General features: G+C 45.7%; 2 protein-coding genes across 4 annotated transcripts; one reads left to right on the top strand and one right to left on the bottom strand.

Annotated features, from left to right (window-relative positions):
* Positions 1-15,810: 15,810 nt before the first annotated feature.
* On the top strand, positions 15,811-43,501 carry ADA (adenosine deaminase). Of its 2 annotated transcripts, XM_028122054.2 has the most exons (12): positions 15,812-15,924; positions 26,405-26,466; positions 32,027-32,149; positions 36,933-37,076; positions 37,804-37,919; positions 39,184-39,311; positions 40,051-40,122; positions 40,203-40,304; positions 40,482-40,546; positions 41,862-41,991; positions 42,628-42,730; positions 43,209-43,501. In XM_028122054.2, exons 1-12 carry the CDS (start codon positions 15,892-15,894, stop codon positions 43,220-43,222), a joined length of 1,092 nt encoding a protein of 363 aa, XP_027977855.1. In that variant the 5' UTR covers positions 15,812-15,891; the 3' UTR covers positions 43,223-43,501. The 2 variants fall into 2 exon arrangements, with proteins under 2 accessions (XP_027977856.1, XP_027977855.1); XM_028122055.2 differs by lacking the exon at positions 32,027-32,149 and having other exon boundaries at positions 15,811-15,924.
* A 486-nt stretch (positions 43,502-43,987) lies between these two features.
* PKIG (cAMP-dependent protein kinase inhibitor gamma) lies at positions 43,988-65,105 on the bottom strand. Of its 2 annotated transcripts, none has more exons than XM_028122058.2 (3): positions 65,034-65,105; positions 48,464-48,637; positions 43,988-44,731 (listed from the first exon to the last, which is right to left on the bottom strand). In XM_028122058.2, exons 2-3 carry the CDS (start codon positions 48,609-48,611, stop codon positions 44,652-44,654), a joined length of 228 nt encoding a protein of 75 aa, XP_027977859.1. In that variant the 5' UTR covers positions 48,612-48,637; positions 65,034-65,105; the 3' UTR covers positions 43,988-44,651. The 2 variants fall into 2 exon arrangements, with proteins under 2 accessions (XP_027977859.1, XP_027977857.1); XM_028122056.2 differs by lacking the exon at positions 65,034-65,105 and adding an exon at positions 49,048-49,200.
* Between the last annotated feature and the right edge of the window lie 67,480 nt (positions 65,106-132,585).

Genomic DNA, 132,585 nt, shown 5'->3' with positions numbered 1-132,585 from the left:
GAAGGTCACCTAACCCCGCCCTCTCATTTTACAGAGGAGAAAACTGAGGCCGAGAGAAAGAAAGAGACTTACCCAATGTCACACAGTTAGTGGAATAATACTCCCATACCAGAGTAGTTTTGATGTGGGAAACAAAGGCCAAAGAAAAATTAAATTTCCTTACTACTTACATCCCCTGACAAGTCCTTGAAACAGGCAGTGACATTCCTCTAGGAACTCCGCTGCCTCGACGTTAATACTTTGTTAAGGGCAAAGGGCGATCCTAGCCCGAGCCCCCCCCCCCCAGGATTCTGCAAGTCTACTTTAGCATATAAAAATTCCTTTGGCAACTTCCTCTATCTCTATCCTCAGGATGCATGCTGGCAATCATCCCACAAGCATATGGACCACCGATATACATCTGAAGGGTCTCATGACTAAGGTTTTATTAGACGGTAATAAATGACCTTTTCCCAAAAGCTAGCCCCCTCAAGGTCCTGGAAACCTTGCTTCCAAAATTCCTTAGAGACTTACGCTATCCCTAAGCCCTTCCCAACTTGAAAGTGTAATCGGCCCCTCCTCATGACCCCGGTGCAGCTCCTTCTGCCCACAGGTCCTGTCCCTGGGCTTTAATAAAACCACCTTCTCACACAGAAGATGGCTCAAGGATTCTTCCTTGGCCATCAGCTCTAAACCCCAACATTTTTCCAAATCAGTTTGACATCGCTGGCCGGGACAGCAGCTCACCGTGAGTGCCTTCCTTCAGCCGGTCAGTCCTCCAGCTCCGCACGACCATCTCGCCACCCCACAAGGATCGCGTTGGTCCGGTTTATTGATGATATTATGCTGATAGGACTTGGTGATCTTAGATGCCTCATTAAGACACCTGCAGGCTGGAGGTAGGGAGACAGGATCCTTGTCAGTCAGGGTTCTCCAGAAAAACAGAACCAATAGAAGATATGTGCGTTGGTTTATGTATGTATATATGTGGGTGCGTATATATAGAGTGGAGAGGAAAGTGGAGGAGAGAGATGGATTTTAAGGGTTGGCTCACACAATTATAGGGCAAGTCCATCTATAATCCACTGGACAGGTCAACAGACTGGAAACTCAGGATGTCCATGTTATAATCTTTTTAAAAAATATTGTATTTATTTATCTGAGGGGGGCTCACATGGGGGAAAGGGCAAAGGGAGAGGGAGAGAAGCAGACTCCCCATTATGCGGGGAGCCTGATGCCGGGCTCTGCTAGGTGCCAGGACCCTGAGATCATGACCTGAGCTGAAGACAGATGTATAACCAACTGAGTCACCGAGGCGCCCTATGTTACAGTCATGAAGCAGAATTATTCTCATCTGCGCAGACTGAAGCCCCTAATTCTAGCCATTTAATGTGATTCACAGCATGAGCTCTGAAGTCAAAGAGTCCGATTATACCATATGCATGCTCTGTAACCTAGGCTGATTTATTTTGTCTCTTTGAACCTTGGTTTCCTCGTATGTGGGATGCGCTTCATAACTGCACCTATTTTGTAGGACTGCCTTAATGATGAAGCATAAACAACACCCAGCGCAGAACTGGGTACATAGCTAGGCACTCAGCTCGTGTTGGCTATCATCATCATATATGTATGACTGGTTAAGAAATCACTGAGCTAATGTATAAGGAAGACTTTGGAAGTCAAGTTATAAGAGAAATCTTTGAAGGAAACCAGGTTATCCTGGGCAAGAACAGAACCGCCCTCAAGTGTCTGCAGAGCTATAATGAAATGGGCAGAAGTAAGTAGCAACCAATTATTTCTGGACCCAAGGGAAGATGAGGACCCAAGGGGGAACTGAAGACAGTTAATGGTCAGCTTGACAGAAGAAATTCCCACAGTCAGGGTTTTGACTTATGATAGCATAGGATAGCTTGCTCCTCCCCATCACTTGTGTGCTCTCGCTCTCTCTCAATTAATAACATATATTTTTTTTAAGATTTTGTTTATTTATTTATTTGGCAGAGAGAGACACAGCGAGAGAGGGAACACAAGCAGGGGGAGTGGGAGAGGGAGAAGCAGGCTTCCCGCGGAGCAGGGAGCCCGACGCGGGATTCGATCCCAGGATGCTGGGATCATGAACTGAGCTGAAGGCAGACGCCCGATAACTGAGCCACCCAGGCGCCCCTCAAATCAATAAAATCTTAAAAAAAAGAAAGAAAAGAAAAACACAAAATCAGGTAAAAATATCAATATTTTGAATGAGAAACAAAACCACAACATTTACAAAGCTGACAAACACTATACAGTGTCAGAAAAAAAGCATATGATATGCTTCCATAATACTTTTATACCTACATTTGGTCATGTACTTTTGGGATAACCTCTTCACTTGACATTGATTTAGTACTGTCGTTTTCTTTAGAGAGAATAAGAAGACATCTTAATTTTCTCTAGCACAGTTGACCAAAAGCATGCCCCCCCCCCATTGTTAATGGTTTCAAAAGGTTTCTTTCAACTTCACAACTCGTTCTTGGTAGCGTCAAAAGTTTTAGAATTATTGTCAAATTTAGAAAAACTTCGATCAAAATCAAGGATCTTACATAGAGGATCTCAGGACTTTTCACGTTTCCTTGATTACTAAACTTAAAAAGCATTTGAATGGATGCCATCTACCAACCAGCTTGTTGCCAACATCCTTGATGTCCGTGTTTTGTGGACAACTTCCCCTTTGCTAGATCCCCGCCCTCCCCGCCCCCCCCCACTAATACCACAGCAGTTCCAGCAACATCCTAAGGGAGGGGAAGTGTGACAGGAAGTAGGAGCGGGAGAGGCAGTGAAAACAGCTTACTTTGGCCAACTCTACCATAGCATGTGATCCCAAGTGTGTGCGGCTGGGGCCTCTCCCAGGTCACAGGAAGACACCCAGCAAGTGAGGGGCTCTAGAGCTTAAGCTTTGTGAGGGTCACAGCAAGCCTGGGAAATCCAGCACCACCCCTCCCTGGCACGAAATGCCCACCCTGCCCACCCGCCCACCCCGATGGACGAGTGCAGCTCGGCTTCTCTGCCTCCACTCAGGCATTCCTTCCCCTAGGAGGCCTCCAGGGCCAGTTGGCTATCCCAGGAGGCTGGAGGCCAAGTCTGTCTAACTCAGCGCCCTTAGTCTACTTGGAGCAGGTGCCTGGTACACAGTAGAATCACAGGCTCAGAAGGCTGAAGTGTCCTGCCAGGGTCACACAGATAGTGACTGCCAGAGCTGGGAATCAACCTGGAAGGGAGGGAGGGAAGGAGGGAGGGAGGGAAGAAGGGGAGGGAGGGAGGGAGGAACCCCAGCTTTCCAGATGAACTGCAGGCCTCAGACAGAGAAATACACTTCTTGCCAGATGGCTTCAGAGCCCCAGCGGGCCTGCTTCTCTTCCTCCTTCCTGCATAGCTGATCAGGAACCCAGAGAGGAGGTCCTCTGAGCCCCTCAACAGAAATCTCCCTCCCAGGCACTGTTGTGAGGCACAGAGAAGTGTGTGGACCTGGATTTGAACCTCCAGGCCACTCCTTAGCAGCCGTGTAGCCGGTCTACACCTTGATGTCCTCATCTGTAAAATGGGTTTATGGCCACACTTCCTCCCACAGGTTAGCGGAAGTGCTCTGGCCCTGGAGCAGCCGTAGCAAGTGACAGCGTTAGCTTTGTGAGGTGGGGCCTAGGCAGGAGCCTGTTCCTCCTCTCTCCTGTCTTCCTCCCCCCACCCCACCCCCAGCCCAGGGGTCCTCCCTAGGCTTCTGCTGAGGCTGCCTTGCTGAGGTCAGCCAGGATACCAGCCTGCTTGTTGCAGCCAAGTGACTCTGGAACCAGCATGCATTCCTCCATCTACCTCTTGCTCGGAGGGCGAGGGTGGGCTCACTTCCGTCAGGGGTCAAGGCAGGGCCAGGCTCCCACCCACGGAAGTTGGTGTGCCTCTCAGCGGCGCCAGACCTTCCTCGCCGCATGTCCCCAGCACCCAGCCCAGGGCCTGGCCCAGGGTCACACCCCATAAATGCTGGTTGGGAATTAAGGTGCATGTTGACACACCCCCTGCCCCGAAGCAGTCACCCCTGACTCACCACAGTAGCCACTGGGGACCACGGGGTGTGCACCTACAGTGTTCCATGTGCCTTGCTCAGTGGTTCGATGGGCTTCTCTTGTTTCCCCACAGCCTTGTAAGACAGGTGCCATTATTCCCATTTCCCAGAGGTGAAGACTGAGTCTCAGCCAGGACAAAGCACTTGCCCGAGCGCTCCCACAGACCTGGAGGGGACTGTCTCCACTGCTCTTCCGAGCGGTCCTCAGGACCCTCAGGGAATCATTCTCGTCCATTAAGGAATGCTCCTCAGCCAAAATATAACACTATGGCAAATCACTCTAACATTTTGCTTTAAAAATTGAATGCTATTTTCTACCCAGAGATAAAAGCAGCTGTGAGCTCCTCCAGGGAAGGCATGGTTTCTTCCGTTGTTCTCACGTCCTCCCTGCCTGTCGTGGGGCCCGGCGTGAGGCAGGAGCGTGGCGGACGTACAGCCAGACGGAGGCCGCCATGTAGAATCTCGGCCCAGGTCCGCAAGAGGAGGCCGCCTCCGCCACAGGACACAGGCCCACGGCGGGCGGGCCCTCCAGCTCATACGTAGGGTTTCTTTATTCCACACAGTACCTTTCTAAAGTTTGGATGGTTTGCCAATATGTAAAGTTTAGAAGGTTTCACATAGGATCCAGGTTTCCAGCTTGTGGCAGAGACTGGCTAGCTTTCACAACACGCATGTCCTTTTTTTCTGGGTGCATGGCCTCCCTTCCAGTTAGTTGGGACAGTGTGACAAGAGTCCGGCCAATGGAAGGTGGGTGTAAGTAATACACACCACTTCCTGCCTGGTCCCCCAAACTTCCCTCCCAGACCTGCACCCTCTCTTCCCTGTCTGCTGACCAGATACAGAAGGTCCGGGGGGAGGACGTGGGGAGGACTCCCAGGCCCGAGGAGGGGGTGGAGTGGGGCTCCTCCACGCCTGGCCCACACTGGACTATGGTGGGAGCAGGATATAAACCTTTGCAGTAGCAAGGCCCTGAGCTTCGGGGCTGCTTGTCACAGCAGCTTCTTCTGACTAATGTGGCTTCTTCTGAAGAGTCAGACATGGGGTAGCACTGGGCTCACTTTTCCTTTGGCAGCGACGAGCTGGAATTTTGTAGCTGTTGCCCTCTTCAGCCTGGCTGGGGTTTTTAGCTCTCCTAATCCCTGACCTCAATGTGCCCGACTCAGTATCCAGGGAAATTGAGGCACACGGGAAGACAAGGGACCAGCTCAAGGTCATGGTGTACTGGGGGGCAGAGCTGAACTTCGACTGAAGTCTCTTAGCTCTTACTCCAGGGTTCTTTCTTAAGATCTTTCTCACTTTTGAGCAGAGAGGAGGCTTGATTAGGAAGTGAGAAAAAGAGGGAGAGGTTCAGAGTCTAGGGCCCTTTTGGGGTGAATGGAGAGCTAAATGGCCAAGATTGGAAGGGACACTCCAGATGGTGCAGAGGGTGAAAAGATGGGAGAACCATAACTGCTCTATGATTCCAGTTTGCAGAAGGCTTGGGAATGCTCAGCAGGCAAAATCAGGCCCCCTCCCCAAGAGGCTAGACCTGTGTCTGGTGTGGAAGCCTGACCCCAAGCCTCTCTTTCTCTCTCCCTCTTGGGAAAGGGCCCATGTCCTTGGTTGCCAAAGCTCCACTGGAAAGAAGCAGAAGCCAGTTTTCCTTTCCAGACAACCAAATCCAAAAAGAAATGATTTGCAGAACAATCCCGTGTCAAGGTAGTTGTGCTGGGAATGTGAACATCAGGAGGGCGGGAGGGTGCTCTGTGAAGTGTGGAGAGATGGTCCAGGTGAGCCCTCTCCCAGCGGCTATGCAGGGGGGTGTGGGGGCGTTTCGCCTGCCTCCTGCAGCCACTGTAACTCCCTAGTACCTCGAGCATCTGCCAAGAATGCATTTCCTGGACTGCCCAAAACATAGCCCAACTGGGGAGCTCTCTGGAGTCCTCTCTGACTCTTGTCTGCCGTGAGATGGACTCCCAGTGGCTGTTGAGGGGCCATGAATCCTTTGGCTTTACTATCTCACCTGCCCAGACCAGACCACTGCCTGGAACCCAGCTCTGCCTGAAGCTCAGCTTGCTCATCGCTTCTCCACAGCTTACGACCACCCTCACCCCCGCCCCCCGTCGCTGGGGTTGAGAAAGGCACTTGGAGACTTGAATTTGCATCCCAACACCCCAACCACCACCACCACCCACCACCAAACACCCCACCGCCAATCACCACTCATCATCAGCATATTGACAGGAACAAAAAGAAATTACTACATTGAGGGTCTGGGTAGAGAAAGAAGGAAAGAGAGTGTCCCCTCTCTGCTCATGCAAAGGCTCTACTAGGAAGCTTCACGAACCCACGGAGACCTTAGGCACAAAAGCCTGAGTTATCCTTAAGAAGAGATTACGTGGCCCTTACACCAGATATGCATCAAACAATGACCCAGTGAACCCATACCCATGTCTACAATCCCTTCCCCGCACTTCTGAATCCAAGAAATTCTGAACAAAATAATTTAAGGTTGCTACCAAAACTCATTTGGTGGAAAAAAAATCTAACCTGAACAGATATATAAATATTCATACATTATTTTCTGCAGGAATATTAATGTGTTTAAGTATGGGGTGTTAACCCAGACCCCACTGTTATATGACATACGGTGTCTTTCTTTCTTCCTTTTTTATTTTTTTAAAGATTTTATTGTTATTTATTGTTAATAATCTCTACCCCCAACATGGGGTTTGAACTTACAACACTGAGATCAAAGTTGAAGTCAGACGCTCCACTGACGGAGCCAGCCAGGCACCCCTGGTGTGTGCTTTTTAATTTAATTTTTATTTTTTTAATAATTTTTTTATTATGTTAATCACCATACATTACATCATTAGTTTTTGATGTAGCGTTCCATGATTCATTGTTTATGCATAACACCCAGTGCTCCACGCAGAATGTGCCCTCTTTAATACCCATCACCAGGCTAACCCATCCCCCCACCCCCTGATGTGTGCTTTCTAGAACTCCAAAATTCCAAAATCCCAAAGCGCATGAGGGCCCTAAGACATCAGGGGTTGAGATAAGAGATTGTGGCCTATGTACATTCTAAGTGCTTTATATCTATTAACTCACTCAATCCTCACAATAACCCTATGGAGGAGAACTTGTTATTCCTATTATTACTATTTTAGAGATGAGGAATCTGAGGCAGGGGGAGGTGAAGTGCCTTGCTTCAAAGCTGGTGAGTGTTGGAGCTGAGGTTTGGACCCCAGCATCCTGGTTGCAGAGCCTACTCTCTGAACCGCTCCACCCTCTGCCTGGAGTAGGGTGGTAAACAGCAGGGCATAAGCATTTTCAGCTCCATATGCAACAAGTATACACCCAGGAAGCTGTGTGAAGAGTGAATCTCTATTATAGGTATTCTTGAGGGGTGGCCAACCATCCAGTTTGCCCTGCAACGGTCCTGTGTCCCAGGAAACCCTTCAGTCCCACCAAACTGGGATGGTTGGTCACCCTAGTTCTTGGGAACCAAGTGTCTTCTCTCTTATAAGTGTCCCGAGCATCCTAATCCACTGAGGGCGACCTGAGGGTCTGAAGGTGCATATTGTTCACATAATATGGCTTCTCAACCCAAACCAGGATCTTAACCAAGACACTGGGAGAAAACTCTGGAGGGGATGCGGGCTGTGTCAGATTCACCGAGAGGCAGGGTGTCTGTGTGCAAGGCTGGCACCTGCCTCAGGGTTTATAAGGACAAGTGTGACTCTATCCGGCCTTCCCCTTGAGCATTGACTTTGGACTCCACTGTAAGCACAGTAGTAATATTCCTTTGCAGGGAGATTTACTCTGTTATTCCAATTCAGAAATGACTAGCTCTCATGCCGACCTTCTAATTTGAACTTGTTAAAGCCCACACCTGACTTCTTAGGAATGAGTCACATCCAGGACTTTTATTCACCTGCCATAGGCCTGCCCAGTCCTGTCTAAGTGCAAGGTAGAGGGAGGCAAGCCACCTGCCCTTGACAAGCAGGTCTGGGCTATGGAGGTGGGAGAGAAACATCCCTGGGCTGAGAGGGGGGGGGGAGAGAGGGAGGGAGAGAAAGATCACCCCATGTGCTGAGGGTGCCCCTGGTCGCGAGTGCAGGCTGGAGGCTGCTGCTGGCTAAACATGGAAGACTGAACCCATGCATTTACCTCCCCTGTTCTCTGAAATTCTAACAAAATGGCATAAAAGCATTTTTTAAAATGCACACCTATCCATGGGGAGAAAGAGACCATGTGAGGAGCTAACAGCAGATGAGAGGAGTCAACCAAATTCTAAAAGCTGGAACAGATGGTGAGTGGGGGCTGACTTAAGAAACCCAGAAAGTTGAAACCTGACTGACTGCTCAGGGAGCCATCAGGACACAAGACAATTGAAGATAGTCAGGAAGGCTCAGGGATGAGAGGGACCCGAACGTCCACAGACGGAGGTGAGGGGCAGGACTGAAAACAGAAAGGCGGTGGTTGTCTGTCGGGCAGACGGTGGATTTCTAGGTCTCCCTGCCCTGCTGGCACAGACAGAACAGGACCGTCCCCACCACAGCAGGAGGCTCGCCCACCGGAGAGCCCGAAGACGCTAATCTGAGGCAATGTTTGCACGGGGCCCCGCACAAGGCCTGGACTATAGCCGGTCCTTGGTAAGTTGTTGCTCTCATTATTATATTCAGCTGGCCTCTTTCGTCTTGTTCTCTTATTTTCTTCTCTTGGTCAGACAGAGCCTCAAAGACGTAGGAGGCGGGAGAGGTGAAGTGGACAGCAGAGTCTGGCCACCTGGCGACACCCCATCCACACGCCCTCCTCACACATCAGGCTCTTTGATGGGCCACAAATGGCTCATTGCCTCCCAATATCTGCTATCTTCTTCTTGAGTAACTGAACCTCACTTTTTTTTTTTTTTTAGATTTTAGATTTTATTTATTTATTTGACGGAGAGAAACACAGCGAGAGAGGGAACACAAGCAGGGGGAGTGGGAGAGGGAGAAGCAGGCTTCCCACCGAGCAGGGAGCCCGATGCGGGGCTCGATCCCAGGACCCTGGGACCATGACCTGAGCCGAAGGCAGACGCTTAACGACTGAGCCACCCAGGCGCCCCTGAACCTCACTTTTTAGCTAGCTACCTTGCCTCCCAGCTATGGGCATTTCTTAGTCTCCTTTTCAATTAGATGTGACCATTTGACTAGAGGAGTGGAAGTGTTGTAAGGAAATCAGGAATTATCTTTAAAAGAGGAGAGCTCTTCCTCCACTCTGCTCTCTGGGTTGCGGATGTGATGGCCAGTGCTCCAGCAGCCATACTGGACAATGAGGATAAAGGCCACATGCTAGGGATGGCAGAGCAGAGAGATGGAAGGCATCATCTTCCCAGTTGCCACACCAGCCTGCATTGCCCCCACCTTTGGACTTCTTCTACATCACCAGGAAATAAACTTCTTTCTTGTATTGGCTACTGTCATTTTAGAACTTTCTGTCGCGTGCAACTGATCCTCATTCTGTCTGGTTAAATTTGAGTTGGAGACAACACCTCCCTTGTCCTCTTTACTATTCAGAGATCAGAATCAGCAGAGACTTTGGCTGTTATGAAGCCCACAGGGTCAGGGGCAAAATCTGGCCCACCGATGTTTTCCCTAGCTCTTACGGAGTTTTTAAAATTAGGAGGTATTTGAAGACATTTTTGGTTTTACCAGTGTTACTTTTTAAATTTTTGTTATTAATATTTTTAGAGCTATACCTCTTGGTTTTAATTCATTAATTAATTAGTTTTAAAATGTATTATTGGAGCATAATTATCACATAATGTTATATTGGTTTTAGGGATACAACATATTGATTTGACAATTCTATAAATCACTCAGTGCTCACCATGATAAGTATAATCACCATCTGTCTGAACACATTTTAAACATTAAAATTGTGGTTTCTGGATTTTCTTGAATTGGGGGACCTGGTATCCCCAGATCCATATTCCGGCGTGGCAGCCTTTATATGGGGCATCTCCCATATCGTTTCATGGTCCTTCCATTGCTCTCCCATGAGCTAGGCATGTTTGTGTACTATCCCATGAGCTAGGTCTGTGTGTGTGTGTGTGTGTGTGTGTGTGTGTGTGTGTGTTAGCTCATGATAGATATATCATGTTAGCTCATGAGCTAGGTATATATATATAGGTTGTCCTATGAGCTACATTTGTATATGGGTTACCCTACAAACTAGGTATTATATGGATTGTTCTAGGTGGTAGGTATATATGTGGGTTATCCTATGAATTAGGGATGTCTATGTGTTATCCTATGAACTCAGAATGTATTATGTGCTCTCTCCACTCACCAGATGCAGAATTTGGGGTCGCAGAGCTGGAAGTGGTAGAGCCAAGACTCCAGTCTTTCTGCATTCCACACTTGCTCTGTCAGTTTTTGGGTTTGCAACCTTTGACTTTCCAACTTCTTGCTTGACATCTCCCAGGGGACAGTAGAACCAAGGGAGAAGAAATACTTACTGACTCTTGTCATATCATATCAAATGGATGGTGCTGGTTTATCTGCTGCCCCGGGAGCAAACCACCTAGAGAATGGAGGTTTTCTGCATTTCCTCAGTGCCTGGCGCAGAGCCAGCTGAGGGAACTCAGCGCTAAACAAAGGAAGTGACCCACTCTTAGTCACACAGAGCCAGGTGAGCACCCAGGCTCCCGCCTCTCTGCCCGGGCTCTTGCTTGACTGCTATCCAACCTACCCGGTTTCTCTTGGATACTGACAGAGGTCAAGAGCACAGGCTCTGAGTCTAGCATATTCACACCCAAATTCCAGCTTCACCTCTTGCCACTTTGAGTCTTGATTTCTCCACCAGCGAATGGGGCTAATTATGGAACCTACATCATAGGGCCACTGGGGGTGAGGGGTCTCTAGATGAAATCATCTGCATGTGAGTAAGTGACCAGCACAAAATAAGTACTCAGTAAACATAGTTATTATTGTGACACGAGTTTTGTATGAGTGTGTGGGGGTAGGGAGGGATTTGTCTTAAAATTCTTTCCTTAGGCATCATCTTGCCCTGCCTTAATCCAAGGCAGCCTGAGCCCTGCACCAGGCCGGACACAGGTCATGCTCGGGCAAGGGCTTCCCATATATCTCAGAAGCTTGAGAACAATGACCTCACAATTGAGGCCCACTTACATTCTATTATTCCACCAACAGGTAGCGAGTTCCTACTTTCCACCAGGCCCTAGGTAAGGGCTGGGGATCCAGGATAAGTTGACCCTGTCCTGCCTTTGTAGATTATCCGCCTGGTTACGGGACTTCTCTGACACACAGTTGATGACAAGTCTTATGGGAGAGGAGCAGAAGGGCTACCTTGAGGAAGATGCACTCCCACTCCAGCAGAGACTGCTAATGCTCACTCACATCAGAGGCTCCTTGTCTTCCCTGGTGTGTGGCTGGACTACATTTCCCAGGCTCCCCGCAGTTCAGTGTGGCACATGACCCAGCTGTGGTGATTGGATGTGGGCTGCAGTGATGGGTCCCACTTTGGAGCCCCCCAAACACTCCTTCATACTCTCTTCACCCTGTGAATGGCTAGAATAGAGATGACCCCCCAGGGCCACCTTGAGACCCACATATTGAAGATTCAGCCTAGGTCCCAGAAAGACCAGGTAGAGTCAACACCCACTCAGAACTGTTACAGAAGTGAGAACTCTTTTTCTAGCATATTTGCTGGGTATTTGTAACATTCTATGTGTAACAGTAGCTAGGGTTACCCTAACTGATAATCTGCCCTGAAAGACTATTTTATTATGTAACTTTTCCCCTTCACAACTAACAGTTACCTTTGGCTCTAAAGTACTAAGTTACCAATGCTATTGTCCCAGTTTAATTCTTTGTGTAACTGGAGATGATACTTCTGACCGGTGTTATTTCCAGTTGAGGTAATCTTATTAATTCATTCTCTGTTTTCATGCATTTGTTGTTGTCATTGTTGGCTGGAACTAGATCTTGAGCTAGATTTTTCTCTCTCCACCCCTCTTCCAAGTCTGTAGACATTGGCCCACCCTGGATTAATGTGGAGAAGTTCAAGACCCGTCTGTATCACCCAGGGTCCTGGCAGGAACCAGGCAAACACTCAGACTGAATAATTGAGGGGAGTTTAATAAAGGAATTATATTCATTCAGTTATAAGATGAATAAGGTCTGAGGATCTAATGTATAACAGGATGGTTATGGTTGATAACACTGTTGCATAACTGAGATGTTGAAATGTGCTGAGAGTAGAACAAAAATGTCCTCACCAAAAAAAAAAAAAAAGGTAAACTATGTGATGAGTGTGTTAATTTACTTGATGGGGGAATCATTTCACATGTATATGTCCATCAAATCATCACATTGTACACTTTCAGTATCTTACAATTTTATTTGTCAATCATACCTCAATAAAGCTGACCAAAAAAATAAATGATTTACGAAGCTGTGGGTGGGTGAAGCCTTCAATGCCCAGCCCACATGCCCCCAGCATCACCTCTGCATGGTGCTTTCCTGCTAATACCGGAGTCAGGCTCCTGCTCTCTCTCTGCTGTAGGGGAGCAAGTTTAGCCAGGGTGTTGAGCCAGCCCAGAGTGCCGGGAAGTTGATGTCCTGGAAGCAGCCCTCCAACAAAGTCAAAGCGCAGTTGGTAGATAAACCTCCCAGCTTCTTCACTCCTCAGCTGGGTTAACTCTGAAAGATATTCTACGCTGTCTCACAGAGGTCCCCTGAAGGACTGAGCTCTAGATAGCCTGCCGGCATTGGCTCACTTCCTGTCTTACTCAGCACTGCCCTTCCAGTGTTTCCTGGGATTTCTTCCCAAATGAACTCCTTGTACTCGAATCTTTGCCTCAGGCTCTACTTCTGGGGGAACCCTAACCCAGAGCAGAGTTTATGGAGAGCAATAAGGGGTGGTACAGTAGCCTGAGGCTAGTAACAAAAGGAATCCCTGCTTTCGAAGATGGTTAGGAGGGACTGGTATGATATGGACAAGACCACCTGGCAGGAGCCGGGGCCTTGGTGGAGAGACACAGCTGACCCGGTGGCTGACTGTACAAGGGGGAAAAGAGAGAGGAGTAAACATCCTGACTTCTCCCTCCTCCCACTTTCTGATCTCCTGCTGGTGCCTCCTATTGGCCAAACCCAACCAGAAGCCAGAGGGCAAGAGAGCCTGCTGGTGTTTCCATAGTGGTCAGGTTGCCTGGCACACATCAGTGTGGAGAAGGGTAGGGGGTGCATTTGGAGGGGCAAACAGAAGATACGCAGCACACAGCCTGCTTGTTTCTCTTTGTCTTTGAGTTGCTTGGTAGGCAGAATTTTGATAGTCCAGGATCTGGGAAAAGGCTTTTCCAGGTGTCAGGATGGAGTAAACTTAGGTGCAGAGGCTGAGGGGTCTGGGGTGGGTAGGCCCCAGCATTCCTGTTACATTCTGCATAACGATCTGCTCCCAAGACCTAGTAGCTTCAGGTAACAATTTTATTACATAACCCAATTCTGTAGGTCAGGAACTTGGGTTAGGGTCAGCTGGGTAGTTCTTCTGTTCCACATGGCATGACTGAAGCCCCATATTCAGTCGGCAACTGTTCTGATCTGGAGGGTCCAACACGGCTTCACAAATGTGTGGAATTTCTTGGTGGGAGGGGTGGAAAGGCTGGGCTCAGCAAGACTGGAGTGACTTTAAGAACTATGGGTTCTCAGGGTGCCTGGTGGCTCAGTCGGTTGAGCGTCTGCCTTAAGCTCGGGTTGTGATCCCAGGGTCCTGGGATCGAGCCCCACACGAGGTTCTCTGCTGGGCAGGGGGCCTCCTTCTTCCTCTCCCTCTGCCTGCCACTCCCCCTACTTGTGCTCTCTCTGTCAAATAAATAAATAAAATCTTAAATAAAAAAATGAACTATGGGTTCTCCAGCATGAGGGTCTCACGGTAGTTGGACTTCTTACACAGCGACACAGTGTTCCCAGGGAGAATGTTCAAGAGGCCCCAGTGGACGCTGCAAGGCTTTTTATGACCTAGGCTCAAAGTCCAGGAATATCATTTCCACTGCATTCTATCAAACAAGTCCCTCCATCCAGCGCAGATACAAAAGGAGAAAAATCTTGCAATGGGAAGAATAGCAAAGAACTTGTGGTCACCTTTACTGGACCAGCAAGTCATCCAGGTTGACTAGTGTTTGGGGAATGTGCTAGGAAGTCAAGGGCCAGATTTTGGAGAGGGACTTGAAAGTCATGACAGGGGATAGGGAGACAGTAATAAGGCGGAGAGTTGAAGGTTCTAGAGGTGGATTTCAAATCCCATCTCTCTCTGCCCCTTACAACATGTGCTAAAGAGGCTGTTCCTTTGTCTGAGCCTCGGTGTCCTTATCTGTAAGGATGGACTGGGATGCAGTCTGAGTCTGCAGTTGTAATGAGCCCCAGGTGATATCGATGCCAGTGATTCCCGGACCATACTTTGAATAGCTGGAGACTCTTTTTTTTTTTTTCCAAATAAAAGTTTGAGCCCATTTTGCTTCCATTTATACCCTCCACTGATTTTCCAGCGTTCTCAGGGGGAAAGATCAATCAATCCCTCACCGTGTCCCACACGCACCCCCGAGTCCGTGACTATCTAGCCCCACACCCCCATCCTCTTTCCCCCTTATTTATTATTTATAATATTATGAAATGAAATAAAACCACTATGCTACCCAAGTACTGGAACATTACCAACAACCAGGATGTACCTGTAAGCTTCTCTTCTCCCCCTCCTTCCCCATTCCCCTGAGATAACCATTCTTCTCAAATATGTGTTTATCTTTCCCTTTAAAAGTTTTTTCTACCCATGCAACTAAACATGCATATTTTTGTTTTGCTTTTATTATACATTCTAAAAGTTGCACCATAGTGTATACAGTTTTCTGCAACTTATCTTTTCATTCAAAATTGTTGCCGACATCTAGCCTCTCTGACCGCGAAGTTCATTCAATTTCACGGTTGTGTAACAGTCTATGGTGCGGATATTCCAGTTCATTTGCTCACTCTCTGTGAATGGACATTTGGGAGGTGTTGCCAATGTTTTTGTTGTTAGGAACAGTGCTGGTGTGAACATCCTCGAAAATGTTCTCTGACTGCACCTGAGCAGGTTTCTCGAGGGTAAATGCCTGGGAGGATATTTGCTATGCCCCCCTCCTCGCCTTTCATTCCCCAGCTCCGTGGGGTCTAACAGGGAACGTCCTCTCCCCCTGGGCTGCCCTCTTCCACCCCACTCCCACCCACCCCAACCCCCTCACCTAGGAAACTCAGAGAACCCTTCCCCGACATGCAAGCCACGGCTGGGCCGCATTAAAGCCCTTTAACCATACATTTATGGTGTGCGATTATGTGATGAGCGTGTGTCTCGCCCAGTACCGTGAAAGCCCCACGAGGTCTGTGACGCTCACCGTTCCCCGCTTCCAGCTCGGCCCCGGCACGCTGCAGACGCCCAGGCGGTAGCTTGAATGCTGCTCGAGGGCCCAGGCGGGAGGCAGAGCCGGCTAGGCGCCTGGAGCCTGAGCCCACAGGTGGCTCCAGCCCTGCGTCCCGGGACCTGCGATTTCGGGCAGGCCACGGCCGGCCGGGGTATCTCGGGCTTGTCCACAGGGCCCGCCAGGAATTCCAGGAAATGCACATCCCGGGTCTGCGGGGCGGGGCGGGGGCTTGGGCGAGGGGGCGGGCCCCGTGAGGGGCGGGGCCGGGGGCGGGGCCGGGCCCCTTAAGAGGATCGTGGCGCGCAGCCGTCCCGGCAGGTCCCCGGGGTGAGCACCGACCGGCGGAGGGAACGACGCAGGGCGCACGCTTGGCACCATGACCCAGACACCTGCCTTCGACAAGCCCAAAGTGAGCGCGGGCGGTACTCGGGGCCCGGGGGGGTCCGGCTCCTGGTCGGGCTGGAGGGCTTAGGGGCGTTCACAGCCCGGGAAAGAACCGGGGCCCCTGCAGCCGCTTCCTTCCCTCAGCTCAGGCCCTCGCTGCCTCCAGGCAGTTTAATGAGAGACAATGAAGCAGGGAGGGTCCTGAATCCCAAGGCGCCCCCGGCTGGCTTCCGCGCTCTGCTTCTGCCCCTGATTTGGCCTCTCGGAGTCTCAGTTTCACTACCTGTCAAATGGGCCTCGGGGGCACCGCCAGCGGCTGGGTAGCTATGTGAGGCTAGGCAGGGGGCTTGACCCCTCGAACCCCGGCTGTAAAATGGGGCCCGGTGTCTACATCCATAGGCACCTAAAGTGTTGTGGAAACAGCTTTATATTCCAGCACTACGATGGTTTTGTGAGCCAAGGAGCTCAGGTTTGTTAATGTGCCAGTCAGGAGGACCATGCCATAGAGCAGAGGGAGGGGGTCAGGGCGCCCCTCTCTCCCTGCTAGGGGCTGAGTGGGCCTTAGGCCTTGGGTTCATTCCAGGCCAAGCCACAGCCACTGGCCTCAAGGGATAACTCTGTGGTCCCTCCTCCCACCAGCTGTGGCCTTTTGGGAAAGTCTGGGTCAGGGAGGGTCTGGGCCCACTTGACAGGCTTTGGAGCCCTGAGATTCAGTCCACGGAGGGGAGGGGTCCAGGGGGGTCTGTCCAGCAGAGTGAGTCAGCTAGCAGGGTTTGAGACTGCTGGGGGATCACAGGAAGGAGTAAGCTATAATCAGACTCAACTTACCTCTCGGAGAAATAGGTGAGTGATGATGGCAGATATCACAAAAGCGTTGGTGAGAATCCCATGCGTGTATGGGAGTGCTGGGGGGTGGGTGAGCAGCACTGGAGGAGGGAAGGCTTAGCCCCCACTGCTGCTGCCCCCACCATAGGCTCAGCTACCCCCTGCCAGACCCCACCCCATGCCGCTACACCTTGTCTGGGTGCCCCATCCCTGGTGCTTCTTTCCTTGCGAAGTCTCTTTTGTTTTCTTCTTTTTAAAGTGCTTTTGGATTCCCTCTGTCCTTGGGAAGGTGGTTCCCCTGATATGAATCCTGAGGCAGTAGACAAAGTCCCTAGACTGGGAGTGAAATTGGAGTTATGGAGATAAATGAGAGGCAACACTTCTGTAGAATTTACTATATGCACCAAATCCACCCTTGAGATACTTGTAACAGCCCTGTGAGGGAGGGACTATTTTACTATTTTGGGGCCTCAGCCAGTCCTATCTACTTCAGGCTGGCAGGTTATTTCCCCTCTCTGGGCCTCAGTTTCCACACCTGGGAAATGGGCCCCACCTGCTTGGCGGTGGGATGTCCAGAAGTTAGAAGGGCATGCTTGAGAGGGGAGGTAGAGTGTTCTCCACTGTGTAGATGAGATGTGATTAGATTTCATATTACAAGGAGGGAACGTTCCTTAGCTGGCAGGAGAAGCAAAAAGGAGCGTGTCTCAGCCACTGCGATCAGAGCCAGCTCCCTGCCTTCCTGTGGGTGGGACAGATCCTAATGAGAACTAGTATTAGTAGCTGGAGCTAATTAAGTTGTTATTGCTCTGTGCCGGGTACTGTTCTGAACACTTTACTTTCATTAACTCATTTGATTCTAGCAATGAGTCTGTGAGGTCATTGGTATCATCCCATTATACAGATGAATAGAGGCAGATTAATGAGGCCCGAGATCACACAATGAGGAAGTAGCCAAGCTGGGGCTGAGTCCAGGCGGGCTGGCTTCAAAAACTTCAGCCAGTTTTCCTGAAACAGCCTTTGCAGAAGCCTTTGGGGTAGAGGTGCTGAGCCTCCCCCAGACAGGAGCCTCTGCTGGGCTGTTTGGCTTCTTATGCCAACCACTAGGTGAGGCCCAGCACCTGACCAGCTTTAAGGCAGAGCAAGGCGGGCGCCTGGGTGGCTCAGTCGTTAAGAGTCTGCTTTCGGCTCAGGTCATGATCCCAGGGTCCTGGGATCGAGTCCCACATCGGGCTCCCTGCTCGGTGGGAAGCCTGCCTCTCCCTCTCCCCCTGCTTGTGTTCCTGCTCTCTCTCTCTCTGTCAAATTAATAAATAAAATCTTTAAAAAAAACAAAAAAAACGGTTCATGATCCCAGGGTCCTGGGATCGAGTCCCATATCGGGCTCCCTGCTTGGCGGGAGGCCTGCTTCTCCCTCTTCCACTCCCTCTGCTTGTGTTCCTGCTCTCGTGCTCTCTCTCTGTCAAATAAATAAAATCTTTAAAAAAAAAAAAGGCAGAGCAAGGCTGTGCTTTCTAAACTTTAATATGTACTCAAGTCACCTTGTTAACACTGAGACACTGAACTGGGAGGCTGGGGGTGGGACTTGAGATGTTCCCTTCTAACAGGCTCACAGGTGATTCTGATACTCCTGGCCCACGGACCGCAATTTGAGTAGCAAGGCCCTAGGCGGCTGCCTCCCTGGGTTGATTGTGTTTTTCCAACAAATGCTTTCTGAGCACCTGTTGGGCATTGGAGGAGGTACAGAGGAGGTGGAAGGGTGGCCCTTATCAGTCTATTTCTACACGAAGCAAGGCTGGAAATCCTGTGGTGCTCAGAAGTTCTTTGTCATGGAGGACGATGCTGATCACATGCCTGTTTTTTGTAATAACTGGGTACCAGGCACCTTCCGTGATGTACCTCACAGTTCTCTGGACAACTGGACAAGGTAGATTGCCTCCTCCCCCTTTAACAGACCAGCAAACAGACATGAAGTGACTTCTTCCAAGGTCACACAAAATGAGCATCTCAAAGCTGTAGACCAGCAAGTGAGCTGGCCCAGGCTGGAAGAGCAGTTTCTACACCGTCCCTCCCTGATGCAGAGAACTGGGGCTAAATCTCCCACATAAATTCAAGTAGGCTTCTATGCTCAGCGTTTGGCTTGAACTCACAACTGAGATCAAGAGTTGCATGCTCTACCCACTGAACCGCCAGGCGCCCTGCCCACATCATTTTTTCTTTCTCCTTGTTGAATGTTTACTCCGTACCAGGCACTGTTCTAACCGCTTTGCGTATATTCATTTAATGCTCAGTATCACTTTAAGATAGGTCCTCTTCATTTCTGTAGGAGGAAATGGCTCAGAACTTTCCAAAGTCACTCGGCCAGAAAGCAGAACTAGACTTGAACCCAGTTCTACCTGAAACTAATTTGCCAATTTGCTGTTCCCACTTTGCGGGGAGGGAGTGGACTCAGTCACTTCGGGCCTCGGATAGACTGAGGGTGGGTCCCTGCCTCGCTGTTTGGCAGCCACAAGAGCTCAGGTGGACATTTCTCTGAAATTGTTTCATTCTCTGTAAAATGGGTTGATTAAAACCAAGATCATGAGTTCTTGGGGAAATTGTGCTGAGTGGCACTTGTGAAGTCCCTGGCAGGCAGGCAGCAGGCCCTTAAGTGTGCTTTTCCTCCCGCTGGGGCTATAGTGCCGGCCTCCCAACCCCAGTGTCTGTCTTCTTTCTTCCTGCCACAAAGCCACCGGAAAGCCCGCTGGAAAAGCCTACTGTTAGTATGGTTTGGGGCTTTCTGTGCTTTTTGGTTACCAGAGAGCCACCTGTTTTTATGTTTTATTTAAAGATTTTTAGAGCAAGCGAGGGTACATGAGTTGGGGGGAGGGGCAGAGGGAGAAGCAGGCTTCCCGCCGAGCAGGGAGCCCGATGCAGGGCTCGATCCCAGGACCCTGGGATCATGACCTGAGCCGAAGGCAGACACTTAACCTACTGAGCCACCCAGGTGCCCTGAGCCACCTGTTTTTTAAGAAGGCTCTCAAGGAGCTTGCCTTACCCATTACAACTCACGGGGCGTTTTGGAGGGAAGGGAATGAATGAGATTGGGTTTCAAGGAAGCCTTTTGTTTGACACAGGAAACAAGGACCAGAGAAGGGAGATGTGGTCACAGAGCGAGGTGTAGGGGAGGCTGACCACGCTCCTGATTCTGCATCTGACCTTGGGGTTGGCCTGGCCTAGATGGCAAGGGGCCCTGTGAGCTGGGAGGAATGTGTCTCCCTATCCAGTTGTCCTGGGGGGGTGCCCCCCTGGGGTAGGGAAGGGAGGACTGTGTCTTTGGACAGGGGAGAAGAGCAGGCTGGGGGGGCCACAGTGAGTTCAAGCCTATATGTACTCAGTTTTGGGGGCAGGCTCCCTTACTCCTTAGGGTTCTGAGGCTCCAGAGCAGCAAGGTGAGGGAAGAAACAAGCTCTGGGGTCCTTGTGACCATGGGAGCGGAACAGTGAGTTTTCCTATCTGTATGGTGGGAATCCGATTCATCCCCAGGGGTGGGGGGCGAGGGGGGCACACCCATGCTAGCTGCTGTGGATCTTTATCCTTGTCATGGTTCTCAATCCTGTTGAGATTTGACCAGCATTGACTCAGCTCTGATATGCAGGATGAAGGGAGTGGATCGTGGCAGTTACAACCTCTGGCTTTCACTCAAGCAGCTTCTGGCTATGGTACTTACTATTCTGGACTGAGGCTGGTTCCTTAATCTGTGTCTCCGTCTCCTCACCAAGGAAATCGGGAAGGACTGTGTTGCGTTCCTAGGCTATTGCTCCACAGGGTGTGCCCCTGGCTGAAGACCTGCCTTCCCTGCTCTGAAACCTCTGGGGAAGCTCCCCGCAGCATTTGAGAGCTCAATCAGGCCCCAAGACAGCAGGAGGCACCATTACTGTACCTCTGAGCTGTAGGAGCTCAGATGGGGCTGAGCGCGGAGGACTTCCTGGAGGAAGTGTGACTGAAAGACTATGTCAGCCCAGGGCTGCACTCCTGGCTTTACCCCAAAAGTCCGCTGAGAGGCCATGGCAGGCACTGACCCCTGGCACCACGCAGCTCATTGCCAAGAGCCGGGCTAGGAAGCGAGAGGCTGGCTGGCAGGGGGCACCTGCCGCTCATCCGGGCTCTGGGGGCCAGTCAAGCAACGCTGGCTACTCTGCCCTGTCTGGGTTCTCTTCCAGGCCCAAGGGCATCGGTCAGTCCCTTCCTTGCCCTGGGAGAGGACTCAGCCCTGCTGACCTAGGACAGGGAGAGGAGAAAACCATCACTTGGTCATTTGATGTGTACTGAGCACTTTTTGCTGTGCTGGGCACCATCCTAAACCCTGAGGACATGGCATAATGACCCCACTTTGAGGGAACTAATAGGGAGACAGCCGCGGTAAGTGAATTTAAAAAGTCAGCGGTTTGAAAACAAAACCAGATGGTGTGTTTGGGGGAGCCTAGGGAGAAGTAGTTTGATTTGGGTGTGCCTCGAAGGCACACGGCCTGCCAGTTATGAGCGGGAGTTCGATCTGGGAGTGTCTGGCCCAGGAGTCCATGACCTGTGTCTTTGCTGGCTCTGCCACTGACCCCTCGGGTGAGTGAATTGTACCTCCCTGGGCCTCGGCTGGCTGGCTGGCCTCTCCTGAGAACAAGACTTAACGTGTTCGCCTGTGCCCCCACTGTGCCCAGCACCTAATGGGGGCTTAGTAAATATTTGGTCACAGGGGATGCTTCCTACTCCTCTCTGGGATTTCCTGCAGCTCTGTCACAGGCTTGCTGAGTCAGCCTCCTGGAGAGCAAGTGCAGGGGAGTAGGGGAGACTCCCCTCCAGAGAGGTCACGAGGCTGGGCACAGGGCAGGGGTGTGGCCCCTGGGCAGGACCTGGGCTTAGAGGTAGAGAGACTGGGGTTCTAACCCAGATCTGCGGCTACCAGCCTGGGCAGCATAGGGCCCGTGGCCGGGCTCCTACGAGTTTACCATTTCCCCTGTCTGCCGCCCAGGGCTACTGTGTACCTTGCCTAGGGGTCAAGATTAATAGAGATAAAGGACCTGATAATAGGAGGTAGCTGCTGTTATTGCTGAATTGCTTAAGACAGCCTCTCTGAGGCTAGGCCTGCAGGGAAAGTGTAGTAAAAGCTCTTGACTCAGACCCTGGTTCAAATCCTGACTCCATCACTGCCTGCCTTTGTGTCCCTGGATCCTTCTGGGACCTTTCAGGTTTCTCCTTTGCAAAATGGTAGTGAAGTTCCTGCCTTACTGGTTGTGAGGATGAAATCAGTTAATGTATGTACATGGTCCAGCCCATAGTAGATACTCAATAATCCGAGGACTCTGCTGTTCCTTTTCCCTGAATGGGGACAGCGGAGCAGGGTCCCCACCAAGTCTCTGAGCTTACACCCCATTGTCACCTGGGGTAAGCGGACAGATGTCTTCATGGGTAGTGGCTATTTTCCAGAAAGTTCCATGGGAGGCCTGCCTGAGCTTGGGCTGCCTGAGGAGGTGGTTGCTGCCTCTGCTTCTCCCCTGAAACGTGTCTAGGCAGCTTCCCAGGAACCCCCAGCGTGGTGGGGCAGCAGGCTTTTGCTGTCCTAGGGGTGCTCTTGCCTCCTGCATCCTGGCCGGCTCTATGAGCCCCTCTTCCCCTGCTCTGCTGCACTGGGGAGCACCTCTTGCGCTCGGAGCTGCGGGCAGGTACTCCCCGTGGGTGCTTACCTCTTGTCCTGACTGCCGGGCAGCTCTGTCTTCTGTTCTGGCTTCCCTCTCCCCTGCTTTGCATATGGCAGCCAGAAAGAGATTTTACACGGTGCCTCTTGGTCCAGAACCCGGCAGTGGATCCCCCCCGGCACTCCCTGACTTTCTTGGCCTCCCCTCTCCCCCACGAACCTCATTCTCCATATCAAGCCAGTTCCCTCCCTGCTGCCTGACTCTGATTCCTCTGCCCCCGCCCTTCTCCGTCCTCCCTCCTTTCCCCTGGACGGCTCTTCCGCCCGGCCCCTCCTCCGTCGTTGTCTCCCGCAATCCCTCTTCTCAGGCAGCCTTGCAACCTGCCCCCGTCACTCCCACCGCCCAAGGAAGCCACTGTCGTCACCCCCAGCTGCCTCTAGTTCTTTCTCCAGCCCTCTCTTCCCTTTCAGGGGTGAAATTCTGGAAAGGAGAATCTACACTTCCTCCATTTTATTGCCTCTACTTATTTCTTACCCCATTCCAGCACGGATTCAGGCCTCTGGAACATTTCCTGTAGGACAGTGGTTCTCAACCGTGGCTTCGGGTATTGAAAACCAGCAACAACCCCATGCTCAGGCCCAGGCCAAAGGACTGTGACTTCGCAGACTAGGGTGGGCCCAGGCGCAGGCGACTTTCCAAAGCTTCCCAGGTGCTCCTAACGGGCAGCCAGGGCTGAGCACCTCTCCTCCGGCCCCTGAGCCCCATGGCCTTAGCCCCAGGGACGTGTTTCTGGTCTCCTCTTGCTTGACCTGGCAGGACCCGACCGTATTCCTTTCGTGTACCTGCTCTAACAAGTTACCACACACACTGGGTAGCTTAGAACAAACAAATCTTCCCATTCTGGAGGTCAGAAGTCCAACGTCAAGATATCGTTATTAGGGTCACACACCCTCTGAGAGAGCCGTTTGTTGCCTCCTCCAGCTTCAGGTGGCTCCAGGCCATGCTTGGCTCGTGACCACACAGCTCCCTTATGCCTCAGTGGTCCTGTTGCTGCCGCCTTTTAGAAGAGTTTCGCTCAAAACTCTGCCTCCCTCATAAGGAGATAATCCAGGACAAACTCCTCAAGACTTTAAACCATTTTTTTTTCCTCGCCACGGGAGGTAATACAGGTTCTGGGGATTTGGATGTAGACCCGTTTGGGGGACTACCGTCCCATTGACCCAGTGGGCCACCGCTCCTTGCAATCTGACCATCCCTTGCCTTTCTGCACCCCCCCTTCCTGGCTTCCTGCCCCTCTGGCAACTCCTCTTCGGGGTCCCCCTCTCCTGCAGAGCCACTGGGTGCTGGTGCTTCTGGAGGCTTCCTCCCCCGCCCCTTCCTTGACCCCACTCCCTGGGTGAGCTCATTCAAGACCTCGGTTTCAGCTGTCCGTATTCCTACTTGCATTGCCAGCCTGGGTCTCTGAGTGCACTAGAACTTCCCATGCATTGGCTCTGTCCACTTACATTGGGACGGTTCAGAGGCATCCCAGCTGAGCATCCCTAAGATCAAACTGACCGTGTCCCTCTCCCTGCACCCCTGCCCCTCCTTCCCCCTTAGCACTTGGGCTTCTTCCTGGATGGCGTCCAGAGTGTGGGAATCACGACCCACACCCACCCATCCCTACACTGAGGCATCCTCCTTGACCCCTCTTTCTGCCCCCGTGCCCCCTTATCTGTCTTGCCACCCTGGTCCAAAGCACCATCCTCTCTCATAACCTGGACCTCAGTAGCCTCCACCTGCCCTTGCTCTGAGCCAGCCTTGCTCTCTAGCTGGCTTCACACCCGGTCCTGGCTTCTCTGTGCTCTCAGTTAAAATGACTCCTTCTGGCCTGGGTGGCCCTGCAGCCTGTCCAGGCCCACGACCCCTCCCTTTTCAGAGCCGGGTTTCCAGCCCTCTCCTGCACCACCGGCTCGCCTACCACATGGCCTTTGCACGTCCTTTTGCCTCTGCCTGGAATGCTCTTCCTGCCTTCCTCCTCAGCCTGCCTTTTCCTGGTTGGTCCCTCTTCGTCTTTTGGATCTTGGCTCAAGCTCTGTTTTCTGCAGGAAGCCACGGTTGGCCCTTTAGCTGGGTAAGGTCTTTTGTTTGTTATTGCTTTTGTAGGACAGTGCCTCTCAAGGAGTTGGCTTGGCTTGTGATTGTACATTTGTCACTGACATTACTTACTGCCTCTTCCCTGGCTGGCCCATAAGCATCACAGGAACAGGACTCGATGCCTGGAGCTTTACTCTCCATCCCTAGCACTGGGCAGGGCCTCGACGGTTTGGTGAACGCAGGACTCCTCGCTGATGCCGTTTTAGCATTTGCTCCGCGCTAAGTATGGGGCGAGCCCACGACACGCATGAACGTGGTCAAGCCTCACAAAGCCCTAGGAGGAAGGCATCTTCTCCCTCTTGGACCGATGAGGATGCTAAGGCCCTGAAAGTGACGTAGCTTTCTCCAGGCCGCCAGGGAGTGAGTGGAGGAGCCAGGATTCCAGATTGAACCACAGAGTGTCCTCCCTCTCTGGCCAGATCCTCTGTCATGTGCGGGTTAAGGATAAACTCTGCAGGCTCAGAGAGGGGAGGGCCCCTGTCCAAGGTCACACAACTCCTTGGCAGTTCCCTGGGCTGGAAGCTTCAGTGTTCCCGATGCTGAACATTTTTTGAGAACGGGATGAACATTTGGCTAAGTGGGCATTGAACTTGTTTTGTCAGGGAATCCAACAACTCCCTTGCCTCTGAGCCTGGGGTAAGTGCCGCTGGGTCCTTTGCAGGCTGGGTGACTTCCAGAGCAGTCTGGTTGCTCGGACTTCCTGCTGGGATGCAGGCTTGGTAGCTCTGAGCCTGCTGGCCTCCTTGGGCCTGTAGCTCCCTGCCTCGTCAGGGCAGATACTTTCTCGTCCAGGTCCCCAAATTCCAGGAAAGGCCCCAACCTGGCAGATGTCAGTGGAGTTTTCTAGATCTCCCCCAGGCCCAGGGAAAGTCCCTTTCGCCCTGTCTCCCAGCACCTGTTGAGCTTAACAGCTCCTAGGAGATGCCCTGGTGAGAGATCGGCTGGGCTGCTTCATATAAACCCACTTGTCTACCTACACTGTGGGTTGTTTTTTTTAGTTTGTTTTAATCCTTACAGTTGTTCTTGGACAGGGAGGCAGAAATACCCAGTTGTTTGCAGTTGAGGAAACAGAGGGTCTGAGAGATCAAGTGTCTTGGCTGAGATCACACAACCAGTGAAGCGGCGGAGCTGGGAGTCCGGCTGATGGGCTGTCTCCAAAGCCCATGTCCTTAATCTCCTGGCTTTGTGTGCCGAGCGATGTTCATGGGGCCGTGTGTGTGTGTAGGAGATGATCACCCAGATGACTGAGAATCCAGTACCCTTTCTGAAATACTGGAAAGATCTTGTGTTGCCTCCTATTGATTCCTGAGAACTGTGCTTAACTAACACCTGCTTTTGAAAATGGAGCCTGGGTTTTTGAAACCCACTGCAGGATAGTCACGGGCCCAGGAAGTCTGTGGTCAACACTTTTTGTTAAAGTTGGGTTTTGTTTAGTGAGCTGGCAGAGAGTGGACTCTGCCAACATGGTGGCGCCGCGGCTGGCCTTATGTTTAAGACCACTGGCTTTGGGCTTGGGCTAGAATTCTTGTTCTGCCATTTACCAGCTGCGGTTAAGAACAGAGGTACTGCGTTGGGTTCCTGCCTCTATGGCTTGCTGTGTGAACTCGGGCAACTTATTTAACCTCCCTGAAACTCAGCTGTGGTTGAACCTCTGTGGTCTTAACCGTGAAAGAGCTAGAGATGACTGTTAAATCCACCCCACCACCACCAGATGAGGAGGAAACAAGGTGGTGTGTATAAAGAACTTAGTGGAGTGTCTGTGGCAGGTGTCCAGTCAGTGGGACTAATGGTTATCATGGTCCTTCCGACATTCATGGGTGTTTGTTCTCTACCCACCGCCCCCCCCCCCCCTTGTTTCCTCTCTCTGCTCCCTTGCAGGTGGAACTGCATGTCCATCTAGATGGGGCCATCAAGCCTGAAACCATCTTATACTATGGCAGGTAAGTCCACAGAGAAGAGACCTTACTCCCCAGCATTTGGGGACATGTGGGGGGTCCACAGTTCAACCCAGAAGCCTCTGGAGAATTCCAGGGTTGTTGTTCCTTCCTATATACCCATGGAAGGAAGCCGGCCCCCTTGGCCAGAAGAAGGTGGTCTGGAGAAATGGCAGCCCCTCAGCTCTGAGCCACAGACCCACAGCCCAAGTCTGCTGCTTTCTGTGCTTCTGACTCTTGTCCTGCTGCCAAGTGAGCCAGGAGGAACTTGCCCCACCTTACATGCAGGTGCATGTGCATGCACACACGCACGGGAGGAGGCAGTTCCTGGGGTGGAACCAGTCATCGTGTTTTGACTCCGCAGAGAGCCTGTGGCAGAGGCGAGGCCCCTGCACGGGATGCTAGGACCCTTTGCTGAGCATCTCTGGTGCGGGGCTGAGCCCTCTCCCGGAGTCAGCAAATTTAACCCCTCCGCAGAGGAGGAGGGCACGGCTCTCCCCACCTCACCGAGGAGAGCTGGGGGCTCAGAAAAACAAAGGCGGTTGCCTGAGGCCACACGACAATAAACAGAGCCTAGAGGTGACCCAGGGCCATCTCCTCTCCAAGGCTTTCCCTGTGTCCCCAGGGCAATCGCCTACTGGGGAATGTGAACAGGGGGCCCCTCCTCTGGGGGCCCTTCTTCATCAACCAAGTGAGAATATGCCTCCTGCCTGCTGGGTCCAAGGGTCACCAGTGCCGCCCAGTGAGGGAGGCCTACCCCTCTCTCCCCACCTCGGGGGCTCATGGTGGCCCCTCTCTTGGGTCCAGTGCTTAAGAGCAGGGACTTTAGAGTACAGTGGGTCTGGATTCAAATATGGGCACACCGTTTCCTAGCTGCGACCTTGGCCTCTAGCTTGCTGGGGAAGAATAGGGCCTCCCTCCAGAGCTGACCTAGGAGATGGGGGCCTCTGCTGCCACCCACCTCTCCTTCCACAGACTGTGCTCGTTACGTTTGCTGGACACTCATTTCATTTGGAGCTGGAAGGAGTTCGCCTCGCTCATTGCCGGGAGCACTTCCGCTCCAGGCCCAACCATGCGCCCTCCGCTCGGTAAGCCCCAGTCCCCCGAGTTCTCCAGACGCTGCTGCTTCGGAGAACTGGTGAGGCTGGGGAGTCTGTCCCCAGTTCTCAGGAGCATCTCCTCCTAGAGAGAGCTCTGGCAAGAACACTTTTCTCCACTCCGTTCTACTTCCACAGACCTCCCTCTGCCCTAGGAAGTTGCTACTGATCTAATTCTTGATTCTCTGACATCGTTTGTTAGCATTTACCGTGCACCACGAGGCGCTGCATCGGGGCTGACGTACTGAATCCTCAGGACAACTTAAGGGGTGGTAGTGTTGAGGCCCCCATTTTCTGGAGGAGGACACTGAGCCGTGATGGGTGAGGGGACTTAGGTAGTAAGCACGGGTGTGACCCCGAGTCCACACCCCTGACCATTACTCCTGCCAGCAAGAGGCTTGGTGGAGCCGTGCACGGAAACCACCTAGCTCAGGGCTAAGCACAATGTCCTCAAGGGCACTTATTGATGGTATTAATAAGCTCTGGCTAGGCGGGCTGAAGCTGTTTGGCTTTATCTCTGCTGTCCTTTGCCCGTGCCGAGTGCCAGTCATTGCCCCTGCGTCCCGAATGAGGCTGTTAGGGTGGGTTATCAGGCACCATGATGAGATCTCCTCTTGGGTGCTCGTTAAGGGGTCAGAGAGCACTTAGTAGTGGAGCAAGAAGGCAGGAGTTGGGGGCAGGGTGGAGAGAGGAGGGAGGGGAACCGCCCCTGGGAGGAGGCTGGTCGGATCTTCTGTTTCCCCATCACCTTGGCATCTCGGGAGCAGTCCAGGTGCCTCGGTGGGCCCATTGGGCAGGGGTGTTATGGGTACCAGCTCGAGTCTGAGCTCGAGGTCAGCAGGCAGGGGACCTGGTCAGACTTGGCTATGGATGCCCATAAACACACTGGAGGACTTCCTGGTGGTGGTGGTGGTGGGCTGAGAGAAGGAAGGAAGCCCCTCTCTCCCTCTGGCCAAATCCAGTGGCCCCTCTAATGCCTCTGTGATTTGGGCCTCTGCTGACTGTGTTCTTACCCACTTCTTCCCTAAGTTCCTATGATTCTGTCCTCTCCGGGGCTTCTGCTTCTCTCTCCATCTCCTTCATGAGCCTGTCCACTCTTCTGCCACAGCACGTTCTGAACCTGACCCTGCTCTCCTCCCTTCACCAGCCTGGCCTGAGCCACCAGCATCCCTCATCTGGACTATGGCAACGGCTTCCTGACTGGCCTCCGGGTAGCCACTCTGGCCTCCCCCGTCTCCTGTCCCCATAGTACTGTAGTCAGAACACTGCTCTTTTTTTTTTTTTTTTTAAGATTTTATTTATTAGAGATAGCGAGAGAGAGCATGAGTGGGGAGGAGATGGAGAAGCAGGCTCCCCCCTGAGCAAGGAGCCCGATGTGGGGCTCGATCCCAGGACTTTGGGATCACGACCCAGGCTGAAGGCAGTGGCTTAACCGACTGAGCCACCCAGGCGTCCCTAGAACACGGATCTTAAACCCTAGTCTAAAAAAAAAAACAAAACAAAACCAGTCCCTCCCCAGCTCAAATCCTCCCACACTCCCAGCTTGCTCAGTGTCAAAGCCAAAGTCCATTCGTGGCCCTTAAGGACCTGCAAAGCCTGTGTTTCCTCTCTGACCTCTCCTCCTTAGTCCACACTGGGGGTTTCTCATACCTGCAGGACCTGGTAAACACAAGTTGAAAAACTCTCCCAAGGTCACGCAGCCTTTAAGGAACACAGCTGGGATTCAGAACCAGTCCATCAGGCTTTGGAGTTTGCTGTCTGACCCTGGACACATGAACCACCTTATTTTTCTCTGTACGCAGCCACCAAAGTGCTATCTGTGTTACTGACAAGGATGTGGAGGTCCTCAGATGGGACGGCTCCTCCCCTGAGTGTTCTGGCATGTACCGCAGGGGGATGGACTTCGAACTCCAGAGCCTGAGCTCTTCCTCCTCGCTGGGCTCTCTGTGGCCCGGCTCCTTGCAGACACGTCTCCGACCATGGCAGGAAGAGGGCTGGCCAAGGCCTGGCTGACAGGGGTGTGTAGGGAGCATCTGACGACCAAGCTCGGTCCCAGGGAGAGCCTGCTGGGTGGCAGGAGGACCCAGGGCCCTAGGAATAACTCCTCCTTGCTTCAGCTTGGTCTGAGCAGCTTCTGGAGGCCCAGTCCTATGTGAGATCCCGAAGAGTGTCTCATGCTGTTTGTTTCCTGCTGGGACCCCTGCGATAGCTCTCAGATTTGATAGCCAGGAGCTCTTAAATCTCTTCACGCCGCTCCCCTGCTTGAAATCCTTCGGTGGTTTCCTGGAGCTTTGGGGATAAGGCCCCAACTCCTACGAAGCTTCCACTGGGCTCTGCCTACCCTCTAGCTCATCACCTACCACTGACCCCACTCTGAACTCCAGCTGCCCTGCCCTCACCTTCTGTCCTGGCTTCCGCCTGGAGCCCTTTCTGTTCCTTCCTTCTCTCTTTTAATTCTAAGTGTCCCCTCTGACCGGCCTTCCCAGAGCACTCTGTGTGGCCAAGGATGTCTTGGTGGCTGACGAGGAGAGAGGCTGGAGAGGGTAGAACTAATGGGACAGACCTTTAGGAAGTAAAATAAGTGAGACTTGACTGGCTGGTGGGCAAGGCAGATGCAGCCCCGGGGAGGCCGCTGCCACAGGTTGGGCAGCCTGGGGGGTGGTGGTGGCGTGGAGCTATATTTGGAAGCATGAGGCAAGGAGGGGAGAGGTGGCAGGAGGTGGGGGGTCAGATGCCTGGTTCTGTCTTGGTCACTGCCATCTGTCCAGTGCCCGGGACATCGTAAGCCCTCAAGCAGTGGTCTGAGAGGGAGAGACCTCTGGATCTTGGGCTGAAAACCACGAGAGGGGAGGAGTTCATGTGGGCAGGGGTGTAAAAGGGAGGGTCTGCAATAATGGTCAGGAGGAAGCGGTGGTCGAGGGAGCTGGAGGAAGACCGTCCGGAGCCTCGCACATAGTGGGTCCAGCAGGCCCAAGCACGTGTGGCCACTGCGTCTGACCATGTGAGCACCAGAGCATTCCTCTGCTTCCACCACCAGCTCCCAGAAAGTTCTCCAAAACCCAGCACTTCACTGGTACGGGCTCTGCAGGGCCATGGTCACGGGGGATGTGGCCTCCTGAGGGGAAGGCTCCAGGGGCACGGAGCACTGCCCTCCGAGCAAGGACCGCAGCAGGGGTGTCCTCTCCCCCACCGTGTCCTGCAGGGACGGGGGCGCTGGCTGCAGGCTGGGGGGGGGCACTGCTAGGGACTGGGGCCACCAGCAGGGAAGGAGGGCCTGTGTCGGGGGCTCCGGGGACAGGGGTTTATGTTGGGAAACATCGTAGTATTTTAGGGACTGAGGTCCTTGAAGACTTAGACACTGTTCGGTCAAGCTTCCGTGTGTCTGGCAAACCCCCTTCCATCCTCTGTTCTTTGCGGATAACCCGATGCTTGAACCTGATTGAATCACCTCATTTCTGAAATCATTGGCTCCTCTTTTTTATCTTCTACTTGCTGGAGTTGTTTCTCTGCTGTATTTTCCATTCACTTTATCACGTCCTGATGACTGGCCCCGTATTTGTTTAGGTTTGCAGGAGCCCTTTCTTACTCTCCGGGTCCCCTTTCTGAAAGGGATGTTCTGTTTCCCGCCCGGAAGCTCTTCTCCTGTGCTGGAGGCGCCCCACCGTAGGGCTTTTCAGTTTGCTTCTGTTCTCTGCGTTGTTTCCTCAGAGTCCCCTTTGTCTCCTGTTTCGTCCCTTCATGGTGGAAGCATTTCTTGGATGTCTGGTGTTCTTTGCCCCTTTTCTCTTCAGAGTGGGGAAACTGAGGCCGGGGCGACCTGGGGGTTGTGGTGGGGAGGAGGAGGCTCTGGCTGGTTCTGGGTCAGCCCCGTACGGAGGGGGGGTGGTGCTGTGGGGGGACAGGGGAGATGGCCCTGAGGCGGGTGGCCGGCGAGCCCCCCGCCGGACCCTCTCCCAGCGCGCGGGGCCACAGTCCTCTCTGCTGCGCTGGCCACGTGGAGGCTGAAGGGCGGAGGCCAGAAGTCCGGCGCCTGCCTCCGGCCGGGCCATTGTGGTGCTGCCGTTAGGGTGCTGATAACCCCTGAGCTGGCACACGACCAGCTGGCTCTACCCGCTCCGGGGCCGAGGAGGGAGGAAACTGTGGGCTTGCCCAGGCGGCTTCCCTGTTCCTGGACGCTGGGGTGTGTGTGCGCGTGTGTGTGCACATGTCCATGTATGTACAGACTCGAGCCCCACTTATCTCCCTTGAGGTTCCCTGGCTGGTCACGGCCTCGGGGACGGGGGGTAGGGGGTGGTGGTGCTGGAAGGATTCCAGCCCGGGTTCTATATGCCCCAGGCCTCCGTTTTCCCATCTGTTCAGTGGGAGGAGTTGGAGGAAGAGGTCCCTGGGATTCCCGCCCCGGTCCCTGGGGGGAGCTCGTTGGGGGCTGGCGCAGAAGTAGCCCACCGGCCTCCCTGTTTGGTTCCCAGGAAGAGGGGGATTGCCCTCCCGGCTGAGACCCCAGGGGAGCTGCAGGACATCATCGGCATGGACAAGCCGCTCAGCCTCTCAGGCTTCCTGGCCAAGTTTGACTACTACATGCCCGCCATCGCGTGAGTCAGCCCCCCCGCCCAGGCCCCGGGCGGCACCGTACCTGTGCGCGCCACCTGCCCTTCTGCGGCTCATCTTGTGGGTGCTTGTGTGACACTCTCCACACCTTTTGGGCCTTGACTTTCCTATCTGGAAAGTGGGTATGGTATAATGTCTAGAAATTTCTTCAACTTCTACAGGAGAGTAAGTGTGTGAGGTCAAGAGCCCACATCCTAGTGCCCGATTCATGAAATAACTGTGACCTTGGGAAAATTTACCCTCTCTGGGCCTCTGTTCCCTCATCCAGACAATGGGGCTTGTGATCCTACCCGCCTCCTGGGGCTGGAGTTTGGAATGGTCACAGCGCTGTCCTCAGCGAGCTCCCTCTTACAGTGAAGACAGTTGCTACGTTTCTGGATCGCGAGGCACAGCAGCTTTATATCCCCTTCCGTCCCTCCCTCTTCCACAGCAGAGTATCTTAGATCCGGGAGAGTGCGTGGGCAGCTCTCAGAACAATACTTTTTGTAGTTGCCAGTGGTCCTGCTAGGCAGACGCACTCCCCGTTTGCAGAGGACGAAACGAAGGCTCAGGGGAGCGTAGGAGCTTGCCCGGGACCACAGAGCTGGCAGGGGTGAAGCCCAGATCCCACCCTGAGGCCACCTTGAGCTTCCTGGCACGAGGCAGGGTTCCCCAGGGCAGGTGAGAGGCAGGCCTCTGCAGTCTGCTGCCAGAGCTCAGGAAGGGGAAGGGGCAAATGGGTGGGGGGCAGTTAGGGAAAGCTGCCTGGAGGAGGAAGCAAGGCGCAGGCTTGGGGATAGAGAAGGTGTAGATGTTGTCTAGAGGGCTAGACCGGAGGAAAGGTTTGGGGCATGTGCCGGGTTTGGGTTGTTGGAGGACCAGTGAAGAAGGTCTGGGAGGCACATGGAGGCCCTTGGCTGGACAAGTGGCAAGACAGGTAGGGGGAGTTCTGGGGAAGGAAGATGTGTGCCAAGGCTGCTTGCCGGAAGCTTTTGGACTCAGCCTGGAAAACACCGACCGTCCCCATCCCCATCCCTGGCCCTGGTAAGCAGAGGCACTGACGCGCACGCACGCCTCCCTGGAGGCTCCTATCTCCCCCGACACCCCCACACCAGAATAAACACACGAGTGGAGCTCCTGTACAGGCCAAGGCACCTCTCCCCTGTCCCCCCCAAGGCAGCTCCTGTCCCCCTGGCCACAAGACAGAAGATGCCCAGCTCCCTGAAGGTCCAAGATGACCAGGCTGTTCGGCATCATCTCCTTCTGAGTTGCTTGGCCTTTGGGGCTATGGCCCATAAGACTAATGTCCATACTACGCCCTTGCCACCATCCACAGGTGTCAGGGGAGAGCCCTTGTCCTCTGCCCTTACCCTTCTGCTCACTTCTCTCCCAACACACGGGCTTCCTGTGGCACCTGGGGCAACAAACACATTCCCAACCTCAGGTCCTCTGTGCATGCTGTTCCCTCTGCCTGGAATGCTCTTCCCCCCGCCTGGAATGCTGTTCCCCGTTGATGCCCCATAGCTAGCTAGCTTCCTTGCCTCCTTCTCAGGTCTGCTCAAGTGTTACTTTTTCAGTGAAGCCTTCCCTGACTGTACCACGGAGAATCGTATTCCCCTCCCCTGTTTTATATGTGTCCATAGGCCCTTTCACCACCTAACCTACTGTAGATTGTATGTTTCACTTACTTACCTGTCTCTCCTGCTAAGCTGTAGGCTCCATGAGGACAAAGATTTTGTCTACCTTGTTTGCTATAATCCCAGTGCTGGTCACAGTGTGCAATGAATGCGTGCCACCGCTGTGGGGGACATCGGGCACCCTCTTCCTGGGAGGCCAGCTCCCCTGCAGCAGGTCCGAGGTCCCAGATCCAGGCCCTGCCCTTGCCAGCCAGGGAAGGCCACAGCTGCCCATCCTTATCCTCAAAAGCATGGTCTGTCCCGTGACCCTTCTGGGCGTGGCCAGTTTCCCCAAGGCCCTTCGCTCGCACATCCTGCATTCTGGTGACCCTTCTGTGTTCAGTATTCATGGTGGAAACTTCCAGCTAGGCCCAGCTCACTGTCACTTGACCACCACTTAGTGTGGCCCTGGCAGGTTAATGTGTGCCTTGCTTCTAGAGCCAACACTCAACAACTAAAATACTTCAAGGATCTGTCTGTCCTACTCAGCACTGGCCTAGGTGAGCTTTATGAAGTTTAACATCTTTGTCCTCACAGTAACATTGGATGTAGGTGTCAGGGTGACTTAACCAGAGTCCTGCAACAGTTAAGTGTGGGAACCAGGATTCAGGAGTCCCGGGTTTCTCCCCCATCCCAGGGTACCCTCTGGATTTGTCTGTCTGTGTCCTTTCCTCTAACTTTTAGTTTTATTGGGGTATAATTGATAAGTAGAAATTATATGTGCTTAAGGTGTTTTGAACTACATATATATTGTGAAATGATCACCACAGTCAAGTTAACATATCCATCACTGCAGATAGTTACCTTTTGCTGTGTGTGTGTGTGGTGGGAACACTTAAGATCTACCCTCCTAGCAAGTCTCAAGTATATGCTACAGTATTGTTAACTATGGTCGCCATGCCGAGCATTCGTTCTCCAGAACTGAACTCTTACAGAGCTGAAACTCTGTACCTTTTGACCGACATCTCCCATTTCCCCCTTCCCCGCTCAACCTGCCCCTGACAACTATTGTTCTACTTTCTGCTTTTATGAATTTGACTATTTTAGATTCCACATGCAAGTGAGATTGTGCAGTATTTGTTTTTCTTTTTCTTTTTTTTTTTTAAAGATTTTATTTATTTGAGAGAGAGAGAGAGCACATGAGAGGGGGCAGGGTCAGAGGGAGAAGCAGACTCCCCGCTGAGCAGGGAGCCCCATGCGGGACTCGATCCTGGGACTCCAGGATCATGACCTGAGCCGAAGGTAGTCTCTTAACCAACTGAGCCACCCAGGCGCCCAACAGTATTTGTTTTTCTGCATCTGGCTTATTTCACTTAGCGTTAACGGCCTCCAGGTTCATCCATGTTGCAAATGGCAGAATTACCTTAAGCCTGAATGATGTGTGTGTGACATTTTCTTTATCCATTCGTCCGTCAGTGGACCTTTAGGTTGTAACCATGTCTTGGCGCTTGTAAATAATGCTGCAGTGAACATCGTGGTGCAGATATGAGATACTGACTTCATTGACTTTGGATAAAGATCCGGAAGTAGGATTGCTGGGTCATATGGTAACTTTTTAAAACATTTCTTGAAGCGCCTTCACACTGTTCTTTGCGGTGGTTGCACCAGTTTGCATTCCTGCCAGCCGTGCACAGGGGGCCCTGTTCTGGCGTGCTCGCCAACACTTGGTGATTGTAGCCACCTTAACAGGTGTGAGGTGGTCTGTCCTCGTGGTTCCGATTTGCATTTCCCTGGTGGTTAGGGATACTAATCACCGGGGAAATGCACCGTTCCATAAAACTTTGGCCATTTGTATGTCTTTTGAGAAATGTTTATTTGGGTCCTTTGCCCATTTTTTTGATCCAATTATTTGGTGTTTTTGCTACTGAGCGGTAGAATTTCCTCGTACGCTTTGATCTTAGCCGCTCATCGGATAGGATTTGCAGATATTTTCTCCCACTCTGTAAGGTTGCCTTTTCACTCTGTTGGAGACTCCCCTTGCCGTATGTGCTTTTGTGTCTGATGCAGTCCCGCTTATCTTTGTGTTTGTTGCCTGCATTCTTGTATTTCTCTCCCCAACATTTGAGTGGCTGCCACATCCCAGGCTCCGTCCTGGGCTGAGGGTCCTCCTAGCCATGACAAGACTGATGTCAGGACCCTTGTCTCATGGAGACTGCATTCTAGTAGGAGAGATGAAAATTGATAAGCCATGCGATAATAAGGCCAAGTGGGGGTATGGGCCACGGTGGCAAAGCCCAGGGGAACAGGTAGAGAGTGGCAGAGAAAGCCTTTTAAAGCAAGGTGGTCAGGGAAGTGCTCTCTGAGGAGGCAAGGCTGGAACTGGATTTAAATGGAGAGAAGGAGCATAGGACGATCCAAGGGAAGAGGCATGTGGGCTGGGGGAGCTGTGAATACAAAGGCCCTGACCTGGGAACACACTTGACTGTTCCTTGGACAGAAAGAAGGTTCTGGTGGCCTCATGGAATGAGTGAGAAGGAAGGTCTGGGGAGAGTGACAGGGGCCAGAGTCTACAGGCCTTGTGGGCTGGGCCATGGAATTGAGATTTCATTCTACGCAGTAGGAAGCCACGAGGATTCAGGGTGGAGGACCACTGTGGTTTGATTCACATTTTAAAAAGATTGCTCTAGGGGCACCCAGGTGGCTCAGTCAGTTAAGCGACTGCCTTCGGCTCGGGTTGTGATCTGGGATCGAGCCCCATGTCGGGCTCCCTGCTCGGCGGGGAGCCTGCTTCTCCCTCTCCCTCTGCTGCTCCCCCTGCTTGTGCTCTCCTGCTCTCTGTGAAATAAAAATCTTAAAAAAAAAAAAAAAAAAAAAAGATTGCTCTAGCCGCTGTGTGGAAAACAGACCTGTAGGGGCGAGTATGTAGACACGGAGGTCTGTTTAGGAGGTACTTAGAACCTGGGTGGAGGGGGCAAGAATTGGCGTGTAGTTTGGAGGTAGAGCTGACAGGACCTGCCATGCTTCTAGGATCTTCTCCAGCAGATACCCAGAACTTGGGGCTGGGGGCCAGAAGTAGGTTTGATCTGCCACGGGTTGGGAACAGCCTTGTTGCTCCTGGAGCTCCAGAGAGACTTGGGGAAGGTTGTCCCCAACCCCTCTCTTCCCTTCCCAGGGGCTGCCGGGAGGCCATTGAAAGGATTGCCTATGAATTCGTCGAGATGAAGGCCAAAGAGGATGTGGTGTATGTGGAGGTGCGCTACAGCCCGCACCTGCTAGCCAACTCCAAAGTGGAACCGATCCCCTGGAATCAGGCCGAGTGAGTGATGCCTGGTGGGGTGGCTGAACCTGGGACCCAAGGGGTAGACTGTTGGGAGCCCCTGACCTAATCTTGCTCCCTGCTCCTGTCCATGGCCTCAGAAAGATGGGTTTAACTCTGTCACAAGAGACATGGTTCCCAGCCGTCACCTGGGCTTGCTTATTTATTTATTTATTTATTTTTACCTTTGGTAAAAGTATCTGGCTATGTCTTACACCTCCCCTCCACCCCCCATCCTGGACACAGGCCCACAGTCTAGGAACATGAACCTCCTTGTCTAGGGACTTCTAGGTGTCCCGTTCTAACCCTGTAACTGAAGTGAGTGTGGCCCATTCCTGCCCCTCTGCCTGGACCCCAGAGATCTCTAAGTGGTATCCGCCAACTCCCTTGCCCCCTTCCAGTTAGGACTCTGATAGCTGTGGATGCAGGGGAATCAGACCAGGCGGGCTTAGCAGCGCCCTCCATCCGTGGGGGAGGACTGTGTCTGAACTCCCCACCCCAACACACCTTCCAGTCTGGAAGTGCCCAAGCAAGCTGGAAGGGGGTGTGTGCCAGGGCTTGGGGCCATGTCTTTCCCCAGAGGCGGTGGGGTAGTAGGGGCTGGAGCTGCTTCTTGAAGATTCTTTCTCTTCCCTTCCCACCCCTCCCCCCGGCATGTCCCAGTCCCGGGGCTGTCCTTTAGACCTTTCTTTATCTCTGGCCCATCTCTACTCCTCTCCCCACACAGAGGCGACCTCACCCCAGATGAGGTGGTAGCTCTGGTGAGCCAGGGCCTGCAGAAGGGAGAGCAAGACTTTGGGGTGAAGGTGCGGTCCATCCTGTGCTGCATGCGCCACCAGCCCAGTGAGTATGCCCTCAGCCCTGCCCCAGGCTGCCCCTCTGACACCGGCCCCTGCCTCCCAGCCTGGCACTGGAGCCACATCTAGTCTCCCCATGCCCCCAAACCCCATGGTATTGGTGGAACCCATCAGCAGGACCTTGGGGCTTCCTGAAGTCATTGGTGCCTATCCTGGGCAGGCTCAGAACTCCTGGCAGTAAAGAGACCCTTCTCCCCAGGGAGACCAGGCCTGACAGCCATGTGTCCTGCATGCAGGAAGCATAAAACCAAAGGAACCTGAATAGAAAAAAAACCATCTAAGCCAGGTTCTGATGAACCCACAGTCCTCCCTTGAGACCCTGTGGGCCAGGCCTCTTCCTGTCTTGGCCAAGGCCTTGGGAATAGGTCTGATCTCTGGGGCTTCCAACGGTCTCCCTCGTGACTGATCAGATGTCCAGAGCTCGAGCTTCCGAGGCGTGCAGAGCCCCACTGTGTGACTTTGGACAAGTCCCTTCACCTCTTCAGACCGCAGATACACATTGTCACCGGCGGTGATGGTACTTTGCTGTCTCTGCTCTAGGGGGCAGTGCGAACCAAAGGATTCACGCCCACCTAGGGGGCCTGCCTGTGCAGAGTGGCTTGCGTGGGTCTCCTCTGATCCTCGTGGCAGCCTGTGAGGCAGGACTGCCATTCCTGAGCCTCCTTTGCTGGATGGGGGAGCTGAGGCTGGGAGAGGTGCGGCCTCATGCTCCTCAGGAAGGCGTAGAGCCCGCGTGTTCACACGCGGCCCTCTGGTTCCAAAGCCTGCGACTGTTCATTTTTAAACCGTTCAGGATGACTTGGTTAGTTTAAGAGGACAGAGTAAGTTAGCAATACGTTCAGTACCTCTAGCGTGAGTGCTATTCTGGGCTTCAGTGTGAAACCTCAGGGGCCTCCATCTCCTCATCTGCTAAGTGGGTTATGCCCCCCTTGAGGCCTGTAGTGGGGGTCAAATGAGAACACAGCCATTTGTTGTTGACCCAGCCAGGCCCTGCCCTCGGTGCTTTCCACACAGGGCCTCGCCACGGGCCTGTGCGGTGGCGGGAGGCATCCTCTCTGAGGGGAGAGGAAACTGAGGCCCTGGGTGGAGCAGTTTGCTGAAGGCCCTGTGCTTAGGCCGCGGCAGCGAGGAGGGGAAGACAAGACCTGGGCCCTCCGCCTTGCGCTGGCCTCAGGTCGGGAGACAGTGAGCAGGGGGGACCTCTCTCCTCGGTGCCGTCAACAGAGGCCGGGTGGGCATGTTGCCCACAGACTGGTCCCTGGAGGTGGTGGAGATGTGTAAGAAGTACCAGCACCAGACTGTGGTGGCCATGGACCTGGCCGGAGATGAGAACATCAAAGGGAGCAGCCTCTTCCCAGGACACGTGAAGGCCTTCGAGGTAGGTCCGTGCGAAGGACGCGGGGAGGGGCTGGTGCCGGGTAGGCTGCAGGCGCTCGTTTCCACCCCGGAGGGAACGGTCACAGGGACGGGGGAGGGGGGGGCCGCCTCCGTTCTCAAGTGCGCCTTAGTTGGATCTTGGGGGTGCTAGAAATTGGGAATTTGGGATAAACAGAAGATCCCACTCGGTGTGGGGACTCGTGTGTGTGAGCCTGTTTCTGCCTGTAACTTGCTGTGTGACCTTGGGTGAGACTGTCCCTTCTCGGGGCTTCAGTTTCCTCCGTGGGGATGACGGAGTCCCAGCAAACGTTCAGAGCCTCACCACGCACTCATTCCCCGTGGCTGGAGCTCAGGCTTTAGGGCTGGGGCTCTGCAGTCTCACTGCCCTGATTCAGAGCTTGGCTCCCCTCTTCCCAGCTGTTTGACCATTGTCCTGTTACTTTCCTGGGCCTGTTTCTCCGATTGTAAAACAGGTATTAGAATATTTGTGGATCTTAGGTAACGTATACAAGCACTTTCATACGGTGACTGACACCTAACAACTGTCTAACAAATGGTAGCCTACCACTTAAATTAGGATTACACAAACAAAACCCCCGACTTCCCCATCTTGAAGCAGGCCAGCTGACTGAAGAAGGGCATGGTTCAAGTCTGCCAAAACTTGGACCCAAAGTGCGGTGAAGCCTGGGCCTGCTGGGGCCCTCCCCCAGGCCGCCCGTGACTGACTCTCGCCCTTCCAGGAGGCTGTGAGGAGTGGCATTCACCGCACTGTCCACGCAGGGGAGGTGGGCTCCGCCGAGGTGGTGAGAGAGGTGAGGAGGCTGGGCTGGTGTGGGGCCCTTCTCCCTGCTTCCTCCCCACCTGTACTGGGCTCCACTCCACTTCTCCGCAGGCTGTGGACACGCTCAGGACGGAGAGGCTGGGACATGGCTACCACACGCTGGAGGACGAGACCCTCTATGCCAGGCTGCGGCAGGAGAACATGCACTTCGAGGCGAGTGGCCAGGGGGTGGGAGGACAGAGGCGGAGAGCCAGGAGGGCCCCAGGAGCTGGGCCAGCGGGGCAGCTGGGAGGCCACTGTGGCTCCGGCCCGGGGGGGTACGGGGGGGGGGGCAGCGTGGCCTGGGGAGGGGGGTGTGCACGCGTGCCAACCACCCACCTGCTGTTCCAGGTTTGCCCCTGGTCCAGCTACCTCACAGGCGCCTGGAAGTGGGACACGGAGCACGCGGTGGTTCGGTGAGGCCCAGTCCCTGGGGCCCATTCAGCTTTGTACCAGGAAGGCCAAGGCTGGGAGGGAAGTGGAGGGACCGGGCACTAGCCCAGGTGGGGCCTTCTTGCTAGGACATCTCCTCGAGTCCTTGGGAAGCAGTGTTGCTGTCTTCATCTTACACACGAGGAGGCCAAAGCTCGGGGTGCTGTGACAGGACTGAGGTAGCCCGGGTCCTAAGTAGCAGAACTGAGGGCCGTCTCACTCTAGCAGACACCGCAGAGTGCCCTGCTGCCCTGGGGGGGAGGGGGGCTCCCACACGCTAGACTCTGGACGTCCGGAAGATGACTCTCTCCAGCTCACGTGGTCCCTTCTCCTGGCACCTGTGGGTGCTCCACCTGCTCCCAACCCACCATCTAACTAGAGGCCTTGGCCCTTCTTCCGGCGGTCCTGTGACTGAGCCCTGGGAGTGGCATCAGGCCTCAGGAGGGCAAAGCCACCTTTTCCTGACACAGGATAAGACGGCAAGAACTTGGGGCAACCGCGGTCAGGCCAAGCTCAACGGCAGGAGCTTGGGCTCTGATGTTCTCATTACGAGGGGGTCCTGAGGGCTGCTTCGGGCCGGTGGAGTGTGTGGTACCTGCAGAGTGTCCGAGTGGAGGTTCTTGGAGGCACATGGGTACACAGCCTGTGGGCTGGAGAAAGATTCATGAATCAGCTACATAGATTTGGTGGCTGGAGAAGGGCCAACCTCAGGAGATGGAGCGATGGGGCCTAGGAGAGAACCCAGGACAGTGACACTAGAGGACAGACAGCAGAGGCTGGTCCGAGAAATCAAGGGAAAGGGTTTTAAGAACAGTCAACAGTGTAAAATTGTACACAAGTTGAGTAAAGAGCCAGGGAAGGTCCTCCTGGGTGTAAGAAGACAGTGACCTGGGACAGGGCCAGGAGCCCTTTCCATGGGCCAGTGGTTGAAGAGTCGATCCTAGTGGGGTCGAGGTGAAAGGGGTACAGACGACTCTCCCAGAATGTTGGCTAGGAAGGCGAAAGCTAGAGAGGGTGGTGGCTGGAGGGGGTGCTGCTTGTTTGGCCTCCCCTGACCCCCACTCTACCTGGTCCTCTTCTGCCTTTGCTCAGCTCTGGCCCACTCGGATGGGTGCGGGTCTTTAGACGCTAGTTCCGTGGCATCGTGCAGGTCACCCGAGTTCTCTGAATTTCCTTCCCCTGTACGGTGAGCAGCGAATTTCCTTCCCCTGTACGGTGAGCAGCTCTTCCAGGTCGAAGGGGACTGTTCACGTAAGAGTACAGGAGGCTCTTCCCTCCCCACCTCACCCCTGTATGCAGGTTCAAACACGACCAGGCTAACTACTCACTCAACACAGATGACCCACTCATCTTCAAGTCCACCCTGGAAACGGATTACCAGATGACCAAACAGCACATGGACTTTACCGAAGAGGAGTTCAAGAGACTGGTGAGTGGGCGTGAGTCCTGGTGGCCTTGACTCTCGGCCTTGGGATTGTGTGAGGCCTGCAGGTCTTGGCCAGGGCCCAGGACCTCTGGTGATGAGGCATTTGCCTCACCAGGCCAAGCCAGACCCAGAGGAGTCAGGTGCCTTCTATGGACAAGATCTCGAACTGGCACACTGATCTACGACCAGGTTTTTCAGCCTTTGCTTGGGTCGAGTGCCTGCAAAGAATCCGTTAAAAGCTGTCAACTCCCTTCCCAGAAACGTGTGCTCAGCTATAAAATTCTTCACACACTTTTCAGGCCATTCATAGATCCCAGGCCGAGCCCTTAATTTTAGGGGTTGTGATACCCCAAATCTGTCCCTGCAGGAATCTCTCTCCAGCCCCACATACCCCACCTGGTCTCCAGTTTCTCCGTCTTCCTTCTGCCATCACCGTGTCACATAGTGGCACTTTAAGAACACTGAACCTCATGGTCTCTCCTCTGGCACTTGCTGCCGTGCGACATGGGACACATCCTTCCCCACTGTGAGGTTAATCATTGCCCATGTTCATTGAAGAGGATGGCTCATCACTAGATTGCCAAGGGCTTCCTTCCATGCTCTCTGGTTTCATGTTATCTGCCATTCTGGCCCTTCTAGAACATCAATGCGGCGAAGTCCAGTTTCCTCCCGGAAGATGAGAAGAAGCAGCTTCTTGATCTGCTCTATAACGCCTATGGGATGCCATCTTTGGCCGCTGCAGGTGTGTTCCTGGCTGAGCTTCTGGGCTCTTCACCTGCCCAGACTGTGGCCTGGCTTTCTGTGGGATTGCCTACAAGAAGCCCTCCCTTCCTCTCTTGGGCAGCACTAAGGATGTATGAGGCCTTCCTGGCTACATGGCTATAGCTTATGGCGCCTCTCACTAGGTTGGCTTACCTTCTGTATAATGCCATCCTCAGGCTGGTCTCGGGAGAGACTTTCTGAAGCCTAGTCCCAAAGGTCTTGGCAACATGGGCCATCTCCATGGCTGCCTAAAGCCAAGGGCAGGGGAGCTGGGCCCAGGGCCCAGGTCCTAGCTCCTAGCTCTGTTCCACTCCTTCCTTCTGGTGTGACTTTGGCAAAGCATTCGGTCTCCCCCTCTGCAGAAAGAGGGTTCCTCTCTGGCTCTGATGTTCTGAGATTTTTTACATCCCAGGTACTAGCAGGTGCTAATCTTTCTGTGTCTCTGACCTGGCAAGCAGGGCAGCATCCCTGAAGACGTCATGGCCACCTCTCCAAGCCCTCACCCTGTGGATGGAGTCTCCCCAGCGCTGTGGGATTGAATGACACTTACCTTTACTCCTTCGAGGAAGATCGGCATAGTCAGCTACTGCTGCTCTTGAAGCCCGTGTGCCTGTTTCTCCACACACGAATACCTCGGCACACCGCATCTCTCCTCTGACTACGGGCCAGAGTCTGGTTGAATCTGAAACCTTCCTCCTGTGGTGACTCATGCTGAAAATCTGGTGCTCAATAAAGAAGCCAATGGCTGGTACTATGCAGCGCCATGGTCTTGGGCGGAGTGGGAACGGAAGGAGCCTCTGGGCTCCCAGACTTGGGCAGCCTGCTCAGCAGCAGGGTCCTGAGATCCTGGGTGGGGGCTGTGAGGAGGAAGCTAGAGCTTCTAACCCTGGGGGCAAAGACGGGACCACAGTCTGCCTTCCCTCCAGAAGAAACAAGGCTTCTCTTGAATGAATCTGCTTAAATGCTCCCTCTTAGCCCCCTCCCACTGTAGGTTTTAAGGGCTGGGCCTGCCCATCTGGGTGAGCTGTGGACTAGGGTGAGCAAGAGGGACAGATGGAAGACTCATCAGGCACCGGGCCAAAGAGGGTGCCAGCCTCTGTGAAGACCAGCCTCTTCTCAGGTACTTCCTTGCTGAGAAGCCCAGGGCAGTGATGGGTCCCAGCTAACTGTGGACTTGGGGAAACCAGGCCCACCCCTACTTTTGCTGTTTAAAGGAGAAATAATCGTAAACCAGTCACACAAATCATCTGCATTTATTTCCTGGGTCCTAGGTGTCACTTATCTTGGTAGAAAGGGCAGAGTTGATCAGACAGTTTTGAGCACAAAACCCCTTCCCTAGAAATGGATCTGTAGAGCTCCATGAGGGGACGCAGAGCTGCATAGATGGTCAGTTTAACTTATAATGCCTTCCAAAAAAGACCCCAAAAAAACAAAAACACAGCTCCCTCCCTCTCTCCTGGAAAAAAAGTTTAAAGTTTTTAAAAAGTTTAAAAGTGTTTTTTAAAAAAGGGATATGAAGATCTTGACCCAGAAGGTTGGGCTTGGAGAAGGGGGGGGGGCAGAGCTGGGCTGTGGTTGCTGCCCAGGCCACCTGTGGAGGTGCATTCTTGCAGGGGCTGCTCACTCAGGTGCCCGCTGAATGAATAATGCCCCACAGCTACAGGGTCTTGGAAGTGTACCTGGGCACAGTGAAGAGGTGGTGGGCAAGTGGAGCCTGAGGGTGCAGGTGGAGGGCTTTTCCAGGGTACGGGCCATGGTGGCCTCTGAGGGGTGCCTTTTCACTCGGGCCTGGCTTGTCTGGGACAGGGGCTCAGAGAAGAGGCTGCAAGGCCAGTGCCAGGGCTCCCTGTCCAGGCGAGGACAGCAGGTCTCTTTTCCATCCTCCATGGGCAAGGTCAGACTCAAGACGAGGTGGTCCCATCGCTGCTCTCAGGCTGGCTGCTAGCTTCCTTGTCTGGGGTGCCCACCTCTGTCTGTCCTTCTGGAGAGGAGAGAAAAGGAGCACATCCACAAACGTAAAGCACAGAAGGCTATCTGGAAGGGCCCAAAATGGTAACAGTGGATGAGCCCTGGGGCGTAGGACACGAGCTGGACTAGGGGTGGCAGTGGACAAGGGGACCTTTAGCCCAGCCTCTAACCTGTTAATGTTTACAAAGAAAACGCATGCAGTGCTGCCAGTATAATTAAGGTCAGTGAAGGGTCCCAGAGGATCGCAGAAGAGGACGACTACAAGGCTCTGGTGAGGGGGTGAAGGGCCGCTGAGGGTCAGGAAGTCTGTGCAGGTTCTCCAGAAGGAGAGCAGTCCCAGCACGGAACAGGCGCTCAGGAGCCCCAGGGTGGGGCGGGGGGGGGGGGCAGAGCCCACAGCTGTTTTACTCTGCTGTGTCCTTAACAGACTAGCCTCACCTGGATAGGGGCTCGGTCTTTGCATCCTTAGAGCCCTTCACTCAGGAGGATGACCCCGCCCTGTCCGGAGCTCCAGAGCCTGTGGGCTGGCAGGCACTTGGCCATGCAATCCACACAGCCTGGAGTGACTAGGCTCATGACCCGAATGAAAACAGTAGGCGCAGAGATAGGCGGGGGCCAGAGCCAATGTCTCTTCCACCGAATTTAAGTTCTGCCACAAAGCAGCACGCTCCAGGGTTTATGAAGGCCAGCTGTTCTCGACACGGCCTCATTCCGCCCACGTAGCAATCTGAGGGGTGGGTGGTGGTAGCAGCAAGTGGTGTGGCCAGAACTTGGACATCTGGCGCTCCCCCCCACCACTACCCTCTATCCTGGGGTGGTACCTGTAGCAGAAGCTTGGGCCCAGAGGGTCCTTCTGGACCTCCAGAAGCCTGACAAACTAGTCTGCACTTTGAGCAAATTTCCCAGCTTGTGATGCTCTATTTGACCCTGAGCAAGCAGGAACATTCTCATCAGATTCCCTAGTAATTTCTGCTCTGCCAAATCCTTACTGTGGGACCTCAGGCAATTTATTTCATCTCTCTGAGCCTTTGCACACCTCCACCTGTATGTGATGGGAGTGTAGGGCCCACAGGTGGTCATCTGGCATGTGGGAAGGTCTTTGCCAATGGTAACGATTCCTCTCTGCCCGTCCCAGCTCTCTCTTGGCTGGGGGAGAAAGTTGTTTTGCTTTGTTTTTTTTTTTGTTTGTTTGTTTGTAAGAGAGCGAGCGGGAAAGGAGGGGTAAGAGGGACAGAGAATCTTTTTTTTTATAGATTTTATTTGAGAGAGAGTGAGAGCAGGAACACAAGCAAGGGGAGTGGGAGAGGGAGAAGCAGGCTTCCTGTCGAGCAGGGAGCCCAATGCGGGGCTCGATCCCAGGACCCTGGGATCATGACCTGAGCTGAAGGCAGACACTTAATGACTGAGCCACCCAGGTGCCCCAGGGACAGAGAATCTTAAGCAGACTCCACACCCAGTGTGGAGCCCAATGTGAGATTCGATCTCACGACCCTGACATCATGACCTGAGCTGAAATCAAGAGTTGAATACTTGACCAACTGCGCCACTCAGGCTCTCCAGGGGAGAAGGTTCTTAAGCACTTTGTTCACCAACCACTACCCTTGGGACCCCCCTGGGGCCAGTTTCAGGGCACAACTTGAAATGCTTCCTGGGAACATACTGCTGGGCAGTGTACTCTTATTATTAGGCAAAGTAAAGGAACACCTGTGCTCCCCACATATGGAGGTATCAGGAAAGGTAGGATATGCTAAGGGAGCATTAACAAGCACTGGAGGGCCGGGCGGCCAGGCCTTCAGGACAGGCCAAGGCCCTGCCTCCCCATCCATCCTGCTAGGTCTCCATCTCCCGGGCTTTTTAAGCAGATTCTCAGCTGGGCCTGCTGGTCAGAATCTCTGTAGGCCCACTCCCTCAGTGAGTCTGGGAGACTGAGCACAGCCCCCAGGCCTGCCTGTGGAAACTGCTTATTGCAGCGCCCACTGGAAGGTTCCCTGGCCAGGCCAGCCTACAACTCTACCATGAGTGCTTTACTTCCTTGCAGTGAACACTGTTCCTTCCTCAGGTCCCCTTTTTAAATGTCTGTCACCCCGGCAGGCAAATGTCCTAGACCCAGAGGACCCAGACACTTCAGGGATTCCAAATTGGAGAAAACAGGTATTCAAAGGGCCTGGGTCCACCGATGAGTGGCTACTACTGCTGAGGTAGAGGGGGACAGAAAAGTTTCCCAGAGCCAAGGATAAGGATGCAGCAGCTCTGAGCAAGCCCTCTGGCTGCATGCCCCGTGTGGGAGTGAGGCATGCTGGTCAGTGAACAGCCCTGGACTAGGCAACCTTTCCCACCTGCCAAATGCCATGTACCACGTGCATAAGATGAAGACCCAGGTGGAGGAAGCCCACAGCCTAGAGGGGTGCTGGGCTAAGTGGGGTTGTGGAGGTGGCTGGGAGGGGAGGTAGGAAGAACCAGCGTGTTAAGGTCCATTGGGGGTTGAGAAACAGATGTGCTTTCCTTTGGCTGGGTCAGAGGCAGCAGGCTGTGGTTAGCTGTGAGCAGTGTGGGACACAGGACAGGGAGGGCTGACCACTAGAGCAGGGACGGGGTGTGGGGTGTGCTGTTCTATGTTCACTTGCTGGTGACCCTGAGCAGGCCACCCAGCTTCTTGGGCCTGTTGGTCCATCTATAACAGGAGTGGGTTGAGTCCATGTCTGCACAGTCTGCTCTCTACTCCGTGGTCACTTCTGGCTAACGAGCACCAAGGGCTCTAGACCGGAGACTACCTGAGGGAAAATAAGATGGTGGCCCTCCAGGACAGCTCTGTGGGAGACCCAGGGAGCCCTATAGTTGCAGTCTGCCATGGGAGGGGATGTGACACAAACACTGCCTCCACGGAGCTATGGGGACAGGGAGGAGAGGGCTCTGCCCAGTGCAGGACGGTGAGGGAGGGCTGCGCAGAGCAAGGCCCCAGGGCTGACCAGTGAACTGAGCAGAGGAGAGTCTACTTGGACAGGAAGGGAAGGACGGACGCCCCAGGCACTATGGGAGTGGGCGGCGGCTATTTCCCCCATCCATTCACTCCTGCAGCCTGTGGGTTCCAAGCACTCGCTCTCCTAGAGCTCACATTCAAACACCTGAAACCTTATCATTCAGTGTCCGGGCAGGCCCCTCTGAGCACCTGGGAGGAATTCAGCCATAGGACTGGGTGGGAAGGTTCTAGCAGAGGAAACCGTGACAGGAGGCTCTGGACAGGGCAGGCCTGTGCCTTGACAGAAACAGATCTGTGATGGGTGTGGCTGGAGGACAGCAGGTGAGGGCAGAGGGGCCCCTGCTGAGATCTGAGAGGCAGGGCCTGGTCACCCAGGAGGGCGCTGTGACAACTCCACTGTGAGTGCGACAGGGGGCTTGAGGCCGAGACGTGCTGGGACGGGACAGTCTGAGTGGGTCCTGCTGGCCGCTGGCTGGCAGGTGGGGGGGACAGGGAAGTAGAGGGACCTGGGATGTGTCTGGGAAGAGAACTGACAGGACTGACCGGATGGAGGGGGCGATGAGGAAAGGGAGGAGGCTGGGATGCCCAGCCAGAGAGTCCTCAGGGCCTGACACACTAGCGCCCTCCAGCCTAGAAACCGGTTGGCTGCTGGGCCATTGACCACGAGACTAGGGCCTGGTTTAAAGTGGGCAGTCTAGGACTTGGAGCGCGGCCCCGGAGCCCAGAAGAGGGACTCGTGTGCAGGAATGAGGACCCATGCGTTCTAACCTGTGCCCTCGAGTGTCAGCTCGCCCATGTCTCCAGCCAGCGTCCTCACGCTCACAGCCTCAGAGCCCCCCTGGATGTCCGGGACCGCGTTCCGACGGCCCGTCCTCTCACAGGAAATGAAGTCCGAGTAGGAGGACTCAACCTCCATCACGCCTGGTGCATCGCTCCTCAGGCCTGTGGGGACAGAGGCAGGAGGACAGGTGAGGCCAGGTGCATCCCGCAAGGAAGACCCCGCTCGGGGCCCCAGCACAGATGTCTCCTGATAAAATGTCAGTTTTTGCCTCGGTCACTGAAGACAAAACAGTAAAAAGTACGAAGAACAAAATAAATCACCCATAATTTCACACCCAGGAAACCACTATCAGCAGTTTAAAGAACCCCTTTTGTCTTTCCTCTAAAGTTACTGATAAATATCTAGCCCTGGCTAGGTGCTGTAGATGCAGCCGTGAACAAGTCCGCCACAGTCTCTGCCCCCAAGAAGCCAACAGTCTGCTGGGGGCCGCAGCAAACTGCCTACATCACCCAAGGAACTACAAGGGTGCTCAGGGCTCCCAGGGAGAAGGCAGGGTGCTGGAGTGACTTACCAGGGTCTGACCAAGGCTGGGGATCAGGAAGCAACATTTTAGATGAACTCCAAGGAAGAAGAGGTGTTATCTAGATGGGTTGAGGGGAACAGTGTGTGTGAAGGCTCGGGGGAGGGAAGAGTATGAAGAGATGCAAGAACCAAAAGAGCCACAGGCTGGAGTACGCTGGGCAGGGGCCAGATCACATCTGCAACTTGGCTGCAGGTCTTGAAAGATCAGATCTGCATTTTCAAAGAGGACTCTGCATCTGGGTTGAGCAGGGCCCAGAAGTGGGCAAGTTGTGGGGCTCCTGCTGGTCAGGTGTGAGAAGATCTTCAGTGGAGGAAGGAGGCGGTGGTGTAGATTCTAGAGGTTACTTGGAGGTTCAATCAACAGGACCTGGTATCCGGGGGGAAGTGAGCTTTCTGAGCTTTCTGACACGACTAAGCGGAAGTGTGGCTTACTGAGATGAACAGAGGAGGAATATTTGGGGGCATGATGGCGGGGGGTGAAGATTCAGAGTTCTTTTGGACCACACCAACTTGGAGACGCCTGTGAGCCCTATAAGGGGAGAGACCGAGTAGGTACGTGGAGGTAGGGGGCTGGAACTCAGAGATGGGGGATGCTATGGAAATTAGAAGTTACTGCTATAGAGATGCTTAAGAGCTCTGCTGGTAGATAATAAGCCTAGGGAGAAAAGAGAACCACACATATAAAGAAGAGCCACATATATTTGAAAACATTGGGGGAATCACACTATACATTGCATTATATAGCCTACTCTGTAGAACACTCTAGAACATGTCATTAAGGTTCCCTCTAGATGAGTTTTGTACACACATACTTGGATGTACCAAGATTTGATCAGTTCCCTAGAAATGGACATGGAGTTATTTCCAATTTTCTACCATGTAAATCTCTGTGCCTCACTCTAGTTATTAGAGTATGAGGTCTTTATGTAAATCTCTGTGCCTCACTCTAGTTACTAGAGTACATCTCTAGAATTGCTGGGCTAAAGGGAAGGATGAGACGATTTTTAAGCCACATTGTTTAGACACGTTTCCAAGTTGCCTTCGTGAATACTATAGGTATTTATGATGACAAAAGATGAGGGGAAAAGCCCTTTTAAATTCTGTACTATTATTTATATTCCCACTTTCAGCACATAAGATTGTCCATTTATCTGCACCCTTGCCAACGATCAGTATTGCGATTATATAAAAAATGTTCATCTGCTAGGGGGACATGAACGTTTCTGAGTACCTCTGATTTTCTGAAGGCAGTCAAATCACACCAGATGGACCTGTACTGATATAGCAAGGTTTCTGAGATAAACTGTTAATTGCAAAACAACACCTAAGATAGAGCGGGTTTCTGTGGGAAAAAGCAGATACAAGGAAAAAAAACCTTGTCAAGTTAAACTTTTACTTCTAAGACTATTTTTGTAATGGTGGAAGTTCTTATCAGCCCAAGTTACTGTGTGATGCTTTCATAAGGTGACTGACATTGGCAGAAGGTGGCGGGGGGCGGGGCACCCAGTAAGTGCTGAGGGGGCATGCACGACTGTGTGTGTGTGTGTGTGTGTGTGTGTGTGTGAGAGAGAGAGAGAGAGAGAGAGAGAGAGAGAGAGAGAGAGAGAGAGAGAGGACAGGCTGCCAGTGTGGAGGGCTGGCCCCACATCTCCCCACAACACCTAGCTCAGAAGAGACAAGAATACATCAGGGGCACTCCAAGAAAACGCTCTGCCCCTCCCTGGGCCTGTTACCCCATCTGTAAAATAAAGGCAGGGCCAGATCCCGCCTAAGGCAATCCTCCCGGGCTCCAACAGAGGGTGTGCTCCGACTACTTTTCTTGGCTGCCTTGAAACAAGTTGCCCTAGTGCTTTGTCTTCTCAGCAAAAAACACCACTACAAAAAACAACTCAAGTCCCAGAAGGGGTTCCTTCTGCAGGTCACAGAAGTTTTACTTCTGCACTCTCCCTCTTGGGAAATGGCTCAAAGCTTCAGAATAGGGGACTGACCTGCTGCAGTAACAGGAATAACATTTCTGACAATTCTAACAGTAATAATAAAGATGACAGTTACCAAGTCATTCTAGGCTTTCTGGTCCTCACTTACTACATTGCCACAATAGCCCTCTCAGGTCAGTGAGGTGAGTTTACAACCATGACTCAGAAAGGTCTTGGGCGGACCCATCTGGCTCCTAGGCCCAGGCTCTTCCTCCACGTCACATCTGCTGCTGAGGGCAGGGAACAGACCCTGGGCAGGCCACACCATCTCCCCCAGCCCTGTCTCAGCTCTCTTCCAACTAGAATGTCGGTTCCATGAGAACAGGGATTTCACCATGCCAGACCAAAAGGCCTAATCCGGGCACCTGAGCCAACATGCTCTGACTGCTCCCAGGGCCTGGCAGAGACTATGTGATCAATGAATATTCCTCAAATTTCTGTCTACCTCTCCTCCCTTCATCTCTCTTTCCCTATCTGTGGGGATGATAAAGTGACTCGTTAGGACTGCTGGGAAAGGACTCTGTCTGCTGTAGACTGCTGTGGCGTTCTTGTCTGCTATCTCTAGGATCTGACACTGTGGGTTGGAGTTACAAGCTTCACCTAAAAGGCCAGCTTCCCGCTGGAATAGACGCCCTGGGGCCTTGGCTCCTGCCCTTGCCTTACAAGCTGCCCTGTGCAGGGAGCTGACCCTCCTGGCTCAGAGAGGGAAGTGTGCCAAGTGCAAAGCCCAAACCTAGAAAACACCAATGCAGCCAACGTGCTCCAGCTGCCTCATCCTCTTGGGGAAGAGGGATTTCAAAGCGATTTTAGGGTATAGCCGGGGGAGCCCCCTGAGCCTCAGCACAAGCACACAATTTCACTTTTCCTCGACATTTGAATTCTTGCTCTCTGTTCTTTAAAGTCAACAGCAATGGGGAAATGGATCTTTAGAGTTGGAAGCTGCGTCAGAAAGTGGTCATTATCAGACTGCTAATGATAGCGTAAACTGCAGGGAGCCCGATTTGGGGCTCAATCCTAGAACCCTGGGATCATCAGTGACCTGAGCCAAAGGCAGACCCTTACCGACTGAGCCACCCAAGGCACCCCTCATAATAACTGATTCTAAGAGAACAGTCCAAGTTGTATGTGAAGATAAATGTACAAAGATATTCATTATGGTATTATTTATATTAGTCAAAAACTAAGACACCAAAATGAGCTCGTATATGGACGGCAGAGAAATATATATACATATCTCACCAATTTATAGCCGAATGCGATATACTTCAGGCCTTAAAATGTTTGTGAATTTTTGAGAGAGAGAACACAGGCAGGGGGAGGGGCTGAGGGAGAGGGATAATCTTAAGCGGGCTCCCCGCTGCTGAGTGTGGAGCCTGACTCTCGGGGCTCGATCCTGAGAGATCATGACCTGAGCCAAAATCAAGAGTCAGACGCTTAACTGACTGAGCCACCTGGATGCCCCATGTTTGTGAATATTTTTAAAAGACACAGGAAAATGTTCACAATTGTTAAATGAAAAAAAATCTCAATGATATCACATATTTAAATTACGATTTGAATTTTTTTTGTATTCTTCATAGTGAAAACATTCACTTTATTTTTAAATTATTTCATTTTTGAATATGTGTGCATGTATATAAAACTCAAAAAGGACATGCACCAAAAAGAATAAAATCCTTAGGAATAACCAAGGAAGTGAAAGACCTGTACTCTGAAAATTATAAAATACTGATGAAAGAAACTGAAGATGACACAAACAAATGGAAAGATATTCCATGATCATGGATTGGAAGAATTAATATTATTAAAATGTCCACACTACCAAAGGAATCTATAGATTCAATGTAATACCTATCAAAATACCAACAGCATTTTTCGCAGAACTGTAAGAAATAATACTAAAATTTATATGGAACCAACAAAAGACCCCAAATAGCCAAAGCAATCTTGAGAAAGAACAAAGTGGGAGGTATCACATTTCAAGATAGACGACAAAGTTGTTGTATCAAAACAGTATGCCACTGGCACAAAAACAGACACACAGATCAACGGAACAGAATAGAGAACCCAGAAATAAACCCATGCTTATATGATCAATTAATCTATGAGAAAGGAGGCAAGAATATACAATGGGGAAAAGACAGTCTCTTAATAAACTGTGCTGGGAAAACTGGGCTACTTTCTTACACAATATACCAAAATAAACTCAAAATGGATTAAAGACCTAAATGTGTGACCTAAAACCATGGAACTCCTAGAAGAAAGCAGGCAGTAATCTCTTTGACGTTGGCCATAAGTGACATTTTTCTAGGTGTGTCTCTTAAGGCAAGTGAAACAAAAACAAAAACTACTGGGACTACATCAAAATAAAAAGCTTTTGCGCAGAGAAGGAAACCATCAACCAAATGAAAAGGTAAACCTACTGAATGGGAGAAGATGTTTGCAAATGATGCATCTGATAAGGGATTAACATCCAAAATATATAAAGACTTTATACAGCCCAACATAAAAAAAAATGCACAAATAATCCGATTAAAATGGACGGAGGACCTGAAAAGACGTTTTTCCAAAAGACATACAGATGGCCATACAGACAAAAAGATGCTGAAATACAAATCAAAACCACAATGAAATATCACCTTACACCTGTCAGAATGGCTAGAATAAAAAAGACAAGAAGTAACAAGTATTGGTGAGGATGTAGAGAAAAAGGAACCTTATGCACTATTGGTGGGAATATAAATTGGTATAGCCACTGTGGAAAACGGTTATGGGGGTTCCTCAAAAATTTAGAAATAGAATTACCATATGACCCAGCAATTCCACTACTTGGTATTTACCCAAAGAAAATGAAAACACTAATTTGAAAAAATATATGTACTCCTATGTTTATTGTAGCATTACTCCTTTTTAGATTTTATTTATTCATTAGAGAGAGAGTGAGAGAGCGAGCATGAGCAGGGGGAAAGTGCAGAGGGAGAGAGAAGCAGGCTTCCCGCTGAGCAGGAAACCCGATGCAGGGCTCGATCCCAGGACCCAGGATCATGACCTGAGCTGAAGGCAGACACTTAACCGACTGAGCCACCCAGGCACCTCATTTATTGCAGCATTATTTACAACAGCCAAGATATGGGAGCAACCCAAGTGTCCATGCATAGATGAATGGATAAAAATGTATATGTACACAATGGAATTACTTCATCATAAAAAAGGAGATCTTGGTATTTAAGACAATATGCATGGACCTAGAGTGTATCACACTAAGTGAAATAAGTCAGAGAGGAAAAGACAAATACCATATGATATCACTCATATGTAGAATCTGAAAAATAAGTGAATAAACAAACCAAAAGCAGAAACAGACCTATAAATACTGAGGACAAACTGGTGGTTGCCAGAGGGGAGGGGGGAAGGGAGATGGGTACAATGGGTGAGGGGAGTGGGAGTTACATGCTTCCAGCTACAGAATGAGTAAGTCATGGGTATAAAAGGCACAGCGTAGGGAACATAGTCAATGATACCATAACAGCACTGCAGTGAACACAGTGTAAGGTATAAACTTGTCAAATCACTACCTCTTACAGATGAAACTAATGTAACATCGTATGTCAGCTATACTTCAGAAAAGAGAGAGAGAGAGAATGAAGGAATGAGCCTACAAAAGGAAACAGAGCTAGAAAGAGGGGCTGCTACTAGTCCAGTGCTTTTGCATGCATTGCAACTATAGGTTCATTCCTCTCTCATTTGCCTGGACTTTTTTTTTTTTTAAGATTTTATTTATTTATCTGACAGAGAGACAGAGCACAAGTAGGCAGAGCGGCAGGCAAAGGGAGAGGGAGAAGCAGGCTCTCGCTGAGCAGGGAGCCCGACAAGGGACTCCATCCCAGGACCTTGGGATCACGACCTGAGCCAAAGGCAGCCGCTCAACCGACTGAGCCACCCAGGCGGCCCTGCCCGGATTTTAGTAATGTCCATAGAGGCAGTCACTTCAGAAAGAGGCTGGTAACAATGTAGAGGCAAGAAGGTCACTAGAAAAACGGGTATAGGTGACTTTAAAGGTCCAGAGGTAGAGATCGAAATGAGACAAGCAAAACCTTGTATTATATTGTTAAACAATTATTTCTGCCTCAAACATGTATAATATTTAATGATATACACGTTAAATTCCACATCAAGAAAATAATAAGACCCAATACACTGTCCTCCAAAATCATGTCTTACCGTGTGAAGACAAAGGCTTACTGGTTTCAACTCTCACTTAAATTTCTTGAATATAGTTTTAAATTCAAATTAAGTTCAGATTTCAGATTGAAAAATCAGTACCATGGAAAGAGATTTTAAAATGCAAGTAATACACATGTGAAAATACTTTGAAAAGTGTAACATGTAACATAAAGCTTAATAATTAAAAGAAACCCCAAACCTCGGAAGGTACAAAAGGAATAGGCATAAGCACTCAGAGGCCACCTTGGACTCAGACACCCTCCCCAGGGCAAGCACTTCCTCTGTCCTTCCAGACAGACTGTATGCAATGTGTGTGTGTGTGTGTGTGTGTGTGTGTGTGTGTGTGTGTGTGTATTCCCTCCCCCATTCCTTCCTTTTTCTTTTATTTCAAACAGAAAGTTGTTTTTGATCTTGCTTTTTTCATTTAAAAATATATCCTGGAAATAATTCCAGATCACCCTGACGCCACAGCACTGATTACATCAAAACCCAAGAAACAAACCCCAAATCCTTTATAGCTAAAACTTTTCTTTTTTCATTGACTTTTTGGTATACTGTTGTCTCACTACTGTAGACTGATTATTTCCCTTTTTTTAAATATTTTTTCAGATTTTATTTATTTATTTGTCAGAGAGAGAATGCACAAGCAAGTGGGAGTGGTTCTGGATCACACTCAGAAATATCTTCCCCACTCTGAGATTAGCAAAGAATTCTCCCTTATTTATTTCTTACACTTTCATGGCTTTATTTTTCACATTTAAGTCTTTGATTTATCTGGAATTTATCTATTATAAGGTATGAGCTAGACATCTACCTTAATAATTTTTCTACTTATCTCAAAACCATTTATGGAATAATCAAACTGAAGGGGATCCTGGAGTTCATCTTGAGAAGCCTCTCAAGCTGAGGAAACTGAGGCCCAGAAAGAAAAGGTGAGTTGCCCAAAGTTCTTGCATCTAGGGGTCCTAACTCTTGGTCCAGAGCTCTGTCTCCTACACTACTCTGCCCCCTCGGGAGCCCCAGTGACATTACAAATCTCCAATCTCTGTCATGTGTGGTGTGGTAGAAGGCATCTAGTATAAACATGCCGTCCAGCGCGCCTATTCACTAGCTTGGAGACCTTGGACGACTCCCCTCACCTCTCTGGACTCGCTTCTTCCTCAGCAGTGTGGGGATAACAGTAACACCCTGCTGATCAGGGGGCTGTTGTGAAGACTGAAAGAGATGCTGTGTGTAAAGAGTCTGATGAGGTATGTGGCATGTAAGAGGCATGCAATTAAGAAGTCACTAGTATGGCCTGTTTTCATTGGAATCTTATCAGCAGAACTGTCTTCTTGACATTTTCATTCAACTCCTTTGTTTTTACTCTATGTTTAATGGTGCGTAGAAGGCCCACAACTTATACTTCCTTCTTTTGTTCTTTACAGTGCTGAAGGGAACGTGCGGCCCTGGCTGGTGTGTATCCTGCTACATGTGAAAGGCCTCGCACATGCTTGAAGCTCAATGACTATTTGACGAATGAGTAAATAAGAGAAGATGTTCCAGATTCCAGGGCAGAAAGAGCAAAGGATGTGTGGCCCTGCATCAAAACAGTGGCCAAAGTTCTGGCTCAGTCTCCATGCTGAAGGGTGATCCCCCCCTTCCTCTCTCCCAGCTTCCTTTTCTCCCATTTGAATATAACAAAGGGTGAAATATGCTCTCTACAGCTCTTCTAGTCCTAACATTTCTTTCTTCCTTCCTCCCTTTCATTCATTGTTTACTGAGCACCTTCTATATGCCAGGCACTGTGCCAGTAAGGGGTATGCACTGGAGACTAAAATTTACATTTACAATCTGATAAGAGAAAAAGGCACTGAACAGGTAAATGATCATCAAAGATAAGCGATAAGTGCAAAGGAAGAAGAGAACAGGTTCTTTCCCTCCAGTTCTAACACTCCCCCCAGCTCTGTAAACAGAAGAGGCCCTGGGCTCGGCCAAGAGCTACATGGTCTGTTCCAAGACTGCAGCTATTAGTCCTCATTGCTCAGGCAGATTCCAGTACAACTCTAAATTGTTTTCCAAATATACCAGAAAGGTCATTTCCTGTTTTTTTTTTCTTTTCAAAAATTAAATATTTGCAGACCATACAAAAAGAAAGCAAACCCTTTTGCAAAGGACACAGGGCACAGAGTGAGACTTGGTCCCGTGGGAGAGGCCTCCTCAGGGGTGGGGGAAATGCTCTCAAAGGCTTCTCCGAGGGAAGAAAGGGCTGTGGAAACCTGATGGAAATACCAGGGTCTACCGAGCTGGCATTCCTCAAATTCAAAGGGAAGTGGCTTCTCCCTCTGGTGGGCAGCCGGAACCAGAGAGGCCCTGAGGCAAGCAGGAAAGTCAGGGCCCCAAACAGCACCTCCCAGAACCTGAGAAGGGGCAGGGCAGCTGATTCTAACCATATGAGGCCTGCACCAAGGGGTGGACTGGCACCAAGCTCTATCTAGTGCCTCAGGGGCATACTCAGAGTCGAGTCACCAGAGAGGAGTCTCCTGCCAGGGCAATGCCTGATGCCCAAAGAGCAGCCTCCAGGGAGGCTTCATTTGGAGGCAGTCAGGCAGGGCTGTGGCCTCTGCACCCGGAGGACCAAAGCCATGTGGCCCCAGGGGCAGGTGGTGCAGACACAGGCTTCAGGAGGCCACTCCGTGAGGAGGAAAGGGCAGGGTGCTGAGTCATACAAAGTCCTCAGCAACCTCCTGGTTGTCGGTCCTCATGGACATCCTTTTTCTCAGATGTCCACCACACTCCAGGGGCCTCCCCTAACATCTTGGGCCATGTCACAACCCCTTCCACACAGGTGCCTCCTCTGTTAGGGACTTTGGTGTTATAGGCCCCCTAGGACCAGGATCGGGACCAGGCTTGGGTCCTTCTCTCTCTCTCTTGGTCCCTGGAAGTTCTTAACCCTCTCCCTTAATAGTATGTGTTGATGACTCCCCATATAGCCCACCGCCTCTCTCCAGAGCTCTAGATTCGCCAACCTGACTGTCTCCTTCACATTTCAAACTTCACATGTCAAGTCACAAGCCTGCTCCCTCTAGCCTTCTCCAGCTCAGTGAAGGCACCATCGTCCAGACTGTTCAAGCTGGAAACCTGAAATCATGCTGGACGACTCCTCGTCCTCCACTCATATATGAATCCCTCACCAGGTCCCATCATTTCCACTTGCAAAGCTCAGCATGGATCTGCCCTCCTTCCCCCTCCAGGGTCACCACCTGGTCTCCGTCATGCCTCACCTGCACCCCTGGGGGAGCCTCCTCACTGCATCCCTGTTCTGCCCTTGCCCTTGGCCCAAGGTCTATCAATTTTCTATACGAGCAGCCAGGGTGATATCAGACACTGCATATCAGACATTGGGTCATTTCCCTGCTTCATTCAGCCTTTGATGCTTTTCTATTCTACATCTGGCAAAATCCAAACTCATCCCACCAGCTCGTGAAGTCCTGCACTGATCTGACCCTGCCTTCCTCTGTGACCTTTCTTCTCATTCCTGCTGTCTTTTGGCCCATTTACTCATTAATTCCTCAAACTAACTATATTCTTCCCAACCTCAGGGCCTTCATGAGACTGTTTTCTCTGCCTGGAACACTGTTACTCTCTTTACGGAGCCTTGTACCTGGATTCCTGGCCCTGCTTTTCAAATTTTCCTGCTCTAGGACTCTGACCAGAGGGTCCTGCAGGGCACGCAGCCTCCAGAGCCCCTCTGCCCACCACTTCTGCAGGTCGGGAAGGCCTGGGGCTGAGCCACCTGGAATCTTGTGTAGTGTGGTGGACATGGCAGGGGCTGAGTCACCAGCTTCTTCTTTTTTAAAGATTTTATTTTGAGAGAGAGAGAGAGTGAGTGAGAGAGAGAGAGAGAGAGCATGAGCAGAGGGGAGGGGCAGAGGGAAAGGGAGAAGCAGATTCCCCACTGAGCAGGGAGCCCGATGCGGGATTCGATCCCAGGACCCTGGGATCATGACCAGAGCCGAAGGCAGACGCTTAACCAACTGAGCCACCCTGCTGCCCACCAGCTTCTGCCCTACAGCTGAGCAACTCACCTGACCACAGATTCCTCTTCTGGACGATGGGGGTATGACAACTGCCTCGAAAGGTGGTTGTGGGGAATAATCAGAGCCAGCATTTACAGAGTCCTTCCTGCATGCTAAGCATCTTACAGGCATTATCTCATTTAATTTTATAGCAGCTCTCTCGGGTGGAAAGTGTTTTTAATCGTGTTCTATGGAAGAGAAAGCTGAGGTGCAGAGAGGTTAAGGAGCTTCCCCATAGCCATATACTCCCCGAGTATGGGGTGGGATCGAGCCCGTGCTATCTGGCTAGGAAGCACAGAAATGAATCAGCACCTGCTGGTACACAATAAGCGTTTGCTAAACGCGGTCCATTCCCTTTCCTCCCTTGTCTCCAACCTCACAGTAAGGCATTTCTGAGGGAAGGGCAAGAAAGAATGAAGTCCCAAGAAAATATTCTACAGTGCTGGCTGAAACATATACCCACACATACTTTTCCCACACTTAAGCAAAGTTCTATTTAGAATTTTCAGCTGCAGGTAAAAAGCTTCAGAATCTTTTCAGTGATGTTAGATTGATTCTCTGAATTATACCACCAAATTCTATCTTTTGTTATCTAACTTTACAGCAATGGAAAAATAATTACTTGGGGGTACAAATTTTAAAACTCTCACTCCTTCAGCAGCCACATCTCTCCCTGGGGCAGGGCAGTGTTAGTACTGCACGGAGGACTGGGGAGTGGGGCAGTGATACAAACTCCTCAATCCGTGAACATCTGTGCTTCTGCAGAGGTCTCTAGAAAGGGGGAGAACAGTCTAGCTGCATTACCGCTTGGGGACCAGGCATGCTGGGTGTCCCTAGGCCTTCTGCTGTTTACACACTATCTAAACTTGCTGAGGGCTTGGCTAAAGCGCTTCCCAGGGACTGGTAGTCCCCGGCATATGGTGGACGGAGGGCAGGAAAGTGCGATCACTTCCGTGCAGGCCAGCCAAAGGTCCAGAGGGGGGCCTGTACCCCAGCTCTGCTGGGCACCTCTGGGCAAGGTTCCTCCTCCTGAGACCCCGGGGGTCTCAAATGTGGAATGAAGTAAGCCGGGGTCTTTGTGGTGGTTTTGAAACATGTCTGTAAATGCTTGGGCATTGCTCCTATTAAGAGGGGGATCTAATTTGCATCCTTTGAATGATGTGGCCTTTGTGACTTGCTCCTAACTAATGGGATGCAACAGGAATGATGCTGTGTGACTCCCAAGATGGGGTTAGGAGAGGAGACACAGCCTCCCATGGGCTCTCTTGGGACACTCTTGTCTTCGGAGCTTTGAGCTGCATGTAAGGAATCGTGGAGGCTGCCACGCTTTGAGGAAGCCCAAACCGGCCCAATGAAGTGCCCACACAGAGAGGTCCTGCTAGGGTGCGGAGAGAGATGCAGCCGGCAGCCTCCAGCTGCAATGGCCCCTAGCTGTTCCAGCACCAGCCACCATCTGACTGCAAGTGTATGAGAGATCCAAGCCACAAGTGCCCAGCCAAGCTGTTCCCGAATTTCTGACCCACAGAAATCATGAGAGATAAGAAATTATTACTGTTATTTCAAACCACTAAGTACTGGGGCTGCAGTGTTATTCAGCAATGGATAGCCAGAGTGGTCTCTACCATGCTACCTCTCCAGGCCTTCCAGAAGTCTATAAAAAGCATTTCCTAAATCCACTGTGGAGAATGAAAAGCATCAAGATATTATCTCTATAATATAAATTATCCATCCATTCTTTCAACAAAATTTTACTCATCACTCAGTCTATACCAGGCTTGGGACTAGATGCCACGGACGAAGGAACGGTTAAGACATCACTGTGTCCTTGAGAGAAGTCCATGGTCTAGTTGGGGAGATCGACTCACGCCCCGATATTTGTAACCAGTGTGGGGGGCATATACCAGAATTACCAGGATCGCTGGGAGACCATTTCAAGCTGCGCTCCTTGCCTCCCACAGGGATTCTAGTAACACCAGGTGGGGATCCGGGGCGGGTGCCTCTGCTACTGCCGGGAGGGTGTTGGAGCCCGCCCAGGTGAGGAGAGAGAGAAGAGTTTAGGGACCACTTCTGTATAGAAATCTTTAAAAACTTTAAGAATCTTTAAAGAGCTTGGTAGTTAAGAGCTGTGACGAAAAGATGTATAAGGCAGAGTGGGGGCTAATAAGAAAATTAAAATGGCTACCATTTATGGGGTGTATACTGTGCATCAGGACATGGTAACAGGTGCTTTCCATACATCCTCTGAGTTACTTCCCAGTAGCCCTGTGTAATTAGATCCCTTTTACACATTGCTGGGATGTCCTGGAGATTCCCACCCAGGACTGGCTGGCTTCTAGGCCTCAAAGGCGTACCTCTCTGGCTCAGGGAGGCAGAGGATGTGAGAGACCCCTAGGAACAGGAGAGGTGAAGGGGCTGACGTGGCAGGAGCGGGCTGCCAAGGAGAGGAAAGGGAGGTTTCTCCTTTGTCTTCATTTACACTTACCTCTGCCTAGTCACCTGACCTGCTTGAGTTCTACTCTAGCACCGAGAATCACAGAATGTTCCCTCATTCCTTCAGTCACTCATTCAACAGTTACTAAGTGCATACTCTTTCCAGCAATGGTCCTGAAAGTATTTTAGAGGCACAGCATTATCTAACCCTCACAATGGAGAGACCGTGACTCACAGAGGTGGCATGAGTCACCTAAGGCCCCCAACCAGTTAGTGAGTGAATCAGGACTTGAAACCGTAGTTCCTCATTCCCAATTCAGTGCACATCCTTTAGGATGGTGCATTCTGGGGACGGCTTTGTCTTGATGTGGATGATACCGCATCTGTCTCATCCCCATCAGAGAACTCCCTGCCCCTCTGGCTTCTCTCAACACAAATGGCTATCCCTGCCTGGGTGAAACAAGGCCACACAGTGTAATAATGGGGATGAGGAGCTTTCAGAGCACAGATTTACTGAGCACCTACCACTGCACCTGATGCATAGTGCCCAGTAAATGTTTTCTAAAAGAAAGAGTGAATAAATGAATGAGTCAGGAGAGATAATACAACGGAGCTAACGTGAGAAAGCTCAAGAGAGCATGCAGTTGGACGCCCTCCGAGGACCTGGCAGGATCCCGTGCATGCTGTCTCCTGAATTTCAAAGAGTGACAAGCATCTACATGAGCAGCCTTCACACCGACAACTACAGCAAGGCAGAGCGAGAAACCACACCAGGGATTCAGATGACAGAAAAAAAGATCCTGTGCTGAGTTACCACTGGTTCTGACACCAGCGGAGAAATGTGGCCCCATGAAGCATTGTTTTACAGCTGCTAACCGAGAAGAGCCTACTTGACAGGCACTGTCGACAAGTGGAAAGGTCTCAGAAAAAACTTGTTTCTTGCTTATGTCAACCCCCAATTCGGGCATATCAAAGACACGCTTGTAGCTTTTTAGCCAATAAAACCATTTATAAAATACGTTAGAGTCAGATCTCATTTGTCTAATTATCCTTCAGGGAATGACTCACTCCAGATCACCAAGATTCCCACACTGTCACTTTTATAAGTATTAAAACCTCATCTGGAGACAGAAAATAGATCGGTGGTTGCCTAGGACTGGGGAGGGATGGCGGGTTAGGAAGGTGAAGGGTAATGAAAATGTTCTAAAATTGATTATGGTGAAAGACACAAAACTCTATATACTGAAGGTCACACGGAACTGTACACTTTAAATGGGTGAATTGTATGGTTATGAGTTACATCTCAATAAAGCTGTAAAAAAAAAACCCTTATCTAAATATAATGGATAGAAATTCTTCTCATATAATGCAACTCTCTCACTATTACAGTATACAGGGCAGTTTGCCCTACACTAAATGACCCCCTGTTTTTGCTGTTTACTTTAGTTTTTCTGTTGACACCCTTTACTTTCACCATAAGCTTGGTGATTAAACTCATGGGCATGGGTCATATATCACTGACTTACTGGCTATGTGATCTCTGGTGAGTGACTAGATCTCTCTGCGCTTGTTTCTCCATTTGTAAAATAGCAGTAGCAACCTCACTGGAGGGCTGTGGGTGTTAGAGGAGATGATATGGATAAAGCATTGATTGCTGTTCCTGGCAGTGGGGAGACAGACTGAATTTCAGCCATCAACACTATTCTTACTACTGTCAGTACAGCTGCCTGGAGGGACTAGGACTCAGAAACCAGAAAACCCGCCCAGAGTGTTCAATACACCTGCTGTGTTCAATGAGATGGAACAGAGGCTGCAAGTGCAATTTCAGGATTGGACTTTGGGACATCCCATGGGAAGGCTCTCAGCATCAGTGATACTAGGTAATTTGTCCCAGTTCACCCTCAAACAGAAAAACCCAGAGGCCTGGTGAGGTCTCTCAAGATCCTGGATCTGGGAGGCCGGTGCCCAGGGGGACACAGTGGTCTACAACACTTTAGGCTTTCTCTAGACCAGTGGTTCTTAAAATTCAGAGGTCACAGATACCTTTGAGAATCTGAGCAAAGCTATGGACACTTGGCCCAGAAAAGTATATTTATCTATACTGTACCCATAAGTACAGGGGATATCCTGGATCCCAGAAGCTACCCATAAACCCCTGGCTAAACACCCCAGCTCTAGACTTCCTATAACCCCAGCATCCTCAAGGTTCAGTGGCTGTGAGCCCCAATACTCCCACAGCAGCTGGAACAGAGGTCTTCTGGAGGCTTGCCCTCCTAAACTGGCCTTAGCCAGATACTGGGAGCTGACGGCCACATCTTAGTCACTGCAAAAAGCTGCATCAGGGGATACCCAGGGGCACTGAGTCAGAGCAAGACACAAGCCTGGTAGATCGGGAAGCTACTGTAGGGCAAGGCCCAGAAGCCCTGCTGATAAGCATCTGGGTAGTTCCAGCCCTAGGGCAGCGGCCAGACAGACTCTCACTCTGCCAGCAACAGAGAAGAGGAATCTTAGGTGCTGGAGGCAGGCTAGGACATGAGAAGGAATTCAAAGGACATGGAAATCCCCCAAGCTCCCGGGACTACTAGCCTTGGACTGAGAAACAGAGGCTGGAGATTCTGCTCTAACTGCAGAGAGACAGAGCCGAAAGAGGGTGGGCAGGTTGTGGGGAGGAGAGGGGGCTGAACCATGGATCAGAGGCTGTTAAAAATGATTAACTGATGCCAGAAATGTTTAAATAGGAACACTGACCCAGGGTGGCCATACTTCCAAGGAGGCAATTCATGTTTCATGAACTGCAATTTTCTTCCAACTGGAAGGGACCTGCACCATCTCTCCTCATCACACCTGTGGGCTGTGCTTGCTTCTCCAGGCTGGGTTTTGCTTGCTTTTGCTCCACTATCACAGTATTAAAATTCCCATAATGTGCCCTAGACTTATGAAAATAGCTTTACAACAACTGGTGGACAGGGAAGTTGGCATCATGCCCAAATTTGCTAATAACTTCTGTGTACGATTCCATCAGCATAAGTGGATGGCTGAAGAAACCCATTCTCTTTGGAGCCGCTAGAAGTACGTTGTTTTTCTGATGCTATAAAGAAATGGTCTGTAAAACCGCAGTGTGATATTATATAACTTCTGCAAAGGGCCATCCTGCTTTTTCTTCATGGGACCAAAATTCCTTTCTAATTTCACTCGGAACCTATTTCTTTTATTTGTTCAAACAGAAAGAAAGGTTACGAACACTTGGGATGCTATGGTAGAGTGGTATGAGCATTGTGACTACCCACCTGGTTTAGTTTCTTTTTCCTACTTGCATCTCTTCAGATTTTCCACTGTTGACTAATCAGTGTGGAAATTCTAAGGAACCAGAAGAAAAACAAAAATTAGAGCCAGACACACTCTAGGGTTGTAAACTAAAACAATCTTTTGGGAAGACAAGTTAAACATATCTAGTAACATGTTAAATGTGCATATCCTTTGGGTCAGCCAGATATCTGGGAATCTATGCTACAGGTATGTTCCAATAACTAAAAGGATGTTCAGTAAAACATATTGTGTAATAGCCAAAAAAAAAAAAAAAGGGAAGAAACAAGTTAAATGTCTGAAATAGGAAGAGTTAAGTTACGGTGTACCAAAATATGGTGAGAAACTAGGTGGCTATTACAAAGAATGAGAAAGATTTCGTTGTACTGACAAGGAAAAATGCGAAAGCTCTGTTGTTAAAAAGTGGTGTAGAACTGTATATGTCATCATTTTTAATAAAAATATGAACATGATTGTTTATTCTTAGAAAAGTTCAGCATTTGTATACACATACACAGTTTTTGGTATCTACACAGAACAAGGCCATCAGCAAACTATGAACACTCTGGACTCGGAAACTGGGGGGGGAAAGGAGTGAAAGACTTTTTACATGAAAAATTTGTTTTGATTGAAAACTTTTATTTATTTATTTTTAAAGATTTTATTTATTTATTTGTTAGAGAGAGAGAGAGAGAGTGGGTGAGAGAAAGTGAGCGAGAGTACAAGCAGGGGGAGCTGCAGGCAGAGGGAGAAGCAGGCTCCCTGCCGAGCAAGGAGCCCAATGCGGGACTCGATCCCAGGGCACTGGGATCATGACCTGAGCCGAAGGCAGCCGCTTAACCGACTGAGCCACCCAGGCGTCTCTTGATTGAAAACTTTTAGGCGCGCCTGGGTGGCTCAGTCGTTAAGCGTCTGCCATCAGCTAAGGTCATGATCCCGGGGTCCTGGGATCGGCCCCGCATCGGGCTCCCTGCTCGGCGGGAAGCCTGCTTCTCCCTCTCCTGCTCCCCCTGCTTGTGTTCCCTCTCTCGCTGTGTCTGTCAATTAAATAAAAAAAAAAAAGAAAAAAGAAAACTTTTAAAGAGCACACATAACTTTCATAATCATTGTACATGCTATCTATCTAGAATTCTAAAATATCAAGCGTTCAAAAGACATTTTTAGACAAAGACTGAGCAAGTTTGCCATTCTGACTCCAAGAACATTCTCCAACAGAAAGGAAACCAAACAGAGAAAGTGAGTGAGATTTCGGAATCAACAGTGAGCACAATTAGTAAGTACAGTGTATTGGTAAATTTAAAACACTGATTGAGTGAAACAAAGCTAAGTGGGGAGATAAACACAAGTTTGACAATATTACGTATTTGACGATAAGAGTGTCAAGGATGAAAGAGAGATCAGAACTAAAACTTTGCATGGTCCTTGTTTATTCAGGACAAGCAGGAATACTGTTTGAGACAATATATCCATGATGCCTATTTAAAACTTTTAAGGTAAAATGACAAAATATAGAAATAGAACACTTAAGTTTCAAACCAGTTAGCATGTTCCTGGGTAGAGAAGTCTAATTATCCAAAAACATTAATCCTCTCCAAATTACTACATAGTTTTAATTAAATTTCAATAAGAATACAAATAGCTTTTTTGGGAGAGTGAAATGGGTAAAATTACTGTAAAGTTCACATGGAATAATAAATTCCCCCAAATTTAGCCAAGAAATAGGAAAGAATATTATTTAAAAATGTAAATAGGGGATTTGTCTTAAGAGATAATAAAAATTTACTTTATAAAGACTTAAGAAAAAGATATGGTTGTAACATAAGAACAGACAAATAGGTCTGTGGACTAAAGCAGTGAGTTCAGAAATGGATACAAGAAAGGATCTTATTTATCACAAAGATGGAATTTCAATGCAAAACAGAAAAGATGGCTTATTTAATAAATGGTGCTGGCATATCTAGAACAAAGCTTGACCACTACCTCTGCTACGGATAAATATAATTCCAAAGGGATTAAAGGTTCAGGATTAAATAATTAAAACCATAAAAGTATTGGAAGAATGTTTAGGAAAATATTTATATAATTTCGAGGTGGGGAAATTATTACTAAACAAGGCAAGAAATCCAGACACTATGAGAAAAAAATAGAAGAAATTTAATAAACAAATAATAGATTAGGAAAAATATTTGTAATACATATAGAATCCTTAATATATAAATATATAAAGAGCTCCTACCACTTGTTAAGAAAAAAAGCAAAAAATTCCTAAGGAAAAAAGTGAAGGAAATTCAGAGAAGAGAAAAACGAAGTGGCCAATTAACATGAAACAATGTTCAATCTCACTAGTAGTAAAGAAAATACGAGGCAAGCACCTATGAGACACCATTTTCTGCCATGAGATTGGTCACAGAATAAAACAGTACAGATACAGGAAGGGATGGAGTGAGGAGGGGAATGGAGAGTGGAGGGAGAGACAAAGGGTAGGAGGGAAGAAGGGAAAGAATATCTAATATTGGTAAAGATTTAGGGAAATGGAAGTACTCCTATATTTCTGGGAAGAATGTAAATTACCAGAACTCTTTATATAGAATATTCTCTACTAAAATGTCAAAGACATATACAACATGCATGTTAATATACAATATTATTTTTGAAAATGTAACTTACAGAAATAAATGCACGATTAGAGTCAGTGGTATTACAATACTGTCCCATGTGACAGACGGTGGCTCTACTTGTAGTGGACACAGCGTAGCTTACAGACTTGTCTAACTGCTAGGTTATATACCTGAAACTAATGTAACATTACGTGTCAACTATATGTCAAGTTAAAGAAAGAAACAAAAGCACCAGTAGAGAAGGATATGTATATAAAATATTTTTAGTGAAAACAAAACATAACTTGAGTATCTGTCAAAGGAGAAATGGCTGAATATATTGTGGACCTCTAGGTCTATAGCCCTGAAGCTGTTTAAAAGGGTGCATTAGATTTATACCTACCCAGGATGTATTATCTGGTGGGGAAAATAAAGTACAAAATAAAAGTATGATCCCACTTCTGACAAAACTAATAACCACACATCTACACAAACCCTACATCCATTTCACTAGGAACTTGGAGAAAAGATATATACCAAACTGATTTCAGAAAGATGGAAATGGGAAGGGGAAAGGAGAGATTATAACTTTTTCTTTATAACATCTTCAAATTGTTTAGTTACAATGAGCATATGTATTACTTTAGGGAAAATTAATGAAAATAAAAACAATGACAAGCAGAGAAAAACTCTGCTAAGCTATGTTATACACTACCCATTTATCTTTACATGGATAGTTAACTCCACTTACTGTCACTTTGTTTTTTGGTCAAAATAGAACATTTTAGTAGCTGGAAGACAAATTTTTTAAAAAAGCTTCATAGAGGGGGAAAAGGGGTGCTTTAATTCCTAAGTATTTATGCTTCTTATTTAAGAAGGGGGAAAATATTACTTAGAAAAAAAAAAAAAGAATTTCCCATGTTAAAATCCAAAAGCAAGCCTAAAACTTCGGCTTGAAACTGCCCTGTTTAGGTGGTGTGTGGGCTGGTTCTGTGCTGTTGACTGTTTTCCATGGCTCAGTGCCCTTGACTGCTCCCCCCCCCCCACAAACCAATTAGATACACCCCTGGGAGTGAACTGGCTGCTGAGAACCAAAGGCCTGCACACCCCTCATCTCTGCTCACAGGCTCTCTTGGTCTCCAAGCAGATGCTTTGGCTTCTACATCAAATGGGTTCTGGAATCCAGAGAAGTGAAATGGCTTGCTTTTGCAAACCATTCTGACAGGAGGAGGAGAGGAAATGGTTTATCCCAGTGGATGAAATAAAAGAGAAGAGATGAAGAATAGCATTCCCAACAAGCTCTTGAAGAACAGCTACTATACCAAACCTGCCATTTCAGAGTTACGTGCAAGGTACACTCTGGCCTTCCCCGGTGGAATGCTCTGCTTTTAACTGTTGTTATTTTATTTCATTGGTAATAAATATTGCATTGAAATAATAATGATACCTCTCATTTCTACAACACTTGATATTTTACAGAGCACTTTAAGATACCTGATCTCATTTCATCTTCACAATGACCCAGGTATCAGATCAGTATCATTCCCACTTACAGGTGAAAATGACTCAGAGAAGTTCAGAATCTTTTTAAGTCATGTGGCAAGTTGGTAACAGAGCTGCAATTCAAACTCTGGCCTCCAAACCCCAAGTCCAGCAGGAAGCTCAGGTATGAAATCACAGGGAGAAAGGGGAACTACAGACAAGCCAATGAATAAAAGTAGGCCTTGGGAGGAACAGCTCTTCCTGCCCTTTAGGAAAATAACTGTAGTCTAGGAGTAATATTTTATGCCACCTCAGAGAGAAAATTTGCTCATTTACTGGAATAGAGCTGCTGGCTATGGGAAGGAAATCCATGCTCCTGGGTCTGCCCACCCACATCCTACCCAACCTGCAATGCCACTAGACCTCTAAAGCCCAGGGGACAGAGGATGTATCTCTTTTGTCTCTACGGCCTCAGGGCCCAGCGCTGGGTCTGGTATAGACTAGAAGCCATTAAGTTTCTACCTCTAGTAGTTTCAAATCCATCTACCTCTTCCATCCACCCCACCCCCCAGTGGTCCTACACAACACCAATCCTCTCTCCCCATGACTACTGCGACTGCCCCTCAATCCACCGCCCACACAGCAAATACTACCCACAGAGGCCTACTGACTAATCATCATCATCAGGCCCCAGACTAATTCTCTGAACCCTAACCGCCACCTCTTTCTCAGTTCCCTTCCCCTCTATGCTCAGCCACGCTGGCCTCCCTTTAGTCTCTCCAACATTCCACATGCTTTCCTGCCTTGGACACTTGCAGACGTGTACCTGTTCCTACTTGGATTATCCTTTCCCATAATGCTCTTCTTCCCCACCTTTGGCCTTAGCTCTTGGCCTAATGGACACCTCATCTCAGTTTAAACACTGTTCAAACAAGCCTGCCCTGACCACGTTCCTGTGAACGACCATGAGAAGGATCATGCTTGTTTTATGAAATACTGTCCACCTATCACCTCGCTCAGTGCCTGGCAGATAATGAGGTGCTCAATGAATATTAGCTAAAACTATGTTGAACTGAAGGCTTGATTCAAATGCTACTGTCTCCCTTTCTCAGGCTTTCCATGGCACTGTCCCTCTCTTGGGGCACATAATGACCTGTGTGAGGGTTATCTGAGTCTTTTTTTCCTATCAGACTATAAGCTACTTACAAGTCTAATTTACCTTGGTATTCCCCATAGCGCCTTGTGTAATGCCTAAACACAAGGGTTCTTCTGAACAGTGGATGAATTCTTGCTCATACACAGGAAAGTACAAAGGAAGGCTACAGCCTCTAACCAACCACAGACAAGGGCTTCTCCTACCCAGGGGACTGCAGTACAAGGCATGAACACCTTTGAGACAGGCAGACTGCCCAGAATATTAGAAGTGAAACCTGAAGAGCAGTGGTAGTGTGTGGGTGAGAGGACAGGGGGTGAGGACAAGACAAGCATGTACCGCTAAAGGGGGGAGCTTCTCACACTGGCAGAAACTTTCTGGTGCCAAACTGGAATGTGTGTAAGAGATCTAAAAGTTCACCTCTGACCTAGCCATGCCTTATTAAAAAAATCAGAGACATGAAACCACTGGTTGATGATTTGTTTTTCTGTACTGTCTAGCTTTCCTTCCATGACCATGTTCTAATTTTGTAATCTGGGGAAAAAAAACAAAACCCACCTCAATAAATGTTATAAAAACAAACCAGCAGAAAATCCAGTGGTGATCTTAGACTGCAGAATCACCCGTCCTTATGCCTCCTTACTAAATTTAGGATTGTAGACTCAGGGTCCTCCAGGGTGGGGCCCCTGCAATTTGTGAGGAAGAATTCCTGTCCTTCATCAGAAGCCTTGGGCAGGAAGGTGCCAGGAGCGCAAGCTTCAGCAGGGTGCAGCTCTCATTTCTCCCTAACGCAGATGCCGGTAGAGCTCTGAGAATCAGGAAATGGAGGGGAAGTGTGGGGGTAATCAACCAGCTCAAGACCAGGACTCCCATCCACTAGATGTGGATCCACTGCAACTGTTCATTCACCTCCCTGTCTTTCCTGATAAACTGAGAACTTCACAAGGCCACAGGCTGTCTCCTCATAGCCCTGTTCCTCCACCCTCGTGCTTTGTACTAGTCTGCCTTCAGTGTAATTTACTGAAAGGCAGAGACCACACCTATAAAGTACTAAACATAATGACTGACCTAGGTCCCTGGGACATAATAAGAACGCATCAGCTACCAATACTTCATTTCTAGAATGCCCTGAAGGTCCATTATTCATTTCAGAAAAGCCAAGTTAAAGAGTAGTAATTTCTCAGAAGATTAAAGAGACTTCTTTTAAACAAAGTTAGGAAATGCCGGCCTCCTCAAGTAAGAGCGAATGCATTTTAATCTGCAGTTCAGAATCCCTCAGCATTGCAGCTTCCAAAGGAACCACTCTTTGAAGGAGCGGTGCTCAAAAGTTTTCATAAGGCCTTTCTGAAAGATTTCCAGGAGGTAGTGAGCTCAGCCTTGGGTCATGATTAATGACTTGTTTCCAAGAACTTTAGATTTTCCATGTCTGTCTCCACTTAGGAATCACTTCTGGCCCATTGTGAAAACACTCAACAGTTAATTGGGTGAACTCAGCTTCTTGTCACACTCAGAAAATAACACCTGACACCAGTTTCTTCCTTAAGTGGCTGGGCCAGCATCCTCCAGTCCCAGGAGAACAGCACCCACTTCTGTTTTTGGTCTGAGCACCTGACTGAGTGATAAGAAACGGTGCTAAGGCTTGGCTGAAAGAGCCAGCATGGCAACTCCAAAGGGTTTCAACACTGATCAGTTCAGAGATGACCCCACATCCCTCATACAAATGCCAACCTATGACTGAGGGGGCCAGGGCCTGTGTACATTGGCTAACATTCTCTTTCTGGAAACCATAAAGTAGCCAATTCCAAGTATATATTTTTGTGCCAACTAGGTGCACTACAAGCTTTATCCTGTTTCATCCTCGTAGTACCTACCCCTGGAGGTAGGTATAATTGCGACCCCCACTTCACAGAAGAGAAGCAGGCTCTATGAGGTAATCTGTCTGAGATGTCTTCACTAGGAGGTGGTGAGGACAGAGCTCTGCTACCCTCCCCAACTTCTCACTGAACTCTACATAGTCTGAAGTGACAGAGACTGTGGACACCCACCAGCCCAGGGGTCACAAATGTAAATGTCCACAGGGGCCAAGGGGCAGGTATGAGACTAGAGATGGTGACAGATGGGCAAGCAAATGGCACAGACAGTAATAAACTGGAGAACACACCTGCTAAAGACATTCAAATTCAAACAAAAATAAAACCCAAAACCATGTACCTTCCTTTCAGAATATCACCTCCTCACCACCATCTTAGGAAGAGGGACTACCTTTTTTTATAAGTAGGCACCACGCATGGCATGTAGCCCAACGCAGGGCTTGAACTCATGACCCTGAGATCAAGACCTGAGCTGAGATCAAGAGCTGGACGCTTAACCAACTGAGCCAACCAGGCTGGGGTTATTTTTTTAATTGTCTAAGTCTGGAGATCTTGAGGAGCTGGGCTGAGGTGGAGGCTGGAGGCCCACTGCCCATGACCATGGGTGGTTCCAGGGCAGCAATGGTCCACTTTCAGAGGGTTGAGCTGCTGGAGAAGACCAAAACTCTCAGATACGTCAGTGGGCTTTGAGAACCCTCCTGGTAACCATGATCTTAATTCAAGCGGTTTTTAAATACTGCATCTTCCTGAGGGCTGGAGTCTCCGACAGCCTTAAAGATAAAAATCCCTTAAATGGCCAACACCTGAAACCCTGGCAACTCAAAAATCCAAGACTTGACAACATCTTCTGCTTTTCTTTGTACTCTGGCTCCAGCCATGCTGTCCTGAAGCCGCAGAGGGCCGTGTCTAGGTGAAATGAAGGAGGAAGGGCAGCAGAGATTTTTCCCTTCCTTTCCTCTTTTTTTGCCAGGCTACGGACTAGGATGGTGGGCTCTACGTTAAAACTGAGTATGCTCGGTGTCCTCTGGACCTGCGTGCCAGGCTCTCTACCAGGTAATGGGGTTATGGTAATGGATGAGACAAACTCACGAGAGGGGACACGTGGTCTAGGGGAGACCCAGTGAATGAAGTTCTGCCAGGAATTACGTAAGCACGGTTCAGGTGAACACGAGGAAGGCGTTCAGGATAATATGGGAACATACCGGAGATTAACCCTCAGTGGAGTTAGGGAACAATGACACTGACCACCTTAGGTTATGTAAAAGGCTGAGCATAACGTGGGGCTGAGCACTTTAGAGACATACGATAGTGTTAATTCTCAGTTCTCCTCCCTCCCTATTGTGCACACACATGCACACCACACGGACTTTCTTCAGGAACACCAAACCTTACAAAACTATAAAAACTCAGAAGTAACTCACTGTTGCCTGTTTTATGTCCTCTTTTAATTGTCCTTCTAGGTGCTGGTTTTTAGCCACTCTGGGATACTGAAAACCAAGAGTACTTTGCTCCTCAAGCCCTAAGGATTCTCCTCAAAAGCAAAAGAGATCCAGACGGTTCATTTCAAGCTGAATTCCGAAATATAGCGATCATCTAGTTCTGTCCCCTTACTTAGGTACAAAAGAGGAAACTGAGGCCCAGAGAGTGTGGAACACTTGCTCAGGGCCACAAAGTTTCCGTGGGTGGCCCTTTGTTCCTTAAAGCTGAAGTCTTTCCGCTTTAACCGTGATTTCCCAACTATTTCCACCTGCTAGCCGGGGAGGTGGGTGGCACGCAGCAGCAGCTGCGAGCCATGAGCCACGTACCTCAAACCACAGGAGAACGGTCAGCTCAGGCGCCCACTGGTGAGGGGTCTGGGACAAGGCCCCTCCCTTCCCCTCCGCACAGAATGACTCCCCTGGCTTAAAATCCTGAGCACAGACCCCAAGAAAGAAAATGCCGAAGTGCTTACTTACACGTTTGTTCTGTTTACTTTCTAGGCATCAACAGCAAATTTTAAAAAGGAAGCAATAAAAAGACCATGAAGCCAAAGTTAAAGTCTTCCGACACTTCTTTCCATCTCGGGAGTCCGCCCAGCTGCTGTGGCAGTGGGGCGCATGTGATAAGCTAACTTCAGAAAGCTGATCATTTCTGTATCTTACATTTATAATACCAATCTTGTATTTGTGAGGGGAAGATTACAAGGAATTGCCAATTCACTTGAGAACTGAGATGTCATAGAGAGACATTTCTCTCTCTATGGTGTCTAAAATGGTTTGTACCACCTTTGTAATCAGAGAAAAAACTAAAGGTTTTACAAACCTCAATGTCTAAGGAGGGACTTACTTCTTCACCTATCTTTAGGGCAAGGAGCTGCTTTTAAAGCTCTAGCCGATCTGTCAGTGTTCTTGGGGTAAAAAAGTCAAACAGCATTTGAATGGAGCCCATCTGTGAAACTTGAGTTCAGACTCTAGCCCCAGGCAGTTTCAGACAAAGCCATAATTTTCAGAGCAATAATATATCATAATATAAAAATAGACACTTTGTGACCGACCGGCTGTAAAAAAAGCAATAAATAAATAAAGCAAGCCAAGCTCTCCAGACAGCTCTGCCTCCGAGCCCTGCTCTCCCCAGGGGTGGGGGTGGCGGTGGAGAATAAAGTTCTACTTACAAGAGCAAAGAGTTTCTCCAAAGTCCAGGGCTCCTCAGTCACAAGCAAAGGGAGAATTTAAGAAACCAGGATTCAAAACGCCTCCCTTTTGAGGGTTGGCGAGATTAGCAGACCAGGCCGGCGGTGCAGTCTGGATTCTTCTTTGCCCTCTCTCCCTGTGTGTCTCTAAATGAAATGCACTTCGAGGTTTTAGTGGGTGTTTCCCATGTCTCGGGCCAAGTAAGTCCCCATTTGTTGTAACCCAATGCTCAGCCTGATGATGTCAACCACTCAGCTCCCTTGCTCAGTTTCCACCTCTCTGTCCACGGGGGAGATCCATTTCCTCTGGACAATGAGCTGGGGGGCTGTAACTTCATCCCAGGCCGTTATATTTGCCTAACATCCTTCCTTCAATTTTCAACAGCACAGCCTTAGTGACAAAAGGCTTCCTATCCACTCACTGGGCCAGCGCTCCTGGCATTAAGTCCCTTTGCCTTGTAGTCACTGCTGACTGAGAGCGATCCAGTTTGCTTTGCTGTGTTTTAATTCACTTCTTTGGTGTGTAATACCCTTGTTAGGGTGGAAATCAGCATCCCCACTCCACCCCACCCTCATTTCCTCCTGCTCAATTTTCTAAGTCGTTCAATTTCTCCAAGTTTCCTAGGTGCATGCTGCGCACAGTGTTATGTCTGCCCTTCACTTAGGGGAGATGACACGTGCCCAAGTGCAAGGCTCAGAAGGAGCACTGGTCTGCTGCCTGGAAAACTCGGTTCTGGTCTCAATCACAGTCCTAACTGAATAATGGCCTCAAGTCATCTCTCTCCCTCGACCTCAGTTTCCCCATCAATAAAATGATGGCTTTGGGGTCTTCCACTTCTGAAATTCAGTGACTGAGGAGCTTATCAACAAATGTAACATAAAAGAATTTTACTACAAGCTGGCTGATTACATGCTTGAGGGAGGAAGAACCCTGACAGGTCAGAAGGCCAATGTCCACAATGCCAGGCTCAGCCTGGTTCCTTCGACCCCCGTTGTGGTGGAGCTGAACTGTTTCTCTGGGAGAAAATCCCAAAGAATTCACTGAACAAGGCCTGGGGGACATGGAAAGAGGCAGCACTGCCTTAGGGATTAACGTGGAACAGCAGTGATCAGGAGAGACCATAATAACCTCTTGCATTTGTAGAGTGCTTGCAGGGAAAGACAAATGAAACTTCTGTACTTCTGTGTACAGAGGGAAGCAGTGTAACACGTATATTGCTTATGAACATCAATTTGGGAACCAGAGATATGGATCTGAGTCCTGTGTGACTTCACTTCCCTGAACTTTTTTTTAAAGATTTTATTTATTTATTTGACAGAGAGAGACAGTGAGAGGGAACACAGCAGGGGGACTGGGAGAGGGAGAAGCAGGCTTCCCGCCGAGCAGGGAGCCCGATGCGGGGCTCGATCCCAAGACCCTGGGATCATGACCTGAGCCGAAGGCAGGCGCTTAAGGACTGAGCCACCCAGGCGCCCCTCTGAACTTTATTTTTTAACTGTAAAATGGAGTAATAGGGCCTCCCTTTCAGGATTGTCAGAATTGAAGAACACATGCAAGGGAACTGAAAGTATCTGTACATACTAAGTGTTGATAGATGGTAGCTTCATTGTCATACATAATCTCATCTGATTCTCATTTTAGGAGCATTAGTACCCAGGGGCTGAATTATTAGTCTGCTTTTCCTGGGTAGGAAAATGAAACAGAGAGAAGTCAAGTGATATGCCCAAAGTCACACAGCTCAAGATTAAAGGGTCAGATTTGGAAACTGAGTCTTTAACTCCTACTTAGGCCAGCACACATGCCACACACATGCCAATGCTATTTCTAAATGGGATCATTTCTACTTAGAAAAATGAGCTAAACTTATTGAAACAAATGGGGAAGGGATAGGTTCAGCCAGGCCAGGGGAGAGGAGAGACAGTCAATCTACTGCCTAAAGGAAACACTAAAGGCCACTAGGTAGAGGGGATACTTACTTGCTTTGCTACCCAAATACCATGTGACCTGAAGGAAGTCTTGGCTTTAGTCACCCTCCCTCCAAGAGGCAGATCTGATTTGTCTTAAACCTCTTAGATGGGAAGTTGGGATTGGAGTTCTTTTGAGAAAGAAGAAGCTACTTATAGGTGGGGGTGAGACTGTGGGAGTTTGTGACTTAACAAAAACTTTAATTCTCAGAAATCTTTGATGCTGTAATAAGGAAGGACCAAGCAAACAGACTATACATTAGGAGGGAGTTTGCCAATTTGAAGGCTTTCCCACAAGCTGGTGTGGGGCTGTAGTGGAATGAAAAGAACTCCAGCCTGTTAACTCTGAGCCTGTTGCCAGCTCAGAAAAACCCGGGTTTCCTTCCCATCCCTGGACCTTCCAGCAGTGGATGACCTTGGCCAAGTTAACTTCTGTGTAAAGTGAGAATAATAATAGCACTTACCCTACAAGGTTCTTTGGATTAAGTGCCTGGCACATACTACAAGTTCAAAAATATTTGGGAAAAAAAACTTACAAAAATAAGCTGCAACATCCTAAAGGCATTATTTTCTAATTCTGACTCAGTGTCACCATTCTCTACCCTGAGGATGATGTAACAGTGAATGAATAAAGTCAAGAATGTCAGGAAGCCAGAAGGACCTGTTATTTCTTGAGAATGTCAGGATGAATAAGGAACAAAAAAGCCCACCAAGAACTGTCAGGTGTGTTCTCAGCAGCAATACTCAGCTTGGAGGGATTGGGGGTGGTGGCTGGGGCCGTTATCTGCTGTGTCCTTTTCCCAGAAGCCCAAGTGGGCATCAGGAAATGAGCTGGGCCCTGGACAGGTCAGTTTGCCAAAATCACTCTCAGTGCTTTGAGATCATGTTTTGTTATTTGAACAAAAATAATAGTAAGGAGCCCATTCATTAAAACAAAGATATTGTTTTCTTCGACCACATATATTTTGTAACACTTGCCTGTAACACTGAATAAGTGCACATCTGTGACAGAAGCCATGAAGAGAGGACAGCCAACGCCAGGCACTCATTTGGCCTTCTGACCGATGACGGCAGATACACTCTGTGGCCTGGCGCCACGCTCTGTGCTAAGTAGTCTAGACACCACCTTCTAGGACCCTTATAACCATCAGGTGCAGGAGGTTTAATATCCCCTCATCTTACGGCGACACCAGCGAAGGGGGCTGCTGAGGCTGACCAACCTGCGCGAGGCTGAGCGGAATGAATGACAGAGCCTAGGCTCCTCGCCAGGGCTGCCTGGGGCCCAGCCTGGGTTCTGAGTCCCTTCCTCTGCCGCCTTCGAAGGGGTTTCCCTGCAGGAAGGCCGGCAGTTTGTCACAGCCAGCAGCATCGGATCCATCTGAGGGGAAAGGCAACTCCCGCTGCTTCTGAGCACAGAGCTGCTCTGAAGGGCCCAGACAGCTCCTCTGCCACAAAGCTGCCCTTCATTCCCACCCCTCACCCCAGTCTGGAAGGGGCCTCTCCCTCTGAAGTTCCTTAGGACTTCATCTGTTCCTCTCTCAAGAAACTTATCCTTTTCTCCTTGCAGAGGCAATATTTATTTCTGGGCAGCTCTTACTTATTCTGCTGCTAGAACTTGAGCTTCCTTATGGGAACACTCTGTGTTTAATTTATGAGCATTTTGTACATATGAGACACTTATTAAAATAAGGAAAGCTATATCCAAAAAAAATAAAAATAAAAAATAAAATAAGGAAATCTATAAATAACGAAAACTTCTAACGGATGTTTGTCATATGCCAGATAATATTCTAAATGCTCTATATAAATTATCTCATTTAACCCCCACGAGGGTCCTATGAGGTACGTATTACTATCTCCACCTGACAAATAAGGGCATTCTAGACATATCAATCACGGAACTTGTTCAGCTGGCAAATGACTGGTATCTGTTGAAAGAAGTATATGAGGAATAAATTCTGGGCACCACTACTGACCTTCTAGTCCAAACAGCTGCTGCAAAATGCAATTAGCTCTTCACCCTATCAAAGGCAAGTTTCAGTTGTCATGCCATTTCAAACTCACTTAATCACTCTGTCACACAACTAGAAGATCCCTATTTTTTTCTGGACATAATTGAGAAGCACATTGATTGAGACTTACAGTTGTAAATATAGATTTTGTTTTCTTTCCAATTATAATTGGTTATTGTTAAAAAAAAAAAGGAAATATAGAAGAGCAGAAAAAAAGGGAGGAAAATCATCCATCATCCTACCACCCAGAAATAACCAATTAACTTCCTGGCATATGGGCCCAAAAGGAACCATACCTACACTGAAAACAATGTTTTGGGGTGCCAGGGTGGCTCAGCTGGCTAAGTGTCCAACTCTTGATTTCAGCTCAGGTCTCGATCTCGGAGTCATGACTTTAAGCCCCACAGTGGAGCCTACTTAGAAAAACAACAACAAAAACAATTTTTAAAAATCAGACACATAAGTCATTTTGGGGCAGAGAGGAATCAATCCCACAAAAGATGCCAAAGAAATGTTTGATTTTTTTCTTTTTTTCTGGTTTTGGAGTACACCTGGCTGCTTTCTCTACAGGGTTTGATGTTCTGAGGGTCCACCTCCTAGGCCCCCTTGGATGGCTGCTGAGGTAGTCAGTGTGCCCAATGGAGAGATGGCAGGAGAAGGGAAGCCTGATCCCAGAGAGTATGCACCTAAAGAATGGGTAGGTTCACAGAATACCTCCCTTCTAGTATGAGACTGGGCGTTCTTACCCTGTCCTTTGAAGGACACTCAGTCTAACTGAGGGTCAGGTGCCCTAAAGCAAAGTGTACCCTTCAGTGTGGTACACAGAGCTTCTAGCAGATTTCCAGGCAGGGCTGAGGCCTATGTGGCAAACAGACAACAATTCCAGAGGAAACAAAGGCCTACCTCCTAAAAGGAGGCTTTTATTATTGTTTACAATTGGGAAATAAAAAAAAGACAGAGCATTTGAGGAAAACCAACAGCATGACAGAAACAAAAAGAGAGAAAATGGACCCTTATGGGAAAGAAAATTCAGACAAGTGAAGACCTCTAAAAAGAAAATTCTTATGTCTTCAGAGAGATTCTGAAGATACCATGTCCACAAAACAAAAGAAGTTGACAAAACTGGACTCTTGGAAATTAATAATATGAATAACTGAAATGAACAATTCAGTAGAAAAACTGGAAAACAAAAAGAGGAAATCTTTCAAAATATAGTATAGGGAAAAAATATTTACAGGATGAAAAAGAATTTTCATATAGAACAATAATCCAGGAAGCTCAACATCAGTCTGAAACTGAATTCCAGAGAAAGAATACAAAGAAAAGTACAACAGGAAATTATCTAAGAAACCATGAGGAAACTTTCCCAGAGTCGAAAGTTGCATCTTTAAGATTTTATTTATTTGAGAGAGAGAGAGAGAGAGAGCGTGTGCGTGTGCGTGCACGCGCGCGCGTGAGCACGAGCAGGGGGGAGGGGTAGAGGGAGAAGCAGACTCCCCGCTGAGCAGGGAGCCCAATGCGGAACTTGGTCCCAGGACCCTGGGATCATGACCTGAGCGGAAGGCAGATACTTAACGAACTGAAACACCCAGGAGCCCGAAAAGTTGCATCTTTAAACTGAAAAGTTTATCAGGTGCTGAGGAGAAGGAAAGAGTCTTTCATGCCTACATATAATCTCCTAACCTTTCAGAATTCAAAAGGAAAAAATCCTACATGTTTCTAGAGAGACAAAATGCTTCAAAAGAAAAGAATCAGACTGGTATTGGACCTCTGAGCAATACTGGCTGCCTGAAGACAAGAGAGCAATGCTTTTGAAGGAAAATGACTTGGAACCTAGAATTTATCCTCAGCTAGGCAAAATAAAGCCATTTTTGAGACATGCAAGGACTCAGAACGGTTTCTCTCTTGTGCACTGTTTTCTCAGTAAACTCCTGGAGAATATGCTTCACCTATATGAGGGTTTAAACTATAAAATAGAATTTGAAAACAGGGATCTAACAAGAGAGATGGAAGGAATGCCAAGGATGAAGATGAGGGTTGCCCCGGACCTCAGCTGACCTGCAGACCTAGAGAATGCCAGTCTCACTAGAGCGGGAGGGTGGGGGGCTCCAGGAAAACAGAGCTGAGGGACTCCCTGACAGGTCTGCCGAAAACTGTACTGAGAGTCCATGGGCAAGTATGGGAAGCCTTTGCAGCAAGAAACAAGGAAAACTGAGCATATTAAAGAAGCTGTTATTCATCCAGGAAAAGTCATCCAGGAAAAGAAAAATAACCAGAAAGTTACTGGCTCAGCAGTAAACAGTATTTATGATGCCATAATGCTATAAAACACTGAATACTACTGATTTAACCAAAAAAACTGCGATATTTGGAGAAAAAGGTAAAGGAGAAGTGTGAAGGGGGCTCTGGTGCTTGTAAAAAAGCTAAAGCCTCATGAGCCATCCTAGGAGGTCAATAGGTAACACCTAAAATTGATAAAGAAAAGGCAGTATGGTAGTGTGGGGTCCTTGTTTGCATCTGATTTGAATAAAAAAGTACTTAGAAGTTAATCAGCGATCTTTGTGAGTTATAAGGGATTATTAGTTATTTTATGTCTGACAATAGTAGTGTAGTTAGGTTTTTAAAAAAGTAGTCCTTGTTCTCTTAGAGATACATGCTAACATAGCTATTACAGAAATGACATGATGTTTAAAACTTATTCCAAAATTACCCAGTAGCAGGGGTAAAAGTGGCTACAGGCATAGATGAAACAAGACAGGTCATGATTCTTGAAGCTGGGTATTGGGTGGTACATGATGACTCATATTATTCTAATACTGTACATGTTTGAAAATTTACATAATAAGAAAATGTTCAGAGAGAGAGATAGCTGTATAAGCATATTTTTTGGATATATGGAAGTAACAGAACAAACAGCCAGCAGGATCAAAAGTGTATGCTCTTGGGACCAGGGCAGGAGGCAGGGGAGACATGGGTGGGGGAAGGAGATAGCTGTTTTCAGTGCAAGTTTATAATGAATGATATTTGATCTTAAAAAGAATAAAGCAAACCTATGTGCATGTGCCATTCTGAAAAATTTTCTTTTAAAAATATTTATTTGAGAGAGAGAGAGAGAGAGAGTGAGTGTGGGGGAGGGGCGGGGGGAGGGAGAGAAAGAATCTCAAGCAGATTCCCTGCTGAGTGCAGAGCCTGATGCGCTTGATCCCTCCACTGAGATCATGAGCTGAGATGAAATCAAGAGTCAGACACTTAACCCACTGAGCCACCCAGGTGCCCCAAAACACAATTAATGTAATTTTACTTTTTTGAAAAGATTTAATTTGTGTGTGTGAGAGAGAGAGAAAACAAGAGCAGGGAGAGGGGCAGAGGGACAAGCAGACTTCCTGCTGAGTGCAGAGCCTGACATGGGGCTCAATCCCAGGACCCCGAGGTCACAACCTGAGCCAAAGTCAGACACTTGACTGAGCCACCCAGATGTCCCAGCACAATTAATTTAAAAAAAGAAACAGGGGCGGGGGCGCCTGGCTGGCTCGGTCACTGCAGCATGCGGCTCTTGATTTTGGGGTTGTGAGTTTGAGCTCCACGCTGGGCATAGAGATTACTAAAAAAAATAAATGGAGGAGGGACCTGGGTGGCTCAGTCGGTTAAGTGTCTGCCTTCAGCTCAGGTCATGATCCCAGGGTCCTGGGATTGAGCCCCGTGTCAGGCTCCCTGCTCAGAGGGAAGCCTGCTTCTCTCCCTCTCCCACACCCCCTGCTTGTGTTCCCTCTCTCACGCTGTCAGATAAGTAAAATCTTTAAAAAAATAAATAGAGGGTTAAAAGCGGATGTTAACCTCAGGTGAGGGGCTAGGCAGGAAACTGATGCCTTTCTGGACTTGCAGTTTTTTTTTTTTTAATTGATGTTCATATATTACTATGATTTTTAGAAAATGTAATCTATTTTTATTAGTTATTGCCATCAGCTTTTAACTGGGCCTTTTGCTAATCTCGACACTTACAAACTGAATCAGTTTCTCCAAGTAAAGAATCCTGAATAACCCAGAGTATTTCCACATTAAATGTAATAATAATTATTACTGCGGTTTAATAATTATCTACCATTTGTCAGTGCTTTATATATGTTATTTCTAATTTTTATAACAATTTTGCAAGGCCGATATCATATTCCCATTTTACAGATGGTAAGATTAAGGTTGAGAGACACATCAGCCGTGTGCTTGAGGTTACAGAGCAGAAGGCCAAGCTTGTGCGACTCTTTCCACTACCCTACCTCTCCTTTACAGTCCACTAGTTTGGGATAGTCCAGAAAGTACTCTGACATCCCCTTTTGCCATTCAATCCATGAAGCAGGAGAGACAGAATTATCTATACTTGACAGATGAAGGATTAAAGCTAAAAAAAAGTTAGGTAACTTGCCTAAGCGTCCAGGTTTCCCGATCCTTAACTCAGTACTGTGGTATCATCCCTTTCATCTGTCCCCTCTACAACAAAATGTTGTTTTCATAACCTCCTCGGAGGCATCTGACATAAGAGTCACTGCAAATGAATGCAGCTGAAGCAGGAATTTTAAAAAAGAGACTTATTTTTTCCAAAGGAAATCTAGTAATAAACCATGGAATGTCCTTAGTTGCTCTAATGTCAGCATTTTACTCGAGTTCTCAAAGGGGTTCTGAAAATGTCAGCAGCCTGTCTTCCTGGCAGAGAGAGATCAGCGGGTGGCAGGGGCAGCTTGCAGCAGTTCTGACAACTGGTGCCACTCTTCTCGGCTCCAAAAGAAAGGAACAAGCCAGGCATGCTTCGGCCCTGAAAAAAAAAATGTCTGTGTCTCCTAAGTCCACTTACATCAGTGGCCATGGGGCCCCAGGGCTTTTGATAGTTGCCAGGAACCCCAGATTGGTGCTACTCTAGAGCAGGGCAAGTTCACAGAGTGACAGGCTGGGTCAGGAGGGGAGCCCAAAGTGGGGAACTGAAGGGCCTGAATGTCTGCCCTCTGCTCATCTCAAACCCTGGGCAGCTGATGGCCCTGCCTGGCGAAGAAGCAGACTAAGAGCTGGGCCCAAGTGCCATGAGCTTGGCTTGAAAGGCTGTTCTCTGGCTATTCTGGCATCTGAACAATGGCCAAGCAGCAGTTAGGGGGAAGAAACTGTTTACTCGAGTTCAAACTATTTATAGTACCAGCAATCTGCACATATTTGGATGACAAATCTCTGGGTTTCAAGTGAGCGGTGCTTTGCTCCTGGACAATTTCATCAAACACACTGCCTCCCCACACCGCCCCCGGACCCCTTAGCTCACATGTGTTGCCCTTAGGATGTTTTATTTAAGTTGCTGGGTTTTAAAAAAATCAAGATCATAAAAAGAAACCACATTTTAAGAACAAGTGACTTTTAATCCATTTGCCTACGAGCTTAAACTACATAGTATCATTTTCTTTAAGGCTTGAATCAGAGATTAAATTCTAATACATGTATATTCTATAAAAAATATGACTGAAATTAAAACAGTATCTGAATAAGCTTTGTAATTTCACATGTACTCTATCATTGTAATGATGCCGAGCCCCACTCAAGACCTGCAAAAAGAATGTTTCTTATATTTCAGGATGATGGAAGGCTTTCCGGAACAGATCCACAAACACTATGTAACCATCTGCACATTACAGGCAAACAGAGGAGGTACTGCCCACCCCTTCCGGGTCGGCCGCAGCTACAGGGACAGTGCTCACAATGCCCCTGCCCCCAGCACACGCCACACACGGGAGCGGTTTGACTGGAACAAAAAGATGTGCAGAGCCTTCCACACAATTTTAACTCACAGAAGGTTATTATACCCTTGCCAACACCTTTGTTTGGAAAAACCAGTCTACCTCTAAAAGCTGCCTTGTTTTTACAGCAAAGGCAAGGCTGATTAGCCACCTCTCCTGAGCCAGGCCCTACCTAATTCTGAAGCGGAAACGTGGGTGTTAATCAAATGTATGTCGGCCAATATACTGGCGGCCTCTAGACCTATCACAATGCAGGCAGAAACTGGCTGCAGAGAAAGGGCACTGAGTGAGAAGAAAGGTTTAGAGTATACGGGATGATGCTGGACAATTAAGGGATTCCTCCAAGGAACTAACTTGTTTTCTTATTTTTGCCCCCTGCTAATGAAGCGCTTTAGAAAGCAAACAGGAAGGTGTCCAAGATAATCTTTAGATTAACCCCACTTTTTAAAATCAGGAGAGAAGTAAGAGTGGTTAAGGGTGAATGAAAGAAGCATGTTTATATACAGAGGGAATGTAAATTATTTTAGAAATTTTTTGCTGGTCAGTTGGTAATATTTGGTCAATATATGACCAAAGACTTTAATGAATGTAGTTTTGATCCTATGATTCTACATCTAGAAATTTAAACAATATCATCATTCAGACCTTAGCTAAAATGTCACCTCTTGGGGACTTCCCCAACCCACTCAACCTAAGGTAACCACCCTCTACATATCACATCACTTTCTTTCTTTTCTTTAAGATTTTATTTATTTATTTGACAGAGAGAGAGCATGCAAGCGGGTGGAGGGTCAGAGGGAGAGGGAGAAGCAGACTCCTTGCTGAGCATGGAGCCTGATGCGGGACTCGATTTCAGGACCCCAAGAGATCATGACCTGAGCTGAAGGCAGACACCCAACTGAGCCACCCAGGTGCCCCACATCACTTTCTTTTAATTGTCTGCACAGCACCGCTATTTTTCTTGTTGATTAATTTGTGTACTGTTCATCTTCACTGCTGCTCCCTACCACACACTAAAGCTAAAATATTAGCTTTATACGAGCAGGGACCTGGTCTGCCGAATGCACTGCTTTCTTCCTGTGTGGTGGATACTAGCCAAGGACGTTAAATACATCATCTCATTTAGTCCTCACAACCACATGAGGTTTGTTATTAACCCATTTTAGAGATAAGCAAACTGAAGCACAGTTTAAGTCTAGTGAATGGCCAGCAAGTGGCAGTAGGAATATGAACAGTGCTAGGTATGACCACAAAGCCTATGCTCTTAACTACCTCCCTCAAAACGAACCACAAGTTTCAAAGTGCACACTTTCTGACCAAGCATTATAGTTCTGGAAATTTGTTATGTGGAGATAATCGGACAAGAACAATGGTGAGATACGTTTTTATTTACTGCAGGCTGCTTACAGAAGCAAATATTGGAAATATGTTCAGGCAAGTCATCAGTTAGCTGTAAGCCCCAAGTTTACTTTTTGGTAAACAGGGGGCCCCATCTCAGAGACACCATAAAGATTTAATGAGACAAAGCACCGTACCTGGCTCATAGTCAGTGTTTTACTGTTTGCTACATGCATTTACATCTCTAAAAGGATATACAATATACCAAATTGTTACCAGAGGTCATCTCTGGACAGCAGGATTATGGGGGGGAGGGGTTTCATTAACTAAATTGTGTACTTCCACGTTGTTCTAATTTTTATAAAATTCATACTGATGTCATAGTCATAATATATTTATTACTATTTTTTTTTTGAAGAATATGAAGGGGCACCTGGGTGGCCCAGTCGGTTAAGCATCTGCCTTCTGGGGTCAGGCTGGGGTCATGATCCCAGCGTCCCGGGATCAAGTCCCACGTCTGGCTCTCTGCTCAGTGGGGAGTCTGCTTCTGCCTCTCCCTCTGCCTGCCACTCTGCCTGCTTGTGCTCCCTCTCTCTGTGTCAAATAAATAAAGTCTTAAAAAACAAAAAAGAATATGAAGAAAGTTAAAGAAACTTGGAGGAGGAAACTCAGTTTATGGGACAATGAGGGAAACTAGTTTAGTAGATCTCAAACTAAAAATATTCCTCCTCTTTTGTTCTATGTAAGAACAAGATCTTCAGTGGGTTTATATGTCCTACCCCATTACAAAGGTCTGCATTCATAGTGAAGTCAGGGAGATTCTTAATAAGAACATAGACCTACAGAATTTATTCAGATGGATTCAAGATATCTGAAAAGAGGGCGCCTGGGTGGCTCAGTTGGTTAAGCGACTGCCTTCGGCTCAGGTCATGATCCTGGAGTCCCGGGATCGAGTCCCACATCGGGCTCCCTGCTCAGCAGGGGGTCTACTTCTCCCTCTGACCCTCTTCCCTCTCATGCTTTCTGTCTCTCATTCTCTCTCACACAAATAAATAAATAAAATCTTTAAAAATAAATAAATAAAGATTTAAAAAAAAGATATCTGAAAAGATGCTAAAATATATATACAAAAAGGAAGAAAATCTTTATAGCCACATCTGCCTTCTAAAGAGAAAGACTGTCAAAAAAATTAAAAAATAAATAAAGAGGAAGATTGCCAAATAGGAGGCCCTTTTACCTATCAGTCATCTTTTTGAGTTCAGCCATGCAAAAAATAACAAATAAAAGCTGAAGGTTGCCAAGTAGCTCTACAAAATAAATAAAGAAGAACTGGATTCCAGGGGAAATCTGTGAGGAAGGAGCAAGGAGCCAGGGAGATGCCAGAGGTCCGGGGTCTGCGGTTCCCAAATCACCAGCAAAGCTGATTACAGCACTTACAAATCTGTTTTGTGAGTGTATTCTTTGCTCTTGATAGAAACCAGGAAGGGACTGAGTTTCAATTCTGAACTGATAGGTTGAGAAACAGAGGAAGAGGAGGCAGAGATGACCCAGAGAACACCTTCACCCCCAAGGAATCTGCAGAATCTTGGGGGAAACTTCAGACTTCTACATGGCAAGAAACAAGGGGTCAAGCTGATCATATCTAGATCTTAAAGTGCTAACACATCAGAGTTATATACAGTTCATTTATCTAGAGGGATATTTATTTATCAAGGAACAAATTGATATGTGTGTGGGCACAAAAATAAATGAAGTTGCCTACTCTTCCACACCACTGAAAAGCTTTTCACAATTTGTGTGGTGTTGCTAACTCATTTTAGGTCACATATTCCTTTGAGAATGTGATAAAAGCTAAGATCCTGCTCTTTAGAAAATGCATACCTTTGACTGTATATTATTTCAAGGGGTCTGTGGAACCTTTGGAGGCCATCTCTGCGACACTCACTGTAGGGAAAAACTGCATCAGCATTGATGGACATTGCTTGTTGTTGACAGTGGGTACCCCAAGCCACCTTGCAGTTTATGCAAAAAGTATAAGAACACTGCTGACATTCATAGATTTATAAACATTTGTTGGAGACCTAATACACATAATCCTGAAGGTATAAACATAAATGCAATGTGATCTCTGTACTCACTGAGTTGTAGTGAACTGAGGGAAGGAAAGACAACAGACTGCTGCAATAGGGAGGGATAAGTCAGACTGTACATTTCAGACTAACCTTGCTCCTCAACTTCCTTTTTGGCCCCAGGACTCACTAACTACAAATGGAACAACAGATGGAAATGAGTAACATGAATACAGGGTACAAAGAGAGGAAAGCAACAAGAGGCCAAGACACTGGGGCCATTTTAAATGGCCAGTCTGCTATTCTGTGGACTTTGATTTCCCTGCGTCTGCATAAAAATATCTCCAAAAACAAAACAAAACAACAGAGTTCTTTTCTTTAATTAACAGTAACCATGGATATTTTTTAAATGCCACTTTAAGAAAAGGGAATTGACGAACTAAGATTGTTCTGAAAAACTAATCTATGCTAAGAGAAGCCTACAATCCACATTGCTGGTTCGCATTGTTAGATCAGCAAATATTTATTGAGCTCTGAAATAATCATGGCTGATGTTTGCATTACATAAGAACTTTCACACAAGATTGTCTCATTTCTTCTGCAAAACATCTTGTTGTAAATGCTTATATTCAAGGGCATAGTGACTTGGTAATTTACAGCTTGTCAGCCCTGCAGCCAAAAATCAAAATACAGACCTACCTACCTTTTCCTAAACTCCCAGGGAAAATGACAGCAGTGCCAGACACAAGAAGGGCAGGAGAGGAGAGGTAACAGCTTGAGGGATAGAATGGAGAGTTAAGTTAATGTGGCACCAGTATAAGCCTGGGTGTTGAAATCAGATGCACTTGGGAAAAAAATCTGGCTCCCTCCCCCACTTAACGAACTATGTGATCTCAGGCAAATCACTTGATCTCTCTGAATTCTGAGATCTCATTTGTAAAATGAAGAAAATAATAGCATCTACCTCATCTGAATGTAGGAAGGTGGAGGGAAGAAAGGAGGTAGAGTGTAGTGAAGGGGTGCTAATTTCTTCATCTTGTAGACAGGAGAGTCAAGAGACAGTGAAGGCCTCAGGACTGACTGCCATTTCAGCCAGCATGACGGATTAAATATCCCAAAACCTTCCTGCCAAAACACCCCAGATGATGGGTGCCATCACCCTAGCAAATGTGTCGAATACATGCCTGAGCTTAAAAGCCAGCATGGGAAATTTTCTGAGGTCAAATAAGAAGCACAAGTCCAGCAAGATGAGATAAGCACCAGAACGTTTAAAAACATTTGCCATTTAATGATACAAACCTACTTACAAAGTTAACTGTCTAAAATCACAAATAAAGAAAATATATGTATGTGTGTGTATGAATCTTATTTACAGTTTTGGAGGTAACCACCACAATTACTAAAAACCATTAAAGTAAGAAAGAAGTGGCTTTCAGGAGAAAGCTGGGTGAGGAGGGAGACCCCCCTTTTTTCCTTATATCTTTCTGTTCTAACTAGGTGTTTGTTTTTATGTACAAGTATTACTTTTCTAATTTTTGTTAAATTGGCAAAAGAAGGAAGGTTGGGGGAACTCTGCCATCACCAACCATAAAAAATAGTAATGGGATGAATAACATAAATATGAATTTCAGAAGAAAAAAAATCAGTCTTAAGGTGCCTGGATGGAGTAGGTATTCTGCTCTAAATGTACCTTATCAAAGATTTCTTTTGAATGATAACACCCAGTGCTGTGGAGATATGGGAAAATGGAGGTTAAGAATGAAAAATGGTACAACAGTCCTAAAAGGCAATTTGACAATATGTACTGAAATCCTTAAAACCCTACATGCACGGGGGTATATGGGAACTTTCTGTACTTTTCTGCTCCATTTTACTTGAACCTAAAACTAGTCTAAAAAATAAAGTTTACTGATTAAAAATATATATGCCCTTTAACCAGTTCATTTGACTTCTAAGACTTTATCCTGGGAGAGATCATTATGGGATGTGTGCAAAGACTGGACTCAGGTTGCTGACTTCAGCAGTGCTTAGAAGACTGAAAGACTGAAAACAATCCTAAGAGTGCACAAATTAGGGAGTGGCAAAATACATTTTGGTACACCAACATATTATGCAGTTACAATGCAATGCTATAGAAGAATATCTCATGGCATGAGAAAAATCATCTCATTTTAATGTTAAGATGTATATAATAGGGGCTCATGGTTGTAAAGGGGAAAATAGTATTTTGCATAAAAAAATAACTGGTGAACCTAGTAGTAATACTGCAGGTAATTTTTATTTTCTTCTTTCAGTTTGTTGGCATTTTATTTAATTAAAAAAATTTTTTTTAAAGATTTTATTCACTTGAGAGAGAGTAAGAATGAGAGAGAGCACAGAGGGAAAGGGAGAAGCAGACTCCCGGCTGAGTGCGGAGCCGGATGTGATGAGGGTTAGGGCCCTGAGATCATGACCTGAGCAGAAGGCAGATGCTTAGCCAACTGAGCCACTGCAGGAACCCCAGTTTGTTGGCATTTTAAATGTTTTCTGCAAAGCACTCTTCTTGTAATAAAAATATAGTATTCTATAAAAAGAAAAAAACATGAAAAGCTATTTTTAAGTTCCTTTGGACAACACATACCAAGAAAAGAAAGGGAAAATAAAATAGGAAAGAAAAAGGAGGATCTTTAAAAAAGCAAGATGGAGAGGAGAGAAAAGGGGGTGGATCCAGTGAGATGGAAGTGCCCTGGGCAGCCTCTGAGCTCCTCAGCCAGAGCCCTTCTTCCAAAGCTTTGACGGGAAAATCAGAGAAAGGACCCCAGAGCTTTCTTCTCATTTCCCATGATTGATCGCATTGCTCCTGACAGGTCAGTGGTAGTTACACATCCAGTAGATTTCAGCACAAGATGAGATCAAGAATAAGGTTATTAGTCCACAGAGCTAAAGGTAATTTCAAACTAATGTGCACCAATGCCATGATTTCTAACAAACAGAGACTATTTATTGAAGAGCTGCAAAGAAGCTATTGTGTCCACAGATGAAAATTCTTAGCCAGGAAAAGATTGCAGGCCCGAAGCAGAGCAGTCTTTAAAAGAGAACAGGCTTGCAGAAGATAAAAGGGATTCTTCCCTCCCACTCGGAGAGGACTGAGGCTGTTGGCCCAGAGATAAGAAGACTCTGTACATACTTATGCTGACGTTTTTTAAAAGTCCCAGTACGGAAAACAAAGAGAAAGATGATGTGCTTGAAGATTAATTTAAACAGCAACAAATTAGACAGAAACTAGAGGAAGCTGACTGAAAAGCTCATTAACAGTGTGAATCTGAAAGAAGAAAATCAGATGAGACAGTAACACTGGAACTTGTCCATTCTGTGGATCCCATTACAGGAGAACCAGGCCTTGTAAGATAGGGCATAAAAACAGAGCACTTCAGTGTGGACTAAATATATTACATGGGCTCAAGGAAGACAACAAAGTTATACCTGAATTACGGTCCCTACCATTCTTCTGCACCCTAACTACTTCTGCACTACTAACTCCACATGTGCAAATGTCACCACAGATAATTCTGATTTAATCTGTCTTAACATATAGGGAAGACTGATCTTCCAAGCACTCGTCAGAGTCCATTAGTTTCTGGCCATATCCCCAAATCATCCATATGTTATCAGAGAGTTTACTGGAGGTCTAACAACAGAATCCTCTGTGAGCTGGAGATACCATTGTCTGAAGCTAAAGGCTAGAAGGGGCACTTAACAGAGCAAAAGGCAAAAAAATAAAATAAAATAAAACTTACAGAAGTAGAGCCAAGAGGCCCTTTGGACTCAAGCAACGAAGACACGCTTGCAGCACCAAATGTTGCACTGATCAACGCCTGCGCACCAGCTGAGGCTTGTGACTGAAAGGGCTGGAATGTCTGAAAGGAACCTTGTTGAGAACATCATCTAACTCAGGGAGCTGCAAGAGACCCATTATGAACTGCTGGGCACTGACTGCCGTCCCAGGCCCTCAGGACGCTCTTACACAGAGAGTATCTTTCTGAACAAGGAACTGATAAGGAACTTGCCCAGCAAGTAAACCCTGTTGCAACTGCTTGACTCTTTAAGCAGCCACAATGTGTAAACAGATGACTACAGTGTATTACAGTAACACTGCATTTACCCAAACAAGTGGCAGGCTACAATTTGCCAATTCCTGCACTAGAGGATGGGATGCCGGTCGTGGAAAGCATGAAATGTTGAAAGTTTTTATTTTTTTAAAGATTTTATTTATTTGACAGAGAGAGACACAGCGAGAGAGGGAACACAAGCAGGAGAAGCAGGCTTCCCACGGAGCAGGGAGCCCGATGTGGGGCTCGATCCCATGACCCTGGGATCATGACCTGAGCTGAAGGCAGATGCTTAACGATTGAGCCACCCAGGCGCCCCTGAAAGAGTTTTTAAAATAATCACCTACAATCATCTGAAGTGAAGTTCAAATTGAAGGCAAAGCTATTTCAAGCTCAATAGTTATTCCTCTAGACCAATGAGGGGCTTGAGGAACATACAGATCATGAATTGGGCTAACCGCATCTAACTGCACTCAAGACCTTAAAGGCCATTTTAAGCTCATGTTCCAGGGCTGTTCTGGAGCATAGTTTCTAATGTCCAGTATCTAATGGCATGTGTGCTGAAGAAGTGAGTCAAGACAGCAGTGGTGTTTTCCCTAAAACAATCCCCCTTAGTGTGGTTGGGCATTTCTTACGGAAACATCATCCCTGATTGCTTTGTTTCCAACTGTGTAACATTCAAGCCCAGATCTATCAACTTCCTGGGGATTCTGTGAACTATCTTTCTGCTTAAACCAGCTGGAGTGGACTTCGTCCTTTGCTACAAAGAACCCTGACCAATTATACATGCCCCCAGTAAGCATCTCTATTATAGAACCCAGCATAGTACATTATGATTACTTGTGATATTTCTGTCTCCCTTAGTTGATGGAGAAAGTATTTTACTCATCTCTGTAGACTTACTACTCTAGCACAATGCCTGGCAAAACAGAAGGTACCTAATGAGTGTAGATGAACAGGAAAAAAAAACCCCACAAGAACATGAAAACTGTGGCTTTAGAGTGGAGAGATGAGTTATTTTTAAATGATGTTGTAATATATTTTCTTAAGTGCATCATTCGGTCAAAGTTAGTATTGTCCATCCAAGACCAAGTAAGCACAGTAGTATTCATATCTAGGACCACAAGTCCTAATAGAGAAAAATGATTTCTAATTCTCTTTATTTCCACTGATAAGTTTGAAATAAATTTCAAAGGTTTGGAAGATTTTGTAAGATTTATGCTGGAACAATGAAGGAATGTGATATCATGATCAAGAAGGTGTGTTTCCACCAGTGCTCACAACCTGTCTTATAAAGTGATACATGGATGGAGAGTTACAGAAAGTTAAAGAAAGATCACTGGATGAGATGGATTTGGGACCAAACACAATCACAAAGGAAAGCCCTTGGAAGCAATGATCATAAAAATAATGACTAGAATTCACTATAACTCATGCTACATCACAATTTAGAGAGAGCTTATAAATGAAATGAAGTTGTGCCCTTTCATGACAAGAAAATAGCCACTTTAAAATGAAACAAAAGCGAGATCAAAATTATAATATGTCATAAGGCCTACTGGTACTGCAGTAATAGGAAGTTTTGAGAAATGGAATACTGGAAAAGAATTCAGTTTAAAACTATTTTTCCCACCTGCTGTGGAGAAGAGGGAGCTCTGACTTCAGATGCTCATTCCAGTTCCTCTGAGTGAAAGGAATTCCATACCCTAAAGGACGATCAAGACTCTATCAGACCCCTCTCCCCCAAAGTCAAAATTCATCTCTCCATCTGCCTGAGAAAGGTAAGGTTAATAAGCAGGGTTTTAGACATCACACAAAAAATAACTCCCAGTGGATCTACAGATTTAAATGCAAAAATATCAAACCTCCTACATATTAGAAAAATACATGGCACAACATTTTATAGCCTCACAATGGGGAAGACAATTCCAAGTATGAAATAAAACCCAGAAGTCATTAAAGAAAAGATTGATAAATTTTACTGTATATAAATAAAATATTCTGCATGGCAAAAATCATCAGCAAGGTAAAAATCATAAGTCAAACTGGGAAAAATTATATTTCATAGCATGAAGAGCCTATTTCCTTAATCTACAAAGAGTTTTTAGAAAATGATAAGACAAAGACCAACAACCTAATGGGGAAATAAGCTCAGAATATGAACAAGGAATTTAGAAAAAGGTAAATACATATGGCTCTGAATATATGAAAAGTACTCCACCTTACTTGATATTCTATTTTTCATCTACCATTGGAGAGAATCAAAAAGTCTAACACACCGGTGTTTGAAAACGAACTCTCATTCATTGCTGATACAGTCATACATTGATATAGTATCATTTGGCAATCAATATAAAAAATTCACACATCCTTTGCCGTCGCAAATCCACTTTTAGGAATTTATCAGAAAGGCATACTTCCAAAAATATGAAATATGTATTCATTGCAGCAAAAGATCAGAAATCATCTAAATATCCATCCATAAGAGAGAGGGTAAATAAAATCAAGGTATTTCCAAATAGAAGCCTATACAGCCATAATTTAGATACACAATGATATTTAGTGATACAAACATATTTCTAAAATATATACATATTTTACAAAGCCTGATGCAGAAAAATGTGAACAGTATACTATCTACTTTGTGATAAGGAAAGAAATAAATATGTGTATTTACTTTTATACACATGGACTATTTCTAGGATGCATGAAAAACTGGAAATGGTAGGTCTCTCCAGGGTGGCTGAAGGATAAGGATGACAGGAAGATTTTTCTTTTTTCTTTTTAGGATTCAATCTAGAACCCCAGTTTTTGAATCTGATTGTTTTATTTCTAAAAATCCCTTCTAATCTAGAATAGCACCCCCTGTCTTATGAAGAACCGATATCTCTGTAGCGGTGAGTTTTCTAAAATTTGCAACAAGATCTATTTCCTTTTATGTGGGTGTTCTTTAATATCACTCAATAAAATTTTATAATTTTCTCCATAGAGGCCTGTGATTTTTGATGTTGCTGTACAGAGTATCTTTTAAAATTTAATTTTCTATTTGCAGCTGGTATGTAGAAATATAATTGATTTTGTACATTGATTTCGTATCCAGCAAACTTGCAAAACTTATTAACTTTAATAATTTATTTGTAAAAATGTTTTATAATTTCTAAATAAACAGTCATGTCATCATATAAACAGTAAGTTATTAATTCATACTTTCCAATACTTTTATTTTAATTGCCTCACTGCAATTGCTAGAACTTCCAACAAATGTTGAATAGAAGTAATAATAATAGGGCAACTCTGATTCCTGACCACCAAGTGAAAAATTCCTCAAACTGAAAATTCTCCATTAAGTATGATGTTTGCTATACAGGTTTTATAGTTCTCCCTTCCTATTTTCCACCTATCACTAGGGGGCTGAAATTGTTGCTACTGTTTTAATCAGGAATGGATGCTGAATTTTATCACACGATCATGATTCTTCTCTTTTAATGTTAGCAAATTACACTAATTGAGTCTATGGTGTTGAACCAACCTTGCATTTCAGGTATAAAGCCAACTTGGTCATGATGTATTATCCTTTTCACATACTGCTAGATAGGGCAGACTATGTTTTCCAAAGATGGCCTCAACAATACTACCCCATCCTAAGTGCTTTTCTTACAATGTGACTTTGACACTCCTCCAACTGGGTGGTGGGATCTTTGACACATTCCCTGGAATCTGGACTGACCTCTGTAACTGTCTCATCCAAGAGAGTATTGTCAGGATGGCAGTATGTGAATTTCAAGATTAGATCATAAAAATGTTAAGCACTTCCAATTAACTGACTTAGGACCCCGCACTTAGAACCCGGCTGTCATGCTGTCAGGAAGCTCAAACTAGTCCATGCAGACAGAACACAAGAAGAGATCCTTTGTAGATCTTAAAACGGAGATGAGCGGAGGTTCTACATAACAGGCAGCTGACGGTCTATACGACTGTTGGTATTGACTATAGACCATGCAAGTAGAAACAGAGCCAGATGATTTCAAGCTACTCTGAGTCTTCTCAGCTGGGGCCCCAAACAAAATGGAAACAAAAAGTCACCCTCATTGTGCCCTGATCAAATTCCTGACCCATTGAATCTCTTAAGCCATATGATGGTTAGTTTCCTACACCACAATAGTAAGTGCAAAACTGGATTTTGCTTTGATAATATTTAGTTTAGGATTTTCCATAACTGTGAGTAAAATAGCCTGTGAATTTTCCTCCCTCACAATGTTACTGTCAGGTTTTTTTGTTTGTTTAGATAATCTCTTTTATTATTCTCAGGAAGAGTTTGAGTAATATTAATTCTTTCTCTCTTAAATGCTTGATATAACTTTCTAGTGAAGCCATCCAGACCTGCAGTTTTCTTTGTGGGAAGGTTTTTTAATTGCTGATTCAATTTTTATTAGTAGTTATATTACTAATAAATTTAACCATTCACCTAAGTTTCCAAAATTTTTAGCCTAAAACTGTTCACTATGTCTTATTATCTTGTTAATGACTATATGATCCCCCCTCTTTCCACTCTTTTTAAGATTTTATTTTCGTGAGAGAGAGAGAGTGTGTGTACCAGTGGGGGCAGGGCGGGGGAAGGAGGAGCAAGAGGGAGAAGCAGACTCCCTGCTGAGCAGGGAGCCCGAAGTGGGACTCAATCCCAGGATTCTGGGATTGCGAACTGAGCTGAAGGCGGACGCTTAACTGACTGAGCCACCCAGGTGCCACCCCCCTATCTTTTCACTCTTGATATCGGTTATCTGTGCCTTTCCTTCCTTTCTCCCTCTCTCCGTCCCTCCCTCCCTTCCTTTTCTTAATTAACCTCACCAGGGTATATCATTTTTATTAATCTTTTCCAAGATTATCAAGCTCTCGTTGATAGAATATATTATATATTTGCTTTATATTTCACTGATTTCTACTTTTCTGATTATTTGTCTTTATTTTCTTCAGAATTATTTTGCTGTGCTCCTTCTGACTTCTTAAGATAGATGCCTGCTCACTATTTAGCCTAATATATGCATTCTGGGCTATATGTTTTTGAATCTCTGAATTCACATCTTTCAACAGTTCTGGGAAATGCTCAGCTATTAACTCTTCAAATACTGCTACTGCACCATTCTTGCTCTTCTCTTTCTGGGATTCCAATTAAATGTATATTAGACCTTCTCACTGGATCCTCTTAATTCTCTTATCATCTCTTCATACTTTGCATATTTTTGTCTCTTGATGGTTCATTCTGGACCATTTCCTCCTAACCTATCTTCTAGTTCACTAATTCTCTCTTCAGCGATTTTAAATCTACTGTGTTCTTGTTTCTGGTTATTATATTTTTAGTTCTACAATGCATTTATTTTTCAAATCTGTTTTTTTTGACAGTGTCCCATTACTTATTGATATTTTCATTCTTGGCTTCTATTTCTTTTTACATAATAAATTAGTTGTTTTATAGTCCATGTCTTAAATTACAATATCTCATAGCTTTGAGGATGCTTTTGCTGTATGTTGTTTCTTCTAGTTCTTTTCATGGGTGTCTTGTTTCCTTGTGAACCTGGTTTTCTTCTATGTGCTGATCATTATGTAACATTATTTAGAGGACTATTTTGATATACAGGATAACCTCTTCCTTTAGAGAGAATTTTCGCTTGCTTCTGCCAGTTGCCTGATGGCATTATAGCTTAAGACCATCAAGATTAAAGGTTCCCTGGAAGCTTTGTTTGCAAAACTATACCACGGCTGGTTTAGTTCAAGATCCCCCTTCATGACCTTAGGGGTCCCATTCAAATTGGAAAGGTGGTTTATTTGAGTCCCTATCCTTGACAGGCAACAAGCTATGAATTCTGTCCTCACAGATGAGGCCACCAAAATTATCACTTAACTTCACAGATGCTTTCTCAGGATAAACAAATGCCTTTAGAACAAAAATGGCTTTGGTATCTAGGCTTACCTCTCTTACAATCTTTCAATATCTTCTTAACTTTTTGAAGCTTTCAAGAAAATGTTTCTATATCTTGTACAGCTTTCTAAATTGTCATCAGCAGGGCTGATTCAAGTGACCTAGTCTGCCATTATTGGAAGTAGAATTCCCACCACATATCTTTTAAGTAACTTGGGAATTCTGTACCATATAATGGTACTGCCTATTCAAATAAATAAATACAAGAAACCCTGAAAAGATAAGTAAAATGATCAAAGAATCCAATATTGAGGAAAACAAACATGGAAAGGAGAAAAAATAGGGGAAGTTGATTTACCTTTTAGTATTTCACGGAATGTCTGCAGGAATGTCTTGGGTATTGATGAACATGTTAGCCACTTCACGGAAAAGTATTATTAGCCTATCAAAAGTTTCTCTTAATACACTTACTGCTTGGTTAATGTTGAAATTCTATACTCCAGCCACTTGGATTTGGTTTTCCACTTGTTTTGACACCTGTGGTTTTTATGGAGTATTTAGTTATAAATAACATTGTACCTTATAAATTAAAAGAAAGCCAGTTATACCATTTGATACAGCACAGTCTTCCGCTAGGAATTAATTCCACAGATATACTTAAAACAAAAATTCACAAAGACATAAACTAATTTTCTTTGCAACACTTTTTTGCTAGTGAAAAACTGAACATGACAACTTGAATATCTACCAAGAGTAGTTAAATAAATTATGGCATATTTATACAACAGAATACCATTGTAATGGAAATTCATCATATTTTAAGCTGTCCAGCATCCAACTGCCTCCTCCTATTTGGATGTACTCCCCACCACTTAGGTTCTGAATAAGCCAGTGACACAAAGACAAAGAGACAGTTGGAATTCATTTCTGACAGAGTCTTAGGGCAGTAATGTCAACACACTGGCCTGGTTGCTTCATTTAAAAGAGGCTCATTGAGCCTATTATTACATGGTTCTCAGGCCTGCCTTGGTCCTGACCATTTTCCAAACTTTGTCCTACATCCCTCCAGTACATTCTTTGTTTTCTGTTACTTGAAGCCAAAAGGTTTGGAACTGATAGAATCATGAAGTTGTTTAAAAGAATAAAATGGATCTATGTAAACACTAGTGGCAGAACAGTATGTACGATATGAGCTCATTTCTATAATTTTAAAGCAACCAACAGATCTAATATTTCTGCTTGGAGATGCACAGTTTCTGGAAGGATTGTCCAGGCAATTTATAATGGTTATTTCTAGAAATGAACAACTTATGAATTTTTATTTAAAGAAACAGTTTATTTTAAAAAGGAAAACAAAAGCCAGAGGAGATGAATGTTCTGAAGTTGAGATACACTGAAATCTTTAGGTGCTTATTCTTACTGATGACCATTCAAAGCCAAAGTCCATTATCATTCCTTAGGTGACAGGTGATAAAAAATGACTGAATTATTTTAAGTGGCAGAGTGACATATACAAAGTAGGATTTAGATATAACTTTGGAAGAAGGAGCCCCACTAGAAGGATGCATTAAAGGAAAGAGAGGCTAGAAAAAGGCAAACTCATTAAACTGGAAGAAATATGAGCTTGGACTAGAGAGTTGGCAGTAAGAATGAAAAAGAAGTGAATTGTGCAAAAGACAAGATGGCTTTATATCTCACACAATTATTTATTACTCAAGAACTTACTGAACACCTACTATTGAGTGCCTAACAGAGGGCAAAAAGAATCTAAACTTTACCAAAACCAACCAACCAACCAAATTATACATAGTCTATTTAGGTCTCAGTTCTCTTGTAAAATGGATAGAATACCTAATTTATTGGATTGTTACAAGGATTAAAGGAAACTATGCATATAAAGTATACTAAGTCTTCCATAAATGTTAATTACTACTAGCACTACTATTATTAGAACTAATACAATGGAGAGGATGACAACTTAAATAGCAAAAATAATACAAAGTGGTGCATCTTTCAGAAACATATCTACATTATGGAATGAGGTCTCATATATTCATTCTGCTGTATTAAAATATTGTAGGTCATTTAAGGCCTGAAAGTTTTGTTTGTAATGACTCATGGTCAACTTTTCAATATCCTTGATGAACATGGATGCAAAAATTCTCACCAAAATACTAGTCAATAGGATCCAACAGTACATTAAAAGAATTACTCACCACGACCAAGTGGGATTTATCCCTGGGCTGCAAGGTTGGTTCAACATCCGCATATCAATCAACATAATATAATACATTAACAAAAGAAAGAACAAGAATCATGTCATCCTCTCAACAGATGCAGAAAAAGCATTTGACAAAGTACAGCATCCTTTCTTGATCAAAACTCTTCAGAGTATAGGGATAGAGGGTACATACCTCAATATCATAAAAGCCATCTATGAAAAACCTACAGCGAATATCATTCTCAATGGGGAAAAGCTGAGAGCTTTTCCCCTAAGGTCAGGAACGCGGCAGGGATGTCCACTCTCACCACTGCTATTCAACATAGTATTAGAAGGACTAGCCACAGCAATCAGACAACAAAAAGAAATCAAAGGCATCCAAATTGGCAAAGAGGAAGTCAAACTCTCACTCTTTGCAGATGATAGGATACTTTATGTGGAAAACCCAAAAGACTCCACCCCAAAACTGCTAGAACTCATACAGGAATTCAGTAAAGTGGCAGGATAGAAAATCAATGCACAGAAATCAGTGGCATTCCTATACACCAACAACAAGACAGAAGAAAGAGAAATTAGGGAGTCGATCCCATTTACAAATGCACCCAAAACCATAAGATACCTAGGAATAAATCTAACCAAAGAGGCAAAAGATCTGTACTCAGAAAACTATAAAGTATTCATGAAAGAAATTGAGGAAGACACAAAGAAATGGAAAAACATTCCATGCTCATGGATTGGAAGAACAAATATTGTGAAGATGTCAATGCTACCTAGAGCAATCTACACATTCAATGCAATCCCCATCAAAACACCATCCACTTTTTTTAAACAAATGGAACAAATAATCCTAAAATTTGTATGGAACCAGAAAAGACCCTGAATAGCCAGAGGAATGTTGAAAAGAAAAGCAAAGCTGGCAGCATCATAAATCCGGACTTCCAGCTCTATTACAAAGCTGTCATCATCAAGACAGTATGGTACTGGCACAAAAACAGACACATCGATCAAATGGAACAGAATCGAGAGCCCAGAAATGGACCCTCAACTCTATGGTCAACTAATTTTTGACAAACCAGGAAATAATGTCCAATGGAAAAAAGACAGTCTCTTCAACAAATGGTGTTGGGAAAATTGGACGGCCACGTGCAGAAGAATGAAACTGGACCATTTCCTTACACCATACACAAAAATAGACTCCAAATGGTTGAAAGACTGAAATGGGAGACAGGAGTCCATCAAAATCCTAAAGGAGAACACAGGCAGCAACCTCTTCGACCTCAGCCGCAGCAACTTCTTCCTAGAAACCTCCAAAGGCAAGGCAAGCAAGGGCAAAAATGAACTACTGGGACTTCATCAAGATAAAAAGCTTTTGCACAGCAAAAGAAACAGTCCACAAAATCAAAAGACAACCGACAGAATGGGAGAAGATATTTGCAAATGATATGTCAGATAGAGGGCTAGTATCCAAAATCTATAAAGAACTTATCAAACTCAACACCCAAAGAACAAATAATCCAATCAAGAAATGGGCAGAAGACATGAACAGACATCTCTCCAAAGAAGACATCCAAATGGCCAACAGACACATGAAAAAGTGCTCAACATCACTCGGCATCAGGGAAATCCAAATCAAAACCTCAATGAGATACCACCTCACACCAGTCAGAATGGCTAAAATTAACAAGTCAGGAAACGACAGACGTTGGCGGGGATGCGGAGAAAGGGGAACCCTCCTACACTGTTGGTGGAAATGCAAGCTGGTGCAACCACTCTGGAAAACAGTATGGAGGTTCCTCAAAAAGTTGAAAATAGAGCTACCATACAATCCAGCAATTGCACTACTGGGTATTTACCCCAAAGATATAAATGTAGGTATCTGAAGGGGTACGTGCACCCCGATGTTTATAGCAGCAATGCCCATAACAGACAAACTATGGAAAGAGCCCAGATGTCCATCGACAGATGAATGGATAAAGAAGATGTGGTATATATATACAATGGAATATTATGCAGCCATCAAAGGGAATGAGATCTTGCCATTTGCAACGACATGGATGGAACTGGAGGGTGTTATGCTGAGCAAACTAAGTCAATCAGAGAAAGACATGTATCATATGACCTCACTGATATGAGGAATTCTTTTTTTTTTAAGATTTATTTATTTATTTGAGAGAGTGACAATGAGAGACAGAGAGAGAGCACATGAGAGGGGGGAGGGTCAGAGGGAGAAGCAGATTCCCTGCCGAGCAGGAAGCCTGATGTGGGACTCGATCCCGGGACTCCAGGATCATGACCTGAGCCGAAGGCAGTCGCTTAACCGACTGAGCCACCCAGGCGCCCCAGATATGAGGAATTCTAAATCTCAGGAAACAAACTGAGGGCTGCTGGAATGGGGGGGTGGGAGGGATGGGGTGGCTGGGTGATAGACATTGGGGAGGGTATGTGCTATGGTGAGCACTGTGAATTGTGCAAGACTGTTGAATCACAGATCTGTACCTTTGAAACAAATAATGCAATATATGCTAAGAAAAAAAAAAGAAGAAGAAGATAGCAGGAGGGGAAGAATGAAGGGGGGAAATCAGAGGGGGAGATGAACCATGAGAGACGATGGACTCTGAAAAACAAACTGAGGGTTCTAGAGGGGAAGGGGTTGGGGGGGATGGGTTAGCCTGGTGATGGGTATTTAAGAGGGCACGCTCTGCACGGAGCACTGGGTGTTATGCACAAACAATGAATCATGGAACACTACATCAAAAACTAATGATGTAATGTATGGTGATTAACATTTAACAATAAAAATTTTTTTAAAAAGCTGGTCAACTTTTTTTTTTATTTTTTTTAAAGATTTCATTTATTTATTTGAGAGAGAGAATGAGAGATAGAGAGCATGAGAGGGAAGAGGGTCAGAGGGAGCCCGATGCAGGACTCGATCCCGGGACTCCAGGATCATGACCTGAGCCGAAGGCAGTTGCTTAACCAACTGAGCCACCCAGGCGCCCAAAGCTGGTCAACTTTTAAAAAATTAGAGAAGTTTCTAGCCCCTCTGCTACACAAAGGCTCCTCCTGAGATCTCCAGTCTCCGACATGGAAAGTCTTGGGAATCCAAAGCAGCACCACATCTCATGTTTGCATTCTATACTCGCTACAGCTCTTTGAGACCAAGGTATAAGGGTGTAGCCTCTTTTTAAACATTTACTGTTCAGGCAAGGTTGGGGAGTTGACTGGTAAAACAGTATAAAGAAATGAAAAGGTCAGTTTCATTAGATATAGATTACTCTAAATACACTGAAATTCCAATAAAATAATGTTTATATCTGATTCTTACAAGATAGGTAAGATTCATGACCCACTTCATTTTAATGAAGTAAGATATTGCAAGATATATACAACCCCTGAAATTTACTTTGGAATTGCAAATAATCCTTGAAGGCTTGAGGACAAAGGACCTTGGCCAAGCTAGAGACTTATCACACTATCTTAAAAATAATGACTGGGACCTTTTGAATAATGGGGCATATTCAGACTTGGCAGAAAGGAAACATACAGGAGACTTAAACCTGCCCTTCCATTATGATTTCACATCCTAACTTGAAACAGTTAGTAAAAATCTAACTATCTCTCAGATCTATACTCTGCTATAAATGAAAATGTTGTACTTGGAATCCCAATTCAGCACAGATCTATAGCCAAAATGTATAATTATTACTAATATTTAACTTCTGATTGTCACATATGAGGAACAAGGTATTTATCAACTGAAATATATGTGACAAACATTTTTTAAAAAAGCTTGGAGATTTAGCTAAATGAGGACAAAAAATAGAAAGATTATTTTAGGCAGTAAAGGATTTAGTTGTTAACAGTAATTAATCAAAATAAATTTTAAAGCTAGTGGTAGTCTCTAATATTCCTCTTACCTCTTGGGTTCTGTGAGATGAATTTCATCTGTAAAAAATATTTTTTTGCTAAAAAAACATGGGAGTGACACTAGCAAAATAGCAGAAAGGAGTGTTGTACCATCTTATCCCCCAACAACAATAATTTTGACAATGACCCATGGACAAGAGTATCTTTGTGGAAGTCCAGGAATCCAGCAGAAAATTTTCAGCACATTGTTACGGCAAAACAAAACAAAACAAAACAAAACACCTGAGAATGGACTCATTGAAGAGGATAAGAGGAACAGTTTTGCTTTACCTGAATCATCCCTCCCCTACCACAGCACAGCTCAGAGCCCAGAGAGAACTTTTTGGCCCATGATTTCTCCCATGAGGAAAAGTGAGAGCGTGTGTGTGAGTGCCCAGTTTCCCCAGCTGTGTGAGATAGTGCCAAAAGGCCTACTTCTTTCTCGCCCCGTCCAGAAGACTAAGGTGGTTGTGGGGTGGGGAAGGGCTGAGAGAACAGCAGCGAAGGCTCTGGGAGGGCATCAAAGGGATACAGATCACACTATCCCTTCTTGGACTCCATCAGGAAGCCTGCCCACAAGCCTCTGGCAACGCCGTACCTGAAGATCCCCCCCGCAACTGGCCCATGGGCACCCACAATGTCCCGTGAGCCTCACCCACACACACACCATTCCATGGCTGGCTCTAAGTGCACACTTGGAGGGCAAACCTTTGCAGATGGCTAGTGAGCATGTGCAGAAAACCTTGACAATATGGAATTGGGAAAAAGCACACAAACTTGAGTATTGAGAAGCACCCAAAGGAAAGCAAACAAGAGGCTATCAGTACCCACCCTACCTAGTAGGGTGGACATTAGATGTTTCCTTCCTGAGGCCAGTCCAGTAAACACTAGAGGAGGTGACTGCTTCTTCAAATGTGAAGAGAGCAACCAACCCCAAAGAAATAGAGATTTGTGGTCTGCCCAATAAAGACTTCAAAATAGTTGTTTTAAGGTGACTCAATGAGCCACAAAAGAACATAGAAAGACAACTGAATGAAAATCAGAAAACATACACGAACAAAATGAGAATTTTAACAGACAGAAATCATAAAAAAGAACCAAAGAGAAATTCTGCAGCTGAAGAGTATAATAAATGAAATACAAAATGCAATGGAGAGCATCATCAGCAGACTTAATTAAGCAAAAGAAAGAATCTGTGAAGTCAAAGATAATTTGAAACTATGTAGTCATTGGAGAACAAAGAAAAAAGAAGAGTGGAGACAGCCTTTGTGAATTATGAGATGCCATCAAGAGAAAAAAAAAATCTATGTATTATGGGGCGCCTGGGTGGCTCAGATGGTTAAGCGTCTGCCTTTGGCTCAGGTCATGATCCCAGGGTCCTGGGATCGAGTCCCGCATCGGGCTCCTTGTTAAGCGGGGAGTCTGCTTCTCCCTCTCCCTCTGCCTTTCCCCCTGCTTCTTCTCTCTCTGTCTCTCCCGCAAATGAATAAAAAAAAAAAAATTAAAAAAAAAAATCTATGTATTATGGGAGTCACAGAAGGAGAAAAAGGAGAAAAGGGCAGAAAGCTTATTTGAGGAAATAATCTAGGGGGAGATTTGGATGTCCAAATTCATGAAGCTCATAGGCCCCCCCAAAATGTTTAACACAAAAGATCTTCTCCAAGATATATTCTAAAACTTGAAAATCAAAGGCAAAGAAAGAATTTTAAAGCAGCCAGAGGAAAAAAAATTCCTCACAAACAAGGGAAATCTCCATAAGGCAGATTTCTCCACAGAAAACTTACAGGCTAGGCAAGAGTGGGATGATAGAGTCAAAGCAATAAATGTGCACATTAAGAAAAAAAGAAAAATCTCAATTAAACAACCTATTTTTATACCTTGAGGAACTAGAAAAAGAAGAAGAAAGTAAGCCCAAGGTTAACAGAAGGAAGGAAATAACAAAGATCAGAGCATCTGCTAAATAATGAAAGAGAGACCAGGAAAACAATAGAAAAGATCAACAAAATTAAGAGCTGCTTTTTGAAAAGATAAACAAAACTGAAAAACCTTTAATTAGAAACCAAGAAAAGACTCAAAGAGAAGATTCAAATAAAATAAATGAAAGAGGAGCCAGTACAACTGATACCATAGAAGTACAAAGGATCATAAGAGACTACTATGAACAACTGTACACCAAAAATTTGGATAACATTGAAGAAATCCTAGAAACATACAACTTACCACTAATGAATCATGAAGACAGAAAATCTGAACAGACCAACAATTAGCAAGGAGATTAAATCAGTACTCTAAAAACCTCCTCACAAAGAAAAGCCCAGGACCTGATGGTTTTATTGGAGAATTCTACCACAAACTTTAAAGAAGAATTAATACAAATCCTTCTCAAACTCCTAAAAAACTGAAGAGAAGGGAAGATTTCCAATTCATTTACAAGGCCAGCATATCAAAGCCATTCAAAGACACTATAAAAAAAGAAAATTACAGGCCAACATGCCTGATGAATATAGATGCAAAGATCTTCAACAAACTATCAGCAAACTGAATTCAACAGCACAGTAAAAGATCATACTGTGAGCAAGCTGAATTTATTTGTGGGATGCCAGAATGGTTCAGCATATGCAAATCAATAAATGTGATACACCACATTAATAAAAATGAAGGATAAAAATCATATCATCATCTCAGTAGATGCAGAAAGAGTATTTGACAAAATTCCTCCTTTTATGATAAAAGCTCTCAACAAATTCAGTATAGAAGAAATGGTGCCTCAACAAATAGAGGCCATATAAGACATGCCCAGAACTAACATCACACTCAACAGTGAAAATCTGAAAACCTTTCCTCTAAGATCAGGAACAAGACAAAGATGCTCCACTCTTGCCACTCCTATTCAACCATAGTACTGAAAGGCCCAACCACAGCAATTAGATAAGAAAAAGAAATGAAAAGTATCTAACTTGGAAAGGAGAAAGTAAAACTCTTTTTGCAGATGACATGATTTTATATAAAGAAAACTTTAAAGGGGCCACCAAAAAACTTAGAACTAACAAATTCAGTAAAGTTGTAGGATATAAAATCAATATACAAAAATCAGTAATTTTTATTTTTATATTAACAATGAACTATCTGAAAGAGAAATTAAGAAAACAACCCCATTTATAATAGCATCAAAAATAATAAAATATTTGGTAATAAATTTAAAGAAGTATAAGATCTATACATTGAAAACTGTAAGAAATTGATGAAATTGAGAAAGACACAAGTAAAGGAAAGATATCCTGTGTTAATGGATTGGAAGAATTAATGTTATTAAAACGGCCATGCTACCTAAAGTGATCTACAGATTCAACACAATCCCTATCAAAATTCCATTGGTATTTTTCACAGAAATAGAAAAAATACTAAAATTCATATGAAACCACAAAAGATCCCAAATAGCCAACACAATCTTGAGAAAGAAGAACAAAGCTGGAAGCATCACACTTTCTGATTTCAAACTATAATAGAGAGCTATAGTAGTCAAAATGGTATGGTACTTGTGTAAAAATAGACACATAATCCAATAGAACAAAATAGAGAGCCCAGACATAAACTCAGGCATATACAGTCAACTAATCTTTGACAAAGCACCAAGAACATACAATGGGGAAAAGATAATTTCTTTAATAAATGGTACTGGGAAAACTGGATATCCATATGCAAAATAATGAAACTGGACCTACCTTATATCACCCATAAAAATGAACTCAAAATGGATTAAAGACTTAAATGCAAAACCTGAAACTATAAAACTCCTAGAAAAAAACACAGGGAAAAAGCTCCTTGACATTGGTCTTGGCAATGTCCTTTTGGATATGATACCAAAAGCAAAAGCAAAACAAGTGACACTATATCAAACTAAAAAGCTTCTGCACAGCAAAGTACACCATCCACAGAGTGAAAAGGCAACCTATGAAATTGGAGAAAATATTTGTAAACCATATATCTGATAAGGGGCTAATATCCAAAATATATAAGGAACTCAGCTCAATAGCAAAATAATAATCCAATTTAAAAATAGACAATAGACCTGAACAGACATTTTTCCAAAGAAGACAAAAAATGGACAACAGGTATAGGGCAAGGTACCCAATACCACCGGTCACCAGAGAAATACAAACCAAAACCACACTGGATAAATAGTATGGAGATTCTTCAAAAAATTAAAAATAGAATTACCATATGATCCAACAATCCCACTTCTGGATCTATATCCAGAGAAGAAGAAATCACTATCTCAAAGGGATTCTGCACTCCCATGTGCACTGCAGCATTATTCACAGTAGCCAAGATATAGAAACAAACTAATGCCTTATCAACGGATGAATAAAGATATGAGATATATATATACACACACACACACACACACACACACACACACACACACACACAATGGAATATTATTCAGCTATGAGAAGGAAGTAAAACGTGCCATTTGAAACACCACAGATGAATCTAGAGGACATTAAGGTTGAATTCACAGAAACAAACAGTAGAAGCGTAGTTACCAGGGGCTGGAGATGGGGAGACAAGCCTTCAGTTATAATATGATTAAGCTCTAGTGATCCAATGAATAGCACGATGACTAGAGTTAATAATACTCTGTTTGAAATTTGCTAAGACCTTAAGCATTCTTACCACACACACACACACACACACACACACACACACACAAAGGTAACTATTTGAGGTGATGGATGTGTTAATTTACCTGATTGTGATAATCACTAAGTACACGTATGTTAAATCATCACGTTGTGTATTTTAAATACATACAATTTGATTTGCCAATCATGACTCAATAAAGCTGAGAAAAATAAAATAAAATTTTAAACATGAGGAACAATAACAAATAGGAACAATAAACAAAATAATCTATACACACACACACACACACACACACACACACAACAGGTGGACATATTAAAACGCAAATACTTTCCGAGTTAGAGCAGGATGCTTTTCAGAGGAAGTCCTCAGATATTACTAAAGAACTATGGGTGAGCTTAAACCCCATGGGCCTGAACTACTCTGTAATCTACCCCAAACCAACAAGATGGTATCTCTGAATTTAGACACAGAAAGATACAACACAGTATGGATACTTACATGAATTTAGGTTAAGCCCAATACATACAAAAATATCTATAAACTTGTATAAAACCTATTGAGTTTGTCAAGCTGTGAAGAAACAAACAAAACCTGGTAAGGAACAAACTTCTTGAAAATATATTTCAGGGTGTTTTGGCAGTTAACTGTTGTTACACACTGTTCTTTACAGTTTTTTAAAAGGGAAAAAAAAACGGAGGTAGAGAATACACCTGGATCTCTCAATACATTTTTATGTTTGCTTGTTTTTAATAGAAAAAAAAAATTTCCTGATCAGAAACTGAGGACAATTAGTTCTATACATAGTATCTTTTCTTTCTTTCTTTAAGAATAACAACAACAAAAACAGCACAGTAACACATTAAATGATTTGTGGCACTATGTCAAAAATCCAGATATTGAAATAGAACACTTAAATGATATAAGCTTCAGTAAATCCCTAAAACCCAAAAATGTAACAATATTTTTAATACCCTACTCTTAGAAAAGGAAACTGTCAGGGCACCTGGGTGGCTCAGTCACTTAAATGTCTGCCTTCGGCTCAGGTCATGATCTCAGGGTCCTGGGACCGAGTCCTGTGTCTGGCTCCCTTGCTCAGCAGGGAGTCTGCTTCTCCCTTTCCCTCTGCCCCTCTCCCCTGCTTGTGCTTCTCTCTCTCTCTCTGCCTCAAATAAAATCTTAAAAAAAAAAAAAAGAAAGAAAAGGATAATGTCACATGTACTATAGGTAACAAAATACACCAATAATGTGATTATTTTCTTGTGTTTCATCAGTGGAGTCGGGAGAAACACTGCCTCTGCAGCTAGCGAGGCATGCTTTCAGGAGGCCTTCTCCAAACTGCAGGTGGCCTGGGAGTCTTTCCAGGAAGACCTTGAAAAACAGCAGTATTCTGTGCTCTGTGTAGATATTACAAATCCTACAAAGCACTTAGGGGTTTGTCCTCTGCTAAAAACATCTTAGGAGGGGCACCTGGGTGGCTCAGTTAAGCGTCTGCCTTCGGCTCAGGTCATGATCTCAGGGTCCTGGGATCGAGCCCTGCATCGGGCTCCCTGGTCAGCAGGGAGTCTGCGTCTTCCTCCCCCTCTGCTCTCCCCATGCTCATTCTCTCTCTCTCTCCCTCAAATAAATAAATAAAATCTTTAAAAAAAAAATCTTAGGGGGGTGGCCAGGTGGCTCCATTGGTTAAGCGTCTGCCTTCGGCTCAGGTCATGATCCCAGGGTCCTGGGATGGAGCCCCGCATTGGGCTCCCTGCTGAGCAGGGAGCCCGCTTCTCCCTCTGTCTGCCGCTCCCCGTGCTTGTGCTCTCTCCCTCTCTCTCTGACAAATAAATAAATAAAATCTTAAAAAAAAAAATCTTAGGAAATCTGAGATCCTGCCATTCCCAAGCTGGGTTTCCCCACTCACCTGCAGACAACCACCTGCTCTAGCCCTACCCTACTAGTGCCCTTGCCACCCAGAGGGTTCTAAGCTAGCAGTTAGCATCAAGTCTGGGCCCTGCTCAAAACCCATTCCTCTCACGCCTCAGTATCAAGCTAAAAGTCCTTACTCATAATGAGGTATTGTTAACAAAAGTAAAAAAAGTAAGCTGATCCACAATGCTCTGTGTGATTGGACCCTGCAGCTTCTCCAAATGTTTCTTGTGCCAAACTTCCCCCTCACTCAACTGTCCTTGGGTCACCCTGGAACTTATTTCAGTTCCTCCATGAGCAAGCTCTTTCCCACTTCAAGGCCTTACACATGTAGCTCCTTCTGCCTGGAATCTCATCAGCTCTCCCTGCCCCACCCTACCCCCTTTCTTCTAGTTAACGCCTACTTCAGCCAGTCTCAGCTTGGGTTCCTTTTCCTCCCTTCACCTTCACGCACAAGCACATGCTCACGTGTACAGGCCAAGGCACCCTTAGCATTCTGCTCCTGCTCCCTTAGCATCCTCTACTTCCACCACTGTAGCATTCGTTACAAAAACGTTAGAATATAAGGCCCGTGACAGCGGGCTCCATGTCTTTATTATTCACTGTTACAGCACTAGCACCTACACATCACAGATGATCAGTAAATATTCACTTAATGAATATCAAATGAAGGCACGAGGGTATTAGTCATCCTGATCTATATACCCTTCTATCCCCACTGTGCTGACTATAATGTGCTGTCTGAATTCTGTGTCTTTCATCTCAAAGCCAACTGTTAAGATATCATAGTTTTGGCTCTAATTCTGCCCAGGTTTCCTATCTCAGAAGAAGACATTTTCTAAGTTCAACAGAATGCAAGTTAAGGTGCCAACATGTGTTCAGTCAATTAACATGTACATTTCAGGCACTTGTCTAATCTTTCAGCCAACAGAATTGGTTTGTCTAGACAAGGTTTTATGTGGGATGTTCAGCTACATGGCCCTGGTCATTGTGGCCACTCCAGGGCAGTAGCCCTTCCTGAGATGGAATTAATGATGTGATACCTTCAAGCTTCCAACTTTGGAAAGTTAAAAAAAAAAAAAAAAAGTAACCCAACTGATTTCCCTAAAAATTCTCTCCCTTGCAAGGTTGTTATGAGCGGTGGGAAGGAAAATGAGAAGGATGAGTCAGTGTGAGTCAGTGTTAAGAAAAAAGCCCTGCTTCTGGTAAACAGTTTGCTCTTTTACAGACAGGATTAGGATTACCCGACTCCCACTGCTAAAAATACACAAATAACAGGTGGTATACATTATATAAGTAGTTCCAAAACAGAGACTCAGATCACTGACTCTAAAAAGGGAACAGTTAATCAGCGATTGGCCAGACCTTCTCCAGGGCCTGTTTCTTCTTGGAGAAGCCGCAAGACTAAGTAAGCGTTTCCTTTAAGACAATTAAGATCCTAAATCCTTCTACTGCTCACTCAACTGACCTAAAGGAATAACTGAGCCTCTCTGACAAGAATTACCGCTGAATGAGCACCTATTTTGTGCTAACCTGTGCCTGGCACTTCAGATACTTCATCTTTAAACTTGCAACAATCCTGTAAGATGGCTATTATCAGCGTTTTATAGATACAAAAACCTGGAGTTCTCGGAAGTTAAGTGATTTACTCAGGTTGCACAGTGGCAGTGCCATGATTTTAACTCAGATCTGCCTTGGAAGTGCTTGTTTCCCAGTATCCCAAACTCAATTCAGAAATACATATGCATCACCATGTGCAAAGCAGTGTACCAGGTATAACAAGGGATTCAAGGGTATCAGAGGCTCCTCCAATTATCAAGAAAGCAAAGAAGGAAATGGGATCATCTATGGGAGATTCATCTCTATTTCCAGAACCTTGAACAAGGCCTGCCACATACAAGTTGCCCAGGGCATTATTACTGAAATATATGTGGAGGGTAAGGGAAACACACAAATGTAACACAGGCAGTCTGTGGTTAGTGTCATGAGCAAGAAGGTATTATGAGGTTTAGATTATATCCTAATGCAGGGTTCTGAGGAAGATCCATGAATAAGATGGCATTTAAGATAAGCTTGACAAATGGGACTTTGACAGGCAACAGTGAAAAGTAAAGAGATGGTGGAGTCCAGGGAGCAATACAGTTGAGATAAACCCTCCAGCATCTCTAGCAAAACTGGGAAAATAAAGCTGGAAAAGCAAACTGAGTGGGCCCTGAGTCTGCTTCAAGTCCTTTTATACAGAAAAGCACAAGAATTACAGATATTTCCTAGTTGATTCAGAATCAATACATAAGGAGACACACTTACTGGTTAAATAAACCATACAGCCTTTCTGGAACAAAGTGGTAAACGTGGTGGTGGGGGATATAACTGACTAAATGAATTATGTACACAAATCTAGAATATATTGGTAATATAGCAAAAGGAACATTACAGATAAGTTCTACCACTTTCATTACTTCAACACTGAATCATTATAGTACGGGTTCTGGGAGCGTACATTTTCTTTTAAATTAACCCACAGCCCCACCATTAGGAGACCAGTTAGGTCAATGCTCTCAGGCATAATCACTAGAGGGCATTCTGGAAATGAGGGAGGGGGAAAGGGCATTTTTGGTTTCACAGTATTTGATTACCTATTCACTCAAATGGGTATTTAGTAGGTGGGGACCAGGACATTAAATGTCCAGCAAACTGTGAGGCAGTCTTACAGAAACAAAATTGCCATTACCCTGCCTGACTTGCAAATACCAAGACATTCATGTAAGCAGAAAACCTATTTATAATGATGAGCCTAGAACTTAACTCCTTTTCACTTTTAACAGCGTACTTTCACATGGTTTTAGAGGCACTGTATTTTCCAAGAATACATGGAAAAGGAAGGATGTAAATACCATATAAAAAGGAAGATGATGCTGTTTTGTATTCAAGAGTGAATTATCATTCCTGTACCATACCTTTGAATAGTTCAGTAAAAAAACTGAAACACACACATATATAATAGAGCACATGCACCAAAATGTTGGCACTGTTTCATCTACGTATTTGATGCAGATGCTCACTATACTTAAAAAAATTTTTTTCCTCTACGTCTGAAACGTTTCATAATACAAAGCTGAGGGAAAAAAATCCACCTGGCCCCTATTAAGTAAGAGGTCATAATAGAGGCTAAGAGCACAGAATCTAGAGCTCTGTGACCTTAGGCAGGCTACTTTCCCTCCCCATGCCTCAGTTTCCCCATCTGTAACATGCGGATCATGTAACTGCCTTCCAGAGCTGTTTTAAGGATAAAACAGATTAATAAATGGAAGCTGCTTAGAATAGAGCCTGGCACAGGGTAGATGCTATTGAAGTGACAGCTATTCTCATCATACCTCAGTGAACAGTCACCCACTCACGTACCTGCCCGGCTCTCCATCCTCAGTTATTTGCACAAGCAGAAAAAGGTAGAAATTCTTGACCAAGAGTTACTGTCACACTGTTTCCTTCCAGTGAGATCCCTTCCCTCTCTTTCCCTTCTTGAACCTGCTTCCGCTAGACGGATCCTCCTTAGCCTCTGCTACTCTAGTGCTCTTCTTTTCTCAGATGCCTCATGACCTTGGTCTCTCTCATCCCAGCTAAACACCTTTCCTCCTTTCTCCCTCCTAATTCTTACTCATCCTTCAGGATGCTGGTCAAGCACCAGCTCCTCTGTGAGCCTTACCAGGCTCAGCCATACTTGGCCGACCTCTTCTGGAGTCCTCTCCCAGGCAAGTAGAATAAGACCGCTTTGAAGTGTCAGCTACCTTTCAATTTGCAGGTGTCTCTCTAAATGATTTTAAGCTCTTTGAACAAGGGCTACACCTTTCTTTGCTACATATTTTCTTGGGCTTCTCAGGGTCCCTTGCAGCAGATGTAGGAGGAAATATTTTCTTCCATCTCAGCTGCTGCATTTGCTCTCTGAAGAACTTCCCTTGTTTTTAATGCTGTTTCAGTTAAAAACTGGATCCAAAGGCTTTGCCCCATATGGAATACTTCAGCTGACAATATCTTCTGTGCTAACATAAAGCTGAGAGTGGTCCCAAAGAATTCCAAGCTGCGTAAGCTGCACTTACAGAGGCCAGGGTACACTGATTGGGTGTCACGTGGTGCCTCCCCCTGAGCATGTCCAAAGGCTGGCATGAGCTGCATCCTCCTTTCCCTCCCAGCAAATCCATCATTCTGCCTGAACTCGTTATTGGGAGAACCAATGTGATTAATGGGTGATATTCTGAAGGTGACAGGATGAGAGTCCTTTTCCTGAAGTGGTCTCCAAGAGAAATGTATACACAAGGAGGCAAAGCAAGGAACAGGAAAGCTTCATTCTAGACCAGGACTTTGGCCCCAGAACTCCCATGAGCTAAGCTGGACCACATTGTTCATGGCGTTTCCTTGTTAGAACCTTCCAACACTGTACTTAGAATGAAATCCACTCTCCTCATTGTGGTCTACAAAGCCTGAGGTGACCTGGGCCTGGACTATTTCTCTAGTCTGAAACTGTACCACTCTCCCTCTCCTTGCCTATCCTCCAGCATCATGGTCCTACCTATTCTTTGAATAGGACAAACTCAACTCTACTTTAGGGCCTTTGTGCCTGTAGCTTCAAGTCATGGTTCCACTATTTATTAGCAGTGTGACCACAGTTAAGTTACTCAGTCACTTAGAAACTTAGTTACTGCCTCCATAAAGTTCAGTCATTCCGGAAATATTTATCAAGCGCCTACCATGTGCATGTCCTTTTCTAGGCACTGGAGATAAAGCAATGAACAGAAATAACGTTCCCATTCTCTTTAGCTCACATTCTACTAGACGGAAGGCAACTAAGCAAATAAATAAGATAATCTCAGACATTAGCAAATTCTATGAAAAAAATTAAGCAGAGTAATAGGATAGGTGAATGAAAGTGGGGAGAGCAGGCTGTAACGGAGTGGCCTGGCAAGGACGCCCTGAGGAAGTGACACGTGAGCTAAGATCTATTCCTAAGGGAACGAGGTAAAGGGTACACGGGATCTCAGTATTGTTTCTTACAACTGCATATGAATCTGTAATTAGGTCAAAAAGTTAAAAAAAAAAATCACCCTGGCCGCCATGTGGAGATTTATATATATGCATAATATTTAATATACGTATAAAATCATTTTAAATTTTAATCTGTTTTAGTTAACCCAGTATTTCCATAACATTTATCATTTCAACACGTAATCGATATGAAATTATTAACAACATATTCTTTATCCTTCTGCTAAGTCTTTGAAATCCATTGTATGCAACACGTCTCAATTCAGACTAGCCACATCTCAGGTACCATACTGGACAGTACAACTATAGAGTTCTACCTAAAGCCTTGGATCATGGGCATTTAACGTCGACTCTCATTTCTCTCTATACTTACTCCCCCCTGCAGTCTTATTGAGATATAATTGATATACAACATTTTATTAGTTTTAGGTGTACAGCCATAAATCTTACAGAAGGTCAAAATGGGAATCAGGGAAGTCCTAGCCTCAGCAATCAGACAACAAAAAGAAATAAAAGGCATCCAAAAAGGCAAAGAAGTCAAACTCTCACTCTTCGCAGATGACATGACACTCTATGTGGAAAACCCAAGAGACTCCACCCCAAAATTGCTAGAACTCATACAGGAATTCAGCAAAGTGGTAGGATATAAGATCAATGCACAGAAATCAGTTTCATTTCTATACACTAACGAGACAAGAAAGAAATTAAGGAGTCAATCCCATTTACAATTGTACCAAAAACCATAAGATACCTACGAATAAACCTAACCAAAGAGGCAAAGGATCTGTACTCAGAAAACTACAGAACACTCATGAAAGAGATTGAAGAAGACACAAAGAAATGGAAAAATGTTCCATGCTCATGGATTGGAAGAACAAATATTGTGAAGATGTTTATGCTACCTAAAGCAATTTACACATTCAGTGCAATTCCTATCAAAATACCATCAGCATTTTTCAGAGCTGGAACAAATAACCCTAAGATTTGTATGGAACCATCAAAGACCCCGAATAGCCAGAGAAACGTTGAAAAAGAAAAGCAAAGCTGGTGGCATCATAATTCCCGACTTCAAGCTCTATTACAAAGCTGTAATCATCAAGACAGTATGGTACTGGCACAAAAACAGACACATCGATCAATGGAACAGAATAGAAAACCCAGAAATGGACCCTCAACTCTATGGTCAACTAATCTTTAACAAAGCAGGAAAGAATATCCTATGGAAAAAAGACAGTCTCTTCAATAAATCGTGTTGGGAAAATTGGACAGCCACATGCAGAAGAATAAAACTGGACCATTTCCTTACACCATACACAAAAATAGACTCAAAATGGTTGAAAGACCTAAATGTGAGACAGGAATCCATCAAAATCCTAGAGGACAACACAGGCAGCAACCTCTTCGACCTCGGCCACAGCAACTTCTTCCTAGAAACATCTCCAAAGGCAAGGGAAAAAAAGGCAAAAATGAACTATTGGGACTTCATCAGGATAAAAAGCTTTTGCACAGCAAAGGAAACAGTTGACAAAACCAAAAGACTACCAACAGAATGGGAGAAGATATTTGCATATGTCTTATCAGATAAAGGGATAGTATCCAAAACCTATAAAGAACTTATCAAACTCAACACCTGAAGAACAAATAATCCAATCAAGAAATGGGCAGAAGACATGAACAGATCTCTCTCCAAAGAAGACATACAAATGGCCAACAGACACATGAAAAAGATGCTCAGCATCACTGGGCATCAGGGAAATATAAATCAAAACCACAGTGAGATACCACCTCACACCAGTCAGAATGGCTAAAATTAACAAGTCAGGAAACGAGAGTTGTTGGCAAGGGATGTGGAGAAAGGGGAACCCTCCTACACTGTTGGTGGGAATACAAGCTGGTGCAGCCACTCTGGAAAACAGTATGGAAGTTCCTCAAAAAGTTGAAAATAGAGCTACACTATGACCCAGCAATTGCACTACTGGGTATTTACCCCAAAGATACAAATGTGGTGATCTGAAGGGGCACCTGCATCCCAATGTTTATAGCAGCAATGCCCACAATAGCCAAACTATGGAAAGAACCCAGATGTCCATCGACAGATTAATGCATAAAAAAGATGTGGCGCATATATATATATATATACACACACACACACACACGCACACATACATACATACATATATATATATATATATACACAATGGAATAGAACTCAGCCATCAAAAAAATGAAATCTTAGGGCACGTGGGTGGCTCAGTCGTTAAGCATCTGCCTTCGGCTCAGGTCATGATCCCAGGGTCCTGGGATCGAGCCCTGCATCGGGCTCTCTGCTCAACGGAAAGCCTGCTTCTCCCTCTCCCACTCCCCCTGCTTGTGTTCCCTCTCCCGCTATGTCTCTCTCTGTCAAATAAATAAATAAAGTCTTTAAAAAAAAATGAAATCTTGCCATTTGCAATGACAAGGATGGAACTGGAGGGTATTATGCTAAGTGAAATAAGTCAAACAGAGAAAGACAATTAATTATCTTATGATCTCATTCATATGTGGAATTTAAGAAACAAAACAGAGGAGCATAGGGGAAGAGAGGAAAAAATAAGACAAGATGAAATCAGAGAGGGAGATAAACCGTAAGAGGCTCTTAATCATAGGAAACAAACTGAGGGTTGCTGGAGGGGAGGGGGGTCAGGGGATGGGGTACCTGGGTGATGAACATTAAGGAGGGCACATAATATAATGAGCACTGGGTATTATATAAGACTGATGAATCACTGAACTCCACCTCTGAAACTAATAATACACTATATGTTAATTAATTGAATTTAAATTAAAAAAAAAAAGGGAATCAGGGAGACCTGTGAAGAGGCAGCCAATGCTGCTGACAGCTCACAGGCTGCAGAAGGAGCAGTGTGTATTGTGCTATTATCGCAATGTAGCCAAAGGGACTGGGGGTGGACGGGACAGTAAGGGGGATCAAGGAAGAAGGTTTTCAGTTTAAGCACCTGGGTATTTAAATCCTATCTACCTACCCAGTGCTTCTCTGAGAATTAAATGAACTAATATATGTAAAACACCCAACACAATACTAAGCACATAGTAGGTGCTCAATATATGTTGAAATGAAAGAAAAAATTTGATCCTAAAGTTCTAGTACATAATAAAGTGAAGTTACACCTCATGAACGGGATAAAAATCTTCTAATTCCTTCAGAAGTTAAAACTAGTTCCAAATTTCATTTTTCAATGATCAACAAGTTAGATCAAGGAGTACATTCAGCCCCTTTCTAACTTCCTTTTTACTCAAGGAGATGTAAACATGTATCACAGAGAAGTAAGCATTCCCATGATTCTAAAAATCCAACATTTTTCCTGTCAACATCTCTAGAACCAATCTAGAAGGTTAAATTAGATTTAAATTAGAAGAAGCACTGGGGTGCCTGGGTGGCTCCGTTGGTTTAAGCGTCTGCCTTTGGATCAGGTCATCATCCCAGGGTCCTAGATGCTGGGCTCCCTGCTCAGTGGGGAGCCTGCTTTTCCCTCTCCCTCTGCCCCTCCCTGCCCCTTGCCGGTTGTGCGCACGAGCTCTCTCTCTCTCTCTCAAATAAATAAATGAAATCTTAATAATAAAATAAAATAAATCAGAAGAAGCCTATCTTCTAATACAAAATTGGCTGGATGACTACTAGAGATGATTTGAGTTAGATCCTTTCGAAAGAAATATCAACAAAATATGCTGGAAACCCAGGAAAAAGCATCAAGAAAAGAAACTGTGTAATAAAACATTTAAATAGAACAGACTATGGGAAATAAAGCTAAGAGAGGTCATATGTCACTGGGGCCAAATAGTAGCATTAGGATATTGCTCTTTTTGAGACAAAACTGCATTTTATATTTATTTATGTTATTTGTGGGTCCACAATGGGGGTTTAGTTTGTTTGAGTGAAGTAGTTTATAAAAGTCCAAGATGCTATAAATCACAAATGGTAACAAGGCTAACTAACTAAAACAAGAATCAAACTTTTAAAAAGTCAAACCTATGTCAAACAGTAGTTTGAGAAGAGAAAATTTTCCTGAGAATGTAAGTGTAGGACACCAACCTTTGGACCAGGATTTATATAACTCTCATGCCCAGGAGATGTGACAGCTGATTGCCCCGTCCAAACAAACACTGCAGAAATGTATTATAACCACCAGGGATATTCTATTTCTCTTCCCACAGTATTTACTAATTCTTATCTCAGACAGATATGTATGTGATTTGGATGAATGTTTTGCATAACTAGAGTTCTTTGCAGCACTAAGGAGGAAGCAAAGTGTTTCAAACTTAGACTTCATTAAAAGAAAAAGAAAACTGATTTTTTTAAGAGGAATCCTGGAGGAATTTGGGAAAGCTATTTTTAATTAGGAGTTGAGCAAAGTGTTATAAGAAAAATAAAGACAAATGAAAATCTGTTTATATTTCAAATATGATGAAACAGATTCTGCCACAACATTTTCCCAACACTAATTCCCAGCACTGTTCCTTAGGAAAACTATTTTTATCCCTTTATTAACGTGGTTGATAAGTATTCCATTTCCAGGGCTTATATGGACAAGCTATGTAAAGGAAAATTGTTTTCATGCTTTAGAAACAAACATTTTGCAAATGGAAACAAAGCTTATTGTGCTATATTTATTTGCTAAGCTGTCAAATGACTCTGGGGCCCGTTAATATCATGAAGTCTCAGAACAAGAATCCATACGAGTAATAGGCTTGATTCCCAAAAAATTCCAGAAGCCTGGTCCCTCCAGGCCAGAACATCACTCTGGAAAATTAACGTTAATTAATCCAGAACACATTTACATGCCATATTGCACTGCCTTATGTGGTATATAAGATATTACTATCATTCTCATTTTTCAGACGAAGAAACTGCAGCTCAGAAAGGCTGATGTCGAAGGTCACCAAGTTAGTAAGTGCCTCGGCCACCAAACTCCACTCCCTCAAGCTATGCAGTGGTGACAATAATGATGCGGCAGCCGCAGCACTGAGCTGCACTCACCTTGTACGGGGCCCTGTTCTTTGCGCTGTTCATATGTGAACTCACGTAACCCTGGCAACAATTCTAGGAGGGAGGTGGGCAGGTTTGTCCTGGGTCATCACCTCCTTTTTCTCCACCCTGCCCATGATACTTGCCCTGCTTCTCTCCCCACAAAATCAAAACGGGCCCTTCAGAGTCCTCATGTTCTCTCTGTCCAAATCAAAATTGATTCTAAAATGTTGATAACTACTGAAGCTAGATGACGGGTAATGGGGGGTTTCTTTTTATACAATTCTACCTTTGTTTATGTTTTAAAATCACCTTACAAACATTAACATGTCTTGCTCTAAGGTGGAATCTAACCTATTAAAGAGCCTAGAAGACTAGCCTCCACTAACAAGGAATTCGAAGGCAGTGTTATGGACGATGGCTATGTCATAATAGAAGAAAGCAACATTGATTCATCCATTCTTTCCATGAACACAAAGTGGGGGCCCACTATGTTAGGATATATAAAGGTCCAACGAAGGACTCCTGTCCTCAACAAGTTAAGAGTTTAATAGCAAATACAACACAAATGCAAAAATGATTACAGAGGAGGACTATTTAGGAGAAATGCCATAAAAAGCAAAGTTCAAACAAAGTGCTATGTGAATTGGAAAAAGAAGTCACATCAGGACATATTCCGTTACGCTGAAATTTCTGGGACAGTCCAAACTTTTTGGTGTATCAAACATTAAACATTACCTAAAATCAGCAAGTGGCCCACAAGAAGAAATGGAGCTAAATCCAAAAGCAACATTAGGGCTGGAATGCCCACATGCCCTGTTTTATGGTATTCTAATCATTTCCAGATTAAAATCCGGGCCTCTCAATGAAAAGGGCAGGATTCCTCTGAACTGCTGGGATCAAAACATACTGATTAGAGAAGATTTATCTGTAAAGAAGCTCATCAGAGCACCAACTGTAACACTAAAAACCAAGCAACAATGTAAATGTCCAACAGTAGGGTTTGGTCTCATTTCAACAGATGCACAGTAATCCCTACAAGACAACTTAAAAAAGAAAACAGACACTCTTCCCTGATGGGATCAGGACTAATCATGGTAAAATTCATTAAAAAAACAAAACCAGAAACAGCCAGTTAAAGAGAGGACTCATTAAAAATGTATGTTCATTTGCCTAATACTTGATAAGGGACCAAGGCTTTTTCTTTTCTTTTCCTTTTTTAAGGCTTTTTCTTTGAAAATAAGTTGTAGTAATTAAAGTTCCCGCATGAACCACACCCATGTAAAGTAGTCTGAAGGCAAAATCCTATCTTTTGATGAATTGTTTTCCTCAATTTCTTCAGAGGTCTCTTCTACTTCTAATTTCACAAGAACTTTCTTTTTGTCCTTTATCAGGTCTTTCAGACATACTAAACTTATTTTTCACAAAAACAATGTCTTTTTTTCCCTTTATGTTCTCAAATCTCATTAGCCAACATAACACTTAGTTATTTTGCAATTACAAGAGCAAGTAAAACTGGCACGAACAGGTTTGGGAACAAACCCAGCTGACTCTTGTTGGTCATCACCACCATCCCCACCATCATCACATCATCATGGTAGCAAATACTTACAGTTGTTCACTATGTGCCAGGCAACTGTTATAAGCACTCTACATACATTGAATCCTTTACTCCTCACAGTCCAGGTACCACTGTGACCATCACTTTACAAATAAGGAAACTGAGGCACAGTGAAGCTAAGGAACTTACCTGAAGTCACACAACTAGTAAATGGCAGAGTGAGAATTCAAATGCAGGCAGTCTGGTTCCAACTTGGTGACTTTAATCACTATACTCAAACTCCTGAAACCCACACAGGCGAGAGCTGCAGTGTGCTGGTGCTGTGGAGCGGGGCTGTCCAACAGAAGTTCCTGCAATGATGGAAATGTTCTGTATCTGGACTGTTCAACACAGTAATCACCAGTCACAGGTGACTCTTGAGATAGAGAAACTGAATTTTTAATGTAATTTAAATTAACTAAATTTTTTTTAAAGATTTTATTTATTTATTTGACAGAGAGAGAGGCACAGTGAGAGAGGGAACACAAGCAGGGGGAGTGGGAGAGGGAGAAGCAGGCTTCCCGCCAAGCAGGGAGCCCGATGCAGGGCTCGATCCCAGGACCCTGGGACCACGACCTGAGCTGAAGGCAGACGCTTAACGACTGAGCCACCCAGGCGCCCTTAAATTAACTAAACTTTAAACAGCCACATGTGCCTAGTGGCTATTGTATTGGACAGCATAGTATAGAGTTGTTTACTGGCCAAGAACATTCAAAGGGCCATGGGAATTAAACACTAAATTTTAGAGTAAAAATGAAGAGGATCTGTTAATCTAGCTTCTGCAAGTGGAGATGAAGAAGCTTCTACTGTATATTAACTGACGTGAAAAGATACTCAAGATGCTATTAAATGGAAAATATGAATTATAACACATGTAGAATATGATCTCATTATTTGATTAAAAAATCATGAATAGACAGTAAGCGTATACAAAACTGTGGTTTCCAGGATGCCTGGGTGGCTCAGTGGAAGTGTCTGACTTTGGCTCAGGTCATGATCTCAGGATCCTGGGATGGAGTCCCGCATCAGGCTCCCTGCTCAGTGAGGAGTCTGCCTTTCCCTCTGCCCCTCTGCCTGCTCGTGCGCTCTCTCTCTCTTGCTCTCACTCTCAAATAAATAAATAAAATCTTAAAAAAAAAAATGACAACTGTGGTTTCCTCCAAATGAAAGGTATAGTGGAGACTGCTGGCTGCCTTCTGTGGTGGGTACTGCACGTTTTCAGGCCTACAGCCATTTCCCTTTCTTCCACAGCAACAAAATCCCTAGATGGTTGGAAGCAGCAATGTGTCCAGCAAGAGACTGCCTACTTTGGACTGTTTTTTGAAAGAAAAATAATTTGTGTTATCTAAAGCACTGTTATCAGCAGCCAACAAAAATTCCTAACTAACAAATCCACTCATTCCTCATGCTCACAGAAAAACATCCCAATGGAAACACAATTCTGTTCTTGACTGGCCTAAAGATAATTTCATCCCCCTCATAAATAACTTGTTCAAGAACCAAGCCTAAGCCAAAAGGCACTGCATTGCCCTGGTGACAGGACGTGGTTCAAGAATGGGCACATGACCCAATTCAGGCCAACGAGATTCTAGGATTAGTATTCTGGGAACTACTTCTTCTTCTTCTTTTTTTTTTTTTTAAGATTTTATTTGTTTATTTGACAGAGAGAACATGAGAGCAGGAACACAAGCAGGGGGAGTGGGAGAGGGAGAAGCAGGCTTCCCGCTGAGCAGCGAGCCTGATGCAGGGCTTGATCCCAGGACCCTGGGATCATGACCTGAGCTGAAGGCAGACACTTTACGACTGAGCCACCCAGGTGCTCCTATTCTGGGAACTTCTGAGAAAAATGCTCACTTAGGAGAACAGGGGAAGAAAGAATCTTTAATTCCTTTGATGGGTCCATACATGGATCTGAGGCCCAGAACTGCCACAGCTATTTTGCTGCTGGCCTGATGATGAAGCCAACAACCTGAGGAGGGTACAACCAAGACAATCTTAGGGAAAGAAGCCTCGTAGTGGATTAAGTTAATGCTGAGGTCTGTCCTACTTCTGGAACAAATACAAGTTAATATGAGCCAAAAAATATCCATACTCTAAAGAGATCATCTTAGAGGCAATAGAATAGGTGCTTTAGAGTTATTCAAATACTGTGAGAAAGTCAGGTCTTCCCCAGGGGCATGCCAAGTTGGGCACTGGGTCTTCAAAATATTTCTGTGCCTTTTCCATAGCAGGCCTAATAAAGAAGTTATTATTTAGTAAGTTACTAAATACTGAGTTACTTTAGAAGTTTTTGTGCTTCTACAGGCTTTTGCAAAAAAGGTGCACCTGTTTCAAAGGCCTCATAATAATGACAACAGTTAACATTTATATGTCAAGTACTTACTACTTGCCAGGCCTTGTGCTGAGTCATTTATCTCATGCAATCCTCATGAAACAAGGAACCCTGGTTATATCCATTTACAAATGAGGAAATGCTGAAGCTTAGAAAGAAAGGCTAAGTAACTTGTGCAGGAAAGTAGAAAGTGCCTAGGCCAAGATTTGAAGTCACGTCCAAAGGATTCCAAAGGATTCCAGTCCTCACCATGACTTTGTACTGCTTCCTCAGGATACATAAAAGCACATCTAGGATTTCCCCAAGACTGCACTATTTTAAAATATGCTGATCTCTAGGGGCATCTGGCTGGTTCAGTCGGTAGAGCATGTGACTCTTGATCTCGGGATTGTGAATTTGAGCCCCATGTTGGGTGTAAAGATCACTTAAAAAAAAAAAAAATCTTTAAAAAAAAAGTATGCTGTTCTCTTGATCCTCTGAGTATACTAAACTCATCAAACCAATTTTTTGGTTTGGAAAATATGGCCATATGGACCACATGTAACATGAGATCATTAAGAACCACTGAACGTTAAACACTGCACACACAAAAAAGCAATATAATTATATATGTTTAACTGATGTTGAAAGTAGGATGAGACCACCAACTTTTCTTTTTCAAGTTTCCTTTTAGTGATAAGCAGAAGCACACAGTAGGTAGGTTTGTGGAAATGGGAGTGGGAGAACAGAAGATAATTCATAATTATTAAATTAAGCCCCTTCTAGTGGCCAGGTTTTATGTAATGGTTTACTCTCAAAGGATCTCATGAGACATTTCACTGATAAAGGAACCAAGACTCAAAGACTTTGCCCAAGTTTACCCTGATCTGCCTGAAACCCAAGTTCTTGTTCTTCCCACTATATAACTCTGCATTCCTATGAGCGTTAGCATTTCCCAAATGTTGGCTAGAAGAGAACAGTGACTCTGAGGACACAAGAAACCTATGCCATTTTATTGGCCTCTCCCTGGAAATATTATCCACAAGAAAATAACCTAAGTTGAAAAGATCTAATACCTCAGGTTTTAAACAAGGAAACAGGTATTGTGTTTCAGATAAACAGACTTAAAATAATACATATAGTATTTATTTTATTAGGCAGTAAAATACAATCAGAAAAATGTAAAATGCTAAGCTTTGGTACAAAAATTCAAAAAGTACACTGGCCACAGACAATCCCTCAAAAAAACAAAAAACAAACAAATAAAAACAACCCCACTTAAGTGGCACGTGGGTGGTGTAGTCGGTTAAGCATACAACTCTTGGTTTCAGCTCAGGTTGTGATCTCAGGGTTGTGAGATCAAGCCCCGCACGGGGCTCTGCACTCAGTGCACAGTCTGCTTAAGATTCTCTCCATCTCCCCCATCTCCCTCTGTCCCCCAACCCCACATGTGCTCTTTCACTCTCTCTCTAATAAATAAATAAATTTTAAAAAACCTACCCAAATCCACCTCATGTACAACTAATGTTATCATATTGTTTATGAAAACTTACAAGTTATATTTTTAAATGACACATGTATGATACTCTCATTTTCCAAGCAGCTGGGATGCCTGGGTGGCTCAACTGGTTAAGCATCTGCCTTAGGCTCAGGACACGATCCCAGGGTTCTGGGATTGAGACCCGCACTGGGTTCCCTACTCAGTGGGGAGTCTGCTTCTCCCTCTCCCCCCTGGCTTGTGCGTTCTCTCTCTCTCTCTCCCACAAATAAATAAATAAAATCTTAAAAAATATATCTTTTTCCAAGGAGCTGAAATCCTCAAATAGAGAATGTTATAGCACAGAAGTCTTTATTACTACTTTGATAAAAATAAAAATTAAAAACAAAAAAAGGCTTTAGGTACAATACATTTTGCTTCATTTTTTGTTCAAAAGTTGTTAATCACCTGCGTACCTCCACAAATCCTATACCTCCCCTATATGTCCCCAAATCCTACCATTTTCAGAGCCATCCCACCTAGGTGCCAGTTTCTCTCTAATATCTTGTAGCTACTAGTTGTCTCAAACCACAGGAGAGTGCTAATCATTCTCTCAATAAGAAGGGCATGTCAGCAGTCCATATAGAAGCAAAGGCAGCAGGTGAAAAAATGAAACCAAGCAGGCGGTAGCAAGAGGCTTACCCATTTTACATCGTGAGACATACTTCAGAAATAACAGACACACAGATCGACAGAAGAGAACAGAGAGCCCAGAAATAAACCCACACATATATGGTCAATTAATTTATGACAAGGAGGTAAGAATACACAATGGGGAAAAGGATGGTTTCTTTAGTAAATGGTGTTGGGAAAACTGGGCAGCCACATACAAAAGAATAAAACTGGGCCACTTATACCATACAGAAGAATCAACTCAAAATGGATTAAAGATTTGAACGTAAGACCTAAAACCAGAAAAATCCTAGAACATAGGTGAGCTCCTTGACAATGGTTTTTGGCGATGATTTTTTTAGATGTGACACCAAAAGTAAAGGGAACAAAAAGCAAAATAAACATGTGGGACTATATTGAACTAAAAAACTTCTACATAGCAGAGGAAACCATCAGTAAAACTAAAAGGCAACCTACAGAATAGGAGAAAATATTTGCAAATCACATAACTGATAAAGGGTTAATATCCAAAATATACAAATAACTCACACAACTGAATAGGAAAAAAACAAACAATCCAATTAAAAAGTGGGCAGAGGATCTGAATAGACTTTTTTCCAAAGAAGACATACAAATGGCCAAAAGGTGCTCAACATCACTAATCATCAGGGAAATGCAAATCAAAACCACAATGAGGTATCACACCATACCTGTTAGGATGGCTTTTCTCAAAAAGACAACAGATAATAAATAAGTCCTGGCAAAAATATGAAGAAACGGAAACCTTTATACCGTTGGTGGGAATGTAAATTGGTACAGCCACTATGGAAACACTATGGAGGTTTCTCAAAAAATTAAAAATAGAACCACCATATGATCCAGGAATTCCATTTCTGAGTATTGATCTGAAGGAAATGAAATCTCTATTTTGAAAAGATTTATCTGCACCTTCCATGTTCACTGCAGCATTATTTACAATATCCAAGACATGGAAACAATCTAAGTGTCCGCTGACAGAAGAACTGATAAAGAAGGGGCGCCTGAGTGGCTCAGCCGGTTAAGCGTCTGCCTTCAGTTCAGGTCATGATCTTGGGAGTCCTGGGAGTCTGCTTCTCCCTCTCCCTCTGCTCCTCCCCCTGCTTGTGCTCTCTTGTTCACTCACTCTCTCAAATGAATAAAATCTTCCAAAAAAAAAAAAAAGAATAAAGAAAATGTGGTATATACACACAAGGCAGTATTATTCAGCCACAAAAAAGAAGGAAGTCCTGTCATTTGCAACAACATAGATGGACCTTGAGGGCATAATGCTAAGTGAAACAAGCCAGAGAAAAACAAATACTATATGATCTCATATCTGAAAGTTGTTAAGAGAGTAAATCTTAAAAATTCTCATCACAAGAAAAACAAAACAAAAATTTGTCACTATGTGTGTTGATGGATGTTCACTAAATTTATTGTGGTAATTATTTCATAATATTAATCAAATCATTATGTTGCCTTCCTAAAACTAGTACAACAACATATGTCAATTATATCTCAACAATAACAGAAAAGAATCCTTGTAATACAGCTTTAATCATTTCTGGGATAAGAAGAGGTTAAAAATAGACAAAGTAAAATGGGTTCATTATTTTAAAAAGGAAATAATAATAGCTAATATTTACTGAGTGGTTCTCATAGGAAGGCTGTGCTAAGTGCTTTTACTACTTATCGTGCTCAGTGCTTTAACTACATATTCAATCCTTAACAACAATTCCACACAGTACTATTATTAAGGAACTTACTCAGCATGAACATTTATTCAGACTATTTCCAGGATTTGGTAAACCCTTGAAATTTTGTTTCCCCACTTATTGGCTGATTCTGAGCAACTTAATCTCTGAACCTCAGTCTCCACAGCTTTAAAAATGTTAACTGTAGTCCAACATCTGCATTTCCTAATCCCTTATCACATTGTCACTAAATATCCTATCTGCCCATGTCCTAAACCAATTCCAACCAAGGTCTGAATAGTATTAGGGCTATCTTTGTTACCATCATGGCTGCCTTACCCCACTTCCACGCCTCAGAAGCCAGGCTAAGGGCTGAGTCAGTTTCTCCACCTGCCCAGTCCTGAGGTCTTTCCCCTTTCCCAACCAACTCATGTTGCTGAGGCCTCAGCATGACTTTTTTTTTTTTTTAAAGATTTTAGTTTGAAGTGGTCTCTACCTCCAACATGGGGCTCGAATTTACAACCGGGAGATTAAGAGTTGCATGCTCCACCTACTGAGCCAGCAGGCCCCCCTCCAGCATGACTTTTAATGATGCCAGTGCTGACTGGAATCATCTACATTACCCTCAAGGGTAAAAGAGAATCAAAAACAAATCCCTGTAGAGTTCACATTTCTTCAACTTGAATACAAGAGGATAGGTCACTGGGGTAATGTAATTTTGGTTAACTGTCAGTCACCCAAAAGAGTCTTCAAAGGAAATTCTAAAATCAATCAATATACTGTACTATTTCATAAGTAGTACACTGGAACATAACTGAATCCTTGACTGGGAAACTTGCTATGTCTCAGGGTAGTCATCTGAACACTCAAACAATCTGGTTTTGACCAAGACCTCAATAAGAAATACATTCTATATCATGGCTCAGACATACCTAAAAAGAGCTGAAACAAAAATTTTACAAACCAAAGTTTATTCTTACTATATGAGATGCACTCTGATTTTTTGTTGTTCTTTCTATTCTGATTTTTCATTAAAAAAAAAAATGCTGGAACTCCTCCCCCAAATAGTTCTTTAAAATACTAATGTGTAACAACGTGCAGTTTAAAAACCACTGACATAGGCAGCCTTTCCACCATGTGGTTTTGCCAATACGTAAGACCAACCTAGGAAAGCAATGTTGTGAGCAACCAGTACTGGACATAGCATATGGGCTCTATTTAAAAAATATATATATATATATTAAGCTGAATTATTAATTGAGGGATTTTTCTCCACCTACCAGAGCAGAGAATACAGGACAGTGTGCAAAACATTCCTTTAATAAGGAGACAGTGGAATTTAACAGAGTATATGACTTGGCATCAGAAAACCTAGATTCATTTTCCAACCCCTAAAGAAATAATAGATCTGGACAATGACCATTAATGGGAGCTAAAACCATTCTGTGAAAGACTGATGAGACACTTATAATGGATGGGCCATGCTAACAACACCTGAACCCCATTATCAATCTTAAAATCACATCCAGTGAGAAAACTAGACTTTACTGCCTGCTGCTGAGATACACAGCACCACCCATAAGGTACAACGGCCGCAAACATAAAGGGAATGGAGGGACACATTAGAGGGATGTGGTCAGGCAAACCCAGAATGTGAGAAGTGGTATAGGACAAATGACCTACTTTTTCAACAAATATTAGGCAAAGAAAAAAAAAAGGAGAGAAGAAATTGCTATAAATTAAAAGACTTAAGAGACAATTAACCAGGTGTAATAGGTGGACCTTGTTTGGATCCAAATTTAAACAAGCCAGTTGTCAAAAGATACTTATGAGATAGCTGAGGAAATTGAGTACCAAATAAATATTAGATTTTTTTAGGAATTACTAGTGTTCATTTTTCAGGTATGATAGTGGGGAGAAAAAGTCCTTTCTCTCTTAGATGCATATTGAAGCATTTACAGATAAAATGATATATCGGTTAAGATTTACCTCAAAATAATCCAAGGTGCAAAAAAAATCCAAGGGAGGGAGGGAGTGGGTGTTATAGATGAAATAAAACTGACCATATGTTGATAACGACTGCATATGGGTATACTGGTATTTATTAACTATTCTTTGTACTTTTGTATATGTTTAAATTTTCCCATAGTAAGAAACTATAATATAAAAAGAAAAGGAAACCTGGATTCAAACTCCAGAGTTTAGGAGATGTAGGACTTTGGAGGTCTTTTGAATCCTCTGATCTTCCATTTTCTCATCTGAAAACGGGAATGATAATCCCTGCCTCACACAATTGTTAGGAGGAATGAAATGAGATCATGGACTCACATCTTTTGAAAACCCATCCCTTATAATGTAAACTGCAAAACTCTTACATGTGTTAGCATGATATTTCCCTCTCTCTGTGATGCTCTAGAAGCAAACAGTACAGTTTTATCAGAGTAGAAATAGGTAATGGGCTGAGTCTATTAGAACTTTCCAGAATTTTTATTTTGTACTATCTCCTTAATATGACAGTATTTGCTAAACATTGGCCCTTTTCTCCCAAAAGGAGAGTGTCAAAATTTATTAGCAATATATTGAAGTTCTCTAACTTGAGTTATTTTATATTTCTTGTTTACTTGCCCAATTATCCATACTTCCTCTGCTGAAGGTCGAAAGTAAATTTACAGGAGACTGTGTTGTTGAGATAAACTGAACACAATTAGAAATCAATGTAATCTAAACAGCACTTTGTTTAAAATATTCCAGGTGCTTTTAGGAGAGTAGATATATATCTTTCAGCACTAATGCTTCATCTTAAATAAAAGGAAATTAGCAGAGGTCCAAGCCTAAGTAACACAAAGGGAAACTTGGCACTATCTGGCTTCAGCTTGTAGAATGGGTTGGAAGGGAATCAGGGTGCTTTTTTTCTATAATGCAATTCTGATTTAGTCATTTCCCTTCCTTTCAATGGCTTCCCTCTGCTTTCAGGAAAATGTCCAAATTCCTGAACAAAGGCTCAGGTGGCTCTCCAGCCTGACATCCTCCCTTCTCCCACTAGTCTAAGGCCCTTCAGGACTGATGTCCCTTCTCACCACTGGCATGGCCAGTCTTCCACTCTCCCCTCCCATACCTTCTAGTTAATTTTCCTGAAATGTCTCTCAAATCTGCCCTCTCCATTCCATTCCTGCTGCCACTGCCCAAGATCAGCCCCCCCTTTTTTAAACCTTTTACTCCCCCATCTCCCCAAACAGGACATTTCCTTACTGCTTTTTTTCTGATTATAAAAGCAATTCATGCTCATAAAAAAAAAGGAAAATAAGGCAATAAGGAAAGGAATAAAAGTCTCCCCATAATCTCCTGACACAGACACACAGAACTTCTCTTTCTAGTACACTCCTGTTCATAGCACCATTACTGACAACAGCCAAAAGGTGGAAAAAACCCAAGTGCCCATCTGTGGAATGGATAAAAAAATGTTTATACATACAATGTATATACAACATGTATATATACCTACAAAAAAATATTATTCAGCCTCAAAAAGGGAGGAAATCTGACACAGGCTACAACACAGATGAACTTTGAGGACATGCTAAGTGAAATAAGTCAGTCACAAAAAGACAAATATTATATGATTCCATTTATATAAAGTATCTAGAGTAGTCAAATTCATAGAAACAAAGTAGAAGCATGGTTGTCAGGGATTCGGGGGGAGAAATGAGGAAACTGTTCAATGGATAATATAGAATTTCAGTTTTACAAGAAGAAAGAATTCTGGAGATCTGTTGCACAACAATGTGAATATCCTTAACAGTACTGAACTGTACACTTAAAAATGTTTAAGATGGTAAATTTTATGTTATGGGCATTTTACCACAATTAAAAATTTTAAAAAATGTTTTTTAAAAGAACTAATCTTTTTAGACATTTTTCCTATAAATGTGTATGTATACCTTTAAAAAAACAAAAATAAGAATACACTGTACTGTGATGAGCTTTTCATACTGAACCATATGATGTAAACATCTTTCTCATATATAGAGAGCGAAAGAGAGAGAGCGCTCCCACCTCATTCTTTTTTTTTTAAAAGATTTTATTTATTTATTTGAGAG

This window comes from Eumetopias jubatus, unplaced genomic scaffold, assembly GCF_037043125.1.
Source record: "Eumetopias jubatus isolate StellerSeaLion01/CBP00866 unplaced genomic scaffold, mEumJub1_p1.0 scaffold_9, whole genome shotgun sequence".
NCBI classification, from domain to species: domain Eukaryota; kingdom Metazoa; phylum Chordata; class Mammalia; order Carnivora; family Otariidae; genus Eumetopias; species Eumetopias jubatus.
Note: the sequence above shows the minus strand (reverse complement) of the source record. Positions and strands in the feature narration are given on the sequence as shown.

Excerpts from the sequence above, each read along its gene's own strand:
- ADA (XM_028122054.2), top strand. The coding sequence starts at position 15,892 with ATGACCCAGACACCTGCCTTCGACAAGCCCAAA. Across the intron at positions 26,467-32,026 it reads ACCATCTTATACTATGGCAG|GAAGAGGGGGATTGCCCTCC; the intron begins GTAAGTCCACAG and ends TTTGGTTCCCAG. Across the intron at positions 32,150-36,932 it reads TACTACATGCCCGCCATCGC|GGGCTGCCGGGAGGCCATTG; the intron begins GTGAGTCAGCCC and ends TTCCCTTCCCAG.
- PKIG (XM_028122056.2), bottom strand. The coding sequence starts at position 49,084 with ATGTTGCTTCCTGATCCCCAGCCTTGGTCAGACCCTG. Across the intron at positions 48,638-49,047 it reads CCAGCCTTGGTCAGACCCTG|GCCTGAGGAGCGATGCACCA; the intron begins GTAAGTCACTCC and ends CTGTCCCCACAG. Across the intron at positions 44,732-48,463 it reads GCTGACACTCGAGGGCACAG|AAGGACAGACAGAGGTGGGC; the intron begins GTTAGAACGCAT and ends TCTCCTCTCCAG.